This window comes from Cyprinus carpio, chromosome A6 (genome assembly GCF_018340385.1).
Source record: "Cyprinus carpio isolate SPL01 chromosome A6, ASM1834038v1, whole genome shotgun sequence".
NCBI lineage: Eukaryota > Metazoa > Chordata > Actinopteri > Cypriniformes > Cyprinidae > Cyprinus > Cyprinus carpio.
Window position 1 is genome coordinate 28,341,461 of NC_056577.1, and position 131,915 is coordinate 28,473,375.

Below are 131,915 nucleotides of genomic sequence, written 5' to 3' on the forward strand. Positions count from 1 at the left end.
AATGACATAATTTTCATTTTGGGTGAACTATCCCTTAAAGTAGCATAATATGACAAAATAATGACAAAGTATAAATAAATAAATAAAAATAATTACATCAAGAAAGTACCATTAAAGTAATCAAGTCTTCTAAAGCCATACATAGCTTTGTGTGTGGTAAAGACCAAAATTTATGATTTCAAACATACCTTGCATCATGATTGCAAGATACATTTGCAACATGTGAGAACCAACATGTGCAAATGAGATTTGACAGCAATGCTGGAGGGGAAGATTTTCAGCGAACAGCAACATTTCACAACCAGATCATTTTCTTTAATTTTCCATTTGGATGAGTTAGTATATCCCTATATATATATATATATATATATATATATATATATATATATATATATATATACATACATACATATATATATAGGCCAAAATCATTCCTTCAAAGGTTTAAGGCTTCCCTTACCGCATGAGAGATTGTGAAGGTGGCCCTCATTTCCTGTAGAACCACTTACAGCGCTCCACTGGGATCTGGCCCCTCAGCACTATAAATCCCTCAGGTCCTGACAGCATATCCCATAGGCACCCTGCAAACCATAAACACCCCTGAAACTCAGAGTGCTTTTGCCAGCATGATGGGAAGTGATATTCCTTAAAAAGATGGATAAGCTGCATTCTATCTATCAAGTATGGGTCGTTGAGAAGTGTGAATACATGAACAGTCCCTGTAGCTGCACATTGACTTATGCATCAATAATCCTGATGTTCCTTACATAAGCTGAATGATACCCAAAAGTCCCAAACTAAAAGTCATTATTCTCTGAAAATCCTACCTTCTGCTGCAGCCCTCAAATCTCAACATATTCTGCATGTTCAAAGATGTTGTATGAATAAAACTATGCTTATGTACATTCGTTATAATAAAAATGTTTCTTGAGCAGCAAATCAGCATATTAGAATGATTTCTGAAGACTGGAGTAATGATGCTGAATTTTCAGCATCACAGGAATAAATTATATTTGAAAAGATATTCAAATAGAAATCAGTTGTTTTAAATTGTAATAAAATTTCACAATATGACTGATTTTACAGTTTTTTTGAGTAAATAAATGCAGCCTTGGTGAGCATAAGAGACTTCTTTTAAAAACATTTTTAAAATCTTACCGATCCCAAACTCTTGAATGATATATTTTTATGATTTTTATGATTTCAAAGACTATACAAAAATAACCTCCTGGATATTTAACACTGTATATGAATTTCCAGCAAAAAAGCATTATTGTTATGTATATACATACCTACCACTACTTTGATTTATCATACCACCCATTCTAAAGTAAAACATTACATCAAAACTTCCACTTGATTGCAATCAAGAAGAACCCTGAAAGTGCATAAAGCATGAGAATAAACAACTGGCATGTTTAATCAAGTTTAATTTCCTAGTTCTTGCATAAGAGGAAGATTCACAAATTACTCAAGTAAAGGTTATGAGAGTCATAAGAACCATCCAGGGAATCTCTGAAGACAATGTAATTGTATAGATTTTTTTTTCCCCCTGGAGAAAAAGCAAGAGTAACATACGGTTTACAATCATGAGCTACAGGATGTCCCTCAGTAAATTACACTGCTGTTTTCCATGTTAATGATGGCGAGAGATTTATGAGCAGCATGCTTACACTGTGTTCCTATAAGCTCTTTGGGCATGTTTTATGTCAGGGTCACATCCATTAGTTTCATGTGTGTCCTTGATCTGTCTAACAATAGTCACTGCAAAATAAATAAATAAATAAATAAATTCTTCATAGATATTTTGATTAATTTGATTAGTTTTCCAAGAAAAATATTTAAATAGCATACATTTAACAACATTGATTAAGATATTAATACATGATTTAGAGACTATTTATAATGAATTTTTCTTTTCTTTTTTTTTTTTTCTTTTATTTTTTTTTTTTGCCACCTTGGCTTATTCCTGTCATGTAGCAACTTTTGAACTTTAAGAGTCAATACACAAAAGCTGTTGTTTTAAAAGGCATAGTTTACCCAAAAATGAAAATTTGCTGAAAATGTACTTACAGTACCCTCAGGCCATCCAAGATGTATAGGAGTTTGTTTCTTCATCTGAACAGATTTGAAGAAATTTAGCATTGCATCACTAGCTCACCAATGGATATGCACAGATCAAGCACCATTTACGAGCCAAAAAAATAAAAAACACCTTTCAAACTGACAACAGGGAATAGATTTTTTTTGTTGGGGAAAGTATTATTATGAACTCATATTTTGGTCAGAAGCAATGGTTTAACATTAAAATGCCTTATATAAATTTGCTTCTTACAAACCCATAGTTTTTCATTTCACTAGACGTTAATTGGTGAACATAGCAATACTGATTAAGATAAAAAAAAAATTCTGCAGTGTAATGATTGATAGTTTTACGATACATATTTCAATGGAACTGGGAAAGCAAGCAAAAATAGCAGGCTGTCAAACAGAGTGGTGTGAGGTTTGAGAGGTGAATTTAACTGGTTCTGAATGACTTCACTAGGGGGTTTTGGAGAGGAGGTTTATCTCCCCATCAAGACACCCTGGAAGGCTCATCGGAGCGTACATCTTCCAAATACATTGTGAAATAAAGTCAATGTTTGCATTGTGTTGTATTAAAGGCAGGAGATTTATTAGTTTCTTTGTTTTGTGTTTACATGCAGCACAACACCCTGGGAAAGGAAAAATAGCCTTAGATGTGCTGCTCTGTTGAACTAATGGACAACTGAAATGAATTGAATTACTGCTGAGGGTTGGCTGTCTGGAAGCTGAGCTTCTCAGAGAATATGGTCTGCTGTAGTCAAAAAGAGCCAATAGAACCTTCCAGGGAATCTCTGAAGACTATGGAAAGTCATACATGCATTTATTTATAGATGATGAAAATTAAATGGGATTCCAATGCCATTTTTCACAAAAATACACTGTTTGCACTTAATTGTAAACATAGGAGTGCTGGTTGCAGCAGTGTCATGCATTTATTCTTTATTCAAGCACACACATATTTCATACACATTTAAGACATAACAAAGTTGAACATGACACTGGATACAAAAATAGATTTTGCTAATTAATCTTTAAGCATGACACCTTACATTAAATTAAAATTTATTCTATAAATATCCTTCCTGCACTTATTGTGTATGAAATCAAAGTAACTTTACCAAATGACCACCCCAGTTGACCTCAAGTTTATCTCCTGTACCCCAGGCATTGTTTTTTAACAGTTCTTTCGAACACTCTGGGGTCTCTACTATCTGAGCCTACAGATGAGCACTGCAGCCTCCATTCTACCCCTGCAGAGCATCAGGAACTTCAGCAAATTAATTTCCATTACTGAGCAGCGACTGGCTCAAATAAATCATCATAAAAGTGTTTCTCTGGACTGTCATCTCTGAGAGAGCAGCAGAGACTTGTGGGACCGTGGAGGGACCTCGCCCATCACATGACTCAGTGAAGCAGAGACAATGGAGAGGGCCATTTGGGGAGGTTGCCTGAGCTGGAGGCGAGATCCAAGCGAGCATCTCCACATGATTAGAATACATCACACTTTGAAGTCTCCACTTCAGATTTGTTGTTTTGTAAGCATCTTCTCAGAATTGTATTTATTAATCATTTTTTATAAGGTTTAAACCCACATGATGCGAAACAGAGAATGATGTTTTCCATCATCGCATAGGTTCTGGAAGAAACGCTTCTCTTTAGGGATTGCAGTCTGGCACATTATGGAGAACTATAGGATATTTCATGCATTGAATTCTGAATTTATTAAACTATACAATGTCGTTGGCATGTCTCCACAAGCTCTGGGATTATGCATACTCCATTTGCATTTTTGCATCCTAACGCCCCTACATATGTGACGTTTAAGATGCTCTCACTGTTTTGATTCCTGTGGAGTTTGATGTTAGCATGTTGCTAATATTTAATGCAGTGAATTATGATAATTTCATCAGCTTTAAAATGCCATTGTCCTGTTCTCACACACTAAAAAAAGTTTAAATGTTAAAACAATTTTTATTTAGAAATTGCTAGTAAATTTCACAATTAATTAAAAACAGCAAGTAACACAATTTAACATTAAATTTTGAAGTAGAAAGGCTGAAATAGTATTTTATAATAATTATGGAAACTTGTTTCTGCCACAAAAAGTATGAAAAATAATTGTGATGTTAACAGTTCTTTGAAGAGAAGTCACAATCAAGAGATAAAAAGTTGCAAGTACCTTTTTTATTTTTTATTCAGTGGCAGAAAAAAAAGAACAGAATTGTAAACTCATGAATTCAGAGAATAAAAGTCAGAAACAAAACCATCATTAATATGGTTTCAATTTCCATAATATTGCTTTCTCCAGTTCTTTCTGAAGAAAAATATGGATGGAGAAATATCCAACAGAGGAATTTTAAAAATTAAGTTAAAATGCCATAATGATGGATTTGTTTCTTACAAATGCGCATCTTTTCACTTATACAACATTTATTAATGGACTGGAGTCATGTGGATTCCTTGTGGATTATTGTGATGTTTTTGTCAGCTGATTGGACTCTCATTCTGACGGCACCCATTTACTGCAGAGGATGCATTGCTGAGCAAGTGATATAATGGTAAACTTCTGCAAATCTATTCCTATGAAAAAACAAACTCATCTACATCTTGGATGGCCTGATGGTGAGTACATTTTCAGCAAACTATTCCCGTAAAGCAGCTTTAAGGTGGTAGTATGTCTATGATGCATTAAAATCCTGTCTCTACACTAGTTTTCGGAAAAGAGTGAGAAACATATACTAGTGTACTGTATGTTGTAGCCATTGCCGTTTCCTGTGTCAGATGTGGTAGCTGGTTTGAAGAATGCAGTTGTACAGGAGAATGCATGCTTCAGAGCATCTTTTTAGATCTGTCATTTATGTACGGCAGGCAGTTGCCGAACCGCTCATCGCATTGCAGAATGCACAATGCATTGACAAACAGAGCACTTGAGTCTTTGAATCAGGGCGAGACTGAGCTCATAACATTTCAAGCGCACGAAACCGTTATTTTAATGAGACACCAATGACAAATGTTTTGGGAATGTTTTTTTTTTTATTTGTAAAGCACTAGTGGGCACTAGTCATGGCTGTCTCAAATTACCATTCACAAAGGAGCCACACTAAATGATCCATGGACATATTGGTCACTGTGGCCAGCTCATACCAAGCTCTAATGGTAATTTTTCTTTATTACAACGGAAACACGCTTTTGTCGTATGCTGCACCAGGTCATCTTAAGCCAATATGCAGTACATTGTGTGCAGCTTCTGATAAATGAAATGTTATGAGCTCAGTCTCGCCCTACCTAAGACCCTCTGCACAACACAGTGTTATTGCATTTGCTTGACTGATATGAGGAGTGAAAGCAAGGAAAACAATAATTTACAAAAAGTGTGTTGTGGCAAATCCTTATTTTGTTTCCAGATTACATGTCTGTCTCAAATGTGCAGCTTGTAATAATATGTGAATATCCACATTTGAAAGATGAGGCGCAGTATTATGATCAAAATCTATTTCTCCTGTGGGTGCTATCTAAAGCATGTTTTGCTAAATGCAACGCTGAGGACTTCCTGGTGCCAGTGATCTGCAGAGGAACATAATGTAATGTTTGACTGGATGAGCAGCAATAGATTGAAATGCTTTGACTGAGCGACCTGCAGGGTCATGTTTTGTCATCAGTGTGAATAATTGATGCAGTGTCGGAAAAACAATAACATGAAAAACGTGTCAAGGTTATGAAATATTCGTGAATTCGTCCCAGTAGGAGGGAGAGATGTCTGACGTGTGAGATGCACCTTGCTGTCTTTAGTTCTCCACCTTATTCCTCCTTTACAGAATAAACACATATTCAGAATTTTCATAAATGTTCTGAGCTGTGCAGTTGATATGAATATTTCACAAAGCTAAAGATCAACAACTAAATTCAGGTACATTTTTGCTTTTTATTGCAACCTCTGATTGCATGAAGATATATTAAAATTAATAGGGTGTTCTAGGATGTTGCTACAGTAGGTGAAATCAAAATGAATCTGATAAAATGTACTATCTTAAAGAGATTACATTCTCATCTCGATTTGTGCATTTTCTGAAATTTCAATTATTAAAATTATACATCATTGTCCATGTCTGTGCATAACTTGCCTTCACTATTCCGAGCCGCCTTTGGGTGGTTGCTGAAGTGTTGCCATGTGGTTGCTAAGGCTTTGTTGATAGTTGCTATGATGTTCTGGGCTATTGTCAGGTGAAATCATAAGACTGATCACTTAAAATTAAAAGATTAAAAACAAGCATTGTCTCTACAAGTTGCATTATCTGAGGTATCATTCACAGCCATAGCATGTGTCAATATTTAAATAAAAAAAAGCTTCAGAGGTCTTTAAATATAGCATAAAAGTCATATGAACTATTTTCATGACACCTTTAGGTGCTTTTTGGAGCTATCCCTATTTTTTGGAGCTATCAATATAAATATTCCCATCCCTCATTCATCTACTTTTGTGTTTCATGGATGGAGGAAAAACTCAAATATTCCTTCAATATTACTCATGCAAAGCTGTATCATTTTCATAAACAATATTGATTTAAGATATAAGCCTTGAGAAAAATATAAGCCTTGAGAAAATATTAGCCTTGGGGAAAAAAATTTAAGTTCATTTTTTCAATGAAGAGAATAACATTTTATTATTGAATAAAAGAAAAGAAAAGAAAAGAAAAAAAGCCTTTTATTCAATAATTTTTAATATAACCAATAGTATTTGCTTCTTTTATGTGAAATAGCTTCAGTTTTATCAAATTTTTTGTCACTTTGACTAAATCACCTATTAACAAATTAATTTATATAACCTATCTTTTCTCCCATTATTCAACATTATTTTGTCCCAAAACATTTAGCAACAATACTGATAGATAGACAGATCAGATTGTGGTGGAGGACCAAGAAAGTTTTCTAGTTTCAAAGGACGGCATGACAAAAGAAACCCCTGACTTACCCCATGTTTAAACAGTTGGAGAGAGAGGGCGACGGAGGCCTTTCACCTCGCGTTGCGGTGAAGGAGGCAGAGATTTTCCTGGCTGATCCGTGCATTGAGCCCCTTTGCTTGGGAAGCTCTTTGATATGTGAGCTGGTTAATCCCTCTGTCTGCCACGTCTTCATCTTCCCATCCAGATGCCCTTTTATTAACCTTTGACTCTTCGCAGCTCCCCGTTTGAAGATGCCAGCGTTTCATTGGCTTACTCTTCTCATCCGGGATATATACACAGCCAAGCCTGTTTCCTTTTCCCAAGCCCTGTGTCTCGTATTGCTCTGGGGGCTCAACTAGGCCCTTTTATAAATGGGTTTATTGCTGGGTCACATATTCCCTCCATTTGTTGGGGTGGATAAGCAGTACACCTTTACCTATCGGCTGATTGGTGTGTTGGTATTATGGTTTTACTCTTTAATATCCAGCATTAGGTCACCATATTTGTGAGTAGCAATTAAGACGGCACTCTCTTCTCAAGAAATAAGGAGCTTTATATTTCTTTGGGTTGGGAGAGAGAGCCAGTGAATTATTTCCCTGGTGATAGAGGAGTTCGTGATTACTCTCTTTGCTGTCTCTAATCCTTCTCATTGCACTAAGGTCAGCTGGATAATTCCCCTAATAAAGTGCTTTTTATTTCCCACTGTCCATATACCTCACCTTTTGACAAAAGAGTCTTTTTGGAGGCCAACATCACCTCCCTGCAAAAGCTCCAGATCACACGCATATTAACATGCCATTCTAAAGACAGCCCAGACATTAAGGTGGATCTGTCAGCTGTTCACACCTGAGAATGGATCATTTGTAATGCTATTGTACCTGCTGTGTTCTGCAACCTAAACCAAAACGATACTTAATTATTCCTAATGATTATCTGAGACCTGGAATGTTTGTATGTATGTGTATATGGAGCAAGTTAATGAGTGTAGTTAATAGTCAGGGTAAAATTAATAATAATATCAACAGTTTGTTTGCTTACCATAATAAACAGACTGCATATTTTATATATTTGAAGCCATTTTTTCTAATATTTTTTACAAGTAATGGCATTATAATTTGTGCAGAGAGGGACTGACTAAGCCTCAGAGAATGAATGAGGTGTAATTACTTACATTGAAAAAACAATGCTATACAACAACAATACAAAGCCAGCTAAGCTGTAAGCCCCAGCGGGGTCTCAATGCATTCAGGTCATGGTGCATGCTGAAACTCTTTCAGTTTTGAACACATAGGCCATTCAGTTTTTCTCTGAAATAAGGAACAAATCTCTATGGCACATGCCATTTGAGGTCTAAAAAGTTTGAATTTAAGTTTAGTTTATAATAGACTCCAGTGTGAAATATAATAGTTTGAATTTCACAAAATTAATAAGTTGAACAAGAATAAAAAATTTAATAAATTGTTCTGCTCACGTATCACCCCAGCTTTTTTTTTTTTAACAATAGAAATGGTACTATGGATTTTAATAAATATTTATTTATATCTTGCAATTGCCTTTCTTATTTTTGTCTTATTTATTATTTTTCATTTTATGTTGTTAATGAGAATTGTGGGTGCTTAAATTGTCATGAAAATATTTTGGTCTTGTGAAATTCACCTATTAACATGTCCAAACTGTGTTTTAACCAGCCATAGGGATAGATTTCAAACTTCATTTCCATCATTAAATCATACTGAAAGCAATGCTCCTTGTGTTGTTATGTAAAGGTAGGCATGCAGTAATGTCCAATAATCTGTCTTGAGCTAAGCTTTAGTGGAAATTTTCTGAATGAACAGCATAATGCACAATCTCGGTGGTCTTCAAACCCCCGTAGACACCCCTCAAGGGGGAATTGTATTACTCTGACACATGGAGCATCTGATTATAAATCAAATCCAACCTATGGAGAACATTGTGTCTATTCTTTTTTTCCCTTTTCCCCTCCTGAGAGTGCGCTCATTTGATAAAACTAAAGTTAATCAGCATGCTCATTAGGGATCTGACTACCTAGGTAACTTTGCAGTTTGTGAATGGTGTTGGGAGTTCTCAGAGTTTCTCTCTTCTTATTGTGATGCATTGCTTTTGGCTTTCATTACAACATCTTCCCTCAGATTTCTTTGTTCCTTACACTTTTACCGAACGCCCCTGGGATCATAAGATTACTCAGAGTAGTCTAATTATTATCAGTAAATGTGGATGTAACAAAATGTGTCTGATTTACGGTTGTGATATTGTGCCATGTACATGGCTCTTAATTTAATATCTGATTACCTCCTCCTTAATGTGATGCACCTGCATGCTGTGATACACAGTTGTTTGAAATTCATTATCATGCAAATGACTGGATCAGAGAAAGTCCATGGACTCCATAGTAGCAAGCAATTACATTTTGCTTTGTGTGAGTTTCTGAGGTAGATAATGGACGCACACACATTTCTACCTCCACAACTTATCATCTGCCTCAGGAGGTGTCATTCTTAGTTTTTTTGATATCCTAGTATGTTCTTTAGAGGTCACCTGAATAGACCGGTGAAAAAAGATTTTAAACAAGGAGATTAGCTTTTCACTTTCACGCTGGCTGTAGTGCCTATTAACAATGCTGTTGACAGTTTTTAATTTACCTTGAATCTTACTTCTCTCATTAATCACCGGACCTTTAAGGACAAACAGGTTTTGGAAAATTAGAGCTCTTCCATTTTCATTCTCCTTTCTACTCCACCTTTAACTCGCTGTCAAAATTTGTCACATTTTCTCTTTCAAACATCCCTCACTGCAACGGTATTCTGATCATGTTCTGTGTGAAAGTTCAAAGAACACTATGAATGCATTTGTAATAAGCATGCTCACTAAACATGCCATAGCATAGCATGCCTCTGAGGAGCCAGCGGAGAACATCCTGCTTGATGCTTCAAAGTTCTGCGCTTAAGCATTCCACAGTCCTCCAAGGGCAAATTTTGTTGGGCATATCACTGAAGGTGGCCCAAAGGCCTTTGTTTACTGAACTGGCCCAGTTTGCTTTTACACAACCTCAAGTTTATTTGATTTGACTCTTAACAATGTGCATCAGTGAATAGACATGCACCACATAATATGCATCATTTCTTTTTTTAATTTCAACCGCATTAAAAATCATGTATTAAAAATATGATATTATATATTAATACCATTATGTGGTGAAAATTACATTTGAAATGTTTTAGAAATATTATGGCCAACTCCTCTGACTTTGGCTCATTAAATAGCTAGAATTTCATGTATTGTAAATATTGTATATGCATGCAATTAAATATTATTTTTACACTTTTTGTTTGAAAAAAACTATATTGATTTAAAAATGAAAAATATTAAATAAATGTTTAATAATAATATAATAAAATAAATCATATTAATTCACAATTATTTTATCTTAAGCTCAACACTGACACTTTTGATTCATTGATAAAAAAAAAAAACTTTTAGTGTCAAAATTGTTGGTCATGAAAATTACATCAAATTACATAAAAACTGGGACAGAGTCATGTAAAAGTTGTGTAAAAATTATTTAAAATTATTTTCACAATAAATATTTATATGGTTTATGATGTTTCACTCTTTATATTTTGCTAATTTAATAATTCATGTTTTTATAAAGTATTTTCATGTTGATCCAGGAACATGTTGTACTTGGTGAAATCACGCTCACCCACAAGTGGCATGACCAGAAAGCCTGAGTGCCTGGAAACTTCTCACACAGTCAGTAAGTGCATGATGGTCAAACAGGGTGGCCAGAATTCCTGTTTCCCCATTTCCCCAGTCTAGATGCTATAGCAGTGTTACCTCCATACATCACGTAAAATTAGCAGCAGGGGCCACGTCAGGTCCGACATTGCCTCTTAATCTTAGATTTTTGGCAGAGTGTTGCCATAACGGGTCAAGTGGTGGCCATTAATCAAACATCCCGGGTGAAAAGGAAGAATGGGGGGGGGGGGGTGGAGTGAAGTTACGGTGTTGAAGTGTGGGGGGGGGTGGTTAGGGAGCTCAGAATGGTGCAGAAACTTCTCTGGGAATTAAACTGGTCATAAAACCTTACCCGAGGAAATAATCCAGTGTATTCCATAAAAGATTAAACCCCTTAAAGAAGATGGATCGCCTTTTTTACTTTATTTTGCAGGTGTAATCCTAGATTATTGGAAGACTCTGGAAAATTTGTCGGGCTAAGAAATCCATCCTCATGCCACTCTGCAGACGTATGGATTATATGTGAACAAACAGTAAGAAATTAATTGCTGTTGTGTCTCCGCTGAAAGTCACATATGAAGCTTCCTTTCTTAACCAGCACGTTCTTGTTTGCCTTCGATGTATGTAGTCTATGAAACATTAGTACACCACATCTGAAGCATAGTTATGAAATTGTTTGTTTTTAAACTGAGGTTTGCAAGTAGATAAGAGCACATCATGAATACAGAAATATATATCAATGTATGTTAACTTTATTCTAAGTAAACACATATATAATTATTGTAGACTATATCTTTAGAAGAGTGGCAACTAATGAATTTGCCTAATAAAATAATATATGAATGAAATGTGTTCTTAATATTTTGATCTTATTGTTTAACTGTATTGTTGAAATATGGCTTTTGGTTATGTGAGGTATTGGCTGAACTGATCACAAACAGTTTACTTACAGTGTGTGAATGCTAAGGTAAAGCAGCATGCATGTATTGTTGTTTTTAATATGGCCTGTCATTATCTTCTACAGACATTTCCGGCTAACTGATAAAGAAAGTTGTCAAACGTAGAGCTCCACCCTGTCTGCGAGAACATCTCCCGTAGTCTCCTGGATTATGCTTAATTCCTCCGAAATCTTACCCTAGTGCAACATCAAAAGAGTAAAGCACACGGGAGTATCACGAAACTTATAAGAGCAGCCTTACGCTGTTTCTCTATCTGTCTTAAGCTCTCTTTCATTCGCTTTTTCGCCATCAAACGTCTCTTTTTACACCCTGACTAGACACATTTGAGTTTAAAGTAGTCATAGTCTTGAACCACCTGCAAACTTAAAGGCAAAGTTTTATGTCTTCATTAAAAAAGGTGAACCACATTACAATGCGCAAGCCAGAAAATCCATTTAAAAAGCATAAAAATCACTCTGGATGTAAACCTTCCAATATTTCATAACATTTCCATGAACTAAATATCAAAATTTGATGATTCATTGGCAAGTCCGAGTCTATGTTTAAAAATAAATCACATTAGAACAGTGTATTATAATATATAGAGAGAGTTTTTTTCCCTTTTCAGACATGAGCAGTTTTGTTTGAGTAATGACCAACTGCCTTTAAAGGAATGTTTTATACACATTTATTATTTTTTTTTATCCTTTTTGGAGCTTGACAGCCTCCGGTGGGTTTAGAAACTAAAAAAAAAATATTTATTTAACAGTTAAACAATATCAGAGGACAAGTGCTGTTGTTGCTATAGTTAATCATAAATTTGGACAGCCCGATTGCAGGTGTGATATTGATTTTATACAAATGGATAACAGAGTGCTGCAAGGATGACATACAGTATTTTCGTAGCCCAAAACCCAGAAACAAGTTTGAATATTAGCACTTCCGGGTTTGTTGTCTTGAAGCCAATGGGTTTTTTTGAATTGGTTTTTGGTTATATGCCTGAAATGTGGCCTGTGATTAACACTACCTATTATTTTACATTTTATTCAACATGTAACACATCAGTAATACACCCTTTAATGCTGTCACTTCTCTTGAAAAAGGTGGTTGCTGACATGTGCCTAAATGGGACTACAGAGGTGTCAGGGACATTAAATGTCATCATGTCCAACAGGTAAACACACCTATTCACTAGTCCGCTTTTACAGCCTCGCTGTATTTAGAATCACGCTCTTGCAAACTATACTTACTTAAACTTTCAAAGAAAATGTTCTTGACAGCCTCTGGTCACTATTTGCTTTCATGGTATGAAAAAGGACGCAAAACCTCTCCTTTTATGTTCCACAGAAGAAAGTCAGTCATCAGGTTTGAAATGACAATGGTGAGTAGATGATAAAAGAAGTTTAATTTTCCTTTGAGGCACTATTATGTGACAGTTAAACAAGAGAGGATCCAAAAAGGTGATCAAAACCCTCTCACCAAAAACACATTGATCCGTACTCATTTGTTGGAAGAAAGACAGATAAAGTAGTCACATTAAGCAACGTGGTGTGTTGATGAGTACAGAAATTGTGCATGGATAACTGCTGCATCTAATGCTGTAAGTGAAAATATGTGCAATATATAACAAAAAGCAGCAAAAAAGTAAGCTTACAGTTTATTACTTTTTCTCAGTTATAGGCTCACTCTCTCATTCTCAATTATGCTACAATTTCAGTCGCTTACAGTTTAGCAATTCATATTATTTCTTAACATTCTGCCAGAAAACAGAATGCCTAGAAGAGCTGTTATAAGTGAAATACTCAAGAGAAAGTGAGAAATAGGGACAGGTGAGCACTCTGCTGCAGGGAGTGTTAAGGGAGTGAGAGAGATTTGGTTGTGGCTGGGGCAACAGATGAGGGAAAACAGCAGGATCACTCATTTGGAGGCTTTGCATGTTTGTTCACACGTGCCCACCTCTCCACATTGCCAATTGTCAGATGAAAGACAGCGCAGACTGTATAAAAGCCCCCAGCACTTTGATTTCAGTCTGTGACAAATTAGAGAAAGAGAAAGAGAGAGAGGTGGGACCAGGATAAAGAGCTGCAGGAGAAGAGAAGCATCACTCTAGTGACTTTTATCATTTACTACCAAAACGTGTTGAATTCTGTTTGTTAGTTAAAGCTGATATGTTTGTAAATGGCCAGAAATAATTATTGTTTTTACGCTCATATGCTCAGAGACCATTTGTTGGACAGACCTATATTCCCGCCCTGAACTAACGCCATTGCTTGGGTCTTTGTAAGGGCTACGGCCCTTAAACTGCTTTGTAAACAGCTACAGCCAGATTTTCCTACTGGGCATGCACACATCAATATTTTGTCATTTCAATTAATTACTCTTCTAGCATTATTTTAAAGGGGTCATATGATGCTGCTAAAAAGAACATTATTTTTTATATTTGGTGTAATGCAATGTGTTTATGGTCCAAAAAACACATTATTTTCCATATAATGTACATTATTGTTTCTCCTCTATGCCCCGCTTTTCTGAAACGTGTTGATTTTGACAAAGCTCATTGTTCTGAAAAAGCCAGGTGTGCTCTGATTGGCCAGCTATCCAGTCCGTTGTGTCATCAGTTCTCTTTTAGCAGTTCAGTGTACTGTTAGGAGTAACTGAATAACTCGGGATATTGGTTTATTTAGCGTCAGAGGGAGTGTGAGGCACGTTTATAAACCGAATAACTTAAATAATTTGTGGATTAGTGTGTACTGGAGAAAAGCGTTTCAAATGATTCAGTTCGATTTGGTGAACTTTTTCGACCGGTTCACTAAGAAGATCTGGTTAAATTGAAAGATTTGTTCACGATCTGTACATCACTAGATGAGACAAAACCAATAAAACCCATTATAAACGAGGCATTTGTTGCATCCAGTGGGGACATAATTACTGATTATAATGACTTTTTACTCATTGCGTTGCGTATTGCGCTGCATAAACATAAAACCATGTCTGCATCTTGATCGGAGGAACAACAAACAACAAGCCTACTCTACTGCTCAAAACTCGCGTTTGAATCATCATTGGCAAATTATTTAAATATAAAAAACGTACTTACAGGCTGTGAGTCAGAAGCGCCAGACTGTCCTTGCAAAGTTTGAACTGCCCAACTTTATAGAAACAGCCGTTGCCACAGAGGCATTGCAGGCTACTGGTTCAGGAAACAGTCCTCATCCTCCATAAAATGCGCAGCACACATTTGAATATTTGGGTTGGATTGTTCTGGAACAGTGTTGAAATACAACTTAATCACTGATTTTTAGTTGTGTCCTCTTTTGGAAGGCCAAAAAAAGTAGTTTCGCTTATACAACGAAGCACACAGTGACTCCACAACATGGCAGCAGTGACAACAGAGAGAATAAAAGTTTCGTCTTCTTTCTTTGCATGAACATTTGGGCGCCGTTATGCAAATTTTCCCACATAGTGATGTAGATATGTGGGGGCGTGTCAGAACGACCCGCTTTGGGGGGTGTGGTTGACTCTTAACTTTTATAAAGAATATCTCTTTGGATTTGAGACTTTAGTCTTTGCAACTTTACAGACCTTCTTTATTCACCAAGAGCTTGTAACACTCCAAAGAGGAAGAAAATTTTTAAATTGCATCATATGACCCCTTTAAGGTTATGTTTATGTTTGGGGTAGGTTTAGACGTAATACACATTCTAATAGGGAGCAAATTGTTAATTGTCATTTTCTGGCCATAGCTGTATGCCCTCTAGCCACAACCCCACTTAGGTCTTGTGTGTTTTGTGACTGTGATTTGGCAAGTTTAAATACACACACACACACACACACACACACACACACACACACACACACACACACACACACATACATACATATGGCTTAGAATAGTATTTTATTGTTGTTAATATAAGTTGTCACAAATTTGGAAAAACAGCATGAACGCGAGTGTGAGTTTGCTTTTATAAAATTGTTCAATAAACAAGAAGTTAATATTAAGTTAACTTAGACACAATATTGTCAATTACTTGCTAAGCTAAACAAAAATAGCAGTGTTTTTGAATGAATCAGTTGAAAGAATCAGTTAAATGACTCACTCATAAAGGCAGTCACTTTGCGCCATTTATTGGTGAAATGGTGTAAAACGCAGAAAGAATTACTAAGAAATCGACACCACTAACAGATCTAGTTCTAGCATTATGACAGGTCTGGATTATTGTGTTTGAGGAAAAAATACCTAGAGGGAGACTATATTGGATGTTCTATTGATCAAAATTCCAATCAAATTAAATGTAAATTGCCTGACAATTCACGAAGTGACGTTTCCTGAAGCTACTTTTATATGCTAAGAAAACACTTAATAGGACTGGAGAGTCACTCAAGTTAAAACCAAATCCCAAACAAGTGAAATTGAAAAACTACAGGTAGAGTATAATTTTGGTGCCCAGTGTGCAAATAATGTTAGATAATGAATGATAATGTCCACATTCATTTTACAAAGCCTAAATAAAATGAATGTCCAAATAAATCTGTTAATGGGGGAAAAACAAGCAGGACAGGCAGTTAAATCAGTGCCAAGATTGAAATCTCTGAGAAATTGTTGGCTGCCTGGCAGCACCTCCTCCTGCCCGACCGACCTTGCCCGCAGTGAGATTGGCACAGGGGGCATTTCCCCCACCAGTCTGTCTGCATCTGCTTGATTAGATAAACCATAGGGGACCAACTGGGGAAAAGCACTCAGTGCCAAAAGAGCTCTTCAACGCATGAGGTCCCAAGTAGCTCCAAAAGTTGTTAATGAAGTCTGTCATTCAAAAGCATGGCAGTATAGAGGAAGAAAGAAGAAAAGGGGCCTGCCTGATACTGAAAGATTGTAATCGGGCTCTCATGGGGAAATGTGGGAATTCTGAACAAAAGATATTAACAAATTTTTTTTTTTTTTTTTTTTTTTTTTATAAAAGAATAATATTGGGGACTTTTAAAATGGGATTGTAGACTGTTAGCACCTTCATTTCTAGATAGTTTTAACATTTTCACCAAAGAAATATGTCGAAACATGTTTCTCGTTTAAACCCACTATGGGATTGTTTCTGCCACGAAAAAAAAAAAAGAAAGGTAGTCGCAACTTTTTGTCTCACAATTTGGACTTTTATTCTCAGAATTGTGAGTTTATATCTCTCAATTGCAAGTTTACATCTCGCAATTCTGACTTTTTTACTTGGAATTTAGAGTTTACATCTTACAATTCAGATTTTTTTCTAAGAATTCTGAGATTCTGAGTTTACATCTTATAACTGTTTTTTTTTTTCTAATTCGTTCCCGCTGTGGAATATATATATATATATATATATATATATATATATATATATATATATATATATATATATATATATTTATATATATAAAGTAATAGCATCTATGCATCTCACAAATCTCACAATTAACTCTCACAATATGCATCTCACAATCACAATTAGTTTTTCTCGCAATTGCAAGTTTGAAAAAAGTCTGTGAGTTGTGAGATGGAAGGTCACAGTTGCATTTTTTATCTATCCCATAGCAGAAACAAGCTTCCCTAGGACAGTGGTGTCAGCACCTTTAAATAAATTGTTCAATCAAGCTAGAAATTATGTAGAAGTTGATGTATTTTTTGATAGCATGTCTTTGGATACACAGTTATCATATACTCTTTATGTAGGGCTACTTTATTGTTTCCAGAAAGATCAGCATATGTTGTGTTTTGGATGCTGGTGCTCTGGCATGGCCACCAAGGTCCTTGACTAGCTTAACCAGCAAGACATCTTTAGTCAAACAGCTTCATCAAAAAGCCCATGCAGGTTGACCTTCGTCAGCACCAGATAAGCGCTAATCTGCATAGACCAGCATGGAAATTCATGTTGGCCAAAGTTTTTTTTTTTTTTTTTTTCCCGAGCAGGATAGTCTTCTGTTGATTAAAGTATACCAGTGTTAGATATTTCAAGCTTATTGTATCATGTTTTCCCTCTAGACAGCACTTCACATCACCAATTAATTGTGGAAAATTATGAATCTTGAATAAATTCAGACATTTTGTAGTAAGTCAATGAAAAATTCCCATTTTGCATCTGTTGTGTGGCCGACACTGACGTCATTTCTCAGTTTCTGAGGAGGCAAGAAAATGTTCCACACCTTTAAGTGGCTGAGATGGTGCTGTCTTTCATGTTGCAAGACTGAGAACTTTTCTTTCTGCATTCCCAAGTCCTTGTTAATGAGATGCAGTGAAGTGTCATACACTGCCTGGGGCTTTTGTCTCTCAGAACAGCTCCTCAGCAGCACAGAGGGGAGCTGTGCTTTAGCATCGTGGTTGGCAAGAACAAAGAGAGACCCATTCCTACAGTAGGAGGTTAGTACCAGCTGCTCTGCACTTTTAATGTAAAGCACAAAGTGCTAATCACTAAAAAATGTATAACTGTTAATTTATCCATTTATATCTCAACAGAGTTTGCACTAAAATAAATTGCTAATCAAATTTCTAAAATGTGCATGCATACATTTTTTTGCAGATGACATGCCTAAAATGAGATGTCTGAGATTTTACTGAATAAATTCCTATATGTGTGCATTAAAAAAGGACATGTGACTGAATAATGATTAACACGTGGCTATTTTTTTTTTTTTTTTAGAATCCTCCTTTATTTGCAATTTTTTTTTTTTATTATTTGTTCACATAAATTTAAATAACAACTTATTTGGAAATATATATATATATATATATATATATATATATATATATATATATATATAGTTTTAAAATGAAAACAGCTTAATATCCAGATTGGTGACAAAAACTTGAAAAAGATATGAATGCTTTTTAACCATTTAGATCTTGAAAGAGAAAGACGCTAATTTTTTAAAGCTGTTTTAGCCTATTATGGTATACAAACAACTTAAAGGTGAAGTGTGCAATTAACTGGGTTTTTAATTAACATATTTTTTGCACATTATGGGATATCACATAAAAAATCAGATGGATACACTAAAATGAGCTTGAAGCATACATTATTTGGTAAGAAGACATACTGCAAAGACAACATTGACAAATACTGTATGTGCATCAAAAAAGTAATGATTGATTACTGGTTGTTACCTACTGTTAATTCCAGAATCTAATTGTATTTGCTAATTATTTTTATGAAATTTTGCATAAAATAAATTGACAGCTTTCATGGAAACATTGCTATAGTTTGATTATTAAAAAACTTAGATTCTAGCTTAATATCCAAATTGGTAATTATAGTGGTGCACAAATTAGGCACTTTCACTTTAAATATACCATGTTCCAGACTTAAAAGTGTAGCTTTGGGAAATTGCTTTTATTGTTTACTTAGAAAGGTATATAATGTAGTTTCAGAACCTTAAAGTCCAATAATCAAATGCGTATGTGAGTCTTACTGGTTAAATGGATGTACTGTTAAACATTCAAAGCATCTCTTATTGAGATCTATAGGTTAAGGTAAATAGGATAAGCAGTCCATGCCTTTGGGGTTCACTGAGGATCATTGCAATAGATTGTTGTTTGGTTTATAAATGAAGATGGAAGCTTTTTTATTTATATACCAGGTTTCCTTGTAAAAGTGTTCCTTTTCTTTCCCTCTCTTTCTGCAGATAATAAGTATTCCAGCCCTCTCTTCTCCGAGTGTGTGTCTTCTCCACAGCTGCTCTTCCTGTTTGGGCTGACTTCACTTGCTTAGCAGTGTCCTTTTTAGAGATAATAAAACAAATTACCTTAGATGAATTATATTTGACAGTTTAGTTCCCAAGTGTAAGTATCAATTTCCTAAAGGGCCTGAGATATCAGAGAGACAACTGAAAGAGCCCCAGCTGGACTTATTTGGCCTTTGAAAAGCCAATCATCTAATTTTCCACTGATAAAACACTGTATCCTTGCATTGCTCCATTCTACTGAATATTTGCCACTGATTTGTTGCTTTGGGAGTCAGTTGTCACATACATACACCCTAGATTCACCCTGCTGAAGAGACCAGCATGAATGTTAATTCTGGTCTAGGTAGACTAGCACAGCAATACAAAGTTCTGTCATGAAACTCTAGATGGTGTTGGCCGATAGGTTATAACTCAATATAAAGTACTCACATCATTATTCACATGGCGCAGCCAACTGGTTTTAGTTGCATCAGCAGCCAATGAGCTTGCTGCTCAACATTCAAATACTTGGCTAGTTTTTTTTTTTTTAAGCTGGATTTGCTGATCGACAAGTAATATTTTCTGACATAGTTAAACCAAACCATCTTGATGGTTAAACTAATTCAGAACATGTGTACTAGTCTTTTCAGCTGGTAAATACTGTATGTTACAGTAAATGAGCCTTTAGTTTAGTTTTAAACTCATGTGTCATACTTAATGTTACTTAAAATAGCATTAGCAATATTTGCAGGCTTGTGGCCTTGATTATAATGTGAGCAATAGTTTTCATTTTCACTTCATTCCTCAAAACAAGACAATTACACTGCAACTGCAACAGTGCATATTAAATCTTGTTTTCAATAGAATGTATCTTATTTAATAATAATATGAGTGTATTTTGACTTTTTGCATTTGCAGATTTTTTTTTCACTATTAATAATACATTTTCTGAAAACAATTCCTAATACTGTATCTTATACACACTTAGTGTGTGTTATGACAAGTATAGTTATCTTGTTTTAAAAAAACACTAATTAAAGACTCATTAGGAAGTAATTTTTACACTTTTCGGAAAATTAACCTGGCTAGCTTATACTGTCTCAGAATTTTAAGCTTGGAAACGTATTTTAATGGTGAAAATCACCTTTAAATAATTAGAAAAGTCATTCAAAACATTTTTGCTTGATCATGTTTTTTGTAACATGTTACCCCCTTCAATGACATTACATTATTGAAATATTTCAAATGTTTAAACTGCGTATTTGGGTGTTGTGGTTTCTCTGCCCAGTTGGGGTCAAAGATGACAAAGCGCTTTTCACAAAATTTATTGATGAGGCCAAAGATTAGATATGGCCAGAGAATTATCCGCTCATTACTTACCATAAAAAACTGTGCAGGACCAGCATCAATAGGGGACTGCGTTGAAGCAATCCAATTAAGATATGAAAACCTGGAGCCTCATTAGTGCGAAGATCCATGATGATGCTAATGGTTTCTAAGCCAAATCTTGTCTTGAATACTGATGACTGCCGCACGTCACCTTGCACAGGTGAGCTCTTGAAAAGGTCATTTTATTGTCATCCAGCCATAGTTTAGCATTCAAAGGGACATCACTGCTTAAAATGAAACCTGTATAATCATCTTCAATTAAAAATTCTTGGTCAATTGTGCCAACCCACTAGAGAAATCAGAGTTGTTGGTAGAAAGATGATTAGCTGATAATAATATTCTGGTTATGAGCATCAGGAGCCATAGTCCATCCCAAGTGTTTTCCCAGAGCTGCTCACTTGAACATATTGCCTTAAAACCCTCAACAATTTTAGACACTCTCTGTGCTGCCACACAGATAGATAGATAGATAGACAGACAGACAGACAGACAGACATTTTTTGGTTTTCCAGCAACTTCTGCATATTTGAACACTTTCCAGCAGTGACTGTATGACTTTCAACTTTTTTTTTTTTCTTTTCATTTAGTACTGGCCTTTGCAAGCTACAAAAGATACTATGTTCTCCAGAAGACAAAATAAGTACAGTTTTACCCTGATATTCAAATTCAACACCAATGCCACCAACATGGTGAATTTTGCATGGACTTTTTATATATATATATATATATATATATATATATATATATATATATATATATATATATATATATATATATATATATTTAAAAACTTCTCATGCTGTTTTTTACATCCTGACATATAGATTATTATGTAATGTTTTAGTAGAGCAAATTATCTTCACCAGATTTGACATTTAATCTACAGTAATTACATGTTGACTTGTTACTATGGTAACCAATATTATTATATAGATATGGTACTGATACTTTTTTTGTGTACCTCACCATCAAAATATAAAACAAACCAAACATATAAATAATTCAAAGATTGCTGAATTAAATAAGAATGAAGGGGGAATTCGCAAAGAATGAATTAAAGCTGTGTGCTTTGTTTTATACCTGATTCACTAAATGAATTAAGCAAATCAAGTACTGTAACAAAATATGTTCTGAACGCATTTTGATGCTGCTGTTTTCACAGAAATTCTGCAAACAATTCGCCTCTGAGGTTTCAGGGGAATGTAGTGAAACAAAACTTGTCAATAAATGCCACTCCCATCACATTCTTGCTGAGTGCGAAGTAAGAGGTGAGAAGAGGAATGACTCATGCAACAAAGATGAAAGCTGACAGATTGTAGCCTCTGTGGCATGTGAGTCAGTTTGCTGCTCCCCCCGGCATTTACACAACAGCTGTTGCAGTCCTTACGTGACTCTACTGTGTTGGTGACTCAAAAACACCCATTATCCTCACAAAGAGTTCAAGTGGCCTAAACTTACTCTAAATATGCTTACCTATAGCTGTTCAAAGACTTGGCAGATTATCAGTGACACTTCATGGTTTAAATTTGATTCACTTCCTCCCACATGTTTGTGGTTTCAGAAAACATCAACTACACTATAAGAATATAGTTTATATAGAATATAGAATATAGAGCTTGACCATTCAAACCACCATCCATGAATATAAGCTTGTCTGTTTGACCAAAAGGGTGAGTAAATTTTCATTTATATTTATCTAGAGCTTAAGTCAAGTGCAGAAAAAAGAGATAAAAATCAAATACCATTACAAAATGTTTGATTGGTAAACTATTTCTTTTTTAACGCATTTAGGAAAATCTAGGCCACTAACTACTTACAGGCAACTGGTGGTACTGCAACCACAAGGAGCCTTATTAGTCTACAATAACCCCGACATATTTTAAATGGTGTTTACATTTCGAAACGTTCTTCATCCAAGACAGGTTTTAATTGTATTCAAAAACTTGCTCTTCCACACTGGCACATCTAAAAACACTTAAATCACCTTCCTGTGCATGTGTAAAAACGTCATAACACTCACTGAGATGATACTGAGAGACCAGACATAATAAAGTTCTCACACTATTCTTCTGGCACTATCATTTTATACGCAACATATCCAACCAAACACTTGTGCATTCAAATCAAACTCAAAATCATCATTCCATGCAACTGTCATCATATTTTGCTGCAGGAGAAGCAATTGGAAGTAATATTCTGTCATCTATGCAAGAATGTAAAATGAAGATTGTACAAATTAACATTTATTTGTAGCAACATTATTAAAGTCAATAGCAGGCACAAAACTGCCGGTAAACCATAGATATACAGTGGGTATAAAAAAAAAATAATCACCTCCCTTTAAAATAATGAGATTTTGTTGCTTTGCAGTCTGAAATGAAGACAGATGCATTTTTTATTTACTCAGTGCAACTTATAACATCCAAGTGAAAGATATAACACCAACATGTCAGAGAAAAAAAAACAAAAACAGAATCACCGAGTTGGTAAAAGGTTCATCCCCTTGTGTCCGTATTTTGTTGAACCACCTTTTGCTTTAATTACAGTCTTTAGTCTGTTGGGATGTTCGGATTATTTGGGGGGGGGGGAGGGTACTTTCTATACCCACTGTATATGGGTACAATTTGTGTCACATGACTAAACATGCATCATTGTTTTTGAACACCTCCATTTTCACAGTCTGCATTATAATGTGAAAACAGTTCGCTGGACAAAAACGCTGTCTCATTGTGGACCAAAGGCCAAAATTGCGAGAATTTGAGAAATGGAGAAATTTCAGAAAGTGCATCATTGCTAATGCTACAGTGGGTGAAGCTACCAAAGTCCACCTCTAAACTAAGCTGCAAAGGAATTTCTTAAGATGGATGAAAAATCCAATTACAGTTACAAAATCAACTCAACAAACTGATTACTTGTCAATTTAATTATGCTTTGTTTGCTATGCAGATGAGCTCCAAGTTGAGATCTCTGCATGAGGTCTCTAAGTCTAAGGATTGAACCCAAACATCTGGGACCAAGAGTCAATTAAGCCTAGGTTTCTAAATCAAAAAACACCACAGGATAATTAATCCATGTTATTAGCTGTAAAGCTAATCAGGCTGTTTTCATTCTCAAACATTTCAAAACCAAAACCAAATGCTCTTACAAACTAACAAAGCTGCAAATCTTATTAGCAGAGCCTGTAATAGAGCCTCAACAGTTCTGTCCGTGCACCACAGGACCTACAAATCATTTTAACCAAAACAAGGCACAGAGGAGAAGAAAGTAGATTGTGTGTGCAATGCGGTATGCATGTTGATTTGTAACATGGCTGCTCTGTTCTACCATGTGCTTGGCTGCGCCCCAGGCCTGCATAGGCCTCTAGGTGTTTCTACGCAGTGAAGCAGGACCTCAGTCTGAGTGTGGATGCAGAGCCTTGGCACCCTCACCCAACAGCATCTGCCAGCCATTATGTGCCTGTATTCCTGAGGAGAGATACAGCACAGAGAAGACTAGGCATTTCTGTTTTTATTTTCAGGTCAGGGGTTAAGCATTGATTCTTACTAGGACTGTCTAAAAAATAAATGTAAAAATCATTAGTATTTTTTTTATTATTATTAGATGCTGATTAAAAAATCAAAATCATTGCATACACTCTTAAAAATAAAGGTTCTTTATTGGCATCTATGGTTCCATGAAGAACCTTTAACATCAATGGAAACTTTCCATCTGACAAAAGTTTCTTTATAGTGGAAAAAGATTCTATAGATTTTTAAAAAGTGTTTTCACTAAGGAAAAAAAAGGTTCTTTTTAAGAACTGTTGACTGAAAGGTTCTTTGTGGAATCCAGAATGGTTCTTCTATTCTATGGCATCACTGTGAAAACCCCTTTTTGGAACCTTTAATTTTAAGTGTACATCAATATTTGGAGATGTTGGGATAATTTACAGAGCCTGTCACTGATTTACAGTCCACATTAGTCCATTTTGTCTGTGATAGACTTATAGTAGTGGTCACTGATGACTTTTTTTATTTTTAATTGTTTATATTTTACATTACTATACTTTTGGCGTTTGAGGTTTGACTTTCCCAGTATGTCTTTTGCTTGGGAATCGAACCCATGGCAATGTGGTTGCTAGCATCATGAACCATCAATTGAGCAAGTGTACTCGATGTACTTGTAATTTTCTCAAAAATATGTTTAGCATTTAGGTGTTAGAATTTATATTGGGTTCAGGGGAGGCAGAATTAATTTTGTGTTAATTATTTTATGTCTCATTATATTTTAAATAATTAATCATATAAAATTAACATGTTAAATTGACAGCCCTAATTCTTACGCAGCTAGTTAGAACTAATTTTCTAATTCCACTTCTCTGCTTCTGTGTTGTCTCTCAATGAGCCATCGTTTTAGAGACTCAATCACACATGCATATTTCAGCACTTGAGTGCCCCTCTATCAGCGTTTTTGCCCTGTGCTTCTGCATCAATTTCAGCATCTAACCTCATTCCCAGTTATTTTGATGTGTTGCACCAAAAGAGCATGTTCAGTCTGTAATGACATGGAGTATTTTTAAACTCTGACCCAAAATGAACACGAATTAAAAGCAAATTTAGAAGAAAATTCCTTACTTTCCTGATCGCTGAGCATCATCTGAACTGTTCATTTGAATTCTACAACATAACCTGCCTTGTACGTAACATGTCTCCAAGGTTAACATTTTTAATTCAAGACTGAGGGATTCAGCAGAGCTGCTCCTTTGAAGTTGCGTGTTTCTTGTGGCTGCAAGGCCGCTGAAAGCCTGTCTATGATATTGACATTAAAACTCAACACACAGAATGATGCCAATTGAAAGTTCAGATGCCTTCCTTTGGGAAAGAGTATGGGCTGGCCAATCCAGTGTGAGATGAATAATGAAACTAACACTCCCTCACCACCTCAGATTTTCTCTTTCTCATCTCTACTCTCGCCCTTTATTCTATTCAGGGTGGAACTCTTTTGTTGCTCCCTGGTGCGCCATGAGACTGAGGTGAGTGTATTAAAGATGTAAAGGCTAAGGGGAAACATACATTTCTGTGTAATGCAAGGACCTGGTGATGATAGGTCAATGTTTGGCTATTAAATATGAAAAGAGAGTTCCTACTGTATACTGTAGGGCAGTGGTTTTCAACAGGTTCTGCTTTAGCACCCAGATTTTACATCGGACAACAAGTGATAATCCAATCTAGTACCAAAATTGTTGAAAGAAAATTAAATAACTGAATGAATAACTTTATCAATTTTAAATATTTGAATGTAAATATTTAAAATTAAAATATTAAATATTCTATTATATAATTATAACAGATCAGTAATAATAAAAGAAATATATAAATATGTATTCTATGTATATTGTTATTGTATATAATAAGTTATGAGCAATATTGATGAAATATTAATACACAATATTTACAGTGGGTATAGAAAAGAATCACCCCCTTTAAAATAATCACATTTTGTTGCTTTTGACAGTTTTTTGTTTTATCCAGCTGTATTTACTCAGTGCAGCTTATAATATCCAAGTGAATGATACTATATAACACCAACATGTCAGAAAAAAAAAAAAAAAAAAAAAAAACGCCACCTCGCATTTACCTGCCAGCTGAAAGATGCCATGACTGACTCCATAACTTGCCCATAAGCAAACAGTACAGAGTTTTGAGAACATATTTTAAAATCCAAATTAATTAGAATCTGTATTCTAATGAATTAAATCAAGGCAAAGCGTTTCCCTCATGCCAAAAGATCATTGCTGGTTTATTTAGCTGATTGACATCTTGTCCCTGTATGTTGAGTCGCGTAAAATAAAATCTAAATTGAAAATCGAAAAGTCCACTGAATTGGTGGCGCTGAGGACTTGCTCTCTCCTGAAGAGGACAAACAACAGCCCAATAACTGGGTTAAAGTAAGCCCACAATGGGTTGTTTCATCTGAGGGAGGGGGAGGGGCGTGTTGTTTCAGTGGTCAGTGAGAATGACCCAACCACTAACCCAACAGCTGAGTTACACAAAAACTACCAAACACTGGAAAAATAACCCAACATAATGACCCAACAGGCTCAACCCAGCGTTTTTTAGAGTGTGTCCACACCTTTATCCCGGAGATCTTTTGACAGTGCCTTGCCACCCTTAGTTGATTGTTTGTTTCAGTTGCTTTACCAAGGGCTGTAATTCTCCAGGAAAGTTCTTTTCATGCTGAGCTAATCAAAATGAGCACAGCTGATCACAGTTGAAAGTCAAGTGGCTTTGTGTGCAAATGAGAAGGTGATTAGCGACATCTGATTGAGTTTACAAGTCATCCTTTTAGGTACAAATATGCACACTTACCAAGTTACCAATATGGACTCTTTAGATTCAAAGTTGTGCCTAAAGAAGGTACCGCCCCAGTGACAGCTTTTGTACCTTTTTTGTACCTTTTTTTTCTGAGAGTGTACAATGTTGTGAGTGTGAAGAAGCTACAAGTCACATAAGAAGTCACAAATCCTAATGGTGCATGGTATACACAATCCAACTTTTTTTCTGTACCTTTTGTTCTATACATTTTTTTCTATACCCACTGTAAATACTAGATTTATATAAATATATATTTAGTTCTCTTAGTTTTATTCTTCCTTTTCATTTAAGTCTTCTGCAGCATTTCATGGTCTCTCAGGCACCACCTTCAGCTCAAATTTGACTTTTTTTCTGCTGATATTTTGAACCCTTTGAGGGCAAAGAATGGAGGATGGGCAAAAGGAGTGTTTGGGTAACTTGTAAGAAGCGATCGTTATATTTGCAACTCTATTTGGTGCCAAATCCCAAAAGAAAACTCTTTACAGTTTATAGGGAATCCCAATATTTCCCTAGTTCCAACTGGATCCTTCCTTTTTATTAACATAATTTTAATTTTATTCATTACTGTCAACACTTTTACATACAAAAGCACACATCCCACAGCTGATCATCCGTCAGCTCCAGCGCTTCACCTACATCCCTTCTCTTTTTATCAGTGTCTCTTCCTCACATCCCAAAAGGTTAATAACCTGTTGAAATGTCAAGGGCATGTCCGGGAAGTGTTAGAGGCCCTGCGTGCTGAGGAAGCCAATGCATGTGTCACATTGGCTGGGAAGAGTATTGGGATTTGATTTAAATAAATGCAAGTGACCTCACTTCAATAAAGAGTGTTAGGAGGGTGGCCTACTCCAGCTTCTGGAGCTCTGATGGTGGATTGGATAATAGACATTCATCTAGAAGTTTTCTCTCAGACAGTTTATGGATTTGTAGTTTGAATCATTAGGGAGATAATTCTGTGCATTTTGCAGTAAGGTTATTCTAATATATTATTATAATTAATTATTTGTATACATGTTTTGAAACCTGGTATAAATAAAAACTGGCAAACTAAACAACATTTTTAAATGCACCTTCATTACATGTGTTACGTGTTTCTGTGCTGGGATGTCAGTTGGGTTCTAGTGTGCTTCATACCTTCTTTTCTCTGTGTCTAACTGGCTCATCAGCTTTTTCTGCACCAGCCAGAGACCTGAGATGCCGCAGAGTTTTACTAAGGGATTTAATGATGTCATTCATCATTCACAGGTCTGGTCTGCACAGGTACTTGGTCTGGCATGAATTTAGGCTCCAGGCTGCTTTTCAGGCTGAATTCTCCCCATACTGTGCAAGGTACATATTTGTCTGTATACATTTATCTGTCTGTCTGTATACACAAGATTTTGATTGCATCTCTCTACACTGATACGAAAATTTGGTGCATTTCTGCATTCGGAGACTCAATTTGTCTGTGTGTGAGGGCACTCATTACAATGTGTGACTCACTTCACTGTTCCTGCTCCTAATTCCCAGCGGTTGTCCAGCCGAGAATTGTTCTCTCGCAACATGGCCAATCTCACAATTAACTGCCTAAAACCAAACAAAACCTCTGAAGTGCAGAACGTGGGTCACACACACACACACAAACTAGCAAACACACACCCAGACCTGTAATATGTCTTCCACTGGCAATCCTTAATTACAAAGAGCAATTAAAAATACATTTCACGACTGGCAGACAGCACCTAATTCATCACTGGCATGAAATCCACTATCAGGAGATTTGTTGATTAGTTAGGCTGCCTTTTCCTCTTACCATGCTAATAAAGAACAATGAACAACTCACATTCTGTGTCAGGAGAACCATGCAGAAAGAAATTGTGTTTGTGCATAATGCAAGACCTCACTTGGTCTCCTAAGAAACCATATCAGAAGTCAGACAGGAATAACCTCTCCTCAGCACGAGTGTCAGGTATTAGACGATAAAATCTAAACATCTGCATGTTTATTAATGAATGTGAGCTAGTCCACTGGGTCAGAGATATGATTTATGGGCTCTAATATTCACTAACAATGAAATTTGTAATATCACATCTGGTGTTGAAGTGAATGCAGTCACCCAACAATATGAACAAACATGAAGCCTATCTCAACTAAATTATTGCACCATAATTTACTTTGCAGCAAACAGTTAAGCCACATCTGAGCATGATATTTAAGCACAAAATCTCTGGGGTTTTTTTCACTAACCACCTGCATTTCACTTTAATCAGGTGCTGCCTGTCTGGTAAATATGTCATGCATATTTAAATTAAGTAATTGTCATTCTTTACATTTCTATGACATGCGTCCTTTACATGCAAATACGGTTTATTACACCTTATTCATAAAAGTCATGAGCGAAGCACACTTTCTGCATTTTAAAGAGCCAGTTCAGGTGCATACGTGGCATTACTTGATTTAAATGCAGTAATTCCTACAGCGAATCTTTAGCTGAAACAACATGCATGGAAATAAAAGACCATTATCCGCAGGCCCAATGTATTTTTAGTGAATTCTCCCCATATTGTCCTAAAGCTGTACCTATGTAAAATCCATATAACCTTCACATGAGGCATTAATTGACTGAACATTTGAGTCTATCAGTGTTAATGGAATTGATGTCTAAACCAATTTAAACGCAGATGATAGCATGTGATCAATAGTTTTTCCAGTTTCAATCCCAGCAGACTGAAGGATGAGAAATTAATCAGTGAGCCGATTACAGGCAGTCCGCTTAACTATCACACATTAATCATATTAATGTCTGAGTATTCGGTGACAAAGAAATACCATCAATTGTGACAAATCAATGTGCTGAATTAGAGCTCCGACCACTAGCAATATTATATGCTATACACCTCTATTAGATTCAGTGGTTTTGATTGTTTGTTGTTTTGATCTTTGATTAGCTTCAGTTCCTTTCATTTTTATGGACCGGCATATATATATAGATCAGTTTATTATTATATCAGAGTTTATTTTTTAACATTGGATGTTCCTCCAACTATGGATGCTTTTGGCACTATAGACATTTAGAAAAAAAAAAAAAGTTTTCACATTCTCACTTGTTTATTTGTCTAAAAATGCCTGGCATTCCTTAAAGAAATGGTGTAGGATTAGAATTAGAAATTGCTAGTCAATTTCACAAGTAATTACAAAGAAACATTAACACATTGAATTAAATGTGAAAATTTGAAACATAGAAATATAATAAAAGAATAAAATAATAATGCAAGCAAAAAAGTAACTAATACAAATGACAAAAACACACAACAAAATACTGAAACTGGAAACTAAAAAACTAAAAATGAATTATATTAATAAAACTAATTTGTTAATCATATTAATAAAACTATAATAACACTGGTCTGGGACAAGTAAAACAAAAACAGCTACCAAACATAAAAAGATATTTGAAACATATAGCAAAAAAAAAAAGAAAAAAAATGAATAATGCAGGCATGATAAAAAAAAAATTATTCATATCACAAAAAAAAAAAAAGTTCAAATCTGCTTGTCTAGATCAAAATTATCTGATGGGAGATAAATGTCCACAGTTGGGGGGAAAAAAGCACCCAACAACATCCAAGGTATTCTAACTTTGGGCTTGCAAAGGCACTAACTAAAGCGCAGCTATTTCATTCTGAATGTCCAGGGTCACCATCCCGAGCTCATGTACAGGCCTAGTCGTCTTCATTCATTACATGTTGCTCAATACACATGCGGATCAATATCCAATTCAGCCCACATCGTCTCCTCCCGCTAACCACCAACGGCATACACTTTCACATAGTCTGAACACGGTCACCCCTCATGCGCATTAGTTGTGGGAGTTTCTGTGCTAATACTTTGAGTATTTTATTACGGAGTGCCATGTGCATGTTTCATATTGCAGTGGCGCTTGAATAATGAGCTTATCATTTCTTCCTTGAATGACTGTAGATAATAACAGGATTACAGGTTATAAAAGCTAGTAATTAAAGGAAAATCTCTCTCTCCCTCTTCACATATAACTCTTTCTTGTATACTTCCCTCCCTGTCTTTTAAGGAATAAGGAAGACAATTATCAACAACATCCTTTTTCTGTTCATTATTCTTTGTACAATAAACAGTCAATAAATTGTCAGGTGCATGTAGCTAATTATTACACTGTGTTTAATAAGCTTTCGGGGATTTATTAATTGATGTATAATTAGTTGTGAATTAATGGTGTCTAGGAACAGCCTCCCTTTAATTACGGCCAGATGGAGCTCACAGAGTATTGGATGTTCATGGAGGGAGAGTCTCAACCGAGGATTCAAGAGGAATGATCTTTCACAGAGAAATCAAATAGAAATTACTTAGCATGTCGGCTACTATGAAGAAGTCAAGGTAGGGTAATTTCAAATGCCAACTGTGAAGTTGAGTCAGTGTGGTTGAGAATATGCGTGAAATTACTCATCCAGCTAAACTTAAGGCGACTTTTCAATGCAACAGGGCAAGTCCAAAGAGAAAATGCAGCCTTTATTTGTATTTGAAATGTGCTTTTTATATGCTGGAATTATACTTGAACCACACCTGGGCATAACAATGGCCCATCAACCAATTAGAATCAGCTCTTTGATGTAAAGCAAGATTTCATACCAATGAGATTTCACTGTGGGCAGGGCTACACTGCCCACAAATGATGTGATAAGTCATGGCAACTTATGTTTTTACATTACTTTAACTCATTAATATAAGTTGAGCATTTTCAACTTTTTATGTTATATGAAATTCAGCTCAATTTTGTTTTTATTCAGTTTAATGTAAATTAAGTTGAAAGGACCAAGTTGATTACACACACACAAAAAAAAATGTAAGGCAGAAACTGAGTTTTAAAGTTGAAATAGGTGGAAATATTTTATGCATGATTTGGCAACAATGAAAGAAGGGCAAAAACTACATGGAAGCTATAATTTTCTTTAGGGTATGTTTATTATTAATTTATCAATACAAATGATCAACATTTGGATAGTGGAATAGGCTTCAGGACATATCATTTGACCTTGAATGTATGTCAAATAATAAAACTGTGAATACAGTGCATAATACCAAACTGCAAACAGAATTTCTTTCTTCTGTTGAACATGAAAGGAGACTTTCTGAAGAATGTTGGTAACCAAACAGTTGCTTATCCTCACTGACTACCATAGTATGGGAAAAATAAAAATACTATGGAAGTCAAAGGGACCAAAAACTATTTGTTTACCAACATTCTTCAAAATATCTTCTTTTGTGTTCAGTAGAAGAAAGAAATTCGTACAGGTTTGAAATGACAAATGGGTGAGTAAATGATGACAGAATTTTCGTTTTTGGGTGAACTATCCCTTTAAGGTCTATGATACACGTACTACTCCATATTTGTTTCAGCACAGTAACAAGCATTCAGCCTTTACTGACACTAATAATCTTGTACTGCAAACTGCAACTTAACCGCCTGTTACCAGCGTCCCAAACCACCGAGAGACAATGTCATCATTCTGTTTCTTATCGATGTGTGCTTTTAAGCAGTAATTCAAAACATGATTGGTTGGGCTTTGAGATAGCCCTTTCAGATTGTTCCCCATAGTCCTTGTTCTGTCAGACCCAACAGTGTAACGAATTGTGAAGACCTGCATGTTTGTATTGTTTAATTGCCCCGGCTGATGCTTGTCTCAAAGACGAACAGTCAGCCATCCATTTCTCCTCAAAACATCTTGAGTAGAGCACAGCCACGGGGCAGTTATTACACAAGCTCAGGGAGGAGGGCCCGGAGCTGAGCTAAGACTATTAATCAAATGCCTGAGAGACCAGCTAGCATGCTGCTTCACCCGTTTCTCTCTCATTCCCCCTCTCTCACTCTCTCTTTCTAAAGCAGATAAACCTGCAGTTCCCTGAGCTGCACTCATTCATCTTCATCCAACCATTTCTGTTATGAGCGCATTAAAAGCTTCATTGTCCTGAAATTAATTTTGATACAAAGGCTCACTCCGCCAAGGAAAGGGTTGTTTAGCAGCAGCATTACAGAGTGAAGACACCCAGGGATTACAGTATCTTAATGGATCTGTGGTGTGCTGCACAAATTCATATTAAGATTATTCTTTTAGCGTGTGTCTTCAAAGAGCTATTGCTTTGTAATGCATTCAACGGAAATGCATTTGAAGCATGTTTTGGTGAGCTTAGACTTTTGTAACGTTTTTCTGCGGCAAAACCAAAAGTTTTGTATAACTATTTTTTCCTTCTCTGACTCTTGAAATTAAACAAGCCAGTGCAATATGTGCATATGTAAATACCCTGTTTGTATGTGAATGAGATTGGGTTGGGAGATTGAATGGGTTTTTTGAATAGGTTTTATGCCTGGTTGAAGGTCTATGGTTAACACAAGATCAAGATATTTTACCATCGTATTCTGTGACATCAGTAATACCCTTGTGTGTGTGTGTACGTGTGTGTGTGTGTGTGTGTGTGTGTATATATATATATATATATATATATATATATATATATATATATATATATATATATATATATATATATATATATATATATATATTCAGATGTCTTTGTCATTAAAGGAATAAAATGAAAATTCACTCACACTCAATCCATCCAAAATGTTGATCAGTTTGTTTCTTCATTGGAACAGATTTGGAGAAATTTGGTATTGCATCATTTGTTTACTAATGGATCCTCTGCAGTGAATGGGTGCCTCTGAGGTCGGGGTAGGCGCAGTCTTGTCCCAGCATTCTTCTAGGGATGGGAAGGTGCATCCCTGTGCATATTTCTCCCATCTCCTCAATCCAGCTGAATGTAATTACGACATAGGCAACTGGGAGCTGCTGGCGGTCAGGTAGGCCTTGGGTGAGTGGCGTCGCTGGTTGGAGGGGTCAGCGCGGCCCCTTCTTGGGATCATAAGAACTTAGAATATATCCGTTTGGCCAAGAGGCTGAGCTCGCGCCAGGCTCGCTGGGCACTCTTCTTTGACCGATTTGACTTCACCCTTTCGTACTGGCCCGGGTCCAAAAACATCAAGGAGAGGAGACCCGGCCGATGCCATATTCTCTGAGGGAGTTGTGGTAGGGGTCCCCTCCTGGAACATCGAGCGAAGGGTGGAGGAAGCTGGGCAAGGGGAGGAAGTGCCAGTTGAGTGTCCTGTGGGTCGGTTGTTCGTGCTGGTGGCACTGCGCCCTGAGGTCTTTCAGTGGGGTCATGAATCTAGGGTCGCCTGCCATCCAGGAGTCAGAAGGTCACTGGCTGCCATTCGCGAGCAATTTTGGTGGCCCTCTAATGGCCAGGACGTCAGGCAGTTTGTATTGGCTTGCTCTGTTTGCACCCAGAATAAGGCCTCTAATTGTCCCTCTGTTGGTCTACTCCAACCTCTGCCCATCCCCTCTCACCCCTGGTAACACATAGCCTTAGATTTTGTCTCTGGTTTACCCCCTTCAAAAGTTAACACCATTATTCTCACTGTGGTGGATCGCTTCTCTAAGGCGGTCCATTTCGTGCCCCTACCCAAACTCCCCTCTGCCAAGGAGACAGCCCAATTGGTAATCGAGCAAGGTGTAGTCTCTGATAGGGGTCCCCAGTTTGTCTGTTTTTGGCAGGAATTTTGCCGACAGATCGGGGCCTCTACAAGTCTGTCATCAGGTTTTCATGCCCAGACCAACAGACAGTGTGAGCTAGCCAATCAAGACCTCAAGCGGACTCTCCGCTGCCTTGCATCCCGTATTCCTACCTCATGGAGCCAACGGCTCACTTGGATTGAGTATTCCCACAATACTCTCATAGTAGCATCCACAGGTATGTCTACTTTTTCATAGTAGCATCCACAGGTATATCAGTGTTTGAATGTTGTGTTGGCTATCTACCTCCTTTGTTTCCCTCTCAGGAACCCTATGCTGAGGAGAGGAGTTGAGTTCCGGCTCGGGATATTCTGGATCGGTCGCTGATTGAGGACTTACGCCGGAGACAAGGTAACCGCCCCCACCCCTTGAGTCGCCTGGTGGCGTTCCTTGGGGGGTCTGTCTAGGTTTTGTTGTCCTGGAGCACATGGCCTTTTGTTTTGACAGCTTACCATGTGCTCCGCTGTCATTGTGATGTATACCCCACCTCTCTTGTTATACCTGTTAGCTAATTCTCCCTTCTCACCTGCACACTTTTGTCCTCATTATCTTCCCTTTATCATACCCTCGTGTTTGCTGTCTTGTGTCAGTCTGTTAGCATTGTTCAGAAGCTTTGATCTCGTCTTGTTGCCTGTAGTGTTTCTTGACCACATCTTGTTTTTGTTTATTTTTCTAGTCTAGTCAGTCTGGCGTTCCTGTTTTTGTCACCCTCTCCTTTTTACCTGCCTGCCCCTCTAGGACTCTGGTTGGCTCTCTGCCTTGGCTCTCTCTGCTCAAGCTCGGCGCTTCCTCTGGAATTCAGTGGTGGCTTTCAATTGCTGGCTCGCTGCTTCTCTCCTCTGATGGCTCCGCTTAAGCTGGTCTGACCACTGCACTGTTCTAGATGATGACTTTTTTTATTTTTTTTGCTGGCCATTTTTGCTATCTGGCTGATTGTTGATGGAGCATTTTCTGTTATCTCAGTTTTGAATAAACCTTAATTTTGTGTCACCTGCTGTTGGATCCCTGTCTCATTCCTGACATTCTCAGGAAGATTCACCCCAAACTTTTGCTCTGGCATGACTCAAGTTGATCTGAAAGAGAAAACTTTTTCAGTAGCATGACAGAAGCTCAAAACTTTCTCAGTAAAAAGCAAACTACTTTTTCCAGTGTTTAGAAATGTACCATTACAAAAGCCACATCTCTATTTATCTATATACCATTGAGCATTATAATTGAGCTCAGCATGTCATGTGTTTGGCCACAGCTCTGACAGAAGGTGAGATTTGTTGGATTTTTTTGACAGGTTTTTGACTGACAGGATTTAAAACGGGTTAATAAAGCCTTGATGTGAATGACGGGCCTCAGGTTTTGATTGAACGGTTTCAGAATCCATTGCTCATGTTCTGATTTAAATACAGAAATGGGCTCCAGTAACCCCTCTTTCTCTTTGTTGCTCTCTAATTAGGAGAGTCTGTGGGAGAGAGGAGGGGAAATCGGATATCTACTGCTTTGTACCTGTGGTATAATTAAGGATCACACTGGCAGAAGTAGAACTGTCTGGAGAGAGATAGCCTTTCTACATTTCTCTCTTGCACTTTCTTTTGGTCTCAGTCTATCTCTCAGGGGCACTGGAGCAAGTAATGCTAGCTCTCTCCCTCCCTCTCTGGTAATGTAAAACTATTGAGGGTGAGAGGTCAGCTCTTTTCATTAGTACAGGAAGGAAATGTTGGTGCAGCTCGATCGTCCTGTAGGAAAATTCCGTCGCGCTTCGCCTCTTCTCATTCTAAAGTCCACTCCCGTGGTGCTCTCCACTGTGGTTAAAACCCATCGCTTGGCAGACACCTGCTAATTGATAGTTAATGAAACCCGTGTAAAGCGATCGTGTGAATTGACTCATGGATCGCATTGTAATTCATTGAGGAAAAGCAAGACATGATATTATGTCTGAGGACGCTGTTTGTCTTTTCATCTTTTCTTCAAACCCCTTCCAGTGTGGCAAATCACAAACTCTGTTGATAAGTTGGAACAACATGTTCTCTATCTCTAAATAATTGCAGGGTAGAGTTAAATACAGTAAGTAAACATGAGTCAATTAAAGCATTACAGTGTCACTGAGACATTAAAGACAAAATCCTTTTACTTGAACAAAGTGAATGATGCATGGTTGTTTGGTGAATCACCTGAAAACATTTCCAGGGCAAGATCATTTTATTTATATAAATATATTTTGCTTTAAGAAAATGAGGCTCATTTTATGACCATTAAAGATTATTTGCACTCTATTTTCAAAACGATTAAGTATATTTCCCTCCGATATTCAGGACATTAAATGTAATACATCTGGACATTTTACTTTTGATTGTTTTATAGTTCCATATTTTTAACAAATATTTTTGTTTAATTTAAAACATATATATATACATACACACACTACCGGTATAAACGTTTTTTTTATTATTATTATTCTGCCTTTTTCTATTTCTTTGTTTCTTTTCTTTCTGTCTTTCTTTTTCTCCCCAGACATGCAGGGCTTGTTAGACTCAGTGTTATTAACACATGCTCATTGGATCATTAGACACACTACATATTACATTAACATCCAATTTACATCCAAGCACAGCAAGAAAATATTATTTAATATGTAAAATAGGACCTCATTCATACTGTCACACATTATATGAGTGTGGGCTATGAGCTGCTAATGCCATTTAAAGATCAGTATAATTGCTAAACCACTGCCTGCCAAATCTGCATTTGCAGCTTGCCAAAGCAGTACATCTTTAAAAGTTGTGACAATTAATTTCCCCTACTGCTCTATAAACTCTTTTTGACCACTGTAGCTGTAATTGTGCACTTAAAGTTAATTTCTTTTTCAGTCCCACCTCTGCTTCTTCACCCACTTTCCTCTCTTTCTCCTTTTTTCCCAAGTGTTAATTGGCCAAGGGAGTGTGACAGTGATAGATTTTTGCTAGAGCAATTACTCAGACAAATTGCCCTTTGGAGAAGATGTAGATCACCTAACCCTCACATGGCTTCTTAGGTTTGAGCTCTAACACCCCGGTCATTAGTAAAAGAGAAGGTAGAGGCAATTTTACGTGCCATTTAGACCTGTGATGATTATAGTGTGACAGGCAGGTTTGGTGTGCATGGAGTGGACATCGCTGACACATACCAATCTTTCCTGTATATTTTGAATATCTATTGTGAAAAACATCTCCAGATCACAATTCAACCCAAAATAAAAAAAAAAAATAAGATATCTGAAAATATATCACATTTTTATTTTGAATAAAGATGTGTTTTTTTTTGTTTTTTTTTTCATTTATTTGATCAAAAATCCAGAAAAAAAAAACACTAATATTGTGAAATGTTATTACAATTTAAAATAACCATTTTCTATTTTAATCTACTTTAAAATATAATTTATTTCTGTGAAAAAGCAGAATTTTCATCAGCCATTACTCCAGTCTTCAGTATAACATGATCCTTCAGAAATCATTCTAACATGCTGATTTATTATCAATGTTTTAAACAGTTGTACTGCTTAATAATTGTTTGGAACCTGTGATACATTTTTCAGGATTCTTTGATAAATAAGATGTTAAAAAGAACAGGATTTACTTAAAATAGAGTTTTGTTTCTTTGTGCATATATGTAAAATACTTTACAAAATACATACAGACAGTTGATAGATAGATAGATAGATAGATATGTCTGATCAGTCTGGGTGTAGTTATATGGTTAGTTTGTTAGATATATATGTATGTAGATAGATAGATAGATAGATAGATAGGAAATATTAGAAAAAAACATGTTTCTGACCTAATCACAGGATAACAGAGATATATTGATAAATGGCTTGGGAGAATTCTGTTGAAACAGGACTGTAAAATCTGATTGTGACAAATAAAATGCAATGTCACTGCTTACAGACACTAAAACACTCAAGGGATGCTTTCACATTCACTCTGACTGTCAAAGACTTGAATGGAGGTGTATGGAGGTAAATGAGGCTGTGCACCTCTCAACATTATGCACACCTCTGGTCTCCAGTATGCTTCTCAGTCTATTGCTCATTTGCTCTTGGCACACTGTACGACTGGAACCTGTGCAGTGTAAAGCGACTGGAGCTGGAACAGTCAAATTGCACTGAAAGACAGTAGGGAACTGCGTCAGAGTGAAGAGGAGCAAATATCTCCTTGAATATGTCCTCATCGTGCAAAGAGGATGAAAAGGCCTGTTTTTATTGTGTCCATTAATCCCCTCTCCTAAATGTATTATCTCCAGGATTGAATGCACTGATGACTTATTGACTCTTTTTGGCATCCTAAAAGCACCAGGCCCCATCTGCCAAGAAATGTTTGGCATCGAATCAGCCTTAATCCCCTTTTGCTTGCAGAAATCTTAAACCCCTCCTCCATCCTTTTCTTTCCCTTTCTATCTAGGTTTTTTTTTTTTTTTTTTTTTTTTTTTTTTAAAGCCTTTTTGTGTATTGTTAAACCAAAGCACACAGCTTTTGCACAGAAGTCAAATAATAACTTTGGAAAAGACTGTTAATATTCTTGGAAGTTTTTAAAATGGATTTAGAGAGAAGATAAAACTCTCCCAAACAACCAATTCAACCTTTCTATCTCATATGCAGAAACACTTGGGCTGTTTCTATTACAATCACAATGTATAATCCATCTGTTGTTGTCCTCTCCCTGGCTCCCCATGCGATCATCTCAGCTTGAGTTTTTCCTTTTCTCTTTAAAGCCTCAACAAAGTAATGAACAACCCCGAATTATCCCTCGTAGCAAATCACATCTGCAGATTAGTAACCACACACTCAGCAGCTGTGTTTACCCACAGTTCTGTGCAGACGCTTAAGCGTTGAGGTTGTCATTACTAAAAAAGGAGCAAGGCACGCAGGTGTTACTGACCTCTCATCCTAAGGATTGAAGATCTGTCACAGATCTCAGCGACAAGGATCAAACTACAAATCCTTGACTTCTAAGATGCATTTAGAGGCATTGCTGTCAAAGATCGCACAGGATTAAATATTTCTCTTGTGTTCATGGACACTGGAAAGAGAATAATTGACTACTTTACTATCTGTCAAATAGTCCTAAAACTACCAATCTAATGCTACTTTTCTTTCTTGAGTCATCAGACCCATTGGCTCTGGGATGATGGAACTGGATGTGCTGAAATGCTTCTGGCTTTTTGTCTACATTGTGACATCATAGTTCCACCACTCTATTGTCTGTAATTCTTGAGTCCCAAAAAAAAAAAAAAAAAAAAAAAACCAGTCTGGAAAATTGTGCAGATGATCCCATACCAAATTCCTTTGATTTTTCATAGAGAAATATGCCCAGAAATAATGATGCAGGCCTTGCAGTCACAAAACAATTTGGCCTCCATATCTGAAAGGTATAATTTATCCCTCCCCCAAAAAAACTATGGAGAACAGAGTCTCTTGCTATCTAAAAAGTCCATATCTGACTAAACTTCTTTGTCGTTGATTTTTTTATTTATTTATTTTTTTTGCTGCAATGCTACCGCGCTACAATCAGTCTCCATGTAACTCGACCTTGCTTCTACTTTATCTACATTATGCTCCTAGCAGACAGAGGCTTTTTCTCGGTTCTCCTGGTGTGACAGGTGCAATATCCACTGCAGTAAAACCCTATTTTCCCAGCTTTATTCTCAAATGCATAGGAATGGGCTAGCCAGGCCCTGGAGGCAAACTGAAGTGCTCTGATTGCGATCTAATGAAGCCATCAATTAATGTGACAAAGTTTCTGGACACCCTTCTGCCAAAGGCAAGAGCAAGCCTTTATTCCACCTTTACTTGAGTTACGCTTAAATCACAGGAAGGAATTACAGCAATGATGGTGATAACCATAGTGACTCAGGTGTCCTGTGGCTTATTGTTAACTCTGAGGAGTAAATCAGTGTTCTCGGTGGACGAATCAAATGCGGAGTGTGTATCTTTAATTGATGAATCTTACTATAGGAAGTGCTTGAAGTGGGCTAGGATGGTCACCAGTACAGTTTCATTTAAATTAAGTGACTTTAAGAGGCAGGCAGTTGTGCAACAGAAGTGATCGTTTTGCCGATATCTTGTTTACTTGCAACTGTCTCTTACAAGTAAAAATCAGCAATTTTTTTTTTTTTTAATAGTTAATACGATTAAGTGCTAGAAATTGACTCTAAAGCTGTTTTTTTCCTCTGGGATTTTATTTTCAGAGGACTTTATACAGGTACTCTTTTAAGAAAAGTTGCTCAATGTAATGTTAAATGTAAGCGAAATATACAATATTTTTTAAATATAATAATTATAATGTGTGTGTGTGTGTGTGTGTGTGTGTGTGTGTGTGTGTGTGTGTGTGTGTGTGTGTGTGTGTGTGTGTGTGTGTGTGTGTGTGTGTGTGTGTGTGTGTGTGTGTGTGTGTGTGCGCGCTTGCGTGCGTGCGTGCGTGTGTGTGTGTTTGGTTAAAATTCTGTAACATTTCTCTTACTGTTTATTATTTACTATATATGACCAATAGTAGAAATACTAAAATATCATAACAATTTAAAATATATATTTTTTCCATTTAAAAATGTAAACCTGAATTTTTCAGCATCTTCAATCTTCAATGTCACTTGATCCTTCAGAAAATTATACTAATATGCTGATTTGTTGTTCAAGAAAACATTTCTTCGTCTTCTTCTTCTTATTATTATTATTATTGTCAAAGTTGAAAACAGTTTGCTTAATATTTTTGTAGAAACCTTTTTTTATTCATGGTTCTTTGATGAGAAAAAGTTCAAGAGAACAGCATTTATTTGAAAAAAAAAAAAATAACATTATAAATGTGTGTGTGTGTGTGTGTGTGTGTGTGTGTGTGTGTGTGTGTGTGTGTGTGAAATACATTCTTTATTTAAAGTACTTCACAGAATATTTTATTTATTTATTTTTTGCTATATAACAGACTATGGGTTTAAATCAAAGTACCTTGTTTAACCTGCCTGTGTGTGGGTATATTAAAGAATGTGCTTTTTGAATGAGTTTCCCCCGTGACCTTTCTAGCTGCAGGTACAGATTGAGTCTCAGTCCCTTGTCTCTCCGCACAACCAGTACTGACCTCAGAACAGCTTTGAACATCTGTGCTAAGCTGTACTCCACTGGAGAGCCTCAGAGGACCCTGACATTTAAATAAAAGATGCTGTAATCTGGGAGAAATGTCGTGCCTTACACGGATGGCCAAAATCTGATAACATGGAATAGCTTTTAAAGCAGAATGAGGAAAGGTGGCTTCACATAAAGACTAACCCATCTCTTCCTGTTTAGGGTGCAAGTAGCCACTGCTCTAATCAAAGATGGCTGCATTGCCATACCCTACAATTTGCATGTTGTTTACCAGGTAAGCTTTCTTTCTCAGCCCTCTGAATGCATTCATTCACAACAGGCCCATCAATGCAGGCTGTTTTTTTAATTGTAAAGCCCTGTTATGAAAGCATATGTTGCTATGGTATAGATGTGTTGAACAGAAGCAGAAATCATGTCAAGTAAAGCTCCCTCTTGGCTCGGAGCACCTCAGCCAGTTTGAAATTGATACCAGTGTCATATCAGCTGTTACTGGTATTGCCATATAAGTATATGTTTTGCTTACCAGATAATTTGCAAAATGTATATTTGTATATTGGGGACATTGCATTGGCACTGAGGAAGAATGACAAATTATTCTAATTTACACTATTTTTATAAATTTTAATCAGGAAAGTTTTGCTATATCAACATCACACTGTAAAAAAAGTACAGCTGTTAGAAACTTAATGAGGAAATTTAATGAGGATTATGCTCACAACAAGAGAAATAATCTACAAATGGAACAAGACAGTGGCACCAAAAATGGTAAAAAAAAGAATTGTAATTAACTACTTTCATGGTGTTTTTGTCTATTTTGGGGTTTGACAGCCCGTTTGGAGCCATTGTGTGTTATATTCCAGGTCTTCTGAGGACATACAATAAAAGACTTGAAGTTATTATTCAAAGTAAATCTTCTCTGCTGCAAGTCTAATTCATTTACATTCAATTCAATTAAATTCAAATCTATTTGTATAGCGCTTTTCACAATAAACATTGTTTCAAAGCAGCTTTACAGAAGATGCATTTTTGCCTTTTGCAACTTCTATTTAAATATGGTGCATTAAGACAAGTCATGCCAAATTTCACATCACTAATGCCAAATATTATTGTTTGTGCATCTCATAACTGATCATTACTCTTACGATTTTTAATTTTATACTTGCAGTATACTGTGGACTTTTATGGTGTTTTTCTTGTCATTTTTATGTCATTTTTTATCTTGTCTAACATCATCTTTTGTGGCTTGCGGAGGAAAGAAAGTCATTTTCTCTTTGGAACAACATGAGGGTGAGTAAATGATATTCACAATGACAGATTTAGATATATTTTGTGAAAACAAGTCCTAATTCAGTTTTGTCTTTCATGCGCATTTAGATGTTTTCAGGATATTTTGTAATTTCTACTCAAAAACAAGGCAAAATATTCATTAGGAATATGGTTTGTTTGCAGTGCAGATGACACTGAGGAAAACGAACAGCTGTTCTGTTGTTGATACATCAAAATCTTGATCATAGATCTGGCTGTTCACCCCCAGAGCTTCAGGATCAACATGCCCTGGAGTATGTAAAGCCCCTGTTTACCATTCAACACCTGTCTCTTTATACCTGATGCAGGCCTAGTCAACAAATAATCAAAGTAAAGACTCTAGGACATGAATGTTCTAGACCTCTATCATTCTCTATTCTATATCTGTTATGCACAATACTGTGTGAAGAGTTGTAGAAGAGAAGATCTGGAATTCAGCTGCAATGTACAATTCAATAGAAAAGGTGTTATGAGATTTGGGTGGTATAATGCACCTATGACATTTGTGTGATGGTGGTTTTGTTTCAGGATTCAAGTGCTTCAAGTGGCAACCCAACACAGAACCAAAACTGTTTAATGTACAAAAAGGAAAAAATATGTTTTGATATAAATCAGATATAATAATAATACCTATACAGTTTGTGATTTGACAGTCGCACAAAGCCATATCACCGTAATGATTTTATTTCGATATATCATGCAGCTCTAATTATTGTATGCTTAATGTACTTTTTTACACTAAATTTGCACTGGCCTTTTTGACGTCAAAAACAATGAGCAAAAATCTTAATTCACATCTTTATTTTGCTTCTTTTTTCTTATTATATTTATTATATGATATTTTATTTGTAATTTGACCTGTTTTTCACTCAGAAGAGACCTGAGATCTGTTTCTGTTTCGCAACCCAACAGTTGAGAACCAGTTCTCTAACATAACATCCCTTCTTCCTAAAAAAGGCACCGTATATTAGATCATTGCTTTCTTCCCAGGGGTTTCAACCACCTCCCTCCCTACAGGGAGATATATGGCAGCATTAGTAAAATGGAAAATGAAGTGAAGGAGCATGAAAGTGAGAACTTGCTCACTCTTCCCCTCCACCAGCCTTCAGTAGACTTCTGCCCCTGCGACCCCACTCAAAGTGGCATTACTATTAGAGCTCTCTATTAGAGCATTTGACCTTCCACGAAAAAAAAAAAAAAACTGTCACAAATCTGCCCCAGGGACTTAGTCCTGATGGCTCTTTACAACTAGGAAGGATCTGTTGTTATTGTTGCTGCAAGTCGAGGTTTTTGTTTTTTGTTTTTTTTCTGTGCCTTACAAATTCTGAGGCTAGAAAATCGCCCCATGTATCATGCACATGGAATTTTACAGTTTGACCGGCCAGCTAGAGTAGTGTCTAATGTAATCTAAAATGTGTAGGGTAAATTACCCAGCCTGCCCCTAACCACTAACAAAATAAATAAATGTACAAAGAAAGGAAGTAGATTAAATAAATCACCCAACAGGAGTTTTTCAGGTGTTATAAAAATGCACTCTTGTGACAAAACACCTCAGTAGGGGATGTGAATATGAAGTCGGGCCTCCAGGCAGTAAAATAACAAATTATTGGTCTTCATCAAGAAACCAGATGTTGGAAATGCAAATGATTACTGCTCTATGCTCTTAATTTTGTTAGGTTGTGAGTGTAGCCCTTTGTCCCCAGGGTGAACTGCTTTATTATTTTATAAAAAGGTGAAAAGAGACACAGGTAAAGTGTGAATGGTGGAGATTAGGAGTCTTAAGAAGGCATTATCTGTTCAAATAATATCTAGACTTATGATTTATTATATGGCATATACTGTCATAAGATACCAGACTCAAATAAATCATCTGTGGTTTTGAAATATGCAAATGCAAAATATCTCCACTTAAAAATGTTGATCAAAAAAATATGAGAAAGTACTGTATATAGAGGTTTCAAAGTGTGTATCACATATAAATGGATTGATATGATTAATTTAACCCTCTGATGGATTAATTATGAATCAATTATTATATTATGCAACTGCATTGCATTTATTTGCATGTAGCCTATACCTTTACAAAGGTTTCCATGGTAGTGTTAGTTACTAAACTAGTTACTAAATTTGATACCACTACCGTTATGCAGTAATCTCTCCTCAAGGATAATCGCTAAATAAATGCTTGGACATGAAATAAGATTTAGATATAATTTTCCTAAGTATTATCTTTAAAGGGTTAGTTGACCAAAAAATAAACCTCAAGTTGTTCCAAACCTGTGTGAAGTTCTTTTTTCTGTTGGGTGGAAAATAAGATATTTTGAAGAATGTTAGTAATCAAACAGTTGCCACTGACTTGGGAAGAGATGCTATGGAAGTCAGTGGATACTATCAACTGTGTAGTTACCCAAAAAGATTATATGTGAATAAAAGTTAAATCTTGATCATGTCAAGTGTGAAGTGATCAAGTCTCTTCAGGAAATCTGGAGTAAATCACTTAATTCATATGGATTAGTTTTAAGATCTTTAAGATTTTCTTAAAAATATCTTCATTTGTATTCCAAGATGAATGAAAGTCATACGGGTTTTGAATGACAGGATGGTGAGTAAATGATGACAGGATGAGCTATCCCTTTAATAATGAAGAAATCTTAGATCATATTCACTCCAATCTTTTACTGAGACACAAGATGGCACCAGTTGCATTTTGTATTAACGAGAGCTCAAGTCCACATTATGGTATGAGAAAGTAGCCCCTGTTTTGGTTATTTGGATTAGCGGAAATACAGTTTTGCTAAAGACAACTTTGAATATTACGAAATAATGGAAATATTTTGCAGAATGCTGCAATCTGACCAATTAGAATCAAGTATTTGAGAGAACCGTCTAAAAATGTATAACCAACAACATGTGTTCTGTAATGAGACTAGTGTAAAAAGAATCACTTGTCATCTTGTCATCTACTTCCAGGTAACTGTTATAACTTACTTCATTAACTACTATATTTAAGCGGAAACTATTGCTTCCGTGCTTATTTTTTGTAGTTTGTTTTTGAGTTACTGCCTCAGGGTCATGTTACATGTTTTGACAGTGGTTCCCAGCAGTTTTGACACCAGATTCATCACATACTCAACAAACACAGGCTGACTGCTGCACAATAAGCTCATATTAGCATAAACGTCATGGCATATCACACGGTGTGTTTGCATGTGTGTGACAGAGGAAGCAAACAGCGGGGTGAATGGCAGCATGCCGTTCATTTGCATCAGATCCTTCTGTGTCTTTGCTGAGGGTTGACAGTCGCTGCAATGTTAACATTGAGGAGACACCTGCGTCCCGCTTTGATGACCCAAGACATTCCTATTTATGTTAATGTAAAAGTAAACCCACTTTGCATAGAAACATTGCTGAGTCAATTTACCAGTCTTCGTCATGCGGAAAATAGAAGGAGTACAAAATATGAGACACGTGAGCTTCCGATACTTGGTACACATATTCTGAGATAATGTTTATAGAATGTGATTTAAGGGTTTTTGCTGTAAATCAAATCATATAACAGTTGCCTCTTTACCAGACATATGTATCAGATCAAAATGGATGGATTCCATTAATTTAACCCTCTGATGCATTACTATTAAATGACAAATGGGGGGTGGGGAGACATGCATTTATTTCAAAACAAGAAGATATGGTTTCCCTATAGGGAAGGAGAATGTATTAGGGAACTTTTTTTTTCCACAGTCTGTAAAAATGTCAAAAAAATTTTTTTTAAAAATCTGCCTTTTTGGGATTCAGATGAACAGAAATGAGACTCCTAATGTTAAAAGCTTCAGTAGGGACCCTTGAGACAGACATGGCAATCAATCAGTGATCATATGGGAGGCTTTTGATTTGAGTACCTGCAAAATCCTGCACTTGTGTGGTACTTAAAAATCCACAGATGCATCGATTTTTTTCTCTGAAACCTACAGATCATTTGCCCACCTCAAATGCCAGGGCAGTCTCACAAGGGACATGTTGCTGTAGAAACTTTTATACAGTACTGCACCACTAAAAGGTTTCTCTTGTAACATTTTGTAATCAGTTAAAGTAGATAAATCTTTTGTGTATTTTGAGATATGTGTATGGCAAATTATGGTATTTTCTGATGAATGTTTGTGATGTTGTCAGTAGACATGCTCATGACATTGTACATCATAAAATAAGAACATAATAATGAATCCTTTTTATTTAAATTTACATTATGTAATCTAAATAGATAATTATAATAATGATAGCAGTCATGGTATTCTGACATATTAAATTCACTCAAGAAATTTGCATTAATTAATTCGGCTCAAACGCCATGCAAATGATCAACTTAATTTTTTACAGTGTGATGTATTGTTTAAAAGCTGCTAGAGACACATTGTCTAATGAGAGTGTGTTGCAAATGCTATGTCCTTGTGATTAATGTCAATACATTGCTTAATATCGCATAATAGATTTCTCACTTTATGCTTGCCTTGGGTCACAGCAGCTCAGAATCATATAAAAACTGTGTGTGTCACCCTATTTAACCCTGATCATGTAGACCTTGTCCTAAACCTAAATGCCAGTCATGCATAAATTCATTCAGGAATTACAAATTTCTAATATTTAGGAATTAGTCAGGGTTTTTGGCCCATGGTGCAGGATTGGTCTCAAAAGAGAGGAGCAGTACAGTGGTTAAATGAGTTCACCGGAGTATTTTTAAATGCCCTGACCCTGGGGTGGATACTTATCCCTGAACAGAGGCACGATTTAAGGCTGGCAGTGGAGAGCGGGTGGAAAAGATGGACTGGTAATTGCCATGCCAAGGCAGGGGTATATTAGAATGCCTGAATACATGAATAAGTATGTCGCAGATGCCGGGGAAACTCGAGGTTAGGAAGAGTGTTGGGGGCCAGATGCAGCCTGAATAGCTTCTTTCCTCAATGGCAGCATCTATTTACTATATTTTTGCATTTTCTGAAGAAACTGTGACCGGTGCTTACCCATGGCAAATTTAATGCCACAATAGGGTTGTGGGCGGTTGCCAGGTCATTGCTAAGGTATTCTGTTTTTTATCCATTTTAATTTCCACTGGTAAAGTTGTAAATCTGACCCATTAGAAAAGTAATAATACACCTCGGGGGGTATAGTTTGAGGACTTTCTGTCATTCTGTAAAGTCAAAGGCTATTTGTTGAAAACAACAGTAGATATATGCAATAATGTGAATGAACCATATAAAGCCATATGGAGGCAGCATTTCCAGCAGGTGGCGCTATAATGTCATTCAAGTTGTGTAGGATAATTAACAAGCAACAAGAGACTGCGGTGATGCCAGGTAGGATATGTTCCTTGATCAGCATGTTGTTGTTGCTGCTGGAACAATATTCCTGCCTAGACAACATCTGATGGAAATGATAGACTGGTAAAATGTTGTCAGGTTCTGACTTCAGCTCTAACCTTTAACCCTAAACCTAACCTTACAAACAAATTGGTTTATAAGATGTGGGTCTAGGTAAAAAAAAAAAAAAAAAAAAAAAAAAAAAAATTGAGAGAGACAATCCCAGTCACTATTCTGGTTGTTAGGGGTAAGTAATTATATATATATATATATATATATATATATATATATATATATATATATATATATATATATATATATATATATATATATATATATATATATAATGTAATACTTTTATTCAAGAAGTTTGCATTAAATTGATCAAAAGTGACAGTAAAGAAATGAATAAATGCTGTTCTTTCAAACTTTCTGTTCATCAAAGAATCCTAAAAATATAAATACCATTGTTCCACAAAAATATTAAGCAGCATAACTGTTTTCAACACTGGTAATAATTAGAAATGTTTCTTGCGCAGCAAATCAGCATATTAGAATTATTTCTGAAGGATCATGTGACACTGAAGACTGGATTATTAGCTACCGAAAAATCAGCTTTGCCATCAAAGGAATAAATACAATTTTAAAATAATCCCAAAAAGAAAGCAGTTATGCAAAATTATAATAATATTTCACAGTATTACTGATTTTACTATATTTATTTTTATTTAAAAAATGCAGCCTTGGTGAACATAACTGGTGAGGACTTCTTTCAAACACACAAAATCTAACCAGCCTCACACGTTTGAATGGTAGTATATACAGTATGCATCATTTTGTATATTGTTGTGCATATACAGTACTATAATATTAACAAGAAGCAAGAATAATTAAAGCAAGACCAGCTGAGAAGAATCTCTCTTTTAGATCTATATCTACAAAGTATATGACAAAGCTGGATTTTAAAAATGTAAATTTCGTCCACACGGCCACCACCAGAGGCCTGACGGTGGTGACGCATCACTTGTCTCGCAGTTTGTACCCACTCAGCAGGCTGGCCATCTGGCTTGTCTTTACAACAAGGACAGAAATACCAATCATACCTAGCCACAGATATTGCAGAGGTTACACATTAGCACAAAAGAAAAAAAAAAACTAAACCGTTCTGACGTAAACTCACTAGAGCACTGCAGCTCCCAGCCATATGGGGACTTAAATGGATCCTACAATTGTTCAGTCTATCTGCTGAGTACATGTTTTAGAACTACACAGAGACAGGCCTCATCCAACATAACGCAGGGGAATGCACTCGCTGCTGTGTTGACACAATGAGGGCACTATATGGAAGTTTAGGAGCATCAATTTTGTGTCTGTTCAAGGGGCCATGGGCCTCTTGTGTGTTAAAGTATATTTAACATCAGACGATGCAGCTGCCAGTGACTGTATTTTGTAAATTTAAGTTATAAGTGTTGTCATGTGTGGATTCACTGTTGTGTAATCAGTGTTAATTACGCAGTGATTTTATTTTTCTCTCTTGATTTAAATCATCCCAGAATTTCGTTGATGGTTGACATGTCTACATCTTGAGATTTTGAACAGCAGTGAATAAGGATCAAAACTGGAAACTATTTAGCCACTTCTTAATATCTGAATTGTTTGCAGCAATTAAAAAGATTAAATTGAGAACAGAATAGAATAGACTTTTGCTTAAAGTGAACATAAAACTGCTTTCACGGACCATTTTGCTTATGTAATGTGATGTAATTTTTTAAGTGATTATATTCAACACTAGGGGTGTCGCGATATACCGGTATTAACGATAACCGTGATATCGTGTTAATTTAGTGTGTGACGATATACCGGTATTAGCGATAACCACAATATTTAAAATGAACAGTTCTCTTATGATAACACCACATGTAAATACTCCATGGCCAGTACCTGGTTGAGCTCCCAGGTGGCAGGTTTAGCCTGGTTGAGCTCCCAGGTTTACTCGTCTTATTTTTGTATTTGCAATCAGTACGGCCTGTGCATAGTAACTCTTTATTTCTTTGTTCAAATCTATTAACAGTTAACATACACGATTAAAACTGATCTTGAAAAATTGAGCGACCACAATGCTATTTTAAACTCTGTAAATTGCTAAGTTGGTCGCAGAGCCATGCACTTAATCTCCGGTCATTCTTCAATGAGGTTCATTAGTTAACATTAGAAAATTACATTAGTTAACGGGCGGTTTCTCCATTTGGGCGATCCCAATGATCCCATTGGCTCAACGAGCTTTTAATGGGTATTATTTTTAGCGCCTGATTACAATTCCTGCAAAATCGTGCTTTGATTTATGTCGTTTAAACTTCGTTATAATGACCATTATAGTCTTTTAAATTACATGTTTCATACGCTAGTATCCGAAGCTATAGGTTGTGAAATCAAACATTTCTCATTTTTATTTATTTATTTATTTGGGGGGGGGGGGGTTTAGCTCACGTACTAGCATAGCATACAGCTACCCGATTAGCCTGCTAGGTTAGCTTATACACCACGCATTTGCACTTTCATAGTGCGGAGTCTCCAGGCCAGGACCAGCAGACTGAAGGACAGCTTCATTCATCAGGCTGTCAGGAAGCTGAACTCGCTTCCGAGCTTGCCCCACCTTCCCTCTTCTGCCCCAGGCACCACTGAACTATGAACCCATCCACCCACCCCCCAGGTCACACATCCCCAGGTCCTTCCACTCCCCCCTCCCACTAACATACGATAACATGCACCAGTCACTTTGTGCAGCATTGGTCTGCTCACTACCTCATTCAGCATAGAACTGACGTCATTCTACTACCTCTTCAGTCAGTTAAATAAAAGAACTGCTCTCTCTCTTTTTTTTTTTTTGCACTACAATCTTTTTATCTGCACTGTTTGTTCACTTCACTTTAATCATTTATTAATCTTAGTTCATAGTAATTTCAGCATTTACTTATGCATTATTAAAATCACAAGTTGTGTTTGTAAACATTAATACACTGTGAACTAACATGAACAATGAATGACTATTTTAATTAACATTAACAAAGATTAATAAATCGTGTTATAAATGTATTGTTCATTCATGTTAGTCAATACATTAATGTTAACAAATGACATCTTATTGTAAAGTGTTACCATTAATATTTATTCATCATACTGTTGAACTTGACAGTATTTTCTCTCTTGTTATTTCATAGGAGCTTCAAAGAAAACCGAGAAAGTCAGTCTTGTGCCCTGCGTTTATCAGTATCCTTATGTTCATTGGGTGAAAAAGGAAAAAACTCTATAAACAAAGTAAAAAATAATTTGACTGATATCTTTCCCCCCCAAGGTTTCTATAGATATCACGATATATCGATATCATGAATTCTTATGGCCACAATAACCGTGATATGAATAATCTAATATTGTGAAAGACCTATTCAACACATTTACCGATAGCCTGAACAGCCTAAGTCATGTCAGTGATAAAGGAGAGTTGTTCCAGAGGTAGAACAAGTAATTTTTTTAAACATTAGACTATAAAGAGATTTTTTTTTTTTTTTTACATGCACTGATGGATCATGCAAAGTTTTATTTTGTATAGATATTTAGCCAGAAGCAGTGGTTTGAACATCTTGATGGATTTGTTTAATACAAATATACAGCTTTTCGCTTTACCAGATGTTAATGAATGAGCCTTAGTGTGTGGATTACTTGTGGATCCTTCTGACAGCATCCATTCACTGCAGAGGATCCATTGGAGAGCAAGTGAGGTAATGCTAAATTTCTCCAAATCTGTTCAGATTTTCATTTTTGTGTGAACTATTCCCTTAATGGAAATTTTTAAAGGAAACATAGCTGAGAACACCATTAACTCTCTTCTTCGGCTATAGAAAAGAAACCTCTGCAAAATAATATTTTTTTATGGTTACTCCAAGGTTTTACATGATATAACCAGATTGTAGTTGGACATTTCTATGAAAGCACAAGAGCACTTTCTAAGGCATAAGATGAAGTGTAATAGAGCTAATGCCACAGCTCCACTGTGAGAGCCATTAGCGGTGACATTACTGCCTGCTAGAGTGAACCAGGATGGGCAAGCAGGTCCAGAGCATTGGTGCACTTTAAGAGTATTCCAAAAGTACATTAATGGGCAGTCATATCTTCTGAAATGTAACTGGCCCACTCCAAATAATACAGTGTGATCTAAACCATCCAAACTGTTAAACCCATCCAAAAAAAAAGACATCATCTTACATCAGAATCTGCTAATGTAATATCTATTTCCCCAGCTCATTGATGTTTAAGTATTGCAAATGTAACTCATGTATGAATGTACAGACTGCATCAGCATGTAAGCAATCTGTTTGCGGATGAATGGGCAATTATCCCAATGCATTGCATTTAGTTGTACAATAAGCAATCTTGGCTCTGCAATCAAACATTTATGTGCATGCTTCAGTGTTCTGTGTGGCTCATTTCCTTCTGCTTTATTTCTCTTTCTGTGGAAATACAAAGCTGGGCTGGATGGTGACTTGAGCAGACACGCATTAGCCGTGTGGCATATGTCCTGAACAGTTGTGATCTATGTCCATGTGTCCAGAATTGACCCCCAGTGGATTAGCTATTTGATAAATGGCCAGTCCTTGTTAACTGTGTTCCCTCCTGTCAATTCTCTCCATTGCTTTCAAGGTCAGCCAGCTTCTTCTGACTCCATTTAGACTCTACATCTCAGACCAAGACTTGATGATTTATGAACTAAAGTAAATTATCACAGCCTTAATTTCAAATAGTTCCATATGACTGAACAAGTTTTTGCCTTATTATTTTACTTCTTTAAATAAAAAAACAAATCAGTTAAACCACATTTAGAGACGATCAGGAATTCATGCTCTCACATTGCATTTGTAGTGTAAATGATAATCTGTCCTGATGCATCCCAGACAACACAGAAGGACCGCCTTCTCATGTGTCAGTCAAGCACTCCACTAAAACAAAAATTTTTTGCCGGTTACTACATTTGCATGCACCAGATGTGTTTCTTAAGACCTTAAATTAACATGGAGTAACACATATTCAAAGTTTAATACTAATACCTATCTGCTGGAATTTTCATGTTTGCGACAAAATTACAATGTGTAGGTATAGTATAAATCAATATTATGCATCTTTTATTTTTTTCATTTTATTGAAATGCAGTGGTATTTTGATATAGTAAGTGATGTAGGTAATCCCAAATTTAGAATGACAAGTAGTAACAGGAGATGCAGAAGATACTTTATGTACACATTGCAATTACAATGTGTAGGTAAAGTATGAATCAATATTATATGCATTTTTTTTCTTTTTTTGTACTTTATTGAAATGCAATGGCATATTGATGTTTATAGCAGCTGTTCAGGTGTAAACGAGGTGAAATATATCAGAAGTTGTGAAGACTTCGTAGAAGAACTACAACCAAGACCCAGACCAAGATGCCAAGGCTGCAAGATCAAGACTCTGGTTCTGAGATGGTACTATTCCAGGTGAGTAATATAAAATCCTCACTGCTTGCTAAATTGTCACTCTTTTAGTCTAATGTATTTCAAGTGTGATGACAATTAACCTCAGTGCGCACCAAAGCTAATTAGAAGCTGTGAAGGTCAAAGTTTCCCCTATTTTATCTTAGCCTTTAGCTATGAATTGTCATACTTGACAGTCACAGCAGCAGAAATCTGTGACATGTAGAAAATAGATTGAAAGAGACATTCAGACTGGCAGTCTTTTGAACCTCTTCTTTCCTATAAACCTCATAAATGACCCCATTAGGACTGTCACGCAGCACTTCCTTTCACATTAAACCTAGGTGTGTTGAACAATAGAGACCTCGACAGGAGAGCACTGCCTCATCTGTTTTTTCCTGTCTTTTTCGTGGCGTGTTTATTGTCCACATAACGTGTCGTGCATGTTCCACCATGAATGCATGGCCATCAGATCTTGTGTTGTTTGGGTGTGGTGCTGCACACACCACAAAAACAACCACAATTGCTCCTGCTGCGGTTGGCCTGAGTGCAAAGCTTCCTGGGATGAAGGAGAAATCTATTGATGTCAGTGTTGTGGAGGTTTTACTACGCAAAGCAGAGAAAGTAAATATTTTGGCTTGGTGTCACGTCCAGGACACAGTCGCTTTGAAATTAAAGAGTGACTAGGCGTTTTCAAGTCACAGAGGGGAATTGGGAAAAACGTGTTTTACTGTTTGACTCTGCGAATGCGTGCAGCTGAACATTTTCTAGTTTCATAAAAAAAAAAAAAATACATAAAACAACTGGAGTGTAACGATTTCTTCAGTTTATTCTCGCTTGGGAAATATGGGTTAAAACATTGTCCCCTTGATTCTTCAGTCCCAGACTTGCTCATTTAGAATGAGAGACAATGAAGTCTCTGCAACTTAATGTCAATTCATTAATTCTGTAGATTATTGGTTACAACCGAGGTGGTTCAATTGGAATTGTTATGCATGAAGACACTATTTTTAGGGTTGTGCAACACTTCAAATTGAACATTGAATTCCCTTTAAGAAAGAAAGAAAGATGGATGGATAGATAGATAGATAGATAGATAGATAGATAGATAGATGGATGGATGGATGGATGGATGGATGGATGGATGGATGGATGGATGGATGGATGGATGGATGGATGGATGGATGGATGGATGGATGGATGGATGGATGGATGGATGAATAGATAGACAGACATTTATGTATGGGTAGTATTAAACTTAGATTAGAGAAATATATACAAAACAGGTATCAGATTGATATTTCATGTATATTTCAAATATATCTATATTTCCGCATTTATTTGATGCAGTTGGTTGTTGTATCTAATATATAACTTACAGTATTGTGAGTGATTCAAAGAAATTGCTTCTAATTCTGACATTAGCCTTTGCACTGCAGTTATTTCCCTTGAACCACATGGTAAAAAAGGAAAAGCTCTTGTTCTGAGCATTTTATGCAGTCTTTCTCACATATTTTAAAGAGATTAACAATTGCAAACAAGTGTTGTACTCAAAGAAAAAGATTTGACCCCTAGGAAACTGTCTGTGTGCGTCATATCTCATGCACAGCCGCAAATGTTCATCCTTATTGACTGTCATTGTTTTTTGTTCCTTGACCTGATTGAAAGACAAGTAACGTGAATCAGAGCTAATTATAAATGAACATGGACATGCTGCAAGAAGTGTAATAACGTCAATGCTTGTTACAATATAATGGATGTTTGTTGACATTGGATGCATTGACACAAACAAAAAGCAACGTAAATGCTATCTCAAAGACTCCACATTGAAACCTGTATCCTCCAAAGGAGACCTCAGCAGAGTCCTGAATGGGTGGCTTAGACAAAGAATAAGGAGGAGGAGAGCAGGGACACAAGTGGGCATGGTGGAAGACATGAAGGAGCCAATAGAAACCTGTCTTGAATATCTTTGAATTTAGACTTTGGGGGATAATAAGAGCTGCACTGAACTCAGTTGAATACAGTTTGACAAAGCTGACCATATCACAGGCCTATAGAAGTGCCAAGTTTTGTTTTTTCTTCACAGGCCGACCTCCGTGTTTTTCCTCAGAATTATTCACATAACTAGAGACTTACCTTGACCCAGACCGGTTCCTTTAAAATGCTGCTTGCCATCACAGAGGAATAGAAGAGTACTTTGGACTACTTTATGCAGAGAATTTATAGACTGTGCCAGAAAGGTAGGAGCGCTTCTGTGTGGAATGTGTGATTCTAAGCTTGAATGCACTAAAACGTCTAGCCTGACGGTGTGTCAAGGACCTGTTTTTACCTGTAAAGTGATTTATTTCATTCTCACTTCCTTTTAAACCTCACAGAACTTCAGTTGAAAGGAACAATATGCTCTGCCAACATGATCAAACTATCAGATGGTCCAAATTCAAAGTGAACAGCCCAGTGATGCAATAATGGCTAAATCAAAATATATATTGTACCAATTTAATACAAAATTGTATCACTGAAAAAGTGTGTTAACAGAGCTTGTAAGAATTCAGTTAATTCTGCTGCATTTGAAACTGTTTGACAATACCTTACAAATACTATACGCCGTACATAAGAGTAAATTTCATGTCTGTTTATTCATTTGTTTGGTTGTTACTGTGTAATATGGAGGACAACATACAATCAGCCAGTCACCATTCACAACACACTAGTTTCATAGCTGTGAGTTTGCACGAGCAAACACTATTAATATCTATATGAAGTTGAACAAAAACTTCATTATAGTTGATTTTTAAAAAGCAGAGTTTAATGTACACTACCATTCAAAAGTTTGGGGTCAGTACGTTTTTTTATTATTATTATTATTTGAAAGAAATTAATACTTTTATAATACTTTTATACTTTTATAAGAATGTATTACATTGATCAAAAGTAGCAAAGCATTTACAATGATCATAAAAGATTTCCATTCCAAATAAATGCTGTTCTTTTGAACTTTCTATTCATAAAAAATCCTAAAAATATTCACCATTTCCACAAAAATGTTATGCAGAGCAACTATTTTCTTCATTGAAAATAAGAAATGTTTCCTGAGCACCAAATCAGCATATTAGAATGATTTCTGAGGGATCACGTGACACTGAAGACAGGAGTAATGATGCTGAAAATTCAGCTTTTCCAACAGGAATAAATTACATTATAAAATATATTAAAATAGAAAACAGTTATTTTAAATTGTAATATATTATTACTGTTTTAATGTATTTATTAAATAAATGCAGCCTTATTGAGCACAAGTGACTTATTTCAAAAACATTTAAAAAATCTTACCGACCCCAAACTTTTGAATGCAGATGTGTTTTTCTTCTTTAAAGCTTAAATTAGGTGACGTCATTCAACTATGCAGTTAGAAATGTCTATATATATATATATATATATATATATATATATATATATATATATAGATATATATAGAATCGGGTTTGTAAATATACACACATCTTTATTATTATTATTATTATATAATGAGCCTTGGAGATGTTGAGATTTTGATGTCCAAACATTTGAACTTTTTCTTTTTTTCACTCCATTTTCCCTGTTTCTTTACAGAGAGAGCTTTGTAACCACCTGGAGCCATGGCACCTGTCGTTGGAGGTCCTGTGGGATACACCCCTCCTGAAGGTGGCTGGGGTTGGGCCGTAGTGTTTGGAGCCTTCATTTCTATCGGTTTCTCCTACGCCTTCCCAAAGTCCATCACTGTGTTCTTCAAGGAAATTGAAGTGATCTTCAACGCCAACAGCAGTCAAGTGTCCTGGATCTCTTCCATCATGCTTGCTGTTATGTATGGAGCGGGTAAGCAGTGTCTTCCTGCCTTTTCCTCTTTCTCTGCCCCTTAAAACTCTCAAGCACTCTTTATATGTATTATAATGAGACTTTTAAATCAGGCTGCATAGTCATGCATTCAAGCCAGTGGTGAGATCATGGTACAGGTAATGAAGATCCCGACGTAGATTATCAATGGATGTGGTGCAAGTAAAAGGCCCTTATTTATTTGAATGGAAGAAATGAAAGGCGTGCTAGACGAGGCTTAGACAGCAGCCACCGGCTGCTTTACTGAGAGATTGAGCTCTGAATGGGCAACTCTATCTCCCTCTGGAGTCCTTCTTCTCAGTCAGCTCTTTGTTCTGCAAGTGTCAGATGTTTTCCTTGGAGAGAGATGAGGAGATGAGACGCCTAACTCAGGAGTCGCACAGACTTGTGATGACTAGCGTCAATAGCAAACTTGTCTCAGGAAGTGGAGCACCACCGAATGATGTCAGCACACTCACAGAGACAGACTAAATTGCACGTTTGCCTTCTCACGCTACTGAGCACATCAAAGTTAAAAAATAAAGTTACAAAATTTACACAAAGTGTAAAAAAATATAAACCTTTATGGATATGAGAAATGAAGGTTTGAATGTTTCTGACAGTATGGTGCTACTTTTTGGTTACAACTCAAAAGCCAATTAGTGTACTACACTGGAAGTATGGTTTGCTTGTATGCTTACACATAATATTTTAAAAAGGCAAAAATAAACCAGCCTACAATTTGAGTTAAAGATATATTTCACACAAAAATAAAACTCCTTTTTATCTTTTTCCATATCCTCATGTCATTCCAAACCCATGTGACTTTTTGTCCTCTATGGTACACAAAATAAATATATATTTTTAAGAAAGTTACCGCTCCTATTTGCCATTCTGTAAAAGCATATAGTGACTAGGGATTGCAAAGCTTCAAAAGACAAAAATTTTCAGAATATGGATCAATCTTTCGACTTTAGTCTTTTATTCTGTCTTGCACATGCTCTAGGGGAGAAAAGTTTAAAATAATACTTAATTGCTTCTCTTTTGTAATGAATCAATCAAGTATATCAATATCATAGACAATAACCAAAAAAATTTACTGATAACAGATAAAATCACAAAATGAATGTGTGGGTAAATTTTTGTGTCTTTAATATTAATAGATTAAAAAAATGCATTTAAAAATTACAATGACTTGAATGCACATTTATTGATGAGCACTTTTTATTTCTGAATTCATATTAATTTTTATAATAATAACAATCATTTATATATTAATTGACTATATATAATTATTTCAAGTTGTATAATTGTATTTTCATTCTTTTCTAACAAATATAAGTAAATACAATTATTTCTTGAATATAAAATCTATACATTTTATAAAATATAAAATGTTATTTTTGTTAGTTCAGGTTGTACAATGTGATTTTTTTTTCTTTTTTCTTTCTTTTAAAAGATTTTTCCTTTTTTGTGGAGACTTTTGCTGTATATGTCAATGACCACATAATACTGTCAAATTTGAGCTTTTGCCCTCACATTTGTCATGAAAAAGAGTAAGGCAGTCGATAAGGATGTTTGACATTATGGGGTTGACATTATGGCCATGAGAACTCATGGCATGTGAGAGGCACATGATTACACATTTGACCTCATACTCCTACACTCATAATCCTTCTGGCCCAGCAGAGCTAATTCCCTTCTGTAATGCAGGGGGCAATACATAGCATATGACCCAGATGATCACAGAACCAGCCACGCGTGGAAAATATCCAGCAATTTTTTTCCTGACGACAATGCTATACAGAATCGCATTATGTGGTGCTGCTGGTTTGTACTAACATATTTGCAGGCAAGACATAATTGTGTGAATTTTTTATGCTTACTTATGCACATCAGATGTCTGTGTAGCAATATGTTCCATATTCATAATAATTCTCACAAGTAAATCAGAATGGCATTGTTTTAGCATCTACTTTGATGCTGGCCATGACTGACATGTTATTCAATTCAATTCAATTCACGTTTATTTGTATAACGGTTTTTACGATACAAATCATTGCAAAGCAACTTTACAGAAAATTAAGTTTCTACAATATTTAGCAGTAGCTTATCAGTGATGACTGTCAGTTTATGTGCATAAATGTTCGGAAAAATCAATAAAAGACTTAAACAAACAGACGATGAACACTATTAACAGCAATTATGCAATCAAACTTATAGCAAAATGTGGTAGTTCTGTATGTTGTCTCAGGGTTAGCATCATCTGAGGTCCTCTAAAGGGTTGGCATCATCTCTTCTCAGGTGTTCTGGATCCAGACTGGAGCTTGTGTAAATCCTAGTTAACAGAGAAACAAATAGAGACATAATTAGCGTAGCTGCTGTTCCAGCCAAGTAAAATTAATTAGTTTAACCCAGGCTAAAGAATAATAATAATGCGCATTTGATCAGATATAACTGCAGTCCAAAATTATGAAATGCATTATTTGAATGCTTGGCCAAAGAGGTGTGTTTTTAATCTAGATTTAAACAGAGGAAGTGTGTCTGAACCCTGAACGTTATCAGTAAGGCTAGTTTGGGAGCCAAATGTGAAAAAGCTCTACCTCCATTTGTGGACTTTGCTCTCCTAGGTACTACCAAAAGTCCAGCGTTTTGTGACCTTAGGGAGTGTGATGGATTATTGCGTGGTAGAAGACTAGTTAGGTACAGAGGAGCTAAACCATTAAGGGCCTTATAAGCAATAATATTTTGTAACTGATATGGAACTTAATAGGTAGCCAGTGCAGAGACTGTAAAATTGGAGTAATATTATGATATTTTCTTGACCTGGTAAGGACTCTAGCCGCTGCATTTTGGACTGCCTGTAGCTTGTTTATTGAAGATGCAGGACAACCACCTGGCAGTGCATTGCAATAGTCCAGTCTAGAGGTCATGAATGCATGAACTAGCTTTTCTGCATCAGAAACAGGTGACATGTTTCGTAGCTTGGCAATGTTTCTAAGATGGAAGAATGCTGTTTTTGTAACATGGGAAATATAATTTTCAAAAGACAAGTTGCTGTCTAATATAACTTTTTGACTGTAAAGGAAGTAACAGCACATCCGTCTAATTGCAAATTGTAATCAACGAGATTCTGTGTAATGTTTTTTGGTCCAATAAGTAATATCTCTGAATTTTATAGGAGAAAATTATTGGTCATCCAATCTTTTACATTTTTAACACACTTTGTTAGCTTAGATAATTTAGAAGTTTCATCTGGTCTTGTTGTGATATATAGTTGAGTATCATCAGCATAACAGTGGAAACTAATCCCGTATTTTCTAAAGATATTACCAAGGGGCAAAATGTATATTGAAAATAGCAGAGGACCTAGGACAGATCCTTGTGGCAATCCATATTTTAATGGTGATAAATGAGATGACTCCCCATTTAAATAAACAAAGTGGTAGCGATCAGACAGGTAGGATCTTGTTGTGATATATAGTTGAGTATCATCAGCATAACAGTGGAAACTAATCCCGTATTTTCTAATGATATTACCAAGGGGCAAAATGTATATTGAAAATAGCAGAGGACCTAGGACAGATCCTTGTGGCACTCCATATTTTACTGGTGATAAATGAGATGACTCCCCATTTAAATAAACAAAAGTGGTAGCGATCGGACAGGTAGGATCTAAACCATCTTAAAGCCTGACCTTGGATATCTGTATAGTTTTGTAATCGATCTATGAGTATGTCGTGATCTATGGTGTCGAACGCAGCACTAAGATCAAGTAAAACTAGCAATGAGATGCAACCTTGGTCTGACGCAAGAAGCAAGTCATTTGTAATTTTATCAAGTGCAGTTTCTGTGTTATGATGGGGCCTGAAACCCGACTGAAATTCTTCATAGAGATAATTTTTTTGCAGGAAGGAGCACAATTTAGCAGACACAACTTTTTCTAAAATTTTTGACATAAATGGAAGATTTGAAATGGATCTGTAATTTGCCAGTTCACAAGGATCTAGTTGTGGTTTCTTAATAAGAGGCTTAATAACCACCAGCTTGAATGGTTTTGGGACATGACCTAAAGATAACGACAAGTTTATAATATTGAGAAGCGGTTGTTCGGCTACAGGTAACAACTCTTTCAGTAATTTGGTGGGTACAGGATCTAATAAACATGTTGTTGGTTTAGATGCAGTGATAAGTTTATTTAGCTCTTCCTGTCCTATAGTTGTAAAGCACTGCAGTTTATCTTTGGGTGCGATGGATAAAACTGAAGTATTAGACGCTGTAGAATCTACATTTGTTATTGTATTTCTGATGTTATCTATTTTATTCAATTCAATTCAATTCAAGTTTATTTGTATTGCGCTTTTTACGATACATTTGTTTGCAAATCATGTTTTATGGTAATATTGTTTTGTGATATTTTTATTAGTTTCTTTTCAGTTTTTTGTGTTGGTTTTTTTGCATATGGCAGAAATGTTCAGAAAAATCAATAAAAGACGTAAACAAACAGACGGTTAACACTATTAACAGCAATTATGAAATCAAACTTATAGCAAAATGTGGTAGTTCTGTATGTTGTCTCTGGGTTAGCATCATCTGAGGTCCTCTGAGGGGTTGGCATCATCTCTTCTCTGGTGTTCTGGATCCAGACTGGAGCTTGTGTAAATCCTAGTTACCACGGGATGTAAATCCTGTGGCAAAACAGAGAAACAAATAGAGATATAATTAGCGTAGCTGCTGTTCCAGCCAAGTAAAATTAATTAGTTTAACCCAAGCTAAAGAATAGTAATGTGCATTTTATCAGTAAAAAAAATTCATAAAGTCATTACTATTTAACTGTGAGGGAATATTTAGATTGGGTGGCGTCTGGTTATTTGTTAATCTAGCCACTGTGCTAAATAAAAACCTTGGATTGTTTTGGTTATTTTCTATGAGTTTGTGGATATGCTCGGCCCTGGCAGTTTTTAGAGCCTGTCTATAGCTGGACATACTGTTTTTCCACGCAATTCTAAAATCTTCCAAGTTAGTTTTTCTCCATTTGCGATCAAGACTATGAGTTTCTTTCTTGAGTGAGTGTTATGGTTCCCCTTTTGCTCTCATTTCACTGAATACAGCCATAGTCTCACCCACAGTTTGCATAGAAGCCTGAATGCCATCTAATCTAAAATACTGTAAGAAGGTGTTCGTTTCCAGGGATGTGTTGTTTTGGCATTCTAGGCCAAGATGTCTTCCTACATAGACCTCAAGTGCATTTAAACTTGTTGTCAGTGACCCAAGAAGCCCAGAGGTGGATTGCCTGGAGCAAGAGAGGTCCAGATATGTGGACATTTACATGAATGTGGACTGATCTGATATGTCAGGACTCAGGAGTAAGTTTTTGTTTGATGTCACCCAAGGGCTTAGTCTAATTCTTATTCTTTTACCACATTTACAGTCACATGTTAAATAGTTAATAGTTTACTGTCTGTCACAACTTAAATAGTTAATGCTTAACAGTCATATCTGTAATAATATAATGTCACATAATGACTGGTTTCATACAGGTTTCCTGAGTACTCCACTCATTTGTTATTGGTTGGTTAATTAGATAGCCCTGCATAGACCCACACCATTGGTTGCGACAGTGTTTGCCATATTGATCTGCTTTTTTTGCAAGTATTCAATCTCATTTGTATAGAGCGTTTTTTTGTTTTGTTTTTTGTTTTACATGTATTTATGGCTGCACAATTAATAAAATTGAAATCCGTGATATGGCTTAGTGTGATTATTGAATTGTAGAGGCTTTAATATACAGTATACATATTTATCTGCATTTTTCCATCAAAATAAAAGTTTGATGATTTTAACGTTTGAAAATGTAAAAAATTAAGACAGCCATATATATTAATATTATAATTCTTCAGCTATAATGTAAAATATCTTCTTCTTTTTTTACAGTGAAATATTACAGGAGCAATATTTCTCATTTTGCTTTTATTTGGTAATGTCTGTTTTTTTATTATTATTTATTCATTTGTTATTTTATATTGATATCATCACAGCATTTTGGGGCAAACTGAACACCCCTATAAACAAGCACAGCGAACCTACATTTTTTTAATATACATTTTTATCAGAAAAATCACAGTTTAAAAAAAAAACACACACACACAGATTTTATTTCCCTAAATGTTTCTACTTCACCTTTTCTTCTAGAACCTGAAAGCTCAAATCTCATGAAAGTACTGGTATTAGTAGTTGTTGTGGGGTAAACTAGGTTTGTACTTGACACTTATGAATTTCCGCATTTATAAATGTGTTAATATGTTCTTTCGTACGTTGCTCCCCCGCTGTGCGTGGTGGATTAGAGAGGCAAACAAGGCAGCCTATTGTAACTGGGAGGCTGAAGACGTGCAGGCGCTTGCCATCACTCCCCGGTTTTCACATGATTAGCAGGCTTCCTTCGTACATTCATGATAGGATTGGTCTCAGTACATGAAATACTTAAAAACATGCACGTAACTGGAATACCTTTGGGATCATTGTGTTTGCTACTGTAGGGGAGTATCAGGTTTGTTAGGGCTAAAGTTTGCCATAGGTTGAAACATAACTGGAATATGATTTAGTTGAGCATTTTAAGATTGGTCTTTCAGCCTCTGCATTTCACAGGTAACATATTTTGCTCAGCTGGCTGGATGATGGTGTGAAACAGCAAAAATTTTTTTTTTTGCTTCTTCTTTTTTGCAGTAATATGCAATGTTAAATTCTATTGTTCTTCCCCACAGATCTGCAATGCCCTCTAGTGGTCTGAAAAGAGAATATCAACTTACGTCATGAAAAATCAAAATTGACCGTTTATAGTTACCAGTATACATTCCTGGTGTTATTGTGAACAGTTCATTTGTGCATGTTATTTCAGATAAATGTTTGTCTTCGTAATCTTTTATCAAAATGTAATAACATGCTCCCCCTCTGAAACAGTGTTCCTGTGATAGGCCTAGCCATATTTTTCAACCTCACTGTTTTCAAACCCATCAATTCCCAATGGATAAAATCAAGTCCCTTGCTAAACATCCTGATAACTTGGAATTGTGTGTTGCTTAACCCATTGATCTTTTTTACTATTACTGTACCTTGATTTTTCTTCACACACCACATATGTTATATTTAATCTCAAGCATGCTTTTCTACAACACTGTTATCTCCTTGGTAAACAAGTAGGCTACACTAACTTAAGATAAAACATTTTCACATCAAAGTGGTTTATTATTATAACACACATTTTTTTAAATATTTGGATTTGGTCAAAAATACAGTAATATATCAAAATAACTATTATATATTAGGTTGTAACTTCAGAAATAGCATTTAAATTGCTTTTAAAAACAGGAAAAAAAAAACTTTTTATGGATTCAGATTACAGAAATATATACATTTTATTCTGCTTTTTTTCATGTCATTCCCAGGTCCTGTCAGCAGTATCCTGGTCAATAAGTATGGAAGTCGGCCTATTATGATTTTAGGAGGCTGCCTCTCAGGAGCAGGGCTCATCGGTGCCTCTTTCTGCAATACTATCGAAGGCTTGTACTTCTGTATCGGTGTAGTGGGAGGTATAATTAAAAACAAATAGATTTTTTAAACATGCACTGTTGATCTTATCCCATGCAATTTACAGTAATAGCACTCCTAGTGATGTTACACTCTTGTGACACATTTTAATATCACCCAGGGGACCTATTTTCATTTTGAACTGTGTTTTATGATGTTTTCCAGGTCTGGGACTGGCATTTAATCTCAACCCAGCTCTCACAATGATTGGGAAATATTTCTACAAGAGGCGCCCAATAGCTAATGGTATCGCTATGGCTGGTAGCCCAGTCTTTTTGTCTACTCTGGCTCCCCTGAACACCTGGTTCTACGAACAATTCGGCTGGAGAGGGAGCTTCTTGATCCTGGGTGGACTTCTGCTGAATTGTTGTGTAGCTGGATCACTGATGAGGCCCATTGGGCCAAAACCCAAACCTGCTGTTAAAGCTGCTAACAGTAATAGTGAAGCCAGACAGAAAAAGAGTGTGACAGAGATTATCAATGGTTTTATCGATCTTACACTCTTCAGGCATCGTGGCTTCTTGCTTTACCTTCTGGGTAACGTGGTCATGTTCTTCGGCCTCTTCACTCCTCTTGTGTTCCTCAGTAATTACGCCAAGAGTAAGGACATTCCCAAAGAGAAGGCGGCTTTTCTGCTTTCTGTCCTGGCTTTTGTAGATATGGTTGCACGACCTTCAATGGGAATAGTCGCCAACATGAAATGGGTGAGACCAAGAGTGCAGTATTTCTTTGCAGGATCCATTCTCCTTAATGGTGTGTGCCACCTGCTTGCCCCTCTGTCCACAGACTACACAGGGTTCGTGATTTACGCAATGTTCTTTGGGTTTGCCTACGGCTGGCTGAGCTCTGTGCTGTTTGAGACCCTCATGGATCTTGTGGGATCTCAACGTTTTTCCAGTGCTGTAGGACTGGTGACGATTGTGGAATGTGGGCCAGTTTTACTGGGGCCACCTTTACTAGGTGAGTATGATGATGAGTTTGTTTAAAAAAAAAGTGCTTTATTTATTAAGCATGCAGCTTTTAGGACCTCATATTAATTGAGAGACTACAGAGAGTATATGTTACAAAACAGAAGCATTTAAAATTAACTAAGGGGAAAATGTTTACTCTTTTGTTTGTTTGTTTGTTTTTTTACAAAAAATGAACAGTCACATGACCTAAAATTAATTTTCCCTTATGCATTTAAATAAAATTTAATCTAAAATCTTGGAAATACATTAACCATGCAGTCCCAGAAATTAAGATGCATAATGAGGAATAGACTAGAGCATTGTGCATTATTATCTTGCAAAAGTTTTGTGAGTGAAACCAAAAGTATGATTTGAATCACTTTTTGATGAAAATGAATTTATTGCCCCACTTGGATCACTGACTTTTTTTAAAATGATGATTGTATGCACTCACAGGAAAGTTCAATGACATCTACCACGACTACAAGTATACATACATGGCCTGTGGAATTGCCCTTCTGATTGGCAGTTTGTTTCTGTTCATCGGAATGGGCATCAACTACAGGTTACTGGATAAAGAAGCAAAAGAGGAATCCAAGAGAGCCAATCAGGAACCTGGCAAAGAGGTTGCAGAGGCACTGAAAATACCCGATGACAATACTGCAGAGGATGCTGTGTGACCATAGCTGATCCTGGTTTCATTCTCAGAGATTCTTACATTTCTGCGCTCTCTTCATCAAGGATCTGATTACAAACATCCATCTTGGACTATTCTGGTTACTGAGGCAATGATGCAAAACTTGCAGTGCCTTGCATGAGCACATGCATGCAATAGATATTTTAGAACTATTATTATGTTTTTTTTAGGGCTGTCAAATGATTAATCACGATTAATCACATCCAAAATAAAAGTTTTGTTTACATAATATATGTGTGTATACTGTGTGTATTTATTATGTATATATAAATACACACACATGCATGTATATATTTAAGAAGAATATGTTATGTTTATATATTAAATATATTTATATATAATATAAAAATATAAGAATATAAATATATAAATGTATATACATGTAAATATTTTCTTAAATATATATTTTATGTGTGTGTATTTATATATACATAATAAATATACCCTGTACACATACATATATTATGTAAACAAAACTTTTATTTTGGATGTGATTAATCGTGATTAATCATTTGACAGCCCTAGTTTTTTTAGAACCTAACTTAAAGCATATACATTTGCTGTAGGACAAGAACTGTATCTCATCTGTTTTATGTAGGCTAGACTGGGAGTGAGAGAAAGATTAAATCAGTGAATACATGTATATAAAGGATTAATCTACAAGAAACAAATGTTGCCTTCTAACAAAAAAGATATGCAAGTAGTGTCTCTTGATAAATATATGCACAAACTGAACATAGAACTTGGTAAATATTTTCCAAGTTAAAATAGTTTTGCATTGTTTTGTTAGTATCCATGCACACTCACCAGTGTCTGTCATTTTATGTATTCTTGTGCATTTGTGTCTATATGTGTAGTCTAGCAATTTAGTGATGAAAATTATTTGCTTCTTTAAAATTGTGTAAACGCAAAGGCACTTTGTGTATAGCCTAATGGGAAATTGTTCTTGAAATGCCAAATAAGTTACTTTCAGAGCCAGTTTAAATGTATATCTTTTTTCTGTTGCAAAATGTTTAAAATAAAAATGATTCTCATTTTAATAAAAGTTGTATGACTTCACATATGTTGGGTGTGAACCCTGGTGTTCTTTTGAGACTCACAATGATGTACAGTAAGTACCTCTAATTTTCTCTTTGGCTTCTTTTGCAAAATGTTCATCTGACTTAGGAATTCAAAACCCATTGGATATTACTGTAGCTTTAACACTTAGTTTGATGCAATTTTCAGAAATGTGGCATGGTATCCTGAACAATGTTAGGAAAATAACCAGATTAAAAATATATATACACTCTGTGTGTGTGTGTGTGTGTGTGTGTGTGTGTGTGTGTGTGTGTGTGTGTGTGTGTGTGTGTGTGTGTGTGTGTGTGTGTGTGTGTGTGTGTGTGTGTGTGTGTGTGTGTGATGATTATTTGCAGAACATCTCCACCAGTCTGAAAATATCATGTGAAAATTCAACATCTTCATGTTACTTTGGGTCTCTGAGTCGCCGAATTAAAGTATATATGAATTATAATAATGTATTTTTGAAGTAGGCTATGCTATAAAAGTTCAAGCTTGTCTTATACTTAGCATTATTCATAAACCAGGGGGAAATAAATATTACATTTCGGAAGTGGCCTTCATTTTAATTGCTACTCCGGTTGCTAAATTTAATCAGATTCAGCGCGTGAAACCGCGCAAACAATTTCAAATCGGAGTCGCGCGAGGCAAAAACCGACGTCAGGTAAAAACCGTTGGTTAGCGGAGTCGTATTAATTATAAAAACTTTAAGAAAGTGCTAACTGTTAGGTGATTTGCTGAAAGGTAAAGATTTTTTTGTAAAATTAAGTTTAATTACATACACGTAGTTTATAATAGTGGAAAAGTAACGGAAATTAGATCATTTGTGAGGAATATTTACCTTTGCTTAACTGCCTCAACGTTTCTCAGCCAACGTTAGGGAAAAAACTCAACAATAACATTATTCGGTAGGATTTTGAAGTTATATATTTCGTTTGACTCCACAGCATGGAAAAACCATTCAACTTCAAACTGCTGGTGCCCCCAAGAGCTCATTTGAATCAAATTTCCGCAGTAAAGCCTCAGGAAACAGGCTTGTTTGAAGAAAACTCTGTTTTTTCTCCTTCAAAACAGGTTGGCAGACTTGTAACGTTAAATTATCTGTTTGTGTTATAATGTTGCTATTCGACCTCTGGCTGCTGAAACTGCTGTTTGAACATTTAATTTTAGGATGATACGTGTATTTTGTTTGTAGCGTTATAACAAGTGTTCAGATATGGAGACAAGCCTGCCCTTCCCATCAAAAATGGTGCTTCCTACGAAGACATCAAGAACTGGTAACATTTATAATCTAAGTGGAATGGTGTACTGTAATGAATATGGTTTTAATGTAACAAATACATTAATACTGATTCGTTTGTTCGTACAGAAGGTATGAAGAAGGCTGCAGTCATGCCAATGGAAAAGGAGGAGGTCAGATTAAATGCTTATTTCATTTTCTGTTGTAGTCTATTGCTTAGATGATTATTTGTTTATTTTTGTAATCTATAATGGTTAAGGTCCACATTATGAATTCAGTGCAATGCATAATGTAAATAAATCTAAGCAGTTTAATGGCTGTTATGCTTTTGCATTAAAGACATCATTAAGATCCAGCCAGCTGTACTCCAGATTGCTTGATGAAGCTGAGAAAATCAAAATGTGGAAGTTCAGAATAGATTCTGAGATTTCACAAAAGGACAGAAAGCTTCAGGAGAACAGAAAAACCATTGAGACGCAGCGCAAAGCTATTCAAGAGCTTCAGGTAATCACATTTGCAGGTAGTGCATTTTTTTATTATTATTATTATTTGTCCGCTTCAGTAAAGACAGAATTATGAATTATGTCCATTGCAGTTTGCAAATGAAAGTCTGAGCATGAAATTAGAGGATCAGCTGAATGAGAATGAAGACCTTAGAAATAAGTACGTATAGCAAGGGTAATTTTCTATAAACACATATTATATGAAATTATATAATAAATTATTGTATTCTTTATTATGCAGAAGCAATGCAACCAGAAATTTGTGCAACATACTAAAGGACACATTTGAGAGATCTGCTGAGAAAATTAATCTGTGTAAGTCTGAGAGCATATTATAATATGTCAAATATCAAAACACTAAATTAATTCATTGTCAATTATTAGAGGACAATCGTGTTTTGTTTTTGTTTTTTTGCCTGAATAGTTGAGGCTGAACGGGAAGAAACTCATGATCTGTTCATTCAGAACAGTGAGAATATTCGGGTAACTATATAATTTCCTTCTTTCTTTCTTTCTTTAGGATGCTGAAGAGTTGGCAATAGGCCAAAACCTAAATTAGGACAATCCTTTCATGACACTTTAATTTGTTCAATTACAGAGGATGGTTGCAGCATTTGAAGGTCTTCGGAAACAGGCAGAGGCTCATCAGCAGGATATGTTGAAATGTGCTCATTTTCTATTCATTTTTCCAATTATTTTTTAACTAATTAATTGAATTTGAAGCATATAGTGTATTTGACACAATGACACAATAAAATATCATTTTAACATTGTTTTGTTACCATCCTACAGTAAGAGAATGCCTTACACAGTTTGAGGATCTTAAAGTGAAGTTGGAGAGTGAATGCCATGTGAAGGAGAATGAGGTTAGTGCCTTTGCTCATGAGCCATACAAATAACTCACTCAGCCTGAAGGGGGCAGCATTTGCTTGAATAATCTTGATTTTGAAAGATCTTTCATACAGTAACACCTGTCTTTGTGTTCATGATGTGACTAAAACACGTGTATTTTGTGTTCCTTGACTTTAACTTGTTGAGGTTGCTATGCTTCAAGAAAAACTCCATGAAGAAGAAAGCAATCTCAAAGATGTTTCACTAAAACTCAAAGAGGCACAACAAAGCTGCAGTGTAATAGAGGAGACCGAAAGTAAGAATGCATGAAACATTTGTGTCAGTCTTTATTCTTGATTTTTTAAAAAAAGTTATTTACCTTCACTTTGGTTGTTTTTAGGGAAACATCAGAAATTACTTCAAAGCGTTACACAGGACCGGGAGGCACTTGAGGAGAAACTCAGGGTCACAGAGCAACTCAAAAGGGAGATCGAGGTTTGTCCTTATGGAAGAGCTTTATTACAGATATTTTGTACTTGTAAGGATAGTACATATAGATTAAAATAATTCATTTTAGAGATGCACCGATTGCAATTTACGCTGTACATAGGAAAACCAGAGAGCCCTAACTTACAAACTGGAGCAAAGCAAAGCGAACCATGAGAAAGTTCTTCAAGAGAAAGATGATGAACTACAGGAACTAAACAACATCAAGGAGCAACAGTCAAATCATCTTTCAGCAATTCAGCTGACAGTGAATTCTTTGCAGTCCTCACTAACATCTGAGATACAAAGGTACGTTAAAGAGGCTATATCAGTACAAGAACTAACATAATGTTTTGTAAATCTCAAACCAGTAGCACAGGTAAAGACCTTTAATATTTAATTTGATCCATTATTGAATGTTTCCTTTGTTTTCACAGGGCACAAGACCTTGAGACAAAGATAACCTCATTGGTGAATGAACTTAGTGACAAAAACACAGAGTTAGGTGTGTTAAGACTCTGTATGTTAATGAATAATGATATCATTGCATGCTTTGTACCATTCTAAAATGGTTACACTACTTCTTCATATAGAAGTTATCAAGGGGCAGAATGAGAACCATAGCAAGCAAATACAGATATTCAGAGATGAGCTGGTATGTATTTCCCTCTGTTTAAGCATTCATGTTCTGTGATTTTTGCATCTGTGAAACCGAGCTCACAGTGTTACAATAACAGGATGAAAAGACAAACTCACTTTGGTCTATAAAGGAGGAATTAAAGACAAGGGAGGGTCAGATGCTCCAGCTTATTGCCTCACTTGAAGAGAAAAAAAGTGAAGCAAATCATTTTAAGGTGAGGAGAAGGTCATTAAGCATTCATCGACATAGCAAAATTCATTCACCTTCATTTCAGTGCTGCATTTTCTTTATACTGTACCTAATATTCACCCCTCTCAGGATGAAATAGAGTGCGTCATAACAGAAAATAAAAACATGAAGGAAGCCCTGACAAAAGCTACACTTGATAATGAAGAGCTGCAAAAGGAAGTTGTTTTAAAGGAGGTCATTAAACGGCATATGTACTTATTTGAGTTTAATAATAAGATGGAACATGATTGAATAAGATAGATTCTCAAACTGAATCTGTACATCTTTCATCAGGCTAAATTACAAGACATGGAGGAACAATTGTCAGGAGCTTTGGAGAGCAGCTGTAAATCATCAAAAGAGATAGAAAGATTGGAGAGGGACATAAAGCAGCAGAAGTAAGAGCAATCATGACCTGTCTTGTTTTATACCATTAATCTCTAAATCTCAGACTGAACCTATAATGTTGAAAACAACATGTAAGTTTGTGTGGCCAACTTACTCCTCCAATTTATTGGTTACTGTTTCACACACTGTACAGATAGTCTACAGTAGGTATAGGTAGATATGTAAGGGAGATAATCTTTCTTTGAATTTTGCAAATAGATGTGTTTCAAGTATGTGCACAAAATTTTGTATAGAAAAAATTAGTTGTAAGGAAAAATTGTAATGTTCATTTAAATGTCATTAAATGAAGTATTTTGGCCATTCTGCTATTGTATTATTTTATCTTATGGAACTGTTTTTTCTTTGAAGGAGAAATATGAGGAGCTGATATTGAAGTTTAATGACCTGCAGATGCAGAAGGACACCATTCAGCAACAGGTTGATAGTGGTGCTTTAGAGAAGAAAGTCCTTCAGTCTCATCTCATGGTTTGTAAATTTAATCAAGTCTCTATATGTTGTTAATATGACAAAGAGATCCTCAAATGCTGTATGTGTTGTTTATTTCTTTACAGGAAAGCAATGCAAATGCAGAAAGAGAGAAGACAGAAATGGAGAGACTCGAGATAGAGAAACAACAACTTCAGTAAGATAAGAGGAGACTTTTGTCTTGTAACATTGCACATTTTGGTTTATTTATAATTTTAGTTTGTCTTACATGTGCAATTTCATATTCTAGGGAGCAGGTGGATAATTTATCTGCAAAAATTGCTGGGCAGGATGAAGAGAATAAGAATGTTCAACAGCAATTGAAAGAGATTGTGCGTTCTCTTTATTATACTGGTTTATTATTTAAGTTTGTTGAGGTGTATCATCTCATATATCTAACCATAATTCATGTTAAATCACCCCAACAGGGCAAAACCGCAAAGCAGGAACTTCTGACAAAAGCGAAACAAATCAAAGCACTGGAGTCAAAGGTAAAAAAAAAAAAATACAAAAATCATATTGTAACATGCAGAACATATGCACTATTCACTATTGTGTTTAAACACGTTTTTAAATTGATTTTATTCTGTTTTTTCTTTAGCTAACAAACATTAAAACAAAACTAGAGACCAAAACAAAAGCTCACGATGAATGTCTAAAAGAGGTAGATCATTTATTATTATTTTTCTAAATGACTGAATAATGTTACAAGAACTTTATGTTGAAAGTCTGAATGAAACTGGACCTTGGAGATATTAGCCAAAATTCATTTCATTTTTGATATTAACCCTCTGGAGTCTAAGGGTATTTTTGGGGCCTGGAGAAGTTTTGCCATGCCCTGACATTTGTGCTTTTTTCAGTTTCTTATAAATATCTAAACGGCTAAAGTCTAATCTCACCGTAATCAGCAAAACTGGGCTATAATAATATGTAAGCAGCATGTATGTACATGATTGTGTTTTTGAGAAAAAAAATGTTATGCGTGGTTAGATTTAAATTTTCTAAGACACTTTTTGTTGGTAAAAGTCATATGCGAGTAGGCGTCAACTATCATGAATTCACACCTGAGAAGACAAAGGCCTGCATAATGAGCTGCATAATGAGCCATTCAGTCAGCTGTGTCACTGAGAGGGATGAGTTACAAGAAAGAATGTGAGGACAAAATAAATGTATATAATTTTATGTTTGTAGTTTATTTAGAATATATTTAATTATCCCGCAACATAATTTAATATTCACTTGTGAGTGCAGTTAAACAGTTTATTAGGAACAATCAAAGCTGACTTTCAAACTGAATTTTTTGCATCATTACTCCAGTCACACAATCCTTCAGAAATCCTTTTAACAATCTTATTTTCTACAAAAAAAAAACATTTATTATCATTATTATTATTATTATTATTATTATTATTATTATTATTATTATTAATGTTGAAAAGAGCTGAGAATATTTTTTTCAGGTTTTTTAGGGTGGATAAATTGAAAGAACAGCATTGTTTGTTATATTTGTTACAGTTACATTTATTTGTTACATTTATATTATTTACATCAAGCTTTTGAATGGTATAGTAGTGTATATTGTTATTGAAACTTGATTATACATTTAGTCAGGAATAATAGTTTGGAAAAAGTCTTTGGAAAAAGTCTAACTAGTAAAATGTTTACACGTTATGTGAAAACTAGTACAAGTATATAAATAAATAAAAAGAGACTTACTCATGTTTATGATCTCTGCTGAATAAAGTGCTTCATTCTTTTTTTCTGAGGAAATCCATATCTCAATCCATATCATCACATCTTTTTGGGGTGAATTATGTCTTATTCCTCTCATCGCGAAGCAAACAGTAGAATAAAAAAAACTTGAACAATCTCACTGCGTTGTCTTCTGTTGTGTGGGCGTATTCAAGCCGCGCGCTTCAGTTTGAATCTGAATAGAGCGTTCAGCGAGGGGGCATGGTCACATTAGATATAATGAAGGGAGACATGAAAACGGACATTGCGTTGTTTTCATATGGATTACTTTATCACAGAATATCTGCTTTCGGTGGCACTTGTTTAGTTTAAAAGTAGACATGTCAGGCTTTCTATAGATATCTCTCTCATATCTCTGTGTTGAGTATTCACTGAGTTACAGTTCATTTTAATGACGTGTTTGTAAATGAAGATCAGTGCAGACAAAGGCTGCAGACAGCACATCTTGTTTGTTATCTTTATTTTATAAATGCACAAAGTTTTGTTGTTATTATGTCTGTATACAAAAAAAAAGTAGACCCTTTACAGATTCGATTGATGTATTGCTTTTATCTGTACGATCAAAACTGAAAGTGTAATTTAAGTTCTTTTCGGGTTATCAGGAGAAAATGTCTCAAATCGTGTATACGCGTTAATCGACTTCAGAGGGTTAATAGTCATTTATGATTCTTTAGAGGAATTAAACATGCATATACACTGTTTTCTCATAAATTTTAATTGAGTAAATATATGCTTGTATATGTAAGTATAAAAGTGGTCATGTAACAGTATTTGACATGTTTCTCATAGATTATTAAATTGAAAGAAGATTTGGAACGTATAAAGAAACATCACAAGGAGGAGCGTCAGAAAATAAGCTCTGACCTTGAAGATAAATCAACTTCAGAGGATCAACTCAACCTTGAGGTGATATGTTTTTTTTTTTTTTTTTTCAATTGTTTGTTTGTTTGTTTTGATTTGTTTTGTCATTAAATGCAACAACTGAAAAAAGAAGATCTGAAACAAATAATTCATCAGGATTTTGGGTCGGGGGGTTGTAGATGCAGAAACTGAAGGAAATGGCCATGGAGGCACTGAAGAGTAAAGATGACACAGAAATCAAGTGCCAGCAGAAGATATCAGACATGGTTGCTTTAATGGAGAGGCACAAGGTGGTTATCAAATTATACAATATTTTCAGTTGTTTTTGAGCACTTTTTCATTCATTTTAATGTTGTTATTTTCTTGGTAGCATGAGTATGACAAAATGTTAGAAGAAAAAGATGCAGAGCTAAGTGAGAAACGGATGAGAGAGGCCGAAGTCAATGCAAGCAAAGCATCACTGGTAATTATTTGACCTTTTTAATGGCTTAATCTGACATTTTGCAATCCATTACTTGCATTGAATATCATACTCAGCAAAACAGAGTTTGTCATTAGATGCCTGAGATGGTAATAAAAGACTCCTTGGTCCAAAAGATGGATTTCTAAATTCATTGGAAAGATCTTGAATTACCATTGTTTCCTTGAGACATTTAACCAAAGGTTTCGTAGGTATAATGCACATTTTATTAGATAAACAAATTTCTGCTAAAAACCAAATAACCAATACATTTAGGAACTGGAGCTGTCCCACCTGCAAGTGGAAAATGATGATCTTAGACAACAACTTGAAAAGCTCAAAGGAGAGAAGGTGGCCTTAAGGACACCACTTTCATCTCTTGAAAAAGACACACTTCAACAGGTATTGTATCTTGTCAATTGAGATACCATAAGTATACATGGCAATTTAAAGTGAACTCTGCAGTATAAAAAATATAATTTTAGGTATCTGAAATCAAACCTAAGAAGGGAAGAAACAAGATATCTAAAACTCAAAGAGCTGACACCGCTAAGAAGCCTGTGTATACACTTTTAAATGAAGAGGAAAATGTACCTCCATCAAGAAATACATCTAACACTCCTGCTGTAGGTTTTTTTTGTTGTTGTTGTAGTTGTCTTTGTCCATTTTGTGCATTCTTATTCTTTATTTCTATCATCTAACTTTTGTTGATGATGTTTTTTGTTATTGATTCAGAAACAGTAAATGAAGACCTTCATACTCCATTATGGAGCAAAGCGACTAAAACAACACCTCAAATAAAGGTATGGGGGCAACCTGAACAGTTTGCAGTACACATCATTCATCTTGAGCATTTATATGAGTCAGTTTATTTTCTGCTTCAGTCATTCAGAATTCGCACACCACCCACATCTGAGATTATGGGGTCTTGGAAGGAAAACATTCTGAAGCTGGATCCAAAATCAGACAACTCAGACAGCAATGACATACTGGTAAATTTTATCTATTCACACTATTCACATATATGGTATTGTGCTATATACAAACTGTTTACAGTGATCTGCATTTTTATTTGCAATCAACTCAAGTAATTTCTTACAATTGTGCTTTGTGCTACTCTTTCTTAATCCCCTGTATCTGTTGTGCAGAGTTTCTCTCCAAGACCTATTAAATCAAAGAAACCTATGCAACCAAAATACCTAGACACAGGGAGTTTGGACATGTTCAAGAAGGTAAACAAAAATCACGTATGACTAGTTTTGTCCAAATTGATTCCTTAATGTTCTTCTTTTGACAGTCATCATGTGCAAATTATGTACAGGTGCAGAGTTCTTTTCCATGCAAGTCTCCAGGAACAGTGCTGAAATTGGCTGCAATAAAGAGAATGCGAGATGCTGGATGGACCACTGTTAGCAATTCAGATAAGAAGAAAAAAAAAGTAGCCGACAAAATCTTTGCTTAAAAGTGTTTGCATCAAAAATGTGTGATTATCCTTGTAGAAAACTTACATATAACAGTACATATACTCATAATACAATAGCTTCTGATTGCTTACAATTTCTACTGTTGTTTAAATAAGCAGAAATATTTATATTATTTATTCTAATCTCTCAGTACACAGTTTCTCTTTATAGTATGTTTGGTTAAAATATAGTACCTTAAAATGTTTATCAAAAGATTCAGGTTCCTGGTACAGTTATTGTTGGTTTCAGTTGTGTAGTTTTTTTTTTACAAATATTTGTATTTATATTTGTGTTTTCTGTTATCTTCACTAATTTCATTATTTCAAAAGTTCAATTTCAAGGTTCAATTTTTTAACAAGTTATTTTTTTCCATAGAAACTTCAAGTAAAAGTAACATTTTTAGCTCAAAAAGTTTTATATATATACAGTATGTACTAATAAAAAGAGGTTTGTTGATGAGATCCTAAGGCTCTTGGTCATGTGCAGGGAATGTCTGAAAGGTGGAAGTATCAGGGTCTGCTCTCTCTTGATTCTCTCTCAGAAACTCCAAGCGGAACTGAGTGGGTCTGGAAGCAAATCCAGTTGCGTCTAGTTGGAATTCTTCGTTCTGCACTGTCATGGTGGGGTTGTAAATCTGAGGGCCATCATAGAGTCCTCCTGAAATGACAAGCGTGTCATCTGGCACAGCAAATGGCTCACCTGTGAAAGGTGACAATAAATTAACTACAGACAATAATAATATGCATAGTACATGAGTGTAATAAGTAAGCTTTCCATTGATGTATGGTTTGTTAGGATAGGACAATATTTGGCCAAGATACAACTATTTGAAAATCTGGAATCTGAGGGTGAAAAAATCAAAATACTGAGAAAATCGCCTTTAAAGTTGTCCAAATGAAGTTCTTACCAATGCATATTACTAATCAGAAAATTAAGTTTTAATAGATTTACAGTAGGAAATTTACAAAATATCTTAATAGATCATGATCTTTAATTAATAGCCCACTGATTTTTGACATAAAAGAAAGCAATAATTTTGACCCATACAATGCAATTTTGGCTACTGCTATAAATATACCCCAGCGACTTAATACTGGTTTTGTGGTCCAGGGTCACATACGCTAGATTAAATGTGGTTGCCCATGCACGGCTTGATATAATTTTTTTAATAAGATAAGGTTTTCCTAACCTGCATCTTCATTGTGGAGACGGCGGTGAGTATATTGGATACTTCTCTCTTTGCTCCTGACGAACTTGTACACTAAGTGCCCCAGAATTACCAGAACTATTACACCAAAAAGAATGCTGAATAAAATGGTCAGAGATTTCTCTGAATGATTCAGGCCATCACCTGCTTTAAAATGGAGGTAGAAATAGTCAGGCATTTCATTAATTTGGTTTACATTATTAAAGATATGTTCTGACCTACCTTGAGATTCATTCAAAGAAGTTATGCTGTTTTGAGTTACAGTGGTAGAAGTAATCGCAGTTTGTTTGGTCACTTGTGTAGTGCTTGATATAGCACTTCCATTGCTGCTATGTGTAGTGTTGTCTGTAGAAGTGACAGCTGTTGAACTGATGTTGAGTGCTGAGGATGTGGCTGATTGGGTTGTCTGAGCATTTTCTGTTGTGTTTGGCTGCCCTGTTGATCCTGTTACATTGCTTTGGTTGGGTCCCAAAGTAGTATTGGAGACAATAGTGGTCGTTTGGGTTGTAAAGTTGTTTTGAGTTGTTATACTATCACTCTGTGCTGAATAGCTTGATGAATTTGAGACATTTTCTTTGTGGTTTCCTGTTGCATTCAGAGGTGGAGCTATCATAGCACTCAGGCTTGAGGGTGACTCACTTGTATGTTGTGCATCGATTATATTATTCAAGACCAGTAAAAACAATATTAGCTGGCCCCATACCAAAAGCTGAAGAGTTAGCACACCCATAACTGTGGCAACTGCCTTCTCTTAAAAATAAACACACACACACAGAGCAGAAGTCACTCCAGGTCGAGAGATAAGACATACACTTTCATACAGCACATAACCTAATTCATGTGTTGCTGACATGTGGTTTCCTGTTAGACACTTGCAAAGTTTCCATTTACTAAGTACATTTATTTCTGGTACAAGGGTATCATCATGGCTTCCTTTGTGTTTTATTATTCAAACAATGTTTTTCTCTTTTCCAAAATACTTTTTTTAGCACTAGGTATTTGGATTATTATTATGTAGATTAAAAATTAAATGTGTACTTTGTTTAAAAGAACACATACAGAAAAGTTAGAAGAACATGAGGCATTATGTCTAAAATGGCGCTGAGATGAAACTGAAGACAACAAAGAGCCACATGGTTTTGCATAGGCTAAACAAACAGTCATGAACGACCCATTTTATAAATGTCAGCCCTCACAGAGTCTCCCTAATTAAAGTAGCCTTCCATAATTGAATTGTTTTCACCGACAATTTTGTCTAATTTGCATCCAATATACACAATTGTAAGAAAGCTACATGTTCTTTTTAAAAGAAACCAATTCGGTTCCTGTCTCTTTCTCTCATCTCGCTTTCATTCTCCTACACCCTCCTGTTTGTGTAATTGATGTAGTGTATAGAACAGTATTAATTTAGGACAACAAGAGCAGAACCTACCTGTAAGCTGAAACAAACGGTGGTAGTGAAAGCAGGAAGTGGCTCGCAGCAGTTATTACACTCCCCCATCTGCTGCAGGCTCCATTCATTTTCCACTCCCTGAAGAAAACAGCTCAGCTTCAGCTGTTCAAACAAACAGGTAGAGGAGGCCGGCCTTGAATGGCTGACTTCCTTTACCTGCGTCGAGGAGGCAGGTGTTCAGCCATTGTTCAACCCGTGTGTAAACCCTTCACTTTGATGTATTTGTTTGATTTCAGTGTTTATTGAATGTTACTTTATTACTCCATGAGTTTGACACATAAACATTTGTCAAATTTTATTTCAGAATAATTCAGATTTAATACAGAAACTTTTACTAAATATTCCTGTGTAAATAATACAAAACCTGATAATTAAAATCGCAAAAAATTGATGTAGTTTATAAGAACAGTTCAATATACAGTATAATGTAGCCTACTGGAATAAAAAGACATGCTTAACATTAATTTCTTGCTTCTCTTATGGAAATGTTTGAAAGGATTGAATGTACCATCATCACTTAATTTCAACATACAAAAATACAGTCATAATTTACTATTTACATCATATCCAAAAAATCTATTTGTTTTTCACATCTAAAACTTAGTGATCTTCTCCTTGTAGTCTTTCTCTTTCAGTGCAATTTCATTGTCGCCGAAAACTGGACTCTCCAGACCCTGGATATTTTTTGGGTCTTTCTCAATTAAGTCTGACACCTAAAAAAGGAAATAAAATGGATGACACAATATATAAAATTCAATTTCTATAATTTCCATAATTTAATTTCTATTGTTTTGTACCTTGTCTGTCGCACTGGTAATGAAATCTCTCACCTCTGAGTCTGAGCTTCTGCATCCAAAGCAGATGAGATCTGATTTTCCAATAAAGAGTTCAGGTCGAGCTTTCTCCTGCTTACAGCCACCTAAAGTAAATAAATAAATAAATCAGAGTTTAGGTTTGATCTCTGACTGTTTAGCTTACTTACAAGATGAGAAAGAGTCACCTTACCTGAGATTGCACTGACTATTAGTCCTGTGACCATGGTCACTATTATGCCTACAGGGCAGAAGTATAGGTAGGACAAAGAATACCAGCTGTCTGCCAAAGCTGGTCTTGCCCTGAAGAATGCCACGAGACAAGTTACAGTTAGCTTTGATGTCAGTACGTTGCATTAAATTAATCAAAAATGACAATAGAGACGTTTATAATGTTACAAAAGATTTCTATATAAAATAAATTATTTATTTAAATATATTTTTTTATTTTCTATTCAGCAAAGAATCCTAAAAATGTATCACATTTCCACAAAAACTATTAAGAAGCATGTACTTTGTTTTTCAACATTGATAATAATAAGAAATGTTTATTGAATAGCAAATCAGCATATTAGAATGATTTCTGAAGGCGACTGGACTAATGGCTGCTAAAAAACACAGCTTTGACATCACAGAAATAAATTATTTTACATTTTAATAATATTTTTGTAATAATATTTTACAATGTAACTGTATCAGTGTGTTTCAGTCACTTAAATGCAGACTTGGTGAGCCTAAGAGATCCCATTCCCAACCTTTTGAATTGTAGTGCAAATATATATAAATATAGGATTGCTTACTGTGGAGTTGTGGTTTGTTTGTAGGTGTGTTGTGTGTTGTGTTATTGTTGTTTTTTTTTTTGTGTGGTGTGAAGCGTATTTTTACACTCAAGGGAAGCCGAAGGGTCTTCTCAGGTAAAGGAGGATACACCTGAGCTCCAATTCCCACCCATAACGTTATAGTCAGGCCAGAAATCAAACCAACTAAACCTCCCTGTAGGAACACAGTTAATCTGTATGAATCTGAGGAAGGCCTAGATAAAATCTAAAATCAAAAAGTTTAATTTTGGTTTAAAGTGCATTTAGTACTTTTGTTAATGTAACAGCGGTCTTGAAACGTTGATGGTGTGGATGTAGAATAATGTAAAAAGCAAAAAAAAACTAATTGTCTCCCACTTGTTGTGGAAAACGATACTTGGTGCATTTTAAGACACTTTGGTTATTTGTTTGTTTAAAAAGATGTACAAAATCTTGAAACATAGTAATGAGTACATTAAGATATTCTTACAGTGGAGTTCACGCAGCGGAAGAATATGCCCAGCATATAAAGCCCAAAGAGAGGTCCACTGATCATACCAAATATGGACAAAGCTGCCTGTGGAGGAAGGGTTTCATAGCATGACATTACAGTCTGTTATCAGCAGAGGGTGCTTCTGATAAAACTCATGCAAGTTTTTCATGGACATTACTGCAGTATTACACTCAAAATGTTGGCTTTGTGTATAGATTAGATTTACCTGCAGTATATTGCCCATCAAGGACGCAACACCAGCCATACCGATGCATACAGCTCCATAGAATACACCTAGGGATAAGCAGCACACCGTCAGTCCATCATCCCCCACCATCCCCTGCTTCAACCTATACACAGCTGTTGCACTGAAACTCACTCATGCCCATGTTGATCCAGGACAGCTGTCTCTCTGTCAGCCAGGGCCATGCTGGCTTCATAAAGTCCTCCACTGTGACAGCCACCAGAGCGTTGATACTCGACGACACCGTACTGTTGAAACCAGACACATAAGCTAAAACTAACCTGACCTGTCATCAACAAAATTCATGTTTAGTGTTACACCAAGACTTAAAATCAGAGGATCCCACACTTTTTTGTCAGTTAAATTCTAATCTAATTTTTAAATCAACATTTTAAGTACACTGATATCCAAGTTGTTTTGTGCTTTAAATAAACATAATTAACATATTTTTTTTAATAATCAACAATAGATTTAATACATAAAAAAATATATAATTTATACTCTCTCTCTCTCTCTCTCTCTTTCTCTCTCTCTCTCTCTCTCTCTCTATATATATATATATATATAAACAATAAAATATATAGTATAGAAATATAAAACTACCTAAAAAAAATAATTCTTACTTAATAATCATAATTATAAAAAAAATACAAAAAAATGTTTTAGTATTTATTAGTATTTATTCATTTATTTAAATCAATTAAAAAATAAATAATCTTAGTATTAGTATTTATAAAAAAAAAAATTATATAGTTTGTGTGTGTGTGCGTGTGTGTGTGTATATATATATATATATATATATATATATATATATATATATATATATATATATATATATATATATATAACTAATAAAAATTCATAATTACCAAGTTTTTCTAATTTATTTAATCATATTTTTACATATGTACATAGTTTAGTGTGGTTATTATATATATGTGTGTGTATACAGCTTTGTGTACAGCACTTCTGTCACAATTTCCCTTGGTCAGAGAAATTGTTTCTTATGTTGACCTTGGTCCTGGTTAGAAAACCTTTCCCAAAATGATCAGGGTGGACTTATCTGACAGACATATATTTGTTGTTCACCTTAATGTTCCACTGTAAGCTGCAGCCACGAACAATCCAGGCAGTCCTGGGAATTCTGCTAGTATGTCCATCACCAGATAAGGAAGGAGCTGGCAAACATTAGATTTGGTCAGATTAAATGTAAGCATTGTGAGTAAAGATTAAGACGCCACTGTTGGGGTATGTATTACCTGGTCTGATGCTCCTACATCTTTGTTGGTGAAAGGATCACAGTCTTTATAGATGGAGTACATGGTGAGACCCGAGAGCATGGCCAAACTCACAGTGACCCATAATCCCACCATATTCAAATACAGAGATCTGTGTGGGCAAATGTTGACAGAACACTAGGGTTTGCACCAGTATTAACTGTAGGAGCATGAGTAAAGTCTCATAATATCATGTTTTAAGTGAATATACTCACAGCTTCGCATGAGTTATTGTCTTACAGGAAATGTAGCGCTGGACCTGTGATTGGTTGATCGAGTACATGGATGCCCACATCAGACTGCCACCCACAACGATTGTCCAAAAACTATGACGTCTCAAAGGATCAGGATCAAAACTGAAGAAACATTTGAGAGGTATGTTAGAATATCTGTCTGTTTGTCTAAAGTAGTGTGTATTTAACAATACATTACCATTAAAATGTTTGTGGTCAGTAAAAATATTTTATATTTTTGAAAGAAGTCTCTTACGCTCAACAAGGCTGTGTATATTTTATCAAAAATAAAATAAATACAGTATTTTATTATTTGAGTTTAGAAAAACACATTTTTATTGTAATATATTTTAAAATGTAATTAACCCTCTGGTCCTCTTCCTTTGGGAGTCCCACTTGGCTCATTTGCGGTCAAAAGTGACCGAAGCCTTGAAATGTAACTTATTTTTTTATTTCAGGAAAATCAATTTAATACATTTTTGTTCAATAATATGTTTTGAGTATTATTAACATTTTTGAGGGGATTTTAAGATATTATGCAATATTTATACAATTTTAATTAGCTATTTTTTCCCCACAAGAATTAATATATTTTTATTAAATTATTAAATTATTATTCTTCAATAAATGTATTTCCATTGTTTTTTTTAGACATAATTTCTTCATCTTATTAGGTTTTGCTTTTAGATATAAATTTTGATATTCTAAAAGTCTACTTTTTGTCAAGGTTTAGATATTTTTGGTTAGATAAATATCAGGTTTTACATGATGATTACAATCAAACATTGTATATGTGTGTGTGTGTGTGTGTGTGTGTGTGTGTGTGTGTGTGTGTGTGTGTGTGTGTGTGTGTGTGTCTATTTTGCACTCTTTAAATTTTACTGTCACCCCTTGATTGCTGTGCACTTTTTTTGTGCAGAGTAGCTGATTTGTATTTTTGACCGAGAAGGAGCCAAGTGTGACTTTTTTCTTTTTTTTTTTTTTTGACCCTTTTACATATCCGAGTCATGTCCATGATTTTTGTGTGTGTGTGTGTGTGTGTGTGTGTGTGTGTGTGTGTGTGTGTGTGTGTGTGTGTGTGTGTGTGTGTGTGTGTGTGTGTGTTTGTGTGTGTGTTCACATAGCTAATGCAACAAAAGTCACCAAGTGTCATCTCATTCTGATGAAGCTACAATATTTATAAAAAAAAATTCAAAATATAACATTTTTCGGTCTTAAGAGGCTAAGAAGGTTAATCCTATGATACAAAGCTGAATTTTCAGCATCATTACTCCAGTCTTCAGTGTCACATGATCCTTCAGAAATTATTCTAATACGCTGATTTGCTGCTCAAGAAACATTTCTTATTATTATCAATCTTGAAAACAGTTTTGTGGCTTAATATTTTTGTAAAAACTGTGATGCATTTATTTTTTTAGGATTCTTTGATGAACAGAAAGTTCAAAAGAACAGCATTTATTTAAAATAGATATCTTTTGTAAAATCTTAAATGTCTTTACTGTCACTTTTGATCAATTTAATGCATCCTTGCTAAATAAAAGTACACATTTAATAAAAAATACAATCTTACTGACCCTAAATTTTTGAAAAGTTCTGTATGTGATTCTAAACCAGAATTCTTTACCTGAATGTTTCCAAACGTCCTCCATGGTAGCTGTCATTCCAGATCTTCCCTAATCCCCCCTGCAGCACAGCTCCACGAGCGATTATCGCCACAAACCCACTCAACATGATGATCATCTGAAACACATCGGTCCATATCACTGCCTTCAGCCCTCCCTGTAAACAAAAGCATATTCACATGGATAAACACACAGCAGGATGACCTTTTATCCGAACCATAGTTTAGATGAGCACCTGAAGGCTGAGAATAATATATAAAAGACAGTAATGTTGGTTATTTCAAGTCTTAATGAAAAGTGGAGCTTTTTTTTCACATCCTGATTTTATTTATTTTATTTTTCATAGAAGTTTATGCAAAAGTAGAAAAAGGCAGGGGTGTGTGGGACACTTTTCTTTCCCCTTTTTGCAACCATAAACAGTGTGTGAAATTGCAATTAAATTGAATTATGTTACTGACCAGGGTACAGTAGATGATGCAGACTGCCCCTGTTGCCACTAGCACTCCCCACAGATCCAGACCGGTGACTGCAACACAAGAGCTTACTTATAGATATTTATGTGTTTTAATTTCCTAAAATCATCCTTTGGGACAGAAAAGTGCTTCTAATTGAAGACATACCCGTATGCGTTTACATGTAAGCTTTATTTGATTTGATATACAATACAGTCAAAAATTTGTAAAAATACAATTTTTTAATGTTGTTGAAAGAAGTCTTGTTTTGCTCACCAAGTCTGAATTTATTTGATGATAAATACCTTAATATTGTGAAATATTTTTACAATTTAAAAGAACAGTTTTTTTATTTTAAAATGTAATTTATTCCTGTCATCAAAGCTGTATTTTCAGCATCATTGCTCCAGTCTTCAGTGTCACATGATCCTTCAGAAATGATGCTAAAATGCTGATTTGGTGCTCAAGAAACATTTATTATTATCAATGTTGTCAACAGTTGTGCTGCTTCATATTTTTCTCAAAAAAAAAAAAAATTGTTGTTGAAACACTACAAAAAGTTTAATAATACTTTTATTCAGCAAGGGTTTCTTAAATTGATCAGAAGTGACAGGAAAGAAATTTTTAATGTTACCCAAGATTTTTATTTCAAATAAATGCTGTTCTTTTGAACTTTCTCCTGTATCAAAGAATACTGAAAAAATCATAGTTTCCATAAAAACATTAAGCAGTACATCTGTTTTCAACACTGATAATAATAAAAAATGTTTCTTGTGTAGAAAATCAGCATATTAGAATGATTTCTGAAGTAAATTTCACAACATTTAGACTTCTTTCATCCAAACATTAATAATGCAAAAGATTATTTACTTACTCTGATTAAGTGCGAGTGCAGGAGCATAGATAACCATGCCTGTGTACAAAGCCTATGAGAGGTAACAACACCCATTAGATGATTGGACAAGAATCTCTTTTACCTTAAATTCTTCAAAATATTCAACACTTAAGCGACAGTATGACATGGGAGAAGCATAGACACAACAGATGTTGCGGATGAAGCAATTGCATGTTTAGTTATGTATAAAGTCATGCAAGAAGCTAAAAGCCAACTTACAGTTTGAGCAATATACATGCTGGTTCCAATCACTCGTAGCAGCTTGTTAAAACGCATCTCCAAGTACTGCAAAAACAAGTGACCAATTAAATCAATTATTGGCAAACAAAACAACAATTTACATAATTACACAAAACTCAGTTTGTACAATGAACTATTACATACTGTTAATATCTGTTGTTTTAAAGGTTAATGATGAGAATCTTTTGCTGGAAAGTCATTATCTATTCTAAACCTTTCGGTTTCACCATTTTTGAAATATATGTCATTTATTTATTTATTTATTTGTTTGTTTTTAATGTAGATTTATTTTACATTAATTTTTTGGTTGTTGTTTTTCCACACTGCAAAAGAATATGTAATCAATTAGTCATGGAAACACATTTTTCCATTTCTTTAACTCAAAATTATTTAACCAATTAAAACTTATTTTTTAAAGGTTTTTTTTTTTTTACTTAAGTTATGAGATTATTTAAGTTATAATTTAACCTGAAATTACTTGTACAGCCAATTTGATTATACTTAAAAATTAAAGGCAGCAGCTGAACTTCAGTTCAGTTTTTAAGTTGAAGTGAATAGAAATCTTGTACAGCTGTCATGGACAGTAACCAACAATAGCTTTTGCACTTTGGATTATACAATAAAACTCTTCACTATGAAAATATATAATACAGTACAATGTCAGAAGTGATAAATCTATACAAATAAACTATCCTGACATAACCTTTACTTTAAACCTTATCTATCTCTCTCTCCGATCCTCGTTTTTTTCCATCAATTGATTCTTTGTCAAGTTCAGGCACAAATGGTGTTTTCTGTCTCTGTTCTCTGTCCTCATGCAAACCCCTCGTGCCTAGTGTTGCCCTTTTACCTCATATGTGCTGGTGATCCTCAGCCGGTAAAACAGAGGCACGAAGATTTCAGCACTGATAATGGACATGATGGCATAGGAGAAGACGAAGAGCCAGAATGCCGTGCCGTACATATACGCCTCTGCAGGGGTACCAATAACAGTGATACCTGACATAAAACTAGCCGTAAGGGACAAAGCCACAGGAACTGCGGTCATCTGACGGCCGCCCAGGAGAAACTCATCACTGTTGGTCTCCTTGCGTCCACGTATGGCTTGGAACAAGCCTATGCCGGCAGCAAAAAGGATCAAGCCGGCGAACACCACATAGTCCCATACTGAGAATGTCGCAACTGGACCTCCGCTGCCCGGCATGATTTGGAAATTGCGCTTAGAGAGCTATGTAGCCAGTGCCACACTGGTCAGAAGTGATGTTCAGCTGGAAATTCCTCCGAAGCTTATGCCAACAGGACGATGAAACCAAGTAGCTCCTGTCAAGTGCCAGTAACTGATAAGAAGTCAGGTCTTCTGTAATCTTGGACCAACCACAAAAAAACTTGGGTTAATCATCCCTTAAGCCCAGAAGACATATCAAGTTACATAATAAAAGGAAGTGAATGTTGTTTTTTTATTCCTAATCTTGCAGGAACCGTTTAATCAATGTTGCTTAATGAATTTAGAATGTTTTGTGCTGAGTCGACTCATGTACCCCTCCACTGATATGCTAACAAGGTAAACCGCAAGAAGAACTAGCCTCTTTTTCAGAAGATCAGAAGACTTCCAGAATATGACTAATGTACTATTTCATCATGTGCGTATAGCAGGTCATGTTAAACTCTTCAGTTCCTGGTACTGTTTTGAAGTTTACTTAAAAAGAAGACTTTTGATTTCAGTTTAAAATGTTTCACATTGGTCCTGTTGAATCAGTATCTTCCAACGATTCCAGGTAAATCAGAAACAGTGTACTGTTTTCCATTCAGTTACAGCTTGACAGAAACATTAGGTGATAAGAAGAAGCAATTATTAACAGCATGTGCAACCAGGGTTCTATAGGAAGTCGTCAGATATGAGTAAACAAAAGATAGCTGTAAAATCATATATAGACGCTATTCAATGGCACTTTATACTGTGAACATGAACCTATAGTTCACTTCAGTAAATCAGCATAAGTATGGTGCTGAGACGGTTGAGGAAGTTAATCTGTGACACTGTCAAAACATCTTGACATGGTGATGTGCTGTTCGAGGTTCTCCAAGCTGCAAAACAATTTTTAATGGCATTCTTTCTCCTGTTTGAGTGCCGAAGATATGCATCACTCAGCTGGAAAGAACTGCATGCAAACTGTGCATGCATTTAATTTTCCATTTGCGATACTGTGAACTTTGCACACCAAATTAAACCTGAAAGATTATGAAAGGTTTATAGAACTAAATGAAACCCATTTGTTGCCATGTTATAATACAGCTTGATTTGTGTACATGACCTACATAGGATATATTTCAACACTGAGTATCTTAGGAGCACTAAAAATGTATTAAATGAATCCTGTAATTATTGTAAAAGGTGACATTATATATGTTTATACCAAAGCTATCATACAGTGGCAAGATTGATTTTGGATCAGACACAAAAAGCTACTGTAGGAAAGGAAAATGGCAAATGAGTTCTCTTTCAGTTGTTTTCCTGCACTTCCCTAATATTTGTAGAATTTTGAGATCAATTGAGATCTTAATGTCTCAAACTGTCCTCGGATAATTAAAGGTCACAGACTTTATTATAAAGTAATATATCTTAAAATATTTTTCATCAAGTTCCTCCAAGACCAAGAGCTATGCTATCAAAACCACTTACCAAAAAATAAATAATCATTGTAAAAAAAATAAAAAAAAAACAATTGCCAATTTGTTATTACAATTGTATTATTTTAATTCCTTTTTTATTTTTATTTTACAATTCATTTTAGTAGAAACACCTGAGACTTAAGTTGATATTCAATATGACAAACCTTACTAATTTAGATGCAGCCTGAATATTTAGTGGGCCCTGAATGGAGACCATATACAGCACATGGGTGATTTGGTTAGGAAGCATTTTATGCATGCTGCAAAATAGATGATGATGGAGACAGATGGGGATCAGGTTCAGTGTTTGTATAAGAACAGCAGCCTTTCAACACAAGCAGGCTCAACCGGATCCTCCAGGTAAGTGGTCCTTTGATTTCCTGTAGCACTGCTGTGCTGTTTGACAGTCAAAAAGTTTAAGAAAGCTCAGAAAGACACATGAAATGATAGTTATGAGATCCATGGTGTATTTCTGAGTTTTAGACTGAAATGGCATTCATCATTCATTCCCAGCTGTGTGATTCGGCCTAGTGGGCTGGCAATGTGCTTTTTTTTCTCTTTGACCGTTGCGCCCGAGTCTTGCAGCTTTTTCTGTGTCTTGTGCAAGATCGCCACGTTTTTAACAGTGTGTAAAGTTAAAAGTAGCTAAATTTCAAACTCAAAATCCAGTTTTTTTTTTTTTTTTTTTTTTCTAGCGCTGCGTCACTGCACGCTGTAATAAACAAACAAATGAATAAAAACTTTGCAAATGGACTTAAAACAAATTAGGCTAGATATGAAATAAATATGATAAATAAATAAAAATTTACAAATTTATAAAATAAATTTACATTAACTCAGCTAGCTATTTAAATTAGAGAACTTTATTGTCCAAAGGCAGCCACTACTAAAATGCATTTTATTTAAGCAAAAGACAAGAAAGAATGAAAATATGAGTATGGTTAGTTGCTTTATTAGCCAATATTTTGATCTAATTTAGACTGTAATTTCAAAACCTGAAGCATAAACAGAGTGGTCTGACTTTACCACTGTGGAATTATGCTAAAACATACCAAATATAGGTTGTATGTGGGTTATATGTGGGTTTATTGTTCACATTGCTTACATTTTTTTTAAACTGTACTTCCATGTTATGTTTCCAACTTGAATGCGTGACATGTCGCAATAATAAACGCCAGCTTCGAAGGTACTGAAAGGCTGCATACACAACCTGGCAACCACACACCACTCACATTTCTCAAAAAAAAAAAAAAAAAAGTCAAATCAAGTTTAAGATTACTTTTAAATCCCATTGCCTGGTCTAGTTTTAGTGTTTATTTTTTGTATATTGTGTTGGTTTCTGCATCTCTTTAATAGACACCCTGATATACCGCCAGGTGCCAGCTACAGTATGTCTCCTGTGTATGTGGTTGGCATGCTGGGATTTTTGATAAATGAAGCCATGCCCATGTGTGCCCCCACTGAGTACACAATTTACATCGAGAGACAGGAGTGCAATTACTGTGTGGCTGTCAACACCACCATCTGCATGGGCTTCTGTTTCTCCAGGGTAAGTGGACACAGTGAGGAAAAGTGAGGAAGATGTGTAGAGAACATAGAGAACAAGCTGATTTCCACAAATGATCCAATGACTCCTGTTATTGTTTGCCAAGCCTGTATGACAGACCTCTTTCTGTGGAACACAAACAAAGATAAGATTTTATTTCCATTGTTTAGACTTTTGTTTTGGGTTCCACAGAAGAACAAAGTTCATATGGGTTTGGAAATATGAAATATCCATTTCACAATCTGTTATGTTAAAAAACAATCTGGGATATTCTAGTTCATAGATTTAGTTACAATGTGGCTAAATCTGCATCACAACATTCAGTGCAGATCCACTCTTCACCTATCCGGTGGCACTTAGTTGCCACTGCAGCACCTGTCACACCCACAGTGATGAATGTGCCCACAAAACCAGCATCTCTGGCATGAAGTGCTCCAAACCTGTCCATCATTTGTACCCTGAGAACAACTACATCCAGGTATATTGGGAACAGTATGAGTAATGTTTGATTAACTAAAACTTAAATTAAACACATTGTTTATGCTGTAGCAGTTGACTGTGGGCACTCATTTTTTTTTTTTTTAGGTAATCTTTGAGTAAACCTTACATCACAAAGTTACCTAACACATTATGTTTGCTGTATTTTATATCATGCATATGATGTCTTTAATGATGCCAAAAGTGGTTAAAAAGAAGGTGTGTTTTTAATGGGGTTCAAATACTTACGATTTTATGGATCATATAAATTCTGTAAACTTTAGTTATGTTTTAGTGTTTGATTGGCAGTGCTTCTATAAAAAAAATACAGTTAAAATCCTTCCATAAAAACGAGTTTTTATCATTATTGTTTGTTTTTATGGTTTAACAGTTTGTGTCTGTGTAATTATTCATACTCTTTTGTGGTTACTGTAAAGACAAAGGCTTGTCATGCAATAGATGCAAAATGAGAGGTGAAGAAATTTCAGTCCCAGAACTAACAAACTTTAATGGCAATTTGTATTTGTTTTACATTTGGGCAAATTGTTAGCTAATTTCTATGAATTTGTATGATTCCTTTTGTACATTTTCAAACGATTGGCTAAAGTCCCATACTGGTTAGGTTTACGGGTGTGGTTAGAGTAAGACCTTCATGCTTTTTTCTAAAAAGCTTCTGTTTCCATATGAATCACATTGTATTTATACAACATCATTCATTTGTACTCTTTTGTGGTTTCCAATTGGTTGTAGGACAAAGGTTAGTCATCTAATGGACTTAACCAAAACAAGAGATTTAGTCAGGAATTTCAATCTATAGTATGTTTTGGCAAATTGGTTTCTAATTCAAGAATTTGTACAATCTCTTTTGTATATTTTTGTATGATCTTATGTCCTATTGATAGTTAGGTTTATGTGCCTTCATACTTACTTTTTTCTATTGTACATTTTCAGTGAATTGCATTGTAAAAATTTGTGCAAAATCATTCATTCTTACTCTATAGCAAAACGAGGTAAAGTAATTTTTGACCCAGAACCATCACACTCTCATGGCAGTCAATTTAAAATTTTGGTGAATTGGTGACTAATTCATATGAATTTGTATGATTTCTTTAATCTGTTTTCATACAATATGTTTATGTCCCACTAACGGTTTGGGGTGGTCCTTCTGGCTTACTTTTTTCAATAACTTACATGTTTTTGTGCGAATCGCATCGTACAAATTCATACAAAATCTTCACCTCGTAAAAAGTTAAATTTTTTCATGGGATGGGGTTGGCCAGAACTGCAAAACTAAGTGACTGAATAATGATAACCAGGTTTCCGAAATATTCACCGTCTGCCATTAGTCATCAAACAGATTCCGCCTTAAAACGCATGTCACTGATTAAATCAATGTTGCTAAGTTGAGCTGCATGATTTGGGAGGCTGAAAGGGCAATTTAAATACTCTTTCTGAAATTGTGCCACTTGGTAAAGCATTGTTTTGCGTAAATGTTGTTCATTAAAAGAATTGCTTTGTATTGAACCACCGTACAGTGTCATTGACATTTAATTGTCCAAGAAGTAGCCGTCATTGTGGTGTGTTTGTGTGTAGTAAATGAGCACTCATTCCTAGATAAAGCATATTTAGAGGCAAAACAGCTGTGGGTTATTTATGTTACGAGCTCAGTGGATGGTTAACCCAAGTTTGCATTCATTCTACTCCTTTTGTTTCTGCATTCATAGGCCATATTGTATTTTATGGGCAATTGTAACCAGCCGTTACTATGTATTTCTTTTATGGGTGTCATGCAATAATATATTATAATTTTTTATGTGGCAGTAAAGAGAAAAGAGTTATAGAAAAGTGGTGTCTAGAGGGGGGTCAGAACGGACACCATGGTCACATGCTTGGGGTTCATGGCAGGACAGCAAATGAAATATATTAGGTCCTGCCTCTCAGTCAGTGTCCTGCCAACCAGTACAAACATGACCTACTCCTCCCTAGCTATGGAAAACTACTACACATGATATGATTAAGAAAAAACATACTGTATGTTCCGTTTGTTCCCTGTCCAAACATGTACAAATCAATACATTTTAATTTGTAATGCATTACATAATGGCATGGAGGTTGTTCTTCATCTTTCCGTTGTTATTTCATTATTTCTCCTTGTTAGTTTTCCTTTAATCATGTTCATTCATATGTAGAGATGGCCATTCCACTGTGATCCCCTTCATATTATTCAAGGATTCTTGTCGGCTTGGTCACAATCTGCCCAATCAAATTAGAATGGCGCAGATGCTTTCTTGACAATAGTGCATGAGTCTATGTTGTGATAATCCAATGCCCTGATATAATAATACATCAAACAATAAAGTTGGTGGAATCTGGCTGCTCAGCAGTCTATTGCAGGCTTGGTGGGACTAGCATACCATCCCCCTGTGCTCAGAGTCCAGTGGAATTTTTGTGCTGCATTCCTCTTGCTAAAACTGGCTAGACTTGAAACATAAACCAAAGGCTGAGAAGCCCAAGGCTGAATTTCAATGGGGCTGTTGTTGCTGAAGCTGTTCAACATAACTTTCATACAGGTATTTCTAAAAAAAAAATGTGTCTAAGAAAAGTCTGGAAGAAAGTCACAGCATGACACAAGTACAGTAGACTATACAGCTCTGCAATGTAGTCATCTAAATTAGAGCTGATCAGTAGTTCACGTGTTATGAGTCAATGAGCTATAAATAAAGCTGTTACTGTGACTGATACCCAACAGCTTCAGGCCTGATAGTTTTAATTTAACACCTGTACTGTACATTCATTGTCTGTTATTTTAAGCATATCAGACAACTGTTTACTTATATTAGAATTTTATTACTAGAACTGTCAGCCTGAGAAACAAAGATTAGCATGTCGATCACTGATCTTTCTGGAGTTTCACTGAGAAGAAGCTTCCAGGGATTTACTTTCATCAGGAAGAGGATGTCAGTGTGCTACATCTCTTAATCACAGTTAGGCTGCTTACACCAAACGAGTAAATGCATTGTGTCTCACAGCACGGTTTATAATTACAGGGTTTCAGGAGAAAAATATGGAAAAAGCTTGTTTTCATGTTAGTCTTTTCCCAGTGTTTACCATTTCGACTCAAGCATTCTAATGTTAATCAGGGCAATCCAAAAATTTGGTGTCAGAGAAAGTATCATTTTAATAGTTCCTGTGATTGTTGGAGAACACATCCACTAAATTTTGTCTATTCTCAAAAAAAAAAAAAAAAACCTAAACAGGCAAAATCTCGTTTTAACAGAGAATCAGAAAATATAAAAAAATACAGAAGAAATGTAAAATAAAAACTTAATATATTTTATATTCTATGTTATTATGTTTTTCTTTGTGCCATCGAGTTCTTATTGCATATATTTTATGAAAAATAATATAAATCATAACCATAGATAATAATTTATTTCTCTTTTATTATGCATACATACTGTGTTTAGAACAAGCTGAACTTTTGTTCTAGAAACGTCACAGTTACAGAACAACAATACCCTTTCTTTCGATATGGCCGCTGTAATTTGACACCGTGTCTACTGTCACACCCCTAGGCTTCGAGTCATAGTAGGAGGTCCTCAGAGCCGACAGCAAATCGAATGTGGGCATACAGATATATTGAGGCATGATTGGACACGTACATTTACACCGCACAAATGCCCCGCCTCCTATTTTAAAACCGAAAGGAATTTTCCATTCAAACATTCATTCAAAGTCCCTCGTCGTGGAGCGTTCTAGAATACGGAACCTCATTCAAATATTTAAACGATTTCAGCTCATTTCTGAGGTAAGTGTTTGTTTGGGAAAAAGCGTAAAACAGATGTATGTTCTAGTAACATTACTAATATACAAGTTAAATAGTAGAAATAAATCCGAAATAGAAATGTTGTTGCAGCCAGCTCTTCGCCGACCAAACGGTTACCGGTAATATAATAATTTGACTTGTAATATTTTAATATCTTCGGGGTTGGAGATAACAGTTCTCTCAAGTGTTTCGTTTATTTAAATCGGGTTTAGTTTGCTGTGTAACTAACCTGCAGTTTAGACCGTTAGGCCAAACCGGGTAATTCACTTCCGCTTTTCTAGAAATGCTGAATGAATTTCCTTAACCGCGTTCAAAAGGTTGCTATCGAGAATTGTTTTATTTATTTATTTATTTCATGCACTTAATTGTCTTGTTAATATTGTATCTTTAATGCAACAGCCACAAAAATGTTCACAATAGGGAACGATGTTTGTAAAAAAAAAAAAAAAAAAATACAATTGGTTATAAAATTGCCAAAGAAAAACATGCAGAAACTTAAGCTTGTTTGCAAACCAAAGGCAATGGGCGTGTAAGAGGAATGCCACTGAAACGTGTCAGGTCTTGAGCTGTTATCTTTCCAATTCGAAAATGAATCATTCTTCTGGGTCGACTCTTTTTGATGAACACATTGATCTGGTTCACAAAATCATTTTGAAAGCGCAACTGGCGAGTAAACAGCAACCCCCCTTGTTAATAAACTGCATAATGTGTATATGTATGGCTTTACCGAAACGTTTCAATGTATTTAATAGGCGGGATGTCAGAGACCACGTGATTGCATCAGAACGTAAAAGAACTGCCCGCGCTTTTAAGCAAACTGTTCGCGGAAATGAGTTTTACTTCCCAGTCAGACTACTGTTTTCTCTACACAACAGACCAGAGATCCAATTACACGCCACTAAGCCACCCCCACTGACTGAACACATGCGTGCAGCCGCAGCCTCCATGTGCTCGCACACACATTAACCGGCAGTGAGTCAGTCTCGTCTGACCTTACGGCTCAGTGTTTTGGCCGGCGGATTAAACCGTCACGTGATGCGTAGGAAGTGTTTAATGACAGGTGTAAGTTATTTGTTTCCGGTTGTAGAGTAACGTTACGTGTAAGAAGGCTTAACGTATATCAGTCAGTTAACATTAATCACTGTGTCTTTTCTCCAGGTCTTTGCTCTCGAGGTCTGAATTTTCTTCACTGATCACTGCAAGAAGCTCTCATCAAACTCAATCCTCATCTTATTCCTGAAACTTGTCTCAAATCACACAATGTCTCAACAAATCAGGTACAGGATATTATAAATCATTAATTTAATTTTAGGAATTAGGTGTATATATATATATATATATATATATATATATATATATATATATATATATATATATATATATATATATATATATATATATATATATATATATATATACACACACACACACACATATTACACACAATACATTTACAAAACTAGTATTATTATTATTTGTATTATTTTTTTTTTTAGGCATGTTTTGATTTATTTTGTATCTTTCTCCTTTAGCCTCCCCGCCAAACTGATTAATGGTGGTATTGCTGGCATTGTTGGGGTCACTTGCGTGTTTCCCATCGATTTGGCCAAGACCAGACTCCAGAACCAGAGACCAGGACAGCAAGTCTACAAGAGCATGTAAGAGCTCTCCACTTCTTTTTCTTAAATTCCTTATTCTATTTCAATTCACACACACCATTATTAGATACTCCTGCTTGTGCCGTTCCTCACTTTGATTTGATGTGCATTGGTAGTTAATCCTAGTGGAATGTGTGATGTGTGGTCCGTTAGTTTCCGCCTGACACAATGGTTCAGCCGCTATGGTTACTGCAAAGCCTTATAAGGATTGAGGCTAGACCGTGTCGCATGCATGATTTAAACACATACTGAACGTACCGCACGTAGCTTTTGTTGATAATACAGGTTAATTTGTTGAAGCAAAAGCAGGCTGACCCATGTTAACACCCATGTGTTTGTTTTTTAGGATTGACTGCCTCATCAAAACAGTACGATCTGAGGGATACTTTGGCATGTATAGAGGTAAGATTCACTCTTTTATTTATTCATAAGTGCCTTAATGTTTACTATAGTTATGCCCTGTTTAGATAAGTATATCCTCTTATATGGCATGATGGGTGCACCTGAAAAGGTTTGAAGAATCCAGTCCATATGACTACGGACAATGAACTAGAATAGCTTGGATGGTGATAGTTAAACACAAACTGATTTTTTTTTTCTATTTGTAGCACTTTATAAGGAATATTTAAGAGATTTCCCAAGGTCTAAATAATTAACCTTTAATTTTTTTTTTGAAGTCTATTCAAAAAGTAGTAGAGTAGTTTGTGTATATATATATATATATATATATATATATATATATATATATATATATATATATATATATATATATATATATATATATATATATATATATATATGACCCTTTATTTTGAACCCTCTGATGCATGCACTATAGTGGCATTTTAACTATTCAAGGTGTGATGTTACATCCAAACCACCAGTGGGTGATTTTTATTTGACTTTCAGTCATAATTCTACATGACTGTCCCTATTTCTGACAACATATCTCACATAATTACCTCTTTAATATTTGCTGTTAGCTTATGTCAATGGACCAGTCTCTCAAAATAGACATTTTATTTTAAATTCATGGAAATAATATACTCGATAAATAAACTGGAAATGGTTATATGGTGTTTTAAAGTATGAAGGTTTTATTTTTTTATTTTTGAGATGCTAATTAATGCCTCAGAAGTTTAATTTTAAATGAAGCAAATCAAACATGTTGTAATTATATATTTGGTAGATCAGCTGTTTGGCTTCAGTTATTCAGTAAACCAATATAAGTATCCTTGAAGAGTGTTATTTGTTGAGTTTGGAGGAGATTAGAGTCTGTTTTGTGCCGGGTCTCCATTTCTGTGAGGAATGCTGTTGTTTGCATCTGTGTTTTTCATGTTACAGACATGGGTCCCCGCTGTGATAGTGAAGGCTAGCCGATAAGGCGCAGCCACGCTGGAGGCAAATCATTTATCATGGTTCTCACTCACTCTGTTATATTACAATTAGGCACAATATTTTGTTTTGTTTATACATAATTGTTGAATTTCGATTTTAAAATGTTTTGATTTTACTTTTTTGCTTTGTTTCTTTGTAGTTTTTTTTTCTCTCTCCTTTTTCTTCACCATCCTCGCTCGTCTCAGTTGGTACTAACCCATCTTGCCATGCTCTGTTAACATCTAGAATGTTTTGTTGGATAATATATTCATCATTATCATCATCACCACCACTTAACACTCATTATTGCTTTGTCTTTTAGTTTTTTTTTTCTTTCCGATCATGTGAACAACCGCTGTGCTTTGTCTTTAAAGTCAGTGGCATCTTAAAATAACATAGTTTCAATTAGGGCTGGGCAGTATGACCAAATCCTTATATTACTTTAAATGTAAATTCAACCCAAAATGTTTTAGCTTAAATTATATAGTTATACCTTTTTGTAATGAATAATTTACCAATTAAAGTTGCTTAGTCTTAATTCTTTCTTTTTATATGGATTATTTTCTTTAGTATGCACACTTGCGGTATGCACAACAAATCCAAATGTCTGGCATCAGTGTAAAAACAATTCTTCACTTTATCACTTAAGTTTAAAAACAGTCAATACAGCAGTACATTACAAATATAATATAGAAAGTACATTATAGATAATATTTGATGCTGTTGTGACCTCACATCAGTTGATTAATATTAAAACTACAGTTAGCATGTGCAACACATCAAAACTACACAAAGCGGTCTTCAATGGAAGCAGCTGTTTGTGACAGTTTAGAGAATAGGCTGTATTTCTCTCTATTGTGTGCAGATTGAACACTGCATAAACAGCACAGAAAAATCTACCAGCTGACACGTTTCCATACTATTATATACTGTTATACTGCACAACCCTAATGTCGGTCTCTTTCTGGAATGTGCCTGCATTCATTTTTGTCTCACTACATTTATGTGAATATTCTATCCTATTTTTCTGTCTTGTTTGTTTATATGCTAGTTAATTTTGGGGGGCTTTGTTCTCATTATGTAGAATCCCCCTCCATCATCAGCTCACAGTTCTCTCATAAGCTTTGCTTATATTCTTACAGTCTCTTAGTAGCATTTTTATCTTATAATCTGTTTAATAGGTATATGATAAGGCCATGTTGTAGATTTTATATCTGGTTTGATGGTGGTGGGGAATGTGTGTTTGCTGATCTGTGATCAGTTGTGGTGGAGTTTTCTTTAACCCTTTGTTTTTTTTTTTGTTTTTTTTGTCTTTTAGGTGCTGCGGTTAATCTTACACTAGTCACTCCTGAGAAGGCCATCAAACTGGCTGCCAATGACTTCTTCCGGTGCCACCTCTCCAAAGATGGGTATGTTTGCTGCTTCTGCACTTTTTAGTGCTTGTTCAAATGCACATTTTATATATACACACACATATATACACATATATAATCATTGCCTTGTTTGTTACAGGAGAGGCCTGACTGTATTTAGAGAGATGTTGGCTGGATGTGCTGCGGGCATGTGCCAGGTTATCATCACTACTCCAATGGAGATGCTGAAAATTCAACTACAGGATGCTGGGAGACTAGGTAGGATTCCTTTTTGTGCTTAATGAAGCAATGAAATCTAGCCTATTGAGTTTTTTTGATTCTGATTGTTCAGTTGTGTCATTTGGCATGTAGTAATAGGAGTACATTTTGAGTTTTAAAGTCTAGTTGTATTACTCAGTCATTTAGCTGTAGCAACAACTTTCTGATCATCTTTACAGCCGCTCAGCAGAGAAAACCAGGCATCATTCCTCCCAATAGACTGGCGACCACAAATGCGGTGTTGAGTCGCTCCTACAATGTGGTGCCCAGCACCTCACCCAGGGTCATATCTGCCACCCAGATTGCAAGAGAGTTACTGCACTCTCAAGGCATTCAGGGGCTCTATAAAGGCCTTGGTGCAACTCTATTGAGGTAATGCGTCATACAGTCTTTACTGTAACAACACTAAATTTAAACATTCACAGTAATGAGACCATAAGTGACTTTTGTTTTCTCCTTTTTTAAAATAGAGATGTACCTTTCTCGATCGTCTACTTCCCTCTCTTTGCAAATTTGAACAAGTTGGGTAAGCCCTCCCCTGATGCGGCTGCACCATTTTATTGGTCATTCATCTCTGGATGTGTTGCAGGCTCCACAGCTGCTGTTGTCGTTAACCCATGTGATGGTAAGAGTTGGTTTGGTCCTCTTTAGCCCCATTTCATTGATGCACTTGAGAAATGCAAATGCTCACTGTTTTTAATTTTATTTGGCAGTGGTTAAGACCAGGCTGCAGTCTCTGAGCAAAGGAGCCAACGAGGAATCCTACAATGGCATAATTGACTGTTTCAGGTGACGCATCAGTCCAATTACTTGTTTTAAATGTTACGATTTAATTAATTTCTAATTCTGGAATGAGTAAATCATCTACTTCCTGTGACCTTTGCTTGTTACTTTGTTCCTACAGCAAGATCATGAAGCGAGAAGGCCCGTCTGCTTTCCTGAAGGGAGCAGGTTGCAGGGCTCTAGTCATCGCGCCACTGTTTGGAATCGTCCAGGTCATGTACTTCCTCGGTGTGGGAGAGTTTATCATGAGCCAGTCCTCACTAAAACTAATCTCTGACTGAACAGACCCCAGTACCTCTCATATTGTGGCAGCTACACAACCAACTGTACATTTACAAGAAAAGATTAACATTAATCAAGATGGTAGAGTTGTCGAGAGAACGTAAGTTCTTGTGAGATTTTTTTTCCAGCCTTACCGCACATCCTCTTTGGTTTACTGGCTTATTTGATGGGCTGTGGCCAGCATTTTGCACTTGTTGGTAAGGATACATCTGGAGGAGATCGTTTAAGACGTGCTTACGGTTTCTAGAAGCATATGTGAATGTTTCCCCTCAATGAGGGGAGACTGGTGTCACTGTAATGACACTGATTTATGGTGACTTTTTTTCATCTATACATCTACAATTCTTTTTGTATTAATAGTCTCTTTTTTCCCTACTCAAAATGCATTTATTTCTATGTTTTTCTGTTCTTGTCACTGTTTTCAGTGTCTAAACAATTTGGTTACTTAATGTTTTTGAAGCTTTCAGACCTTGTAACCTTAAATTAATGGTTTTAGGGAATGTCATTGACTTTCTTTCCGTTTTGTTGATGCACATTGTGCTCAATTTCAGTCTTTGAGCTGATTTTGGGGCAGGTACATAAGGTGCAGTCTAAAATGCAGCATGCAATGACTACCTAAAACATACAGAACATATGATGCATATTGTTTTTATGCAATATTTTGTCACTTTGAAGACTTGCTTTTATTTTTTATTTTTTTTCTCCATTATGTGGACCAGCATGTTACAACTGTAGCTTCCAGGGATTTCTAATCCCAAAGCTTAGGTCATTATTTTTTTAGATCATGTGTTTGCCTTAAATTAACAGACAAACATGACAAACTCTTCACAGAGTTTGAGGGACCTGGTCTTGAGCAAAAGGCTGTATAAGTGCTGTGATTTCTGAAGACAGTATTAACATCTACCTACAACGACGCCTCAATGCATCATGGATTAATTCATTTTAATGTAATGGTCTAATTCAACATTACAAAAATGAATAAAAAAAAAAAAGTGTACTTGTTTGAGCTCTGTTTTAATGTTGCTCAGGCTTTCATGCCCTGTGACCATATTTTTATTTCAAAGCCATTTACATGCAACACAATGCTATGGAGGAGTTTAAAAAAAAAAAACTACTTTATGTTAAGAGCATTGTATTGTAATTGCAAACATGTTTATAATGGGGCTTTATGTCAATTACAAAGGCACATAGATCAAGTGGGTCACATTCCTGAACAGACCTGCAGAAGAGAAAGATTAAAATAAAGAGGAAATGGTTAATTTGCTTTAGATATGTTTTTGGTTGGGGTGGGATTTTGCAGTTGTACAGCAGTATTGAAAATTACATTTGTTGATCTAAAAACTGGCGTTTGCACTTTACAGATTCAAAATCAGCCAAGTAAAGAAAACAAATGTATTAACCAGTTTTCAAAAAAGATTAAACCAGTGACACTTGAAAAAGTCAACATGAATCAAACTTTTTTTTGAGGTGTTTATTGTCTGGAACACGGAAGCTGAAAGTTGTTTCCTCTCATCAGTACCAGTTTTTCAACTCCATTATTGCTGTAATCATTACCATTAACCAACATAAAATTACTATAGGCAAGATTTTCAAAAGGTGGACTATGAGAGTATGTATTTGTTTTCTGGTTAACATTAACCAATAGCCCATTCAATAGATGTGAAGCCAAAAAAATTAAAAAGACCAAGTTGAATTCTGATGAAAATTTATGAAGCTAATTGCTTCATTTGGAAAATCATGCAATAATGAGCCTTTCACAAAAAAAAAAAAAACTAGGAAAGAAATAAAAATGAAATTGGTTTGATTTTGAGTTCATGTTGACTTAATGATGTGGCAAAATTACAATAATCAAACATTAATAACCAGCTAAATAAACATGAGCCATTATCTACTAGCACAAAAACCTGGTCTTGTTCACACAATAAATAACATTAAAAATAATATGAAAATTAGTTGATCAGTGAGGCAACCGGGAGCTTATTTACATCAGCAAGTAAATGTCTTTTCATTAAGTCGGAACTGAAATATTAAGGGATACTTTCTATTAAAGGAGATCAAGTTTTAAAAAAGCGTGATGTACACTTAAGATTCCCCTTGTGATGATTCAGTAATAACTAATTAAAGACAAAAAAAATTTAAAGGTTAATGCAGTTACAGTAGCAGTCCATGCAGTGGAGGTCATCATCAAACAATGCAATGAGCGGAAAAGACAGAAACAATCAGAAATAGAACGCTGATCACAAAACAGTACCACAAGACCCACACTGCCTCATGGGAGCTCCTCCACCTCCACCAGCTTCCCGAGCCTGAATGTGACTGTCTGATGAGGTCAAAGACAGTGGGCTTTGAAACAGTCCAACTGGATGAGAGGGGAACCGTGAGGAACCTAAATAACTTCTCTGCTGTTCCGAATGGCGCAGCATAGAACCATGCTGAAGATCATGCCAATTATCTGCCAAAACAGAGAGGAAATGTTCAAATGTTATACATGATAAATATAGGCTACAGCATTCCAAAAAAGTATTTGAACACTTAAGCCAATTGTAATAGATGAAGGTCACTGCATTTCATAATATCAAACCAAGTCTCATTAATATTAAGGACAACACTTGAACATCTTATATATACTTTTCTATAATATAAAGCAAATTTCAACTGCCTGATTTTATTAATTCATTGCAAAATGTAAATATATTACCACACAGCTCTTATAAAAATTACTATTAAAAATATAAAAACTGGACATTAAAGTACCCTCATACATAGACTATACTAGCATAGGACTATATACTATATAATATATCTTGTCACAAAATGCAAACTATATTATGGCTTGGTTCTATTCAAGGCACACACACACGATACTATGACACTATAACCTTTATCATCATAATTGTCTGTAAAACTGCTCTGAAACAATGTACTGTGAAAATCACTATACAAATAAATTTGACTAGACTTTTCAAGCACATTTCACAAAAAGAAGTTTGTTAGAATTTTGTTACCATGATTCCAGCGATGCCGATGCCAACATATCCAATTATGAAGAGTTTTTCTTTGAAGAAGTCTTCTATAGCTTTGTCACAATTCTTGAAAATATTTCAAAAGAACATTAGTTGAGTGTGGCAAACTGATATAGTGTTAATGTTAAAACAACAGCATGCATACACATCTGTTCACTTCCACTTATTATTTATAAGTTATAAAAGTTATAAAATGAATAGCTCTGGCTCTGAAATCTGATTGGATGAGCCACTATAAAAGTTATAAAATAGCAGAGATATGCAAATTTTATAACCAGCAATTCTTATTACTTAATGAATTGACTATAAATTAATCAAACTATGTACAAATCATTATGATGACCAACTGTGTTTGCAGATATGGGCACTGAATATTTACTTTATTTTACAAATGTTTAAATTAAAATAAAGAAGAGAATGAGCGATTTGACTACGTTTATTTTTGCAAGCAGTCAGTGAGACTTTTACACTGTCACAATAGATTTCTGCTTCAAATAAATGCTGTTCTTTTAAACTTTCCACTCATCAAATAATCCTGAATAGTTTTTTACAGTTCACATAAAAATATTATGCAGCAACATTTCTTAAACAGCAAATCAGCATATCAGAATGATTTCTGAAGGATCATATGACACTGAAGACTGGAGTAATGATGCTGAAAATTCAGCTTTGCCATCATAAGAAAAAAATACATTTTAAAATATTTTAAAATAAAAAAGCACAAATTTTAAATAGTAAACATTTTTCACAATATTACTCTATTTTAGAATATATATACACACACATATGGGGCTGCAGCTGAATAGTTTTGGTGCACAAAACATGTTTTAATAGTTTATTTCTATGGTTTTTAGCCACTGTAAACATTGTGTTAACATGCTGTTGCGGTTTCTTTTTCTCTAATGTGCTTTGCTGATGGGGATCAACTGACAGTATGAACTTGACAAATGAAGCACAATGTGACATGATGTTTCTTAGCCGATCAATATGCCTTCCCGCCTACTATAAATAAAAAAACTGGCGCCTTTGTGCCCCTGTAGGCTTATCGGATCAAGTGACTCATGGGACATCTTGCCACCGTCTGCTTCATTTCTCTTTCTAAGCCCCTCTTACTTCCTCACTCCACTGGTCTGTGTCCCGCATCCCTCCCTCCCTCTCACCCCCCCTCATACACTGCACAGAACAGCATGGCTGCCATCTAAGGGTCTGTGTCAGAATTGCTCATCATTTGAGTATGAAACGTGTCCCTTCTTTTGAGACTAAGAGCACAATGCAAACAAGCTCTGAAGTTTAAGTGACACACATATAAAATGTGTCAGTAAAATAATAGGTCACAAAAAAAAAAAAAAAAAAAAAAAAAAAGAAAAGCTACAGGGTATCATATGCGAGTAAGAATTGGCTGGGCTAAGTAAATAAAATGCCAAGTGAATTATCAGGTGTGACAGTTTATCTACATTAAAAGCAAAAATGGCCAATCAGAACCCAACTGATGTTTCATAAAACCTATGGGTGGAATTTTGGAAAAATAAGATTGAACTGTGGGCAAGGTTTCCTAGCTCAATAGAGTGCTGCAGGAATGAGATATTTGTAGGCCAAAACCCAGAAACAAGTTTGCACTTTAGCACTTCCGGTTCATTGTCCTGAAGAACCGATTTTTGGGGGGTAAAATGCCTAAAAATAGGTCTGTGTTTAACACCTGCTCAAATTGGTTTTTCACTTTTTATGCTACAGCATAAAATGCATAAGTAATTAACCCTTGTGATTATTTAAAAGCTTTTTACTTTTCTTGAAAACAGCTGGTGCTAACAAGTGGCTAAATGGGACTACAGAGGTTGTCAGGATATTAATCTTCTTCATGTGGAACATGTAAACACATCTATTCACTAGTCACTTTCAAAGCCTCATTGTGTTTAGTATCACATTCTTGCAAACTGAATGGTGATTTTGAAGTCATGCAACATATATGAACATACCTTGACATGACTGTCATCAGTGCACAGATCAGGAGGGCGAGAGGACTCAGTCCCGCAACATTCAAGCTGTGAAAGAAGAATAGAAATGTCAGAAGATGATGGTGATATTGCCACTATAGCCACAGATCATTTACTAACAGTGTGTCTGTAAAACAAAAGCTCTTCTTACCACTTTGTGATACATGGATGTAATAGCGGTCCCGTTGCTAATTTCCATAGCAGACTGGTAATACTTTTGGACATCCTGAATGATCTAGAAAAACATGTAAGAGTATCTGATCATATCACATCCTTAGATGACAATTACTTTCATATTTACGCTCAATAAAATGATTGATCGAGTGCATGACATACCTTATCCTTATTCAGAAAGCCAAAGACTCCAGCAGCGACCTCTGCGCCAAAAATGACAAGAAGGCAAGCGAAGAACTAGACAGTACACAAAAGAGACTTCACTTTAGTTTGTCAATACTAATTGCAATTCAACAGTATCATATCACAGGATATCAAGAGGGTTATTCCTTTTAACCCAAATTACATCACTGCAGAATCATTTGAAGTCACTATATAAAATTTACAGTCAACATGAAACGGTATAAATATATATGTTTATATTAAATTATGTAAATAAACTTTAATTTCATTTTTGATGGGCTGTGCACAATCAGACCAGGAACATGTGTTAAGAAGTAAATGTGGTCTATTTTCAGGGATGTAACGATTCACTCAACTCAGAAACTGTTTCAGAAACGTCCTCCGTTTACACTAGACAACTGAAAACACGTCACATGACCATTCATGGAGGTACAACAATGAGCACGATATTATTGTTTAAAACGGTCGTTTTCAAAAGTCTCCGTTTTGATCCGTTTACACTGAAACGCAACCCTCGAGTTTTCAAACTAAAATGGGGTCTGCAGCCTTTTTTAAGCCTTTTTGAGGGTTGCAAATGCCAGGGTAGTGTAAACGGCAGCCGTAACCGTAGCAGAAGTTATATGTGTAAATGTAGCCTCACACCGTGTCTACACCAGACGCAACAGTTGTCGCGCCACGCTGAAACAGCTAAAGTCTGTCTACACTGGACGTGACAAAGCGACCGTTGAAAGTCATTTTTTAAATTTGTGTCAATAAATCATAAATAGAATGCAGCAGCAGTTTTCTGTCATTGATTTGTTGAGCCACGCCGCGCTGCATCCAGTGTAGACAGGATCACTGATTATAATGAGTTCTATAGTATGTTGTCGCGCCGCGCTGCTCGCATCCAGTGTCACTCTCTGACAGTAAGTGGAGCTTATAGAACAGCAGTGATACAGCGTTTCATTGGTAACTGCTGTATACAAAGCAGTGCAGTGATAACGAATATGCATTATACAGAGACAAGATGAAATGAAAACTCCATCTAAACATCTTTTCTGAAGACAGTCAGTTCTCCTGAGAGATACATTCATATAAACCCCCACCCCCAAATGTATCACGATTCATTTAACACCTCAAACGACTTGAATCGTCACATATTTTTATTTAACATTTATTTTCAGCCACCTCAGCATGCATCATTATATCCCTAGTCCATTTTGATTTCATGCTGACTTTAAATGCTTAAGTATGGACAAAAAAAGAGCTTAGGTCAGTTTTATTCTAGAAGAAATCACAAAAGTGGTGCTTTAAAGCAATCACAACATTTAGTGTCCATACAGGCAGTAGATGGGAATGGTGGAACAGAGTTTTGTTCATTTACTGTTGCGTAGTTCTTACCCACCGATCCCAGAAGACACTGTGACTCCCTCACAGCCCCAAAGCAGCCGAAGAACCCCACCAACATCATGACACCTCCCGCTCCGATCAGGATGTACACCGCTGAGAAGAAGCCAAGAGTACAGTGTAATGTTTAGAGTTAGTCCATTTAAAGTTGAACTTTAATCAACAAACACCCCAGTATGCAGTTCACTGTATGACCAGATGATGGCAGAACATGAACAGATCTGTGTAATGAAATCATCTGTTAATTTTTAACTGTAAAAGTGCTCATATGGATATGGTTTGCAACCAGAGTGCAAATAAATAAATAATATTTTCTAGTTATGTTAAGTTCTGAGATGCAGATAAGCAAATGCTATTATTCATTTTCAGCTTTTCGGCTGGATTCATGTTCTTTTATAATGTCCCTATCTAAATGAACAAATTAACAAATACCGGTAAGTAAATAAATAAAAACTGCTGGGGAAACTCTATTTGTAAGGAGAAAAATAATTACAGAGTTATTTTGGTATTATTTATCATATACTATAATAGTTTTCTATTAATATTTTGAATTTGCATTTATTTTCATATTTTCAGATTTCAATTTAAGTTTTTGTTATATACTTTTGTCATTTTTTCTGGGTTTTTAAATAATACTATTTAGGTTTAATTTTATTTTTATTTCAGTTTTATTTTTAGATAAATTTTAAATTTTATTTATTTACAGTTAGTTATTTTAGTGCCTCAACACCAAGGCTACTTTTTTTTTAGTTTTTCACCTAAAATTGTTATTTTATTTTATTTCAGACTTATTTCAATTAACAATTTTTTTTTTTAATATTTTTATTTTAGTTAACGATAACAATCCTACATTTATTGGTCATAAAGAGTACTTTATGCAATTATTTTAATTTACCTTAATTTTAATTATGTATAATTATAACATATTATGATTTTACTATATTGCCTTTTCTAGTTTCTGTGAATAACAAAATGAAAATAAGCAGCTTTCTCATTACCTTAAAGGATAAAAAACAGCTGATATAGAGAACTATTAGATAAAAAGAAGCATGAACAAACCTTTAACCTTTACTATTAAACAGTCTATCTCAGCATTCTCACTTCATGGTGGTTTATGAATGTGAACCCAGGTGTACTTTTAGATGATTGAGAATGAAAGCAGCTGATTCTAATTTTATAAAGATTCTGTGGGCATTCTCTGACAGATGGTCAAAAATCAAAATCACCCTTACGTGTTACTGTACATTCCCACGCGATGCAAACTACAATCCCACACAAAAACACAAAGCCCACAAGCTCACTGCAATTCTTGTGTTTTGCATCTTCTATGCAGGGAAGTTTGAGACAGTGTGAAATGCGTCTCCTCATGTACTGTATCTCCAACAAGCAGAGTGTCAAAGTCCTCAGCTCAACAGAAACAAACAGTCTTTGTGTGCACAACACACACAGACACCACAAGCTCACCCAGTGCCCTGAGACATTATCATATTTACCGGCGAGATTCTTTCCCCCAAACCAGTTAAGCACATATTTCACTGGTCATCTCAATCATGAAGTCACCTGTGAAGAAAAGTTCAGATTTTATGGAATCAGTTCAGAAAAATCATGGACGGATCCAACCAGGCCAGTTTTCACGTAACTGATTTGTGTAAAAAAAAATATATATATAAATAAATAAATAAATATTTAATTAAACAAAATCACACCATTCACTGTTAACATGGACTTAATGCTCTAAGAAATTATGAATTATGCAGCTATACAACATCCCAGGGACAAAATCTAAGACCTGGACAAATAAAAATAAAATAAACACAGCCAACCTTACTGTTGTTGTTATTTAAGCCATTTTTTTATGCAGAGATGTTGTATGATCTAAATGGTTCTAGAACAGATTATATTATTTGATTTGCTTTTTGACTAAATGATCAGTAATAAAACAATATGCAGAATAATAATAAGAATAATTAACATTATTATTATTAATAAAGAAATCATTATTATTATTAGACTTAGCATAAATATAATAATTGTATAAACAACAATAATATATTCATGCCATTATATTTATGCAAAATTGTTTAAAAAAAACAGTGATGATGATGATGATGATGATGATGATGGTTTGATTAGCAGAGTAAGAAAACTATATAAATTATGAATATTTTATTAATAATAATAAATAATAACATAACCAATAAATTATTATTAGACAGCAAAACAACTTTGTATAAATATAATGATAAAAATAATACTTATATATTTGGTATATTTATACAAATTTGTTTTACAAAATACTACGACTAATAATATTTATTGATTATTGATTACTGTGAAACAACTTAACTAAAATATAATGTATTATTAATAGTAATAATGATTATGATGATGATAATCCTCATCATTGTCCTCATCATCATTATTATTATTCCATTACATTTATGCACTGTATAATAGTTAAACATTTATATTCATTTTTGTTTTGGGCTATCTAATTGTTGAGCTTCACATTTTTCACTTAAGAATGAAAGCCTGTTATTTAAAAAATTATTTAATTATACAAAGAAAATATTATAGAAGATACTTTACTTGTGAATATCACTACTGGGTGCTTTTCGTTAGAGACCAAATATGTGAAAACCGACAAACAACCATCTAAAAACACCCTAGCCATGTCCTGGAACAACACTTTAGCATTGTGTCGACACCACTCTTAATTTGCTTCCGAAAATGTAAAGCTGTAGTTGAAGACATAACATTTCAGATCTATTTTGGAAATTCATGATTACGGGATCTTCATGATCTTGTTGTCATTCTCCTTTTCTTGCCAATTAACTCACCATAGCAACAATTCAGACACCTCAGACGGAGGCCTTAAACACGTCTGTGTGCCACAGTCACTCAAGACACCCATCACTAGGATGGCACAATCTCCCTCGTGAGCAACTGTTTTCCCTCGCCACCACCTCAGAGCTACTTTAGACAAGCTAGGGCCAAACTAATTACTAGAAAATGATAAACTAGAGCAAAATCGAAGCACCTGGTAAAGCTAAATGCGCTAAATATCCCTGTCTTTTAACAGCAGACTATGAATTAACAGCCAACAATACGTATAGCGCTTCAAACATGTTTTCACTCTTAAGCACAGGTTTACATTTCAGGTATGACTTTTCCATCCTCGAACGAGTCAAGAAGACCAAAAGGCTTGCCAAAAAGCACAGCGCTGAAGCTTTGCTGAGGTTTTATTAAGGCTCAGGGAAGACAGTCTTCACAACACACAATAATTAATCCCCAAGGGAGAAAAAATTGTTGTTTTCGATGACAGGACAAAGGAGATTTGACACAAGTCCTCTGTGAGTTCAGCAAGCTAAAAACACCAAGCCCTTACTACACTTGACTTCCTAATTGCCAAATGGATGGAAATCATGCTGTCATTTCATATAAACAGCCCTCCTGCCCTCCTTATATTAGAAACACTGAACATCTCTAAATGGGCAGAGAGATCTCTCTTAAACATGCCAGGACTCAGTCAGTACAGTTGGTCATGACTTGAGAACATGGAAAATGGGAAATTGTTGTTTACCAATGACTCATGAACAAGAAAAGCAAAAATATGAGCACATGGAAAGCTTTGACTCATCTGCAAAGATGTTTACTGGAAGATCACCGGCTGTCAGCTTTTAACTGTCATGCAGTCCTGGTTTGCAAAATGCACAATATAGCAACAAATATGATGCAATGCTGCTATATGCAAAAAAACAAACAAAAAAAAACCCCTAACTACAGCACCCACAGAGGCAAACTATTAACCTTAGCACTAGAGATATATGACTATATTGTCTTGCAGAAGGATGGCACGTACTTGCTAAAAGTGGAAATGAAGCAGTCGGTCAAGTTTACATTATTTAGTAAACTGATTTACATTTTAATAATATATATATATATATATATATATATATATATATATATATATATATATATTTATATAACAAGCATGATTAATTTAACTATTTTAAAGAAAAAAGGGCGCAATACGACAGCGTGCGACTTCACAGGGTTGCAAGCATTTCTTTACTTTTTGAACACACGCTTGTTTTGAAATGGAGGAAGATGAAATTGAAAGGACTGTTGAGCTCATAATAAGTGCAATTGCTTATGCATTTGAGGATGGGGGGACCATGCAATAATACGGTTACATTTGGAAGAAGCATGAACCTGCTGGTTTGGGGTAAAGAGCGGGTCAGAAACAATACATGTTTACTTGTCAAAACAGCCATTCTGACATAATTTTGTGTGCATTTGCTCAAGAAGATGCGAAAGAGAACTCAATTTGGTACTCATGTGCTGTCTGAGCTGTGGCTTTTTGCATGCGTGCACACAGACACAATCTATCACAGTGCGTGAGTACTGCATTGAAATCTCTTTCACACTGACTTGCACTTGAATGACATAAAACACTTTAAAGTTTAAACTGACAAGGCTTACACATGTGAGAATGATAAACTTTCCTGAGGAAGCAGCACTAGTCTGATTGTTCAGATAGGTGATTAGTTAAACACTGGAGCGTCCTGTTAACATCAGGTAACATTAAGTTAAGGTGGGCAATCTTTCCAAAATATCATCTCACGATCTTATAACGCAAAATCATGATACACTATCTGAATCACGACATTCCTAATTTTGAGATGTACTGTCAAGAATATCCAGACTGGAATAAAGCCAATGACTTACCTATTTGCACAATAAACATTTTTTAAAAAACACAGTATCACATTAAACAATCAGTTCTCAAAATGGTCATTAAAACTAATAATAATATACATTGATTCTTGTTAAAGTTATAAAGTGATTTAGTCAAGAGTAGCGAGTGATTTTCTTTTTCTTTTGTTGTATGATTAACATTAATGACACAGACAGCAGGAGGATAATTAGGCTGCTGTCTCTTTAAGACAGAATGTACAGATCTAATATAATGGCATGTAGGCCTATTCGATTTCTTTCCCAAATGTTTAAGTTCACTTAAGACATAACTGACTGTCGTTATGTAAATACTCAAGAGAATATTGACATATTTTCAATGTATATTTGACCATTTATGTGCAAACATGAAACAACAAGTATACTTTGTTTGCTCGTGTTCAGCTCCGCCTCGGGGCACACGTACAGAACAAACCTGAGGAACAGGCTCTTTCACAGTTAATGCGCTTTTAATAACTCTTATTAAAATAAAGCATGTCCCACAGTAAAACTGCCTTTTATGACAGTAATGTACATGATTTGACTGATTTGGATGTTAAACTTAAGGACAGGTGACATGAGGACATAAAAGATAACAATGTCTACAATACGCTTGAAATGTAGATCATAGACGTCTTCAAGATCGATCATTATATAAAATCGTGAGATCGCACACCCCTACTTTAATGGTAGGATTTTAGCTCACTTAAAAAGCACATTCATCCATTTATTGAAGTATCACAAACTACCACCACTTCAGCGGCTAAAATAACACATTCACATGATACCCAAATCAGCATCTGAAATAGCTTTAGTAAAATAAGTCTGAGCTGAGCTGTGTTTTATATAAAAATAAAAGATCATATATAATATTAGCACATAAAATATAACTTTGTATTTTCTGTATCTTGCTTCCTGTTTTCATCTTTATGTATCTGCTCCATTAGCTTCAAACCACAGAGTTGTTTGCCAAGTGATGTTTCTGGGTAGAAACTGTTTGTTACAAGTATAAGCATATCACCAGGAAATCCAGAGATGGTTCCACAGAGCTTAATTCTCTCACTTCTCCTTTGTCATATCTGGTCTATCACCGAGACATTATTGAAGCATTTCTGCTTAAGGTTATACTAGTGCTGATTAACCTCACTGCTCAGTTTCTGGATATCTGAGCATATGATATCAAGACTTAATGACCCAGTATTGCACTTTGTTTCATAATCGCTGTGGTGGTTAGCACTTGCAAAGTAGTAATTTGTCCATTATGAGCGCTGAAATGCAGCTCAAGACCGCAGTCTAGTCACCAGAGGTCCATGTACATTATCTCATTGCTACCACGAGCAGAAAATCAGCAGGATGCCGGATTCTAAATGAGCAAATAAACGTCCTTAAACACTGTTCTACAACTAGTGAGCCCTAACCATTTTAAATAAACGAATTACTGCATCAATCCTCTACAAGACCAATGAGATATATGGAGAGAGCAGCTTTACAGTTCACCAACTGCCTGCTCTGAGGACCAAACCAGAGCTAAAGGGGAAATAATGTATTTATAATTCATCAACACCAGTTAGACAGCCTCTCCTATGAGAAATCAGCTTTAGCCATTAGCAAGAACTATCAGTGTCCCTGCTCATTCATCACAGCTAAAACCAATATCATATACGCCATTACAGAGGCCATTAGGGCTCCATGACACAGATGGGAAATTTCAGCCTGACACTGGCGTTGGAGCCCGCTGCTTTGTTAGCAGGGTGTTGGTGTGGTGCTTGCATGAATGAAAGTGCAAGGTATGGGTTACCTTATGACTGTTTCTTTGCTTTGCGATTGATAGTCAAGTCAGGTCGCCTTTATTTGTATAGTGCTTTATACAATACTGGCTGTGTCAAAGCAGCTTTACAGACAGGGAAATAAAAATGATAGAGTACCATGGTAGAACTAAAAAAGGCTACATGATCATAACAACATATTTTTTTATCCCATTATGTAGTGCATACTTACAAATTTAGCTTGTTCAACCACAAAAAAAAAGAGAAGTATTTAATGACTATTCAGCGTCTGTCTGATATATTGCACAAAAAAACCTCAGTACACAAAGTATTTTGTTCTGTTTTTCAGTTATTGTTCACTAAAACTATTAAAATAATTTTTTGGTAACTGAAATAATACAATAAAATATGAATATTACATGAAATAGTTACTTAAACTATATACTTATAGTTAATATAATAAATATACACTTATTGTACATAAAAATGAGAAAAATGTTGCCTTGGCATCTACCTTGAAGTGTAAGGTTAAATAAGTTTGAGTAAATTACTAAAACAGAAACTGAAATAAAAATAGAAAAAGTAGCTGTAATAATAAAAATGACAAATGCACATAGCAAAAGTAAAAATAGCCAACACTGCTGTGCAATTATTATAATTTTTTCTCTATGTTGCTCTATTATTGTGGTATAAACTGTTGTAAACAAACCCATTCCTAAATTATCCAGAATAAGAATGGAAATTGTGGTTGGTCATTTTATATGTTGGTTACATGGCCTCTTTTTTACGGTCTCTCCCATTCATAGATGTACACATGGCCTGTTTCCTCTCCTAATAACCCCTGTAACCTCCTATATTATGGCTTAAGGTTTATGCAGGTTTATGAAACCTACAAAAACTGTTGTAAACATTTGATGTGGGCTTTAACGTTCTTTTCCAACTCACCGATGAAGAAGTGCTCAGGGGCATCATTTTCGTCTAAGAGGTTGGTCGTGTCTGGGTCAAACCTCAACCATAATCCCACAGCCAACACCAGTGAGCCCGACAGCTGCAAACAAGACAAATCACCACTTCATTAGATCACTGTTAACAAAAGGAAAAAACAATGTTTGTGTGACATTTGCTGGTTTACTCCATGTCTCTGCTTTCACATTCTGCCCAGGTCTATTTAGGTACAAACTCACGAATAGGGGTTTGACTTTGAGAACAGGATACTTTGTATTTTGCCTATGACTGTAACTTGAGGGATGACCTTGACTAAAATAGAGCATCGATTGAAATTCTGTAAGATAAAGTTCTTTATTGTGATACAGGAAACAATCATTTGTCCAACTGTAAGGACACCAGAAAGTCCCTATTGCCTCCTAGCTATCAAGACATTTGTATTCACAAATATTTATCCTTTCCAATGAGTCTACAGTTCATGTTTTCTCAGTTAAATCAGTCTCAATCTGCAATGTTAAATCTGTGAAATACTAAGTCATAATTATGATAAAAAGTTGAAATTATGACATAAATGATGAGATAAAAGTCATAATTATAACATAAAAAGTCTGCATTTGTCATCTCATTATCTCTTATCTCATAATTTCATGATTTATTGTTTTATGAAAGGACATTTTTGTGTATTATTTATTATGAGATAAAGTTGAAATTAAGACAAAAATTTAAAATTACATGATTAAAAAGTCACATTTATGACATAAAAAATACATTTTTGTCATCTCTTAAATTTGACCAAAAAAAAAATCTAATGAAAAAAGTCAGTCATAACTTTTAAATTTAAATTATGTCCATATATGTAGTCATAATTATGACTTTAATTTTTTTTTTTTTTTTAAATGTCATGCCAAATCAATGAGGTGGAAATGGGATTCCATGGACCAGGTGATTACTGTAAAGGCAATTCAGAAAAGGTTGAGAAAAGGTCTAGCATCAAGCATCTAAATAGTTTTTAAGGCCACTGTAGGTCTACTATGGTGCCCATCTCTATGATCAGCAGGCAGGCTGTGCCAGTCTGAAAGGCTTGTCTTGCTGGCATCCACCATCCCTCGGTACCATCCCCTGCCCCTTCATGCCCACCCTACGCAACACCAGGACATAAAACTGCACAGGACAACGACCCACTTCTTTTTTTGCCTGCCCTCTCAAAGACAAAGGCCTTGCTGTCCAGCGCAGTGAGACCACTCTACAGATAACTAATGACTGACGCCACTGTCCTACATTACATCTTACACTAACTGTTTAAGCCAATCTAATGTGACCATTAGTGCAGTAACAAAATCACAGTGTGATGAGGAGTAGGAGGAGTTACATGTGGTCTTTGAACGGTTCCTATGACTTTTGTGCGGATTTAACAACCAAGACTGAAGACTGAAGAGAGGCTTAATAATTAACTTCTTTCACATGAGCTTCAAATGGAACATAAATTCTGTTTTATCTGATGCAATATTGTTGTAAACTAAAACTAAAGCTGAAATGAAGCTATGATAAAAACTTAAACTTAAAAAAAAAAAAAAAAAAAAAAAAAACTAGAAACTTAAATTAAAGAAAAATTAAAGAAATTAAAGATAAGAAATTAAAGAAATGTTGTCTGGACAACTAACTAAGATAAGTTGAAGCTGAAGAACTAAATTTCTAAAAATAAAAAATTAAGCTAAATTATATTTAAATAGAAAAAAAAAGAAAAGAAAAAAACGGGGAAAAAAAAAGCCCATGATGACAAAATTACTACAACTTAGACTAAAAACTGAAAATGTAACCAAAAATATATATATATTTATAAATAATACTAAAATATTAAAATGCATGAACTGACAAAATATAAACCTTCAATGCAACGTACCATAAAACACAAAAGCAGAGTGTCTATGCTCCATTTTTTCACCAACAAAAGAGAATGGTGGAATTTATAGCTAAAACAAGGATTAAAAAAAAATATATAAAAAATAGAGGTCATTTTAAGTATCGTTCACTAATAGACTTGAGGCATCACAACTGGTCATATGATACATGAAAACCGGTGACTTTTGCTTCAGTGACGTGATGCACTAATAATGGAAGGCACTTTTTTTTTAACATAAGCACAAATTAATTTGTGTCTGTTTCTGACACAAGGCTATCATTTGACTTCAGCATACTTGGAATAGAGTGTGCTAATCAATCACAGTGATTAATATGGGGTCAGAATCACATATGAGTGAGTTTTGTTTCTGGTTGAACTACCCCTTTAAGAAGGAGCAGCATGCAGGTAAAATAAGGATAGCTATCATTCAGAGAGTGATGAATTTATGTGTTTATAGCACAAGGATTGTACTTTTATCAAACAAACTAATTATCAAAAGCAACCGAGACCATAAAAAGATAAAAATATAACCTTAGTTCCACCTTAGGACATGCTGTAACATTATCATCAGAGGATTTTACATAGTCTTGAATTACTTATCTCTCTGCTTTGCATGCATGTGACAAAAACCTGATCGCCTGGTCGTTGAAGAAATGATAGCACTATATTATCCAGAGTTCAGCGTCAATTTCAATGCACCCTAGAGACTTCACTGCAGTCCAGTGAATAAAGGAGTGTTGAAAACAGCACAAGAGGGTGGTACTTTCAATTACTTTCCACAGTAACCCGATCCTTTACTGACTAAAGACTAGTGTTGAAGGTTCTCTCATTCAGCGTGTGCAGCCTGCATCTTAACACAGGCACAGACGAATTTCAAAGCCACTTATGTTGGATTATGTATGTTGTTTGCTTCTTATACTGTAAAAAGTATCAAGGTATGAAAATCCTGTTAGTAAAGTGTCACATTCATGGAAGAACAATTAACAAATTTACATAATCAGCTTTAGACAAATGCTTTCCACTCATAAACACAATGTGGATCCACACAGTTTTTCTATAAATTTCAATCTCAAATGATCCCTGAATAAATAACAGTAATTCTGTGTATCTGGTCAAGCATGAGTTATATTGAAAATGTCACAACAAACTGACAGTCTGTTAAACATTTGTCACTCTCAGCTGGTGGGGAGTACTAGAAAATGACTCTAGGAGCCAAATTAAAGACACTGGGATGCTATCCAACATGCAAGTGAATTAACAGACAAGCCAAAAAACAATAAACAACACTTTTTCCTATGCTATGGAGTTCACTGTTTGAGGCTCAAGCATTATACATTCAGGAGAGACTGGGCCTATTCTCTACAGGGGTGTAAGAAAATATCGATACACGTATGTATCGTGATATTTTGTTTGGCGATACTGTATCGATTCTCAAAAACCGAATATCGATATAAAAAAAAATAATCATACAAGATTCATGGTAGTTGTTTTGTTTTTTGAGTTTAGATCCTGACCGATAGATGGCCGTCTTCATCTCTGAACGACAGTGAGAGTAACAGGAAATACTAGCATTAGGACACGCCACTAATGTTAGCATTAACATCACTATTCGCTGCTAGTAATGGAGGATGAAAGAATTGTCCCTGTTCCTGGTTCAGTGTACAAAGCTGAAGTGTGCCGTCATTTAGGCTTTTGTGGTAACGTCCACCGTGGTGAGTGCGCCGCCTTGGTCCCGCCGCGTCCTGTGTGAAGAGGAGCTCGCGCAGGGCGGGTCTAGGTGGGCGGTAGGGTTGCCGCGCGGCTGCAGCTTTCTCTCACTTTGGGGGCGTTTTGTGCAGTTGGGGCGGTGCTCGCGCCGCGGTTTCGGCGATTCCACGCAGAACACAAATACAAAATGAAAAACCTGTGAAATTCAAGTGGAAAGGTTCGACATCTGTATGTATTTTATTGTTTTACAATTGTTTTGTTTTCTTTAGGAATCCTGTAAGCACTTTTTTATTGATATTAAGCAGATGTACAGATGTAAGCAGATTTTTTGTTCAGATCAAAATGTTATGATATTGTATGTCACAATTCTAAACTGAATGAATAAATAAATATATATATATATATATATATATATATGGTCTTTTTATAAAATACATTTTATACGTATTATACATTAAACTAAAGGATCCTGCAAGCACTTTAATTCCCAACACCCCCACCCTTTACTCGTACTGCACAAAAATTGGTTCAGTAACGTTGAATGTTACAGGGACTGATAATTGCAAATGCAGATCCCACTGTGTTCTGGTTATTTAATTCCCAACAACTATTGCTAAGGTTTGGATATGGTTGTGTTTTGTTTAAAAATAATGTTATTTATTGTTTTGGTTTGAGTTTGATTGCGTCACATAATTTCTGTTAATAGTGTTCATCATCTGTTTGATTACGTCTTTAATTGATTTTTCTGTACATTTCTGCCACATGCACATAAACTGACAGTCACCACTGATAAGCGACTACTAAATATTGTAGAAACTTTATTTTCTGTAAAGTTGATTTGCAACGATTTGTACTGTAAAAAGCGCTATACAAATAAACTTGAATTGAATTGTGTTCTAAATGACAGCTTTCCTAAAAATATATCCTATTGCTAAAATAAGAAATATCACAATATATCGCCTTGCCGACAGTATCGCAATGTATTGCAACATATCGTATCGCAACCCCTGTATCGTGATACGTATCGTATCGTCAGATTCTTGGCAATACACAGCCCTAATTATCTATGAGTGTGGTTTCAAACATTTAACATTTATATTAATGCGTTTAGCAAACACTTTCATCTCTTTCATGCATTCAAGGAACACATTTTATTAGTAATTGCTATCCCTGGGAATTAAACCAGTGACCCTGCTGAATGATTATGCCACGATCTTCTGTTTGAGCACCAGGAAGTCTAAAAACTCCATAACCGTCCTAGATAAAACTGGCCTAAACTAGAACCATTTTGTAAGTTATATATGTTATACACATACACACACACACACACACACACACATATATATATATATGTGTGTGTGTGTGTGTGTGTGTGTGTGTGAGTGAGAGAGAGAAAGAGACTTTATCAAATGCAGGCTAAAAATATTTACTCGAGAAAAAAAGCTTGACAACCAGCCCCATTCTCCCCTATAATAACCTCTGGATAGTATACAAATAAAAATGTAGACTTTCTCTAAAACAAAAGTACATGGTGGCAGTCTATCTAGTAGACAGCATTTCGATGTCTGTACGTGACTATGATGCTCAGGTAGGAGGCTCACTAGGTTTGAGACACAGCCGACATCTGTCACCTACTTGCAGTTGACAAAAAACATCTGCATCCCAAATTTGGTGCTACTGTTTGTTGCTAGAGTCCACAGAGAGCTGCACAATGCCAAATGAAAACAATTTTCCGCCAAAACAGAAAGAACATTATACAGATATCGAGCAACTCCCGGGACAAACAGGTGACAGCAAATGCACGTAACGTTACATTTGCTTTCTCGCATTTCATTCTAAATCAAAGCGTGTATGTGTGACATCATCGGTAACGATACTTTCCGCACTTACCCAGAATATGAAGTTAAAGACGAACAGCAGGTATTTGACACATTTCATGCCGCCCTGGACTTTGCTCATCCTGCCTGCTGTTTCGTGCCGCGCGCTCGCCGTTTCGACCAAAATGTTTGCGCAAATGTGCAGGCCTGTCTCAGAGATGTAGGTCAGTAATATTATTCAAGCCGAATCCACTCACGGACCGTCAACACCAACGCCGCTCGCGAGTGTGCAGTTCGCCAGTGAGTGCGCGCGCATGCGGATCAGCACCGCCCATTGGTTCAGCAGGACGATGTCAATGCTTCTTTCCCGCGTTTTCCTCAGACCTGAATGTCTACAATAACAATTGTGAGGTAGATAGATAGATAGATAGATAGATAGATAGATAGATAGATAGATAGATAGATAGATAGATAGATAGATAGATAGATAGATAGATAGATAGATAGATAGATAGATAGATAGATAGATAGATAGATAGATAGATGGATGGATGGATGGATGGATGGATGGATGAATTTTCCCGGGAAAAAAATAGAATGACCAGATTTAATTTTACTTTGAATTTAGAAAGATATGAAAATAATTACATATTATATTTAATATGATTTTTAAAATACCTATATGTATTTTCATGTTAAAATACAGTTGAAAAAGTTGAATTTGTTTTATTTATTTATTTTGAGATGCACATGCACACTCAAAATACATGGTTTTTCAGTTTTTGGAATGGCTTGCAGGCATTATGTTTGAACCTACGGTGTAATTTACAACGCCTTCATGATGTGGTCAGACATTCAGAGTATTCATTATTGAGTCTCTTTCATAAGGTTTGTCTCACTGCACAATACATCAGTCACAATCACTGTCATCTCATTGGTGAGAGGATGCCATTGTATGCTGGTTTGAGGTCAAACTTAGGACACGCTGAGATAATCTTTCTCACATTTTCAGGAGAGACTGTCATTTTACTATATAGTTATTTAAACCCATGAGTGTTTCTGTATTTAAACATATAAAAGCAGGCTCTATATTATACATACATGATATAGTTAGACTATATTTACTTTGGTACAGGTATTTGACTGTCTCTGTTTTTGTATAAACTTTAAAATGCTTTAATACAATGATGTCAAAACACAAGTTGCACCAACAAATAAGAGATCAACCTATATCTCAAAATACAATGACCAGCTAAGTTTATAAAACATTATGAAGTTTGAGTAACCCTACAGGCTTTGACCTGATTTGTGAATGATTTGTGAATCTGAAAAGGAGAAGAATAAATAGGCTATATTTGAAAATTACAGAAAAGTTTCACATTGCTTTGTATTATATATCTTTGTGTTATAATTGTTTGATATTTCTTTTCATTTGTATTAAGAGGTTTATTGTGGAAATGCTGCTATTGTAAAAGATTGTTAATTATTATCTCAGGCTTAGTCAAGAACATGATTTCCAAGAAATCAAGTAAATCATTAAATGAACAAACAGCCTTCTACAGACCTGCAATAAAATCAGGACATGTGATATTAAATATATTTTGTATATGAGCAGTTAATTATGTTACATTAATTTAAACACTATTATAGAGAAAAAAAAAAACATAAACATGATTTCCTATGAATCAAGTAAATCAATAAATGAATGAACAGTGTTCTACAGAGCTGCAATAAAATCAGGACATGTGATATTTAATATATAGAGGAATTATAGAGGAAATTAGTATTATATCTATAATTATAGAGGAAAAAACATAAATTTGTTCTGGAAAGGCTATTGTAAGAGCAGTGCGCCCTCTTGTGATAAAATATATATAGTACAAACACGTGGACTTTTAGTATTGTACGCCAAGTAGCAGTAAAATTGGGTGAAATGACATCTGCAATCTTAATTCTGCACTTATTCATACTATAACAGGAGAGAACGCTAACATTAAATAGGCCTACTTGCCCTCATCAACCGTAGATTTGCGGATGAACCACTAGAGGGCGCAAGTTGTTGGTTTTTGAATGGTTCATCCAGCTCTGTTTACTGTGTACAGCAGTGTCCTCAAACTCAATTCCTGGAGGCCCACAGCTCTGCACAATTTTGCTCCAACCCTAATCAAACACACCTGATCCAGCCAATCAAGTTCTTCAGGATTACTAGAAATTTCTTAGCAGGTGAGAGTTGGTTGTAGCTAAACTCTGCAGAGCTGTGGCCCTCCAGGAATTGAGTTTGAGACCACTGCTGTACAGTGTACATCTTATCGCTTTAGATACCTTAATTCACTGTTGTCTCTCAATTAAGACTTTGAGACTTTATGTGAGTGTAATCAGGGAAACTTCAGCCTTTCTGAAGACGATAAATCCTACATTGTAGTACGCACGAGGAGGGCGGCCTTAGCCTTGTTTGAAATCTCCATGGCATGTCAGTACCATCCACAGTTCATAAATTTCATTAAGATTCTTTGTGAATTAAACAAAAGGGGTTCTCTTGGATTTGTCACAGCAGATTCTCCATTGGGAGCTGTCCTACAAACAATTAGAGACACGCTTTTTGTTCCATTAACGCGAGCATAAGGAAAATTCTCTCACGTTCTTCATCTGAGCTCACAGAACTGTTTGAAATAACTGTTGACCACAAAACATCCTCTTCTAATGAGAGCAAATGATTGTGTGAAAGTGACTTTGTTTGAAATGACAACCCTTTTACTTGACCTGCATTATATTGCTAAACAAACATGTGCTGATGAAGGACCTCATGGGTGATGTGATATATAAACCTTACAGTCCTGTTGATTATTTCACCCGAACTTTGACCTCGCAGACCTGTGGCTTTCAGGCTTCTAGACATGACCTCATCATTTGGTCACGCACCTGACCTTTGGCATGTGGTCTCCCTCTGTTTACATAATCAAACCCGAGGTGGGTCTCACAGGCCGTGGTCCATCTGTTTTTTAAGACTTCCACATGCTGCCTAAACTAATGTATTCAAAGTCTGATTGGAGTGACACACCTGTTTGTGGTTGTTAGAATTGCTTTTTAACGATTTTCACTCTCAAGGCCAGTTCTCTTGTCTAAGGCATCTAATGCATTCCTGTGCAGGTCCATTTCCATGTGTGTGAGGCACATCTGTTGAGACGTGAGGTCGGTCCCACGGACAGTTTCAACAAACGTTCCGGCTTACTTAAAGTGTCTGACGAAATTTGCCCTGACCGTTTAGTTTTTCTGCCACATGGCTGAAGGTCGTGTCTGAGTCACAGCTTTTTTTAACATCAAAACCAGAAAAAAAAACAACTAATTCCCGAAAGCTTAAATTGAGGCTGTTCTGTAGAGTTCAAGGTTTTTTTTTTAATTATTTTATTTCAGCGTGGCATGCTATGAAAATAATCTGGTCAAAGTGAAATATTTTGAGTAATGCAGTTACAGTGGAAGCCTAGTGGGTCAGCATTTAAAAGCAAAAGGTCATTTATGTTACATTAAGTTTTTTTGACCTGGAAACTGGTCTACTTTCCTAGGTGGATAAACCCCTGGTTATGCTGGTTTCCTTCCATGTTTTTAACTGGTATTGTTGTGCAAATACTAAGTGCAGGTAACTTTAACCTTTTTAGTTGGTTGATAAGCTATTCTACTAAACCATTTATTATTTCATGCTAACATGTAACGTTTGGGTGTGTTTTTTTTCCCCCAAGAAAGGTCATACAGCATTAGAACAAGTCCAGTGAAAATAAATAATGACAAAATTTTAATTTTTGGGTTATTCATGTTACTGAATGCTTGTCTACTAGGCTTTATAAAGTGCATTGCGGAAAACACATTATTATTATTATTATTATTAGTAGTAGTAGTAACGTGAAATTATTTTCTGTGGTAACCACAATTATCACAAATGCTGTCGAAAGAGCTTCAGTCAAAGTGAAACAGATTTTTTTTACCATTTCCAAACCATTTTAATTTGATAAGATGATATATTTCAGAGTCAATATATTTAACAAGAACATGTAGGCCAGTAGACGTTTGTAAGAAAACGCTTGACAATACATTTCTTGCAACTAGGCCCAGGACTTTTTGAACCATTGGAAACTGACTGACAAGCTGTCTGTGAAAATTTTTGACAAGTAGTTGGAGGGGCTTGGTGCCATCAGCCAAAAATGAAAGTCATTCGGTCATTATTTTCTTTGGAATAATGTGCACCAATCAACAGAAACATGTATTAGGAAGTAAATTAGGTTTCTTTTGAAGTCACATTAATAATAAACTCATCCAAAAGTGAAATGTTGTCACCATTTACTCACTCTCATGTCGTTCCAAACCCGTATAACTTTATTTCTTCTACAGAAAAAAAATGACAAAAGGTCAATGCAATTATAATGAACTGAGACTGAGGTTTTCAAGTATGAGTAAATGATGACAGACTTTTAATTTATAGTTGTATTTAACTCAGAATGTTCCTCATCTCCTAATATGCACAAAATAAACTAGACAATAATGATGCAGTTTAATAAATAACAATTACCACACACAACACTGTATGTACATGTTCTCATACTGCTGCAAAAGAAAACTATTATCGTAACAAGACAGAAATACATAAAAAAAAAGAACTGAAAAAACAAACTCTGAAGTCCAAATCGTTCCATTGTAGTATCCTATGTCAAAGACATCATATTTATTCTCCTTAGACAGTCTGTTTTATGTCATAAGTTGTCTTCAGTGGTTTGCACAAGGTAAATGTCCATGATCTCATGGAGGAATATCAAGTTTAATATTATAAGGCTGGCTCTGGCGTGTTGAAAAGCAGCCAGTTTGTTATTGTCTCCAAGACTTTCGGCTCAGCACACACACACAAGCTACATTGATCCTTATGTGTCTCCACGCCACCAGGTTCTTGAATGATGTCAGCGCTCGCACAAACGTGTGTGAATTGGTACAGTGTGAATTCCAATGGCGTGCATCGATTCCCAAACACCCGGATCCTCCGTTCCGCCCGCTGCTGCAGGTCGTCTCAAAAAAGTACTGCTTTTTCTTGGAGTTGTTGATGAGAACATCAGCTAAGACTGTGACCTCATTGCCCGAGATGTCTGTAGCTTTGGTTTTATTTCCCTCCCAAGTGCTAATACTCTCGCAGACGGAGTAAACTCCGCGGTGTTGAGGCGTTCCTGCTTTCCTCTTCGCCCTGCTCCTCTTCTGGTGCCCAGCGGGCTCTGAGTCGGGGGGTTGTTCGCTGAACAGAACGCGGGGTGAGCGGTACCGCCTCCTGATGAAGAGTTTAGGATCCACGATCGGCACAGGGTTGGCCGTGACATCATCCTGTCTGTGGTCAGCGTTCTGTGAACAGATGTCACCTGGGCGCTGGGCAAACATCTGGCTGCAGGACAAGAGCAGCAGGGCTAGCATGGACCACCGCATGGGCTCAACGTGACCTGAGTACAGCACAGGTTAATGTTAGCTTTCATCATACAGAATAGTGGTAACAGACAAATATGATGCCAAATTTCTTTCGATTTTCTTCTGCATAGCCATGCACAGACACTTTGGCTAATATAGGTATACAGTACTTGGCAGCCAAAGAAATGTAGATCAACAACATGACGGTTGATATCTGTAGATCTACAGTTTTAGCATTGTTTTAAATGAAAAAAAAAAAAAGCTCAATAAAGCTCCAGTTTAACATGCTGAAATATTTGTGATTGAAGAATTTTTTTTGCTTTTCTTTTTTTTCCACACTACTTGTTTTCAAGTAGTGACATCAGGCATCAAAACGTTATTATGTACAATAGAATGAAATCATTGTTGGTACTTTTCCTTACTGCACAGACAAAAGTTGTCCAGAAAAATAAGAGTATTATCTACTTGTTATACTGGCTGATTCATACAGTATATTTAAAATAATTTGTATTTATATTAAAAATGCTTAATATTTAAATATTTTCAGAGACAAATATTAAATTGTTCTCTACTTAAATATCGTCTGTTTTACTGACAGTCATGTATATTATATTGATGGTCATATGTACATTTAGAAAATAAAATAACATTAAAATATTTAATAGAATTATATTAAAAAAGATATACATATATACATACATATGTACACACATCATCATCTTCTGCAGGATAAAAATCTTTATATATATATATATATATATATATATATATATATATATATATATATATATATATTAACAAAATACCCAACAAGAGAATATTTTTTATAGTATCTTCAACTGGATATTTTGACAGTATTGTGGTACATTGATAATATCAGATTGGTAATTTTGAGTGAGTGGGTTTTTTAAGTGACGTGACATACAGCCAAGTATGGTGACCCATACTCAGAATTCGTGCTCTGCATTTAACCCATCCAAAGTGCACACACACAGCAGTGAACACACACACACCGTGAACACACACCCCGGAGCAGTGGACAGCCATTTATGCTGCGGCGCCCGGGGATGGTATTTGATATATACCATAATACTGAATGATTACCATATCTTGAAACTATACAATTTTCATGGCAATTCTTAAGCATTAGTACTAGACATCCAAAACCATTCCAGTACCATGGTACCATGTCTAATTTACTGTCCAGTGGACTTTGTGTCACTTTTTGTTGAATCTGGGAGCTGAGACTATATACTGTAATTGACAGCTATTCTTTAACAGCTATTCAAGAAGTAGAAATCCCTCAGACTTGTGCATCAGCATAACCTGAATGTACCGCCACAAACTAGCATGGTATAGCTTTGACTTTTTAAAACTGAAAAGAGGTTTATATCTTTTCTTTACACAGGTAATCTTGTGCTAAGAAAGAAAAGAGTGTGTTTACCTGTGAAATGTGTCCAGGTGAACTGTTTTCTCCCGTCTGTCTTTAGCGTAGCTCTCCTGTGCTCCTCATGGTACATGTATCGACCAGCGTGGCATCTTCTGCTTCCAGCTACTCTGCAGAGAGGTACAGAAAAGCATGAAGCAAGCTGTAATTTCATATAATTACCATTTACCACATACGTATCGCTCATGCAGCTTTGGATTCTAGTGAATCAATTCATTCAAGCAGATTTACAAAAAAAATGATTCACCAGACCGAGGAGAGGAGATATGTTAGTTTAGTCTTTTTTTCTAAATCTAAAATTGCTCTCAATGACATCTCACTGCCGTCAAGGAGAAACATTTGTCATATTCAAAAGATCTCCTCTGACTCCTATTTCTTTCCCACAGGGAGAAACACCTCATCCGTCCAAATAGATTCCTTCCACTGGTGAAATTCTGGGAGAAAAGTGCACTTCAGACCCCTGAAGTGCATTTCAGACCTCAGAGACCATGTTTCAGTGAATAAATAACATCTTTTATGAGTGATGTACTTGTAATAATCACTGTCAAATTACTGCTCAAGCGTGACATGCGCAGACAAACAAGACAGACCAAAAACCCAAATGTGACACATCAACTTACACCCCACACCCAAACCATCCGACTGCCACAACATACACATGCCTCTAGTAAATTGCTTTGGATCACAGCCTTTCTGTGTGGCTTGCGGAGGTGGTCTAATAAATCCTCAGCCACTGACCTCAAACACATTAGCTGTGATAGAAACAATTTAACACGTTCCGTCTGGCATAGCCGGTGTTATCACGCTGACACAAAGAGCCGAGCCAGGCGGTGCACTCCATTCAAAACAGTTTGCTTTCATATGGTAACAGTTCCTGAGTGGCATGGGTTTCATGGGTGTAACGTGAGCCCTTCCAAAGCACACATACGCATGGCCTTATCTGCAGCCTCCACAGGGCTATGGATTCCAGCGCCTGGAGGGCAGCTTTTCTTTAAGCACTCATGTGTGGCAGAGCTCAGAGATGAAGCGTGGCTTTCTGCTGGCCCTGGGCCGTTGGACCAGTAGTCTGTGCACAGGCAGCATCCGCTTAAGTGCACACTGAAGACTCATGCTAAAGTCTACATAGTTTCACGAGAAGCTGTCACATGACATTACATAAAATGAAAATCTTTGCTATTTAGGATGAGGTGAAAAGGCGGGCATGTTCGAACCATCCTGCCAAAAAGAAGCTAGTCAGATGAAACTTATCTTAAAAGGAAGAAAAATACTCGGATGGAAAACATGGGTTCAATTCAATAATTCAAATTTGAAAATAAATGAACTCAATCTAACAATCCATTAGAAGGAATGACTAAATTACAGTGAAATTCCTTTTTTTTTTTTTTTTTGGCGGTTTTCCTTTTTTCTACAATATATTAGGAATAAGGACCCCCCCTCCACACACAAAAAAAGGAATTTCACTGTAATTTAGATAATTTTGAATATTAGAATTTTTTTATATTTTTTGAAAATGTGTAATGAAATTGTAAAATTAAAATGAATACATATCTATGTGTGTGTGTACTCTTCATATTTTTACATATTTATACTTTACAGTTTTATTACAAATTTTAAAAAATCACACACAATTTTTTTTTTATTTTTTGTATATTTGAAAATTGTAAAATATTCTTAAAAATGTGTAATAAAACTGTAAAATGTACAAGTTTAAGATAGCATATAAAAGTGTGTGTGTACATACATACATACATATATATATATATATTTCTTCTTTTTTTTTAAGGTTTGTTTTACTATACTTAATTTTTAATTGCTGTCTGATCAGCTTTGTCACTGAAGGCAAGCTGCCTAAATAGATGTTCTTCTTATTGCATATATCTTATTGCATATATGTATAAATCTTATACTGTATGTAGTATTCATATACTGAGTTTTATAGTTAGAGAGGACTTAAAGAACACTTATTTAGGCAACTTGGCCTCAGTGACAAAGCTGATCAGACAGCAATTAAAAATAATGACTAAACTATTTTATTGCCACCATAATAGTTTATCAATGCTTCACTGAAAAATGTATGATTGTTAATAAAACCAACCAAGGACATAATGCAGACAAACACACTCACATACACACATCCAGATGGCTGGCTGTATGGGGTTTGTTATGAGATGGTGTGAAAGACACATCACTGGTGTTATTGACAACAGATGATAATGAATCCAGATGGGGACATATAATCAGCTCTGGATATAGAACTGGACATTATTGTACCATTACATAAACACCCTGTTAGCAATTATAAGATATCCATACATATCTCATCTTCATTAGACATAAACATACATGTATGACTTACATGTGAAACATGATCAAACCCCTGCCCTTAAGTTTTTAACTTTGGTGAGTAACACCATTTGCGCAACAGACATAAATGACACTATGCAGCTCATAGATGAGGTGTGTTATTACTTTTCTAATGAAAAAAATCCAGGCATAAAATATGGACCCATGACGCCCAAGTTAGTGTCAGAGTTATCAGAAATATTTATATTAATGGTACATACATAAGGAATAGTTCACCCAAAAATAAAAAAGAAATTGATGAGAATTTACTCACCTTCAGGATGTCCAAGATGTGGATGAGTTTGTTTCTTCATTGGAAGAGATTTAGAAATTTAGAATTGCATTATTTGCTCACCAATGGATCCTCTGCAGTGAATGGGTGCCGTCAGAATGAGAGTCCAAACAACTGATAAAAACATCACCATAATCTGCAAGTAATCCACACAACTCCAGTCCATCAATTATCTTTTAAAGTGAAAAGCAGTGTGTTTTTAAGAAACAAATCCATCATTAAGACTTTTCAACTTTAAACCATCACTTCTGGCCCAAATAAGAATCCCAGTTGTCCTCTCACATCAAAATTTCCAAACAGTACTTGAACAGTACAACTTTTTCACTGGAGAAAGTAATATTATGAATTGAGGACATGTATTTTAGCCGGAAGTGACGGTTTTAAGTTAAAAACATATATATACTGTATATTTGTTGTTTATTACAAACATGCAGCATTTCACTTCATAAAACATTAACTGATGGACTGGAGTATTGTAGATTACTTGTGGATTATCGTAATGTTTTTATCAGGTGTCTGGACTCTCATTCTGACGGCACCCATTCACTGCAGAGGATCCAAATCTGTTCCAATTAACAAACAAACAAACTCATCTATGTCTTGAAAGACCTGAGGGTGTATAAAGTTTAAGAAAAATTTCATATTTGGGTGAACTGTTCCTTTAGAGAGAGATATATAAAAACCTTAAATTAACATTGAAATAACATTAAAACACTAATTAAGAAATTAATAACCGAAGAACAATGCACACACCAGTGCATCTAGTGTTCTGCAAACAGCCACCCAGCAGGTCAACATGATCAAGATGAAGTACCTGCTCTTCCTTTGAGGACGGGTCATCACAGCTGAATGCACACACATCACTTCCTCTAGCCAGAGGCTGTATGTGTGTGGTACACAGTGTAAGGTTCAGGCTATTGTATCAGACAGGTGCTCAGGCCTCTCCAAGGACCGCCTAAAACGGTTACATTTTGTCTCTTGGCAGTGATGAACAGATATGACAGTTAAAGTTTAGTCAAGTCGAAATCTATTTATCAAGTTTATACAAGCTCCAGAGAATAACATAAAGAGAGAATCAAAAGAAGTAGCAAGGCTCAACAATGATTATAATTTTTCATTCACTCACAGTCAGGACAGATGTTCTGATTGTTGCTTGCCCTGACAACTCTTTTGCTGTAAAATTAATAATTATTTAATTACATACACTACCAATCAACAGTTTGTGTTTTTTTTTTTTTAAAGAAATTAATACTTCTGTTCAACAAAAACATTAAATTGAGCAA

General features: G+C 35.6%; 8 protein-coding genes across 13 annotated transcripts in view; 4 read left to right on the top strand and 4 right to left on the bottom strand.

Annotated features, from left to right (window-relative positions):
* The first annotated feature begins 55,943 nt into the window (after window positions 1–55,943).
* slc16a1a (solute carrier family 16 member 1a) lies at window positions 55,944–67,349 on the top strand. Its single transcript, XM_042758861.1, has 5 exons — window positions 55,944–56,280; window positions 57,650–57,892; window positions 65,332–65,475; window positions 65,639–66,433; window positions 66,880–67,349. Exons 2-5 carry the CDS (start codon window positions 57,676–57,678, stop codon window positions 67,101–67,103), a joined length of 1,380 nt encoding a protein of 459 aa, XP_042614795.1. The 5' UTR covers window positions 55,944–56,280; window positions 57,650–57,675; the 3' UTR covers window positions 67,104–67,349.
* Window positions 67,350–68,527: 1,178 nt separating this feature from the next.
* On the top strand, window positions 68,528–77,802 carry sycp1 (synaptonemal complex protein 1). Of its 3 annotated transcripts, none has more exons than XM_042758857.1 (32): window positions 68,528–68,843; window positions 69,127–69,253; window positions 69,375–69,456; window positions 69,549–69,592; window positions 69,759–69,923; window positions 70,015–70,082; window positions 70,164–70,237; window positions 70,347–70,405; window positions 70,521–70,587; window positions 70,715–70,788; window positions 70,961–71,069; window positions 71,154–71,248; window positions 71,364–71,548; window positions 71,677–71,744; window positions 71,833–71,894; window positions 71,977–72,093; window positions 72,198–72,302; window positions 72,402–72,505; window positions 72,863–72,980; window positions 73,067–73,137; window positions 73,231–73,312; window positions 73,409–73,471; window positions 73,582–73,644; window positions 75,522–75,638; window positions 75,773–75,883; window positions 75,964–76,056; window positions 76,330–76,455; window positions 76,539–76,679; window positions 76,788–76,856; window positions 76,938–77,045; window positions 77,202–77,285; window positions 77,375–77,801. In XM_042758857.1, the coding sequence occupies exons 2-32, from the start codon at window positions 69,128–69,130 to the stop codon at window positions 77,513–77,515; spliced, it is 2,991 nt and encodes a 996-aa protein (XP_042614791.1). In that variant the 5' UTR covers window positions 68,528–68,843; window position 69,127; the 3' UTR covers window positions 77,516–77,801. The 3 variants fall into 3 exon arrangements, with proteins under 3 accessions (XP_042614791.1, XP_042614792.1, XP_042614793.1); XM_042758858.1 differs by having other exon boundaries at window positions 68,799–68,923; window positions 76,539–76,680; window positions 76,789–76,856; window positions 77,375–77,802; XM_042758859.1 differs by lacking the exon at window positions 73,582–73,644 and having other exon boundaries at window positions 68,799–68,923; window positions 77,375–77,802.
* Window positions 77,036–80,375, bottom strand: LOC109091210. 2 transcript variants are annotated; one of them, XM_042758863.1, is made up of 4 exons: window positions 80,156–80,375; window positions 78,946–79,474; window positions 78,706–78,867; window positions 77,036–78,215 (listed from the first exon to the last, which is right to left on the bottom strand). In XM_042758863.1, exons 1-4 carry the CDS (start codon window positions 80,222–80,224, stop codon window positions 77,980–77,982), a joined length of 996 nt encoding a protein of 331 aa, XP_042614797.1. In that variant the 5' UTR covers window positions 80,225–80,375; the 3' UTR covers window positions 77,036–77,979. The 2 variants fall into 2 exon arrangements, with proteins under 2 accessions (XP_042614797.1, XP_042614796.1); XM_042758862.1 differs by having other exon boundaries at window positions 78,706–78,870.
* Window positions 80,376–80,454: 79 nt separating this feature from the next.
* Window positions 80,455–88,774, bottom strand: LOC109091868 (sodium-coupled monocarboxylate transporter 1-like). The gene is given in 16 exon segments (XM_042758860.1): window positions 80,455–80,889; window positions 81,007–81,095; window positions 81,182–81,291; window positions 81,789–81,810; window positions 81,813–81,981; window positions 82,276–82,362; window positions 82,505–82,572; window positions 82,658–82,770; window positions 83,612–83,700; window positions 83,782–83,911; window positions 84,015–84,155; window positions 85,657–85,811; window positions 86,113–86,180; window positions 86,981–87,032; window positions 87,221–87,286; window positions 88,092–88,774. Coding segments are annotated over 16 exon segments (1,833 nt in total). The 5' UTR covers window positions 88,446–88,774; the 3' UTR covers window positions 80,455–80,769.
* Window positions 88,775–90,622: 1,848 nt separating this feature from the next.
* On the top strand, window positions 90,623–92,717 carry LOC109091211 (thyrotropin subunit beta-like). Its single transcript, XM_042759207.1, has 2 exons — window positions 90,623–91,483; window positions 91,761–92,717. Exons 1-2 carry the CDS (start codon window positions 91,302–91,304, stop codon window positions 91,957–91,959), a joined length of 381 nt encoding a protein of 126 aa, XP_042615141.1. The 5' UTR covers window positions 90,623–91,301; the 3' UTR covers window positions 91,960–92,717.
* A 2,874-nt stretch (window positions 92,718–95,591) lies between these two features.
* On the top strand, window positions 95,592–102,486 carry slc25a55a (solute carrier family 25 member 55a). Of its 2 annotated transcripts, none has more exons than XM_042758864.1 (10): window positions 95,592–95,742; window positions 96,919–97,037; window positions 97,293–97,418; window positions 97,765–97,820; window positions 100,114–100,204; window positions 100,308–100,426; window positions 100,606–100,798; window positions 100,897–101,051; window positions 101,140–101,215; window positions 101,331–102,486. In XM_042758864.1, the coding sequence occupies exons 2-10, from the start codon at window positions 97,021–97,023 to the stop codon at window positions 101,488–101,490; spliced, it is 993 nt and encodes a 330-aa protein (XP_042614798.1). In that variant the 5' UTR covers window positions 95,592–95,742; window positions 96,919–97,020; the 3' UTR covers window positions 101,491–102,486. The 2 variants fall into 2 exon arrangements, with proteins under 2 accessions (XP_042614798.1, XP_042614799.1); XM_042758865.1 differs by lacking the exon at window positions 95,592–95,742 and adding an exon at window positions 95,805–96,822.
* A 931-nt stretch (window positions 102,487–103,417) lies between these two features.
* Window positions 103,418–121,514, bottom strand: tspan2a (tetraspanin 2a). Its single transcript, XM_042758867.1, has 8 exons — window positions 121,194–121,514; window positions 115,697–115,799; window positions 108,247–108,344; window positions 106,842–106,916; window positions 106,657–106,740; window positions 106,488–106,553; window positions 104,497–104,580; window positions 103,418–103,943 (listed from the first exon to the last, which is right to left on the bottom strand). Exons 1-8 carry the CDS (start codon window positions 121,260–121,262, stop codon window positions 103,878–103,880), a joined length of 645 nt encoding a protein of 214 aa, XP_042614801.1. The 5' UTR covers window positions 121,263–121,514; the 3' UTR covers window positions 103,418–103,877.
* A 3,540-nt stretch (window positions 121,515–125,054) lies between these two features.
* The window catches only part of LOC109068037 (nerve growth factor-like), a 17,300-nt gene continuing 10,439 nt past the window's right edge, over window positions 125,055–131,915 (bottom strand). The window contains exons 2-3 of one of the 2 annotated variants that reach the window (XM_042758869.1): window positions 127,995–128,102; window positions 125,055–126,585 (exon numbers count right to left, since the gene is read on the bottom strand). In XM_042758869.1, the coding sequence (XP_042614803.1) occupies window positions 125,972–126,585; window positions 127,995–128,070 (690 nt within the window). In that variant the 5' untranslated portion in view covers window positions 128,071–128,102 and the 3' untranslated portion in view covers window positions 125,055–125,971. Of the gene's footprint in view, window positions 126,586–127,994; window positions 128,108–131,915 lie in introns of both variants that reach the window. The other variant, XM_042758868.1, reaches the window with a different exon arrangement.

Bases quoted from the DNA above. Each gene is read 5' to 3' on its own strand.
- slc16a1a (XM_042758861.1), top strand. From the start codon at position 57,676: ATGGCACCTGTCGTTGGAGGTCCTGTGGGATACACCCCTCCTGAAGGT. The intron at 57,893-65,331 runs GTAAGCAGTGTC...TGTCATTCCCAG, and splicing joins TGCTGTTATGTATGGAGCGG to GTCCTGTCAGCAGTATCCTG. The intron at 65,476-65,638 runs GTATAATTAAAA...GATGTTTTCCAG, and splicing joins CTGTATCGGTGTAGTGGGAG to GTCTGGGACTGGCATTTAAT.
- sycp1 (XM_042758857.1), top strand. From the start codon at position 69,128: ATGGAAAAACCATTCAACTTCAAACTGCTGGTGCCCCCAAGAGCTCAT. The intron at 70,238-70,346 runs GTAAGTCTGAGA...TTGCCTGAATAG, and splicing joins TGCTGAGAAAATTAATCTGT to TTGAGGCTGAACGGGAAGAA. The intron at 75,639-75,772 runs GTGATATGTTTT...GGGGGGTTGTAG, and splicing joins AGGATCAACTCAACCTTGAG to ATGCAGAAACTGAAGGAAAT.
- LOC109091210 (XM_042758862.1), bottom strand. From the start codon at position 80,224: ATGGGGGAGTGTAATAACTGCTGCGAGCCACTTCCTGCTTTCACTACC. The intron at 78,871-78,945 runs GTAGGTCAGAAC...TCCATTTTAAAG, and splicing joins TTCTTTGAATGAATCTCAAG to CAGGTGATGGCCTGAATCAT. The intron at 78,216-78,705 runs GTTAGGAAAACC...CACCTTTCACAG, and splicing joins TCTCCACAATGAAGATGCAG to GTGAGCCATTTGCTGTGCCA.
- LOC109091211 (XM_042759207.1), top strand. From the start codon at position 91,302: ATGTCTCCTGTGTATGTGGTTGGCATGCTGGGATTTTTGATAAATGAA. The intron at 91,484-91,760 runs GTGAGGAAGATG...ACAATGTGGCTA, and splicing joins AGTGGACACAGTGAGGAAAA to AATCTGCATCACAACATTCA.
- slc25a55a (XM_042758864.1), top strand. The intron at 100,427-100,605 runs GTAGGATTCCTT...TCATCTTTACAG, and splicing joins ACAGGATGCTGGGAGACTAG to CCGCTCAGCAGAGAAAACCA. The intron at 101,052-101,139 runs GTAAGAGTTGGT...TTTATTTGGCAG, and splicing joins TGTCGTTAACCCATGTGATG to TGGTTAAGACCAGGCTGCAG.
- tspan2a (XM_042758867.1), bottom strand. From the start codon at position 121,262: ATGAGCAAAGTCCAGGGCGGCATGAAATGTGTCAAATACCTGCTGTTC. The intron at 106,741-106,841 runs GTATGTCATGCA...ATGTTTTTCTAG, and splicing joins GCTTTCTGAATAAGGATAAG to ATCATTCAGGATGTCCAAAA. The intron at 104,581-106,487 runs GTATGTTCATAT...AATATTTTCAAG, and splicing joins CTGATGACAGTCATGTCAAG to AATTGTGACAAAGCTATAGA.